The sequence below is a fragment of the Staurois parvus genome, unplaced genomic scaffold (genome assembly GCF_062004578.1).
Source record: "Staurois parvus isolate SC_StPar_1 unplaced genomic scaffold, SC_StPar_1.0 ptg000303l, whole genome shotgun sequence".
Classification (NCBI taxonomy): domain Eukaryota; kingdom Metazoa; phylum Chordata; class Amphibia; order Anura; family Ranidae; genus Staurois; species Staurois parvus.
Genome location: NW_028318099.1, coordinates 15608082 through 15729977, shown reverse-complemented (window position 1 = coordinate 15729977; position 121896 = coordinate 15608082). Strand labels below are relative to the sequence as shown.

The 121896-nt window shown below is 42.9% G+C and overlaps 1 protein-coding gene across 1 annotated transcript; it reads right to left on the bottom strand.

Moving 5' to 3' along the window:
• Nucleotides 1-3065: 3065 nt before the first annotated feature.
• PDZD7 (PDZ domain containing 7) lies at nucleotides 3066-80878 on the bottom strand. The gene is made up of 16 exons (XM_089683110.1): nucleotides 80518-80878; nucleotides 75450-75590; nucleotides 70764-70938; nucleotides 65440-65616; nucleotides 55509-55656; nucleotides 53230-53290; nucleotides 48997-49497; nucleotides 45442-45633; nucleotides 39236-39277; nucleotides 37039-37202; nucleotides 32119-32210; nucleotides 31660-31751; nucleotides 23367-23438; nucleotides 21403-22026; nucleotides 19333-19433; nucleotides 3066-3477 (listed from the first exon to the last, which is right to left on the bottom strand). The coding sequence occupies exons 1-16, from the start codon at nucleotides 80708-80710 to the stop codon at nucleotides 3325-3327; spliced, it is 2928 nt and encodes a 975-aa protein (XP_089539236.1). The 5' UTR covers nucleotides 80711-80878; the 3' UTR covers nucleotides 3066-3324.
• Nucleotides 80879-121896: the final 41018 nt, after the last annotated feature.

The following is a 121896-nucleotide window of genomic DNA, read 5'->3' as shown; positions in this document are numbered from 1 at the left end:
TTAATAATTTACCACTTTTCAGTGCATTCTGGGCATTTAAGAGGTTCTCCTGTGCTTATTTTCAAAAACGCTTCTAAATGCAAACGCGCATAAACGCATTATGCAAACGCGGCTGAACAGATGTTTTTAAACTACGTTTTCCAGCAGTCGGTTTCCAACGTTCAGAAATGTCCCGTGTACATGGGGCCTAAATGTGCAGCAGAGTCAGTACATTGTAAAGCAACAACCTTATCAGTGCATATTTGCAGCATATACAGAATATATCAGGCTTTTTCAGAAAGTTTTCAGAAAAAAACAAGTCTTTCTTTTTTTCTGTGTAGCATCGGACAATGAACATTGGTTTCTATGGGCAACATTAATTTTTTTTTCATATATAAAGGACCAATCATTCTAAAAGTCATATATTAGTTACATTTTGAGTGTAATGAGCGAGCTGTTAATCCTAAAGCCTTTGGGGACTCCAGCAACAAGATCATGCTGCAGTATTTCCAGACTTTCTTTCCACCCTCTTTGGTGTTTTGGGTGTTGCCACCTACCTGTGGGTGTTCCCATTCTTTCAGTTATATTTGCTATAATGTAAAAATGAATTAAACATCAAAGAGGGGTATGTGCCCCCCCCCCCCTTCCACAAATGTCCATAGCTGGGAACTCAAGACCTAGCCATCAGACTAGTCAAGCTATATAAGAATCTGCTTTAATTCATCAACATCCACCACCAAAGGAAATATTAGTTTTGGGTGTAATGATGTGTTAAGTATGAGGCACTGTCAGAATCTAGACATGCAATCTAACACAACTGTCCGCCACTGCCAAAATGGCAGTGATCATTGATCTGTACAATGTTCAGTGGTGTCAGTATTTATTAATACCATTCTAAAGGCTGAATTCACCTGGGACACTACCCTGATGTGATCGCACAGATCAGAGATGTCTAAATTTGTCCGTGTTTCTCTGTGCTGTATTTGTGCTTTGATAGAATGTGGGGATTTGCTATTCTAGAAGGAAAAAATGCAAAAGTTCGCAGTGCCAAATAGCAAGTTCTATTTATACAAGTTTTTCCTGACATGGTCATTTATTTGTGGGAAGAAAGAAGCCTAAAATCTAATGAAGCAGTGCAGTCAGACAGGCTGCCCTCCAACTGCCAAGGTGCTACGTATGTGTGAGAATGTAGAGGCGTTTAAAATATTCTTTATTATTGTCATGACTAAAAATATTATATTTTCATATGAAACCAGTGGCTGGCACTATATTGTCCTTTTTCTATGTCATTTCTCTGCTTTCTTGAAAGAAGCTAATGTTTTTGCTAAAATTTACAGACGTAAATGAAAGAGTCAGAGTGACTCCCCTTACTACTGCTATTTCCAGTCAGGAGTTTCAATTGGAGACAGAAAGGCAAACATCATCTGTCCTCTTTCTTTTGAATACAAATAGTGTTCTGTTATGCTTGTATTCCCTATATTAAAACAGTAGTAAACTCAAAAGCAAACATTTATTATATTGCAGCTTACCAATTCTTAGATGTGGTGGGTGCATTATTTTTTTTTCTTTTGACATTCTTTCTTTTATTTTCATCTGGAGATCTGGCCAGTAAGTAGGTTTGGTTTTTTTTTCTCAAAAGATCAAGTGTATCAGTTAGGTGTGCTGAGACAAAACATTTACCACTGACAAGGATGCTTACAATTATATATTCATGTAAAACCTTTATCCTAAAAGAAAAAAAAATGTAAAATTGCTGTGTGAGCTGGAGTTTGGTTTCAGTTGGTTGGTGTATTTAAAGTGTTAATAAACCCACAACAGTAAAATCAGTCTGTATATGCAGAAAAGCATGCTTGTTATACTCACTGTGGTACCTAAGGGGTTAATCCTCCACATTGTGTGAAAAGGATGTGGGATACTGTCTTCTCTGATCCTCTTCTCCTTCTACTGTCCCCAATCCATCTGCTGATAGAACAGAGCTTGGGGGGCAAGTGGCACTGGCACATGCTCAGTTTGGTATGTATTGTTAAAAAAAAAAATTTCTTGGGAGGGTGCATGTGATCAGCACAGGGCCAATCAGCTCTGTCCAGACAGAGGGTCAGGGGTTATGCAGCCTCATAGGGCAATCAGGGGAGAATGAAAACTTCTCCTACAAGATTTACCCAGTGCTCTGCTGGATACTGATAAAAGTCACAAGACTGCTCTAACTGCTGATGAGAAAAAAATAGCAGTTTATATTTACTAAAAGAATTGCATTTCATGTTCAGTGTACTGGGAGACCAGATATAGTGAATGCACGGTTCTGGGTTTAGGAACACTTTAAATCTGCGAGTCCATCTAACACTGCCCTCCCCCCAGATCGACAATGCTGCTGTCCAAAGGTGCTCCCTGTGCTCCTTCATCCAGAGTTTTGTTTCTCTAATACAGTAGGTGTGTTACTGGCCATATCACCATTTATATACTTATACTACTTTACCAGCACTCCTCCACAGTTCCTGTGTCCATCACAGCTGGTGGCAACACCCAATGCTTTTGAGTATAGGGGAGCATGTGACTTCCTCCCCAGTTACAGTGCTTGGGTTTAGCAGCCAATCACTAGGCCTGAGAACTGTCACATGACGTTATCGCTCCCCTTATCTTCTAGTTGTAGCCATCACTGTACCAGTCATTATAGTGCCAGCGGTGATGGAGGCAGGAGCAGCAAGAGAGCACTGGCAAGGTTAGTATTAGGGGTCCAGGGCGGGGTCTATATAAAGAGATTGTAACTTTGTCCTTAATGGAAAAGGTGATGAAATCTTTATAAGTTTGCAGCAATAGCTCAAAATAGGTACTCAGAAAATGCATCATTATTTAAGATCAACTACTTTCTTAAATTTGAGTTGTTATGAATTCTATTTTACATACATGATTTTCTTTAAGAATTAAAATCATATTTCCTTTTAAAGACTGCTTCTTATCTTTGCCTATATTAGACAGTGCAGTTAGCATCCTCGTTGAATGATTGCTTTAATTCAGCAAATTTACTCAAAGTCTGGTTGAGAGGAAGTCACATGACTGTGTTTTAGTGCAATAAAAACTTTATTGTTAGTCTAAAAAAGATCATTATATTATATACATAGGTAACAAAAATAAAAGCATGGTCTTTCTTCTGGTGTGTTTTATATACATGTAATCATGTGTAGTACAGATTGCTAGGAAGCATAAGGAAGACCGAGAGAATTTCATTAGGCACTTGCAGTGATACCATACAGCACTGATCTCAGGAGTGGACCAAATAATCGGTATGATGCCAGTTACATTCATGGAAGGTTTGAGTGCAAGTGACAGAGCGGTATGAAAAGTACAAAGTTATTGTTTCTCGCTTTTCTTTGGAATTTTAACAACCAGCTCCATTGGCTCCTTCTGTTTGTTGCTGTAGGACTGACGAATGACGTCCACTGCCCGCTGGTGTGTTACGCTCTGCAGGGTTTCCCCATCCACAGAGACAAGCTCATAGCCTGCCTATATAAAAAAACTGGTGTTAGTACTTTTTTTTTTAAGGTAAAGGTTATCGAAATTTTAAATACAAAAAGTAGGTTTTGCACTTACACTATACAGGTTAAATGCACACTATTTCCATGTTTGCAGTGCATATACAAATCCAGGAAAAAAGAAGAGCGGAGTGACAATGAATCTATTTATATAACTACATATATAGTATAAGAGCACACAGTTCAGCTATAGATACCATTTCACTATATACAGTATATAGACATTGGCAGGCATACTTTATGTCTACAGTTTGTATAATCTATTCTAGAAAAATGATAAGGAAGAGCGGAGAAGGATTAGAGGTAAAGGAAGGGGGACATGGAGGAAGGAAGGGGGTGACAATATAGAGACTAGGACCATAGCCTTAAAGGTTGGATGTAACATCACTGGCTTTAGCACTTTAACTTCTGAACTGATTGCTAGACAAGTCAGTATACAAGAATGCATCAGCAGAATCATAGTATTGTTTTAAAGTGACCCCTTAAATTGGTGGTAAGTGGTAAAATGCCCTGGCATATTTAATATCACTTTTCTGCTACCTATTATAGTGTCAGTTGTTACTTACCCAACTATTGGTCCTGTCCTGCTCATTTTGCCAGTAACATCTATGCCGTACCTATGTAGTCACTGTTGGTTAGCACTAGAGATGAGCGAATCGAAGTATCCGAAGTGGAATTCGAGTCGAATATCGGAAAAATTTCGATTCGTGCCGAATCCGAAAAACAGCCTAATTCGGACGCGCGAATCGAAATTTTTCCGAAAATGGCGGCTGACATGTGCGGCGACGGAGCGGGGATGTCGGGGAAGGCGCGCAGACAAGGCGCGCTGCCCCATAATGCATTCCTCAACGACATGTGATCGCATCAGCCAATCAGCAGCCAGCCAGCCAGCACTGTGTAATGGTCGAGGTATATATAGCGGCCATTTTGGAAATCTTCATTTGCCTGCAGTCATTGAACAGAGGCAGACCGCTCTGTACTAGGGACAGGGACAGAGTTAGGGCCACAGAAACGAGAATTGGGGACAGAGAGAAGTTACTTAGGGACAGAGAACCATTACTCAGGGACACAGACTTGTTAATGAGGGCCACAGAATCGTTATTTAGGGACAAAGAAACGCTAGTTAGGGCCACAGAATTCATACTCAGGGACAGACAGAATTGTTACTCAGTGCCAGAGAATTGTTACTTAGGGCCACAGAAACGTTATTAGGGCCACAGAATTTTTACTCAGGGACAGACAGAATTGTTACTGAGTGCCAGAGAATTGTTACTCAGGGACAGACAGAATTGTTACTGAGTGCCAGAGAATTCTTACTCAGGGCCACAGAATTCATTCTCAGGGACAGACAGAATTGTTACTCAGGGACAGACAGAATTGTTACTGAGTGCCAGAGAATTGTTACTCAGGGACAGACAGAATTGTTACTGAGTGCCAGAGAATTGTTACTCAGGGACAGACAGAATTGTTACTGAGTGCCAGAGAATTGTTACTCAGGGACAGACAGAATTGTTACTGAGTGCCAGAGAATTGTTACTCAGGGACAGACAGAATTGTTACTGAGTGCCAGAGAATTGTTACTCGCACAGACACAAAATTGTTACTTGCACAGACACAGAATTGTTACTCGCACAGACACAGAATTGTTACTCAGGGCCACAGAATTCATACTCAGGGACAGACAGAATTGTTACTGAGTGCCAGAGAATTGTTACTCAGGGACAGACAGAATTGTTACTGAGTGCCAGAGAATTGTTACTCAGGGACAGACAGAATTGTTACTGAGTGCCAGAGAATTGTTACTCGCACAGACACAAAATTGTTACTTGCACAGACACAGAATTGTTACTCGCACAGACACAGAATTGTTACTCAGGGCCACAGAATTCATACTCAGGGACAGACAGAAGTGTTACTGAGTGCCAGAGAATTGTTACTCAGGGACAGACAGAATTGTTACTGAGTGCCAGAGAATTGTTACTCAGGGACAGACAGAATTGTTACTGAGTGCCAGAGAATTGTTACTCAGGGACAGACAGAATTGTTACTGAGTGCCAGAGAATTGTTACTCAGGGACAGACAGAATTGTTACTGAGTGCCAGAGAATTGTTACTCGCACAGACACAAAATTGTTACTTGCACAGACACAGAATTGTTACTCGCACAGACACAGAATTGTTACTCAGGGCCACAGAATTCATACTCAGGGATAGACAGAATTGTTACTGAGTGCCAGAGAATTGTTACTCAGGGACAGACAGAATTGTTACTGAGTGCCAGAGAATTGTTACTCAGGGACAGACAGAATTGTTACTGAGTGCCAGAGAATTGTTACTCGCACAGACACAAAATTGTTACTTGCACAGACACAGAATTGTTACTCGCACAGACACAGAATTGTTACTCAGGGCCACAGAATTCATACTCAGGGACAGACAGAATTGTTACTGAGTGCCAGAGAATTGTTACTTAGGGACAGACAGAATTGTTACTGAGTGCCAGAGAATTGTTACTCAGGGACAGACAGAATTGTTACTGAGTGCCAGAGAATTGTTACTCGCACAGACACAAAATTGTTACTTGCACAGACACAGAATTGTTACTCGCACAGACACAGAATTGTTACTCAGGGCCACAGAATTCATACTCAGGGACAGACAGAATTGTTACTGAGTGCCAGAGAATTGTTACTCAGGGACAGACAGAATTGTTACTGAGTGCCAGAGAATTGTTACTCAGGGACAGACAGAATTGTTACTGAGTGCCAGAGAATTGTTACTCAGGGACAGACAGAATTGTTACTGAGTGCCAGAGAATTGTTACTCGCACAGACACAAAATTGTTACTTGCACAGACACAGAATTGTTACTCGCACAGACACAGAATTGTTACTGAGTGCCAGAGAATTGTTACTCAGGGACAGACAGAATTGTTACTGAGTGCCAGAGAATTGTTACTCAGGGACAGACAGAATTGTTACTGAGTGCCAGAGAATTGTTACTCAGGGACAGACAGAATTGTTACTGAGTGCCAGAGAATTGTTACTCAGGGACAGACAGAATTGTTACTGAGTGCCAGAGAATTGTTACTCAGGGACAGACAGAATTGTTACTGAGTGCCAGAGAATTGTTACTCGCACAGACACAAAATTGTTACTTGCACAGACACAGAATTGTTACTCGCACAGACACAGAATTGTTACTCAGGGCCACAGAATTCATACTCAGGGACAGACAGAATTGTTACTGAGTGCCAGAGAATTGTTACTCAGGGACAGACAGAATTGTTACTGAGTGCCAGAGAATTGTTACTCGCACAGACACAAAATTGTTACTTGCACAGACACAGAATTGTTACTCGCACAGACACAGAATTGTTACTCAGGGCCACAGAATTCATACTCAGGGACAGACAGAATTGTTACTGAGTGCCAGAGAATTGTTACTCAGGGACAGACAGAATTGTTACTGAGTGCCAGAGAATTGTTACTCAGGGACAGACAGAATTGTTACTGAGTGCCAGAGAATTGTTACTCGCACAGACACAAAATTGTTACTTGCACAGACACAGAATTGTTACTCGCACAGACACAGAATTGTTACTCGCACAGACACAGAATTGTTACTCAGGGCCACAGAATTCATACTCAGGGACAGACAGAATTGTTACTGAGTGCCAGAGAATTGTTACTCAGGGACACCTAATCGTTGAATTAAATAGTATGTCAGACAACATGCAGAGGAGTGGCAGAGGAGGCAATGTTTTAGGAGCGAGCAGACGTGGCAGCAGAGGAAGGGGTCGAGGCAGCAGTATTCGCAGCCAGAGGCCAGTGCTCCCGGTGTCATCCAGCGGTCGTGTCTCCACCGACAACCCTGCCGTCATTGATTGGTTGGCTCGGTCGTCTTCCTCTTCCCAGGTCACCTCTGACACCTACAGCCAACGGTCGGTGGGTACGTCAGACACAACCGTTAGTTGGCATGGCCCGGGACCAAGCCCACTGAAATCACGTGTCCTCTACCTGCCCCTGTCCTTTGCTGTTCCCTCACCAAGCGAAGTATCGCATGCTGTGGGCTCAGCCCCACTGTACAGTGAGGAAGAGCTAACAGAGGGCGGTCAGGAACGGGGGGAGACATCGGCCTTTTCAGCAGCCAAGCGAACAAGTACTGGCGAGGAGAGTGGCTCGGTAGCCGGTCTAGAGACAGGTCTGTCTCCTGACCCAGACGCAGCCGAGGGGGCTAGTAGTGAGGCGGAGACCCTACTTGATGATGAGGAGGTTGATCGCACTTGGCAGCCTCGTCGTCATCAGGCAATTTCTTCCGCATCATCAGGAGAAGAGGGTGGCAGCTTGGCAGCGAGCAAAACAGTCGGTGGGTTGCCCAGGAGACAGCAGCAGGGTCGCATCAGTGTCAGTGGAGCCAAACGTCCACGGAGTAGAGCACCAGCTCCACTGCAGCCTACCACCACGGCCAGTAGTGGTGCCGGTGCGCACGGAGGAAGTAGCAGTCAGCCAGTGAAGAGTAGCGGGGGCAAAGTTTCCTACTCGGTGGTGTGGCAATTTTTCCTCAAGCCGCCCGAGGAAGTAAACGTAGCCGTATGTCGACTATGTGGCCAGAAATGCAAGCGTGGCCAGGGGGCCCATGTTGGGACTACAGCGTTGCGTCAGCATATGCAGCGTCACCATTCGGTGGCCTGGGAAAACCGTGATAAACATACGGCGGTTCTGCCTGCCCCAGCCCCCGCTCCATCACCCGCTCCGTTACTTGCTCCGTCACCCGACGTCGTCAATCGCCCTCTATCAGCCAGTCAAGGCTCCAACACCTCTGCTGAGGGGAGTTGTCGCTCATTGGCATCTTCCGCTCGTTCAGATGCTCCTTCTCCTGCTACTCCTCTTCTCGGATTCCGTCAACAGTCTTTCTTGGAATCCGTATCCAAGAGACAACAGTTTGCGAGCACGCACCCGACGGTGCAAAAGCTGAACGTCCTCCTGTCCAAGTTGCTGGTGCTGCAGTCCCTCCCTTTCCAACTGGTGGACTCAGCACCTTTCCGAGAAATGATGGCTTGTGCCGCGCCGCGGTGGAGAGTGCCAAGCCGTCATTTCTTTGCCCAAAAGGCAGTGCCAGCCCTGCATTCACATGTAGAAGAGATGGTGGGCCAGTCTTTGAGCATGTCGGTCTCTGCCAAAGTGCACGGCAGCGCCGACGTGTGGAGCTGTAACTACGGTCAGGGACAGTACATGTCATTTACGGCCCACTGGGTGAACGTGGTGCCGGCACAGCCGCACCAGCAACTTGGACAGGTCACGACGCTTTTGCCTCCACGTTTGCACGTCCTTGGTCCAGCAAGCATGTCCGCCTCTACCACCTCTTTTTCCGCCGTGTCCTCAGCCGCCACCCCCCTGCCAAGTCCCATTACCCGACCGGCATATCACATGTGCAGGGCGCAACGGTGTCACGCTGTGCTGCACCTGGTATGCCTTGGCGAACGTAGTCACACAGGGGAGGAACTGCTGAGTGTAATGAACAGAGAAATCGACAGATGGCTGTCTCCGCGCAAACTAAAAATCGGAACCATGTTGACTGACAACGGAAAGAACATGGTGTCTGCTCTGCGTCAAGGAAGGTTGTGCCATGCGCCATGCATGGCTCACGTGTTCAATCTGGTTGTCAAGCGGTTCCTAAAATCCACCATCCCACTGCAAGACATCCTTAAAATGTCACGTAAACTGTGCATGCATTTCAGCCATTCCTACACCGCAAAGAACACCCTCATTGAGCTGCAGCGGCAGAACGGAATTCCACAGCATCGCCTGATCTGCGACGTTGCAACAAGGTGGAATTCAACCCTACACATGTTAGACCGCCTTTACGAGCAGCGAAAGGCCATCACCGATTTCCTGATGTTACAAGCGGATAAAGGTACTCCCCTGTGTAACTTAGATGTCAGCCATTGGCAGCTCATGCGTGACACCTGCCGCTTGCTCAGGCCCTTTGAGGAGGCCACGCTATTCGTGAGTCGGCAGGACTATGGGATGAACGACGTCATTCCTCTGTTGCACGTCCTGGAACAAATGCTGTTAACAATGGCTGGTCAGGGTGCGGTAGACGTGGCGCACAGATGTCAACGCCACATGACCCCTGTGGGGGCAGGACAGGAAGAAGAGGAGGAGGTAGAGGAGGACATTTGTGCTCAGGAATTATTGAGTGAAATGGGTGGTTTTTCCACTCAGCGGACAGGAGTGGAGGAGCAGGAGCATCTGGTAGAGGAGGAGGAGGAGGAGACAGAGGACCCAGACGCACCGTGGCAGTATGCTGTGGAGATGGAGGCAGGGAGTCCCTCGCATTCCTTGGCACAAATGGCCCATAGCATGCTCGGTTGCTTGCGTAGCGACAGCCGAATAATAACCATCAGACAGAGGGATGACTTTTGGCTGTCCACCTTGTTGGACCCTCGCTACCGGTCCAAAATGGTGGCCTTTTTCACACCTGCTGAGAGGGAGGCCAAAATTACGTACTATAAAAACCACCTATGTAGTCAGTTGGTCTCTGCCTTTGTGCGCCAACGTCCATCCTCAGACACTGTGGGCCCTGTGCGCTCGCGTTCCGCTGGCATGGCAGCAGGGGAGGGGTGGGGTGGTAGGAGCAGTGGCAGCTCCACCAGCAGTGGCTGCCTCAGTCTGCAGTCGATGATGAGTAGCTTTCTTCACCAGCGCAGTGAGGAAACTACTAACCAGCCGCAGCAGCAGCAGCAGCATCAGGTGGACCTGGAGCAGGAGCTCAAACAACAGGCTTGGGCCTACTTGGACAGCACCCTGCCAACCGAGGTAGACAATCCCCTTGACTACTGGGCAACGAAACTTGACCTTTGGCCCCAACTAGCTGAATTTGCCCTTGAAAGGCTGTCATGCCCGGCCAGTAGCGTGGCATCGGAGCGCGTGTTTAGTGCGGCAGGAGGTATTGTAACTCCGCGGAGGACACGACTGTCCACCCAAAGTGTGGAGAGACTCACGTTTGTGAAAATGAATCAGGCGTGGATTAGTCTGGATTTCAAACCACCAGTTCCTGACACAACTGACTAAATCCGCCATGAATCATGCCTCAAACATGTGCCACTTTGAGGTCTCCTCACACACTGCTGGTGTGTTGAATTTTTTGACATAGGGTGCTGGCAGATTATGGGCCTCCTATAGCTGCTGCCAGGCCCCTAATCTGCCATAGGCCCCTATATACCGCTTCCTCATGCTGCTGCCAGGTCCAGAGTCTCTCATGGGTCCCTGTACGGCCTCCCATTGCTGCTGTCTCCATCGCCACACTCTGCTGCCATGTGCCACTTTCAGGTCTCTTCACACTGCTGGTGTGTTAAATTTTTTGACATAGGGTGCAGGCAGATTACGGGCCTCACATAGCTGCTGCCAGGCCCCTAATCTGCCATGGGCCCCTATATACCGCCTCCTCATGCTGCTGCCAAGTCCAGAGTCTCTCATGGGTCCCTGTACGGCCTCCCATTGCTGCTGTCTCCATCGCCACACTCTGCTGCCATGTGCCACTTTCAGGTCTCTTCACACTGCTGGTGTGTTTAATTTTTTGACATAGGGTGCAGGCAGATTACGGGCCTCACATAGCTGCTGCCAGGCCCCTAATCTGCCATGGGCCCCTATATACCGCCTCCTCATGCTGCTGCCAAGTCCAGAGTCTCTCATGGGTCCCTGTACGGCCTCCCATTGCTGCTGTCTCCATCGCCACACTCTGCTGCCATGTGCCACTTTCAGGTCTCTTCACACTGCTGGTGTGTTAAATTTTTTGACATAGGGTGCAGGCAGATTACGGGCCTCACATAGCTGCTGCCAGGCCCCTAATCTGCCATGGGCCCCTATATACCGCCTCCTCATGCTGCTGCCAAGTCTAGAGTCTCTCATGGGTCCCTGTACGGCCTCCCATTGCTGCTGTCTCCATCGCCACACTCTGCTGCCATGTGCCACTTTCAGGTCTCTTCACACTGCTGGTGTGTTTAATTTTTTGACATAGGGTGCAGGCAGATTACGGGCCTCACATAGCTGCTGCCAGGCCCCTAATCTGCCATGGGCCCCTATATACCGCCTCCTCATGCTGCTGCCAAGTCCAGAGTCTCTCATGGGTCCCTGTACGGCCTCCCATTGCTGCTGTCTCCATCGCCACACTCTGCTGCCATGTGCCACTTTCAGGTCTCTTCACACTGCTGGTGTGTTTAATTTTTTGACATAGGGTGCAGGCAGATTACGGGCCTCACATAGCTGCTGCCAGGCCCCTAATCTGCCATGGGCCCCTATATACCGCCTCCTCATGCTGCTGCCAAGTCCAGAGTCTCTCATGGGTCCCTGTACGGCCTCCCATTGCTGCTGTCTCCATCGCCACACTCTGCTGCCATGTGCCACTTTCAGGTCTCTTCACACTGCTGGTGTGTTAAATTTTTTGACATAGGGTGCAGGCAGATTACGGGCCTCACATAGCTGCTGCCAGGCCCCTAATCTGCCATGGGCCCCTATATACCGCCTCCTCATGCTGCTGCCAAGTCCAGAGTCTCTCATGGGTCCCTGTACGGCCTCCCATTGCTGCTGTCTCCATCGCCACACTCTGCTGCCATGTGCCACTTTCAGGTCTCTTCACACTGCTGGTGTGTTAAATTTTTTGACATAGGGTGCAGGCAGATTACGGGCCTCACATAGCTGCTGCCAGACCCTAATCTGCCATGGGCCCCTATATACCGCCTCCTCATGCTGCTGCCAAGTCTAGAGTCTCTCATGGGTCCCTGTACGGCCTCCCATTGCTGCTGTCTCCATTGCCACACTCTGCTGCCATGTGCCACTTTCAGGTCTCTTCACACTGCTGGTGTGTTTAATTTTTTGACATAGGGTGCAGGCAGATTACGGGCCTCACATAGCTGCTGCCAGGCCCCTAATCTGCCATGGGCCCCTATATACCGCCTCCTCATGCTGCTGCCAAGTCTAGAGTCTCTCATGGGTCCCTGTACGGCCTCCCATTGCTGCTGTCTCCATCGCCACACTCTGCCATGTGCCACTTTCAGGTCTCTTCACACTGCTGGTGTGTTTAATTTTTTGACATAGGGTGCAGGCAGATTACGGGCCTCACATAGCTGCTGCCAGGCCCCTAATCTGCCATGGGCCCCTATATACCGCCTCCTCATGCTGCTGCCAAGTCTAGAGTCTGTCATGGGTCCCTGTACGGCCTCCCATTGCTGCTGTCTCCATCGCCACACTCTGCTGCCATGTGCCACTTTCAGGTCTCTTCACACTGCTGGTGTGTTAAATTTTTTGACATAGGGTGCAGGCAGATTACGGGCCTCACATAGCTGCTGCCAGGCCCCTAATCTGCCATGGGCCCCTATATACCGCCTCCTCATGCTGCTGCCAAGTCTAGAGTCTCTCATGGGTCCCTGTACGGCCTCCCATTGCTGCTGTCTCCATCGCCACACTCTGCTGCCATGTGCCACTTTCAGGTCTCTTCACACTGCTGGTGTGTTTAATTTTTTGACATAGGGTGCAGGCAGATTACGGGCCTCACATAGCTGCTGCCAGGCCCCTAATCTGCCATGGGCCCCTATATACCGCCTCCATATGCTGCTGCCAAGTCTAGAGTCTGTCATGGGTCCCTGTACGGCCTCCCATTGCTGCTGTCTCCATCGCCACACTCTGCCATGTGCCACTTTCAGGTCTCTTCACACTGCTGGTGTGTTTAATTTTTTGACATAGGGTGCAGGCAGATTACGGGCCTCACATAGCTGCTGCCAGGCCCCTAATCTGCCATGGGCCCCTATATACCGCCTCCTCATGCTGCTGCCAAGTCTAGAGTCTGTCATGGGTCCCTGTACGGCCTCCCATTGCTGCTGTCTCCATCGCCACACTCTGCTGCCATGTGCCACTTTCAGGTCTCTTCACACTGCTGGTGTGTTTAATTTTTTGACATAGGGTGCAGGCAGATTACGGGCCTCACATAGCTGCTGCCAGGCCCCTAATCTGCCATGGGCCCCTATATACCGCCTCCTCATGCTGCTGCCAAGTCCAGAGTCTCTCATGGGTCCCTGTACGGCCTCCCATTGCTGCTGTCTCCATCGCCACACTCTGCTGCCATGTGCCACTTTCAGGTCTCTTCACACTGCTGGTGTGTTTAATTTTTTGACATAGGGTGCAGGCAGATTACGGGCCTCACATAGCTGCTGCCAGGCCCCTAATCTGCCATGGGCCCCTATATACCGCCTCCTCATGCTGCTGCCAAGTCTAGAGTCTCTCATGGGTCCCTGTACGGCCTCCCATTGCTGCTGTCTCCATCGCCACACTCTGCTGCCATGTGCCACTTTCAGGTCTCTTCACACTGCTGGTGTGTTAAATTTTTTGACATAGGGTGCAGGCAGATTACGGGCCTCACATAGCTGCTGCCAGGCCCCTAATCTGCCATGGGCCCCTATATACCGCCTCCTCATGCTGCTGCCAAGTCCAGAGTCTCTCATGGGTCCCTGTACGGCCTCCCATTGCTGCTGTCTCCATCGCCACACTCTGCTGCCATGTGCCACTTTCAGGTCTCTTCACACTGCTGGTGTGTTAAATTTTTTGACATAGGGTGCAGGCAGATTACGGGCCTCACATAGCTGCTGCCAGGCCCCTAATCTGCCATGGGCCCCTATATACCGCCTCCTCATGCTGCTGCCAAGTCCAGAGTCTCTCATGGGTCCCTGTACGGCCTCCCATTGCTGCTGTCTCCATCGCCACACTCTGCTGCCATGTGCCACTTTCAGGTCTCTTCACACTGCTGGTGTGTTAAATTTTTTGACATAGGGTGCAGGCAGATTACGGGCCTCACATAGCTGCTGCCAGGCCCCTAATCTGCCATGGGCCCCTATATACCGCCTCCTCATGCTGCTGCCAAGTCCAGAGTCTGTCATGGGTCCCTGTACGGCCTCCCATTGCTGCTGTCTCCATCGCCACACTCTGCTGCCATGTGCCACTTTCAGGTCTCTTCACACTGCTGGTGTGTTAAATTTGTTGACATAGGGTGCAGGCAGATTACGGGCCTCACATAGCTGCTGCCAGGCCCCTAATCTGCCATGGGCCCCTATATACCGCCTCCTCATGCTGCTGCCAAGTCCAGAGTCTGTCATGGGTCCCTGTACGGCCTCCCATTGCTGCTGTCTCCATCGCCACACTCTGCTGCCATGTGCCACTTTCAGGTCTCTTCACACTGCTGGTGTGTTAAATTTTTTGACATAGGGTGCAGGCAGATTACGGGCCTCACATAGCTGCTGCCAGGCCCCTAATCTGCCATGGGCCCCTATATACCGCCTCCTCATGCTGCTGCCAAGTCTAGAGTCTCTCATGGGTCCCTGTACGGCCTCCCATTGCTGCTGTCTCCATCGCCACACTCTGCCATGTGCCACTTTCAGGTCTCTTCACACTGCTGGTGTGTTTAATTTTTTGACATAGGGTGCAGGCAGATTACGGGCCTCACATACAGTTGTGTCCAAAATTATTCAACCCCCACTGAAATTGAGTGTTTTGGCCAGTTTGACATTGCTTTTGATCATTCAGTCATCTTGCTTACATTTACATTAAAGAGGCACTTGTAGGTCAGACAAATATAACATAACAGTTATAATGAAATAACCACAAATGTCTTTTCTGTGCTCACAGCATTATCAGTTTTATTCAACCCCCAAGTGACATTCAATCTTAGTACTTAGTACAGCATCCTTTTACAGTTATAACAGCTTTTAAACGTGAAGCATAGCTTGACACAAGTGTCTTGCAGCGATCTACGGGTATCTTCGCCCATTCTTCATGGGCAAAGGCCTCCAGTTCAGTCACATTCTTAGGCTTGCGCACTGCAACTGCTTTCTTTAAGTCCCACCAGAGGTTCTCAATCGGATTTAAGTCTGGTGACTGCGATGGCCACTCCAAAATGTTCCAGCCTTTCCTCTGCAACCATGCTCTAGTGGACTTGGAGGTATGCTTGGGATCATTGTCCTGTTGAAAGGTCCAACGTCTCCCAAGCCTCAGGTGTGTGACGGACTGCATCACGTTTCCATCCAATATCTCCTGGTACTGAAGAGAATTCATGGTACCTTGCACACGCTGAAGCTTCCCTGTACCTGCAGAAGCAAAACAGCCCCAAAGCATGATTGACCCTCCACCATGCTTCACAGTAGGCAAGGTGTTCTTTTCATCATAGGCCTTGTTCTTCCTCCTCCAAACATAGCGTTGATCCATGGGCCCAAACAGTTCTAATTTTGTTTCATCAGTCCACAGAACACTATCCCACAACTTTTGTGGTTTGTCCACATGGCTTTTGGCATACTGCAGTCGACTCTTCTTATTCTTTGGAGACAGCAAGGGGGTACGCCTGGGAGTTCTGGCACGGAGGCCTTCATTACGCAGTGTGCGTCTTATTGTCTGGGCTGAAACTTCTGTACCCACATCTGACAAATCTTTTCTCAGTTCCTCAGCAGTCACACGGGGACTTCTCTCCACTCTACGCTTCAGGTAGCGCACAGCAGTCGAAGTCAGCATCTTCTTTCTGCCACGACCAGGTAGCGTTTCAACAGTGCCCTTTGCCTTGAATTTGCGAATGATGCTTCCTAAGGTGTCTCTTGGTATATTTAACATCTTTGCAATCTTCTTATAGCCATTGCCCTTCCTGTGAAGAGAAATCACCTCTTCTCTTGTCTTCCTGGACCATTCTCTTGCCTTCACCATGTTTGTAACCACACCAGTAAATGTCTAGAAGGAGCTGAGTATCACAGTCATTTTAAAGCTGCCTAATTGGTGCTTATTATGCTTGATTGCTGCTCGGTGACATCCACAGGTGTTTTCAATACCTGATGGAAAGCACCTGTATGAACCTCTGTTCTTCAGAGTGGTAGTCTTTAAGGGGTTGAATAATTGTGGCAATGAAGAAACCACATAAGAACCATTTACTACTGTATTACATAAACAATTGATGTCATTTTAGTTGCATTTGGGTAGTTACAACGTCCTTGTAGGATTTGATTCTGAATACAATTCCAAATGTACACTATAGTCCCTAAACCCCTTTACAGCATTGGGGGTTGAATAATTTTGGACACAACTGTAGCTGCTGCCAGGCCCCTAATCTGCCATGGGCCCCTATATACCGCCTCCTCATGCTGCTGCCAAGTCTAGAGTCTGTCATGGGTCCCTGTACGGCCTCCCATTGCTGCTGTCTCCATCGCCACACTCTGCCATGTGCCACTTTCAGGTCTCTTCACACTGCTGGTGTGTTTAATTTTTTGACATAGGGTGCAGGCAGATTACGGGCCTCACATAGCTGCTGCCAGGCCCCTAATCTGCCATGGGCCCCTATATACCGCCTCCTCATGCTGCTGCCAAGTCCAGAGTCTCTCATGGGTCCCTGTACGGCCTCCCATTGCTGCTGTCTCCATCGCCACACTCTGCTGCCATGTGCCACTTTCAGGTCTCTTCACACTGCTGGTGTGTTAAATTTTTTGACATAGGGTGCAGGCAGATTACGGGCCTCACATAGCTGCTGCCAGGCCCCTAATCTGCCATGGGCCCCTATATACCGCCTCCTCATGCTGCTGCCAAGTCCAGAGTCTCTCATGGGTCCCTGTACGGCCTCCCATTGCTGCTGTCTCCATCGCCACACTCTGCTGCCATGTGCCACTTTCAGGTCTCTTCACACTGCTGGTGTGTTAAATTTTTTGACATAGGGTGCTGGCAGATTACGGGCCTCCCATTGCTGCTGCCAGACATGTAATCTGCCATGGGCCCCCGTACCGACTCCTCATGCTGTGACGTTGCAACAAGGTGTAATTCAACCCTACATATGTTAGACCGCCTTTACGAACAGCTAAAGGCCATCACAGATTTCCTGATGTTAAAAGCGGATAAAGGTACTCCCTGTGTAACTTAGATGTCAGCCATTGTCAGCTCATGTGTGACACCTGCGCTTGCTCAGGCCCTTTGAGGAGGCCACGCTATTCGTGAGTCGTGAGTCGGCAGGACTATGGGATGAATGAGGTCAAATCGGCCATGGGCCCCCGTACCGCCTGTTCACGCTGATGCTGGTCCCACAGTGTGACCTGGGTCCCTGTACGGCCTCCCATTGCTTCCACTCTGCCATGTGCCACTTTGAAATCTCCTCACACTCCTGCGGTTGTCCATTTTGTCATAGGTTGCTGGCAGATTACAGGCCTTCCATAGGTGCCACCAAGCCCCATATCGGCCATGGGCCCCCGTACCGCCTGGTCACGCTGCTGCTGGGCCCACAGTGTGACCTGGGTCCCTGTACCGCCTCCCATTGCTCCCACTCTGCCATGTGCCACTTTCAGGTCTCCTCACGCTCCTGCTGGTTTCCATTTTGTCATAGGTTGCTGTATGGCCTCCCATTGCTGCTGCCTCCACCGCCACACTGTGGCTCCAAACACTGGTTTTGGCCCCGTGACTGGCCAAAGGAGTGAAGTGTGCAGTGATTCTAAGATCGACGGCACTCATCTGCATGTCATACTGACAGACAGTATTATTTCTCTTCCCCAGCAGACTCCAAGGGCATTTAAATTAAAGGTACAGTGTTCTGCACTAATATAAAGGCTCTCTGAAGCCTAGAAACACCCTTTTTTAAGTTAAATTCACAGCGAATTTATTCGACTCGAATCGAATATTGTCCACGAATTCGCCGAATCAGTCGAATCGAATTTTTCATTTCTTCGCTCATCTCTAGTTAGCACGTTCAACTGCAGCTGACAATTGCTGTATAATTTCAAGGCAGACGCGCCCACTTAAAAGCACTTTCCACCACCATGTTAAAAAGACAACATAATACAGTATACTGTATATGGTGTCCTCAGCATCATGGCAACAAATCATGGCTCAATAATTACATTTTTTTTTTACATGCATTCAATGCAAAAGAATTCTTGTGAACACTGTAGGCTCTTACAAACAGGGCCTGCCTAACCCTCTTGCATTGAACTCTATTGTAACTGTATTGTCTCGTTTTATTGTGTAATGAGCTGTGCAAACTGTTGGCCCTATATAAATCCTAAAAATAATGAACAGAGATAGTACGTTATTTTTTTATTTTATGTGTATGTATGAGTGTGAATTAGACACCTTAGATTAAGCATTCACATCAGTCCCTAACTCCATATACAGTGCACTATGTGTATATGTAAAGCACTGTGTAAGCACTTGACGACACAACGTACGTACCTAAAATAAATAAATAATACATTCATTTCACATTACCATCAGATCAGCATTGTATAAATCAGGCCTTGTAACTTGGAAGACCAAACAGCCTCTATGGTAGGCATCTAGAAAGCAAGGACAAATGCAACACAGGAAAAAGAGAACATTTTTTGACAGAAGACTGTCACCTGTGCTGGCACCATACAGTCACCGTTGCCCTGTGAATTGATGTGCAGACTGGTGGTGACTGCATAATGTCTTACTACCAACCACTGATATAAGGGGACACTTTAAAACTGTCTGATATCAATAGTAACTTACATGGCCACTGGACCCATGCCACTGGGTCTGGCACTGATATCCATGCTTGAACTAGGCATATACTGCCAAGCAACTGCAGAACTATATATTTACCACTGGATAATGGTGACTGCTTAGTTCTGGTGTAAAGATCACTGCCAGAGCCTCGGGTGTGGGACAAGCTCTACTTAGTCAAGGAAAAATCAAGGCTGGTAGCATCATATAGGTTGCTCTGCTATGCAATAAATGTTGGTATCTGTTTACTATGTTGGGTGGAAAGGCATTCATTTCTTCCCAACAAGACAGAAATAATACCTGGAGTTCACCACTGAGAAAGGCTGCTCCTCCGGGAAAAATCTTTTCAATTTTCACCATGGGTTGTATTTTGGATTCAATTCCTCCAGATATGCTGATTCCTGAAATAAATTGGAGCATGTGGAAAATAACTTCATAGGTGGATGAATGCTTTATTGCTGACTTTCTGGATGAGTAAATAGTTGCTGCATTTGTGTTAAATGATGGCGTGCACTAACCCACTATTCCTGACCAGTTGCTAAGAGTTTCTTTGCACCACTGATTTTTGTGCTGTTGCTTAATGACAGTGTTTAACGTAACCGAAATGCTGACGGTTACAGTTTGTTTCCATTTCTGTTACTTCTGATGAATAGCTTAGATTGCATGTACAGTATATGTAGAAAAAAACTTTAAAAAGGGCATAAAAAATAAAAAAAATTTAGACAGCACTCAACTCCAAATCTCTTTATTTTAGTTTTGGATAGCATGGAAAAAAGTTAGAACTCCTTCCGGTGATCTCTGTATACTCAAAAGCAGATTTTCTCTTTCTCTCAATCACCTAGTGTCAGGAATGGACTCAGCGCTGGTGGTGGGACTCCCCTGCCGTGTGGGCTGCAGTACCAGAGCTGACCAGCGGGTTCTCTCAGCACTGGTGGTGGAACTCACCTGCCGTGTGGGCTGCAGTACCAGAGCTGACCAGCGGGTGCTCTTAGCAGCCAGAAGCTCACAATCAGCCAAACCTGGGGCTGATTACAGAAAGGTGTATATAAGGCATGACCAGGTCTGTGCTCTGGGCCTTGGTGTGATGTCAGGAATCAAGGAATGACCAGAAAGGTGTGGACTGGCACAGGGAAACGCAGGTCTCAGGTACAATATAATACAGGTTATTATTAGCCACCCAGATATATATCTATATAAACGCACAGTGAGCAAACCAACCTTCCACTAATCTTTAGGAGGTGCAGGAACACAGGCGTAGTCAGGGCTGGAGAGGTGGAACGGTCAGGCCGGCCGTAGGGTCCTGTAATGACCGTTTGGTGGTACCTCTAGCGGTCCTCAGGGCAGGATTCCCCAGGGTGCGGAGTCTAAGCCCCAGTCTGCCTTTTCACCAGAGCCCCTGATGGTGGGGATGGACTTGGCGCAGGACTGAGACCAGGTCGCGGCCCCTGAGTACCCCTGCTAGTGGTAGAGGGATCCGCCAGAGGTATGTGCAGGTACGGCTGGATCCGTGCAGGATGGATGGATGGCAGAGTAGTTAGCGTGGTCAGACAAGCCGGGTCGGTAACGGTGGAGGCAGATCAGTACAGAGCAGCAGGCAAAGAGTAAAAGGGTCACAAGCCAAGGTACAGCAACAGGAGGTCAAACAGCATAGGAGTAGGCAGAAGAATAGTCAGGGATGATCCAGTAGTCAGAACAGGAGACGGTCAACAGAGATCAGGATCAAGCCGGGTCAGCAACGAAGCAGGAATACAGGTACAGAGGCTCATGGGAAACCATACACCAAGGCCCAGAGCACAGACCTGGTCATGCCTTATATACACCTTTCTGTAATCAGCCCCAGGTTTGGCTGATTGTGAGCTTCTGGCTGCTAAGAGCACCCGCTGGTCAGCTCTGGTACTGCAGCCCACACGGCAGGTGAGTTCCACCACCAGTGCTGAGAGCACCCGCTGGTCAGCTCTGGTACTGCAGCCCACACGGCAGGGGAGTCCCACCACCAGTGCTGAGTCCATTCCTGACACCTAGACATCTCCCTCATAGAGTTACAGATAACAATATGAGGATCTACACCTTCCTCACTCTACTAGTAAATGTGTTTTATTGTTGCCCATGTCTTCTCTCATGTCCTACTTTGCATGGAATCCATTAAAATTGGAAGTAGGGAGACTTTAGCTCTCTTCCTGCTATGTTTAACACCCATTAAATAGGAAGTGAGGAAGAATTGTATAACAGGGACAAAAAAAACAGCTGAAAGCTGGCAGAGGTTCTAACTAGATCATTCTGTTTAAACTAAAAAAAAGTACATACTTTAACCACATATAGCAATCAGTACACAATATTGTTTGCAAAAGTTGTAATTTAGCTTCAGCTCACCTAAAGACTGTTTCGTTTTGGAGATTGTCACAGTGACCAGCTCATATTCCTCCTCTTTGTCCTCACTAAAGCCATTCTGTGAAACCTGCTCCGGTTCTAGGTGATTGCTGTCTGACCGTATAGGCCTTAGCTTGATGTCAAAGTTGGATGGATTCAGAGAGACCCCTCCAAATATCTGAGACAAGATTGGCCTGGATTTCTTAGCCTTGCTGATGACTGAATACACCTCATCCTTTTTTTCTTTAGATTTACTGCGAATAGTTCTAGGCACTCGAGAATCCTCACTCGTTTCTTTTTGGTCCTTTCTACTTCTTGTAGGCAAAGACTTATTGTCACTGGTTCCCAATGTGGAGCCATTAATGAGCATGGAGGACAAATCAGACGACCTCTTGATGGGTTCAGTAAGGAGCCAGTTTGGCCGTTCTGGCCTAGAGGAAGACTTCTTCACAGTAGTATTTTGGGCATCAAAGGAATCGACTGGCACATCTTCAAGTGGGGTAAAGTTTTTAGGATATGTTCGCTTGACATTTGGATCTGAGACCTGTAGTCTCTCCATTTCCCCAGGAAGCGACTTGCTGCCATTCACATCATCTACTGGTTTCAGTTGGAAAGTCCCTCTATGATCTGCAAAAAAGAAAAAAAAAACTATAAACAGACACTGTGAAAACTCACTTTAATCCTTCTTGCCCAGTCCCAAAGTCCCTTTAATGGGGAAGAGATTGGACAATCACGTGACCACTGTCATTGGCTGTCACAGTGGTCACATGATCAGGATCTGGTCCTATATATTATATGAGATTTTAGGGATTGGATTTGGATCCATTTTAAAACATATATATGTATATTGTGTGACCTGTAAGTATATACAGTATTTGCCATACCTGTGTGATCCCCTTGGAAGCTGGAAATCACTGTTGTAGGCATGGCTACTACATTGATCGCCACTAGCTTTCAGGTCATGTGCCAAGTGGCTGCCCTGCTGCATAGTGAACACAGGGGTGAACACTCAGTAAAGGCACCATTTAGGAAATACTTTGCATTTTCTCAGTTAATGCAAAGTGTCATCTGACTGGACAAGGTGGAAAGGTGGGAGAGTGATGTCATGCTCTTGAAAATACAGCCTTTTCTGAATGGCTCCTGTGCCGAGTTAGCAACCGAGTTGGGCAGCCACTCGGCATGGAACCCGAAGGCTAGTGGAGATCGCTGTAGTAGCAATGCCTACAACTGTGATTTTCAGCTTCTTTGGGGGCACATATATACTTACAAGCTGGAACAGTGTAACTATGTACAGTTTCTATTTACCAGCAAGTGTCTTTAAGGTGTATGTCCAGCCAGAACATATTTTTGGTTAGAGTGTGGAAGTGTGGAAGGATTCGAACACCAAAAGAAATAGACAAGATTAAAAAAAATAAAATAAATAAATAAATATATATATATATATATATATATATATATATATATATATATATGAGTCTCTTTTACAGATTTATCCCTCACTTCCTGTCCAGTAACATTGTACTTACCAAGACAATAAGTGAAGGGAAATTTCTTGCAAAGAGCAGTAGAAACAGGACAGGGTTCTGGTCTGTTCTCACTCAATCCAATGCACACAAGAAATGTTTTGGCTAGACATAAACTTTAAGAACTCAAACAGAAACAAAACATAAAAACTCCAAAGGCCCCAACAATGTTAAACACTGACTCAGTGGCAACATGAATGCATCCAAGAGTGTTTTTTTGCTAATCTCTGTTATGTTAGGTAAATTCTTCACATATTCCACCACTAATGTGTCACCAACACTCTGCTATATACAATCAATTGTGACCTCTGCTGGCCATTCTTGGTACAGCTGTATACTAGGACTACAGAGACCATAACTGAATATAGCCTTGCAGCTAAAATAGCTTTTTCTGGTGGCTTAGGTAAAAAGAAAAAGGAATATATTGGTTAAACTATTACTGACCTGGAATTGGGGTAACAAGATGCTTTCTTGGAAGTGTGTCATATCTGGCAGGTCTAAGTGCAGGAGATGCCACTGTAATGCAAATACACAATACTGGCATTAGTACATTATATGGAATGACTTGGGATTAAAGTTGAAGTTTAGGTACACTTACCTATATTGAAGAATGTTCCCCATCCTGCAGGTGGTTCCTGTAAAAATCTCTCCAGTGATGCCTGGTCTTCTTCACAGCGCTAAACTTTCAGTGCTACGGGGATTATTAGCTTCAAGTCTACATTGCAGTACATTGAAGAAGGTTTCAACAGCCCCCACACTTTCCTCCCTCTCCTACAATAACAAAAGTCCTTCAAGGTTTTTAGAGAATGTAACACGTTCTGTAAATGGTGGTGGTGGGGGGGCTGATGAATGACAGGATCTTCTCCCCATTCAGAGAACGTGTTGCATTCTGTGAAAGTATTAAAAGGACTTTTGAAAGAAATGATGTCCTGATGAGCACCAGCCCCTTTCTCCTCTCTTCCATTGACAAACTTCAGCAAGGCTAGCCTTGAGGCTATTAACCCCTGCAGTGCTGGAAGTTCAGCACTGTGAAGAGGACCAGGCATCATTGGAGAGAAGATTTCTACAGGAACCATTAGCCTTCATTACAGGGAAAATATGTGACTATATATTTAATAACAAAAGCAAATCAGGGTGTAATCTCTTTACTTTGGCCTCTGCTGTTAGCTTCCCTCACCATCTCTCATTGCTAGAATTGGCATAAAAAACATTTGTAGACACAGACAGACACACTGATGACAGCTGTGAACTTTTTTCAGAGTAGCTACTATTTCTGTCATGGCAAAGGTCTGCTTTAAAAGTAAACGCACTGACCGTGGGATACATTGTGGGTGTTGTGTGTTCCTCTTTATTCATGCTCTGGCCATGTCCAACTAGTTATAGATTGTAAAGAATGCATTAAGAGCTTTTTACAGCACTCAGTGCATGGTTGACCTAATTAAATTAGATAAAAGCTGAAAAAGATTCTGGAATGAAATCTCTCATGGGAGCCTATGGATGGAATGTTACATTCTTAGAATATAGAACTTAAAGGAGAGCACCAGGAGGAAAGACAACACTTATACTGTATATACGGTTGCATACAAACATTCAAACCTGCAGCTGCACATTTTACTGATTTTCTAAGACAGAATTTAGCACAGGCTTCCCAGGGAAATGACACATCTATTTCTGGTAATTTTATTGTACATTTAATTCTGATGGCCTTTACTCTTACTTGCATAAGTAAGCAAACACTGAGGATACATTGTAAGGTATGATTTGGTAGCTGAATGTGTTTCTGGTATCCACTTCCCTGTGTCCATTTGGTTTTCTTTTATCTGCACTAATGTGTCTACTCTTGGTGGGCTTCAACACTGCACAATGTATATACTGTTCATCTTTAACTTTTTCAATTTTCGGGATGGCCTCATAGGCTATGCCTCTTAAAGTGGGGATCCTCAACAGCTTCATTTGTTTTTGGCATCCTTGTTTGGCCCAAAGATGTGTTTGTGATATCACCATGCCTCTGCCTTTACGCCAGCTTTACTTTTCTGCTGTCAGCCTGACTGCCTTTATCTTCTGCCTATATTCTTCTTGCAATTCAATATGCCTCTCTTCTAAATCCTTGCCTATGTTTGACTTTTTTTTCTAATACCGTGTTTCCCCGAAAATAAAACATCCTCCGAAAATAAGACCTACTTACAGGTTTCCTTCTGGGTGAAATATAAGGCATCCCCCCGAAAATAAGGCCTCCCTAGGCTCTGTCTCGGAATGAAAATTAATTTACCGTAAACTGGTTGCTAGGGCCACCCCGACTGGCGTCCAGCAACCAGTGACGTTAAGCGGAGTCCTGATGTCACTGCTGTGTGGAGGCGGAGCAGAGGTCGGAGTGAGCGGTGAGTGCGGGGCGGGAGAGAGGAGGAGACTTTCGCAGATGCGTGTAGAAGAACAGGAGGATCAGAGCAGACGGGACGTGGCGAAGGTGGTGAGTGCTGGTCTGTCTCTGGTGACACTGCCTGATGCTCGCGGCCGCCCTCATGATGACTGAAGGTTCTCAGTCAGTGGCAGACCGTGCTCCAGCCCAGGTCCAGGCCCCAGCCAGCCCAGTGACAGTCCCCAGGCAGGCCCCAGGGGGGAAATGTCTGATAAAGGGGTCGGGGGGATGTCAGTGAAGGTGTTCAGTGGCACAGGGGTGAGGGGAGGGGGATCACTTAAAATGACACAGGAGGATCAGAGGGGGCAATCAAAATGACACAGGGGTTACTAAAATGGTAATCCCCCCTCTGATTCTCCTGTGCCATTTTGATTCCCCCCTCTGATCCCCCCTGTGTCATTTTAAGTGACCCCCCACCGTACCGTATACAGGTAATAAATTTCCTTTATTTTCATTTAACAATAAATGTGTACCGTATTCTTCTTCATGGAAAAATAAGACATTCCCTGAAAATAAGACCTAGCGCATCTTTGGGGGCAAAAATTAATATAAGACACTGTCTTATTTTCAGGGAAACACGGTAATTCTACCTTGCCATAATATGTTCTGTTTCTGCTGCCACAGACTATCATATGACCACTTTTGTCTGGCCCTAAAAAGTTCACTGATAATTCTTTCTTGTATCCTACAAAGTCTTCTTCTCATGCTGCTGTTGCAATGACTCCAGGGCTGACCCTATAGGGCACAGGTGATGCTGGTGTTGCTTTCTTTCATATACAGCCATTGCCAACAAAGATATTCCAGGTCCAACCACAGCTGTAGCTGACTTTACAGTGCCATAGTTTCTCTGTCAAAGTGCTGCAAATGTGTGCAAAAGCTATTCAGCATGCCATGTAAAGGCCTCATGCACATAGGGCATTTTGCCATCTCTCCTAGATCCCTTTATTCCTGGCGGTGGCATTTTGACAGAAAAAAAATGCTTGGCGCATATAAAACACATGTAATGCATTTAGGTGCATCAAGCGCATAGGTGTTAATTCATTTAATTGACTAGAGTAATAAGTTGTTCTGGTCACTGAAATGAATTCACGCTCAAGCGCTAACCTGGCATAGCATTAAGGCCGTTTAGATGCGCCAAGCGTTTTTGTTTATCCAAAACACCACTGCTTCTAGATGGCAGCTGGATTTTACTTTTCCTTTAAACACCTAGGTGTGCATGGACACATAGGCACATATGGCATTCTTTTTTCTGCCTAACAGCCATGGTAAGGTCATCCAGTGTGCATGAGGCTGAATTTTTTTCTCTGCTGAAAAAAACCCATAAATTATTTATACTATCTATTTTACCTAATCTGGGAGAGGCAGAGTCTATATCTCTAATCTGTATTAGGCAGTTGTTACAGCAGCTGTTCATTAGGAAGAACAACCAGAGCACTTTAAAAAGTCCTAAAATATTACTTTATTTCAAGGAGCAAACAATGCTTACCTTAACATTTGAAGTTACAATAAACAAATCAAATAATAAAAAAAAATCCATCTTTGTAGAATCCTTTGTATATACCTTAGCCACTTTATGAAGATGAAGCTTGCACTATAGTTGCCCTGCGCTAGCTGATGTCTGAGTCATATATTAGCCAAGCGATTGTCTCCTCCAAAGTTTTAGTAAGAAGATCTGACACCAGCCTGAGGAATGTATAGCTGAAGATGTCTGCTAAACTGCTACATATTCACTCTAATGGCCCTTGACCTTGATTAAAGTTTAGCCCGACAATAGAGACATGACTGTTTTAATGTACAAAATATTGCTTTATTTCTGCCTTTGACAAATGAACACTTAATATGTAATTAGAAATGTGGTGCTATATTTAGAAAGAGCAATGGTTTTCATGTGGCTTCTAAAAAGCGCTAGCTCTATAAAGTGCTTCATTAGATGCTACTAGAGTATTGCACTCACTTGGGCATTGAGATTGAAAAAGTAAGTTTATAACTCAAACCCAGATTTGGTGTTCTTGAAATCCACAAGCTCAATGGGTTTTTAATAATACCTTTCTTTGATGTGTGAACATTCATTAACCAAAAAAAAATAACCTGTGCTGAGTTAGCTTAGGGGGTTAAATAACTTCTCACAAAACAAGGATTGCTGTACTTCCAGAGGTTCAAATCCCAGTCTTATTTCATTGATGTGCAGAACAGTTTTGCAAGGTGTGAATACTGAGTTTGTCATAACACAAACTCAAACTTCTACATTAGTGTCTCAAAAGATAATGGCTTCATGGAGATTTGAACTTGCAAACAAAGACTCATTGGAAGGTTAGACACATAACCCCTAAGCCATCAGCTCAGGTCTAGTGTAGGCTGCTACATAAACTCTATTGTTTATTGACTGGCTATGATTTATCATGAAATCCAACCTTTCATAAGCCAAACAAAATTCAGGTAGCGTTAGTGGAGCAGCCACAGCTCACAGGTTAAGTACTCTGACGGCCAGTGCAGCCATGGGAGACTTCCTGAAAGGCATGGGTTTGAATCCACAAGTCGGCCTTCACTGGTGAAGGAGCCACCACTTGCAGGTTAAGTACTCTGATGGTTGACATAGCCATGGGAGACTTCCTGAAACATAGGATCTTATCCTCATGTTGGCTCCTTGTAACCTTGGATAAGTCACTTTATCACACTGTGTCCCAGCTTTCTATCCTTAGATTCTAGGGCTCCAAAACTTGTGTGTCATATGCTGAACCTCATCAGCAAAGATTTATATAATATAAAGCTGCTCTGAGTAAGAGCAGCTGTTATAAAATACCACACACAATATATTCATCCTTGTATTTTGCATTTCTAGCAGCAGGTCAATCTCACAATGGAGCAATTGCCCAGATTCGAACCAGGATCAGCAACCAAGCCTTCATAGAGGTGTTGGTCCATAATCTGAGCACTTAACCTCTATGCCAGTCCTTTGGACAAGTGTTTCACCTCCATGTTGACTTATATGGTTTAAGATGGAGCAGCTCTACATTTAACACTCCAAGAGACTTACATTGCCATAGAATACAACAGCTAAAGAGCCAGCTTACAGGTTAGGTAACTTGTCCTCCCAGCAAGCATCTCTGTACTGTCAGAAGTTCAAATCCTAGCCTTGGCTTACCATTTTAAATGAGTCAGTGGGTGCAGTGCAATTTTTCACTGTGTGATTGTTGAGTGTAGAACTGAATCAAATCCACTAAGTTTACATATAAGTGTAAGTTATTTGTATTGATCACAGACATTTGTTTTAGTTCTTTAGCATAGTTTAGGCCGGTGATAAGATCTGGTTCTGTAGGTCTCATCCATCTGTCAGTTTGCCTCATATTGACACTATAGGTTTTATTTACTAAAGCTGGTTCACTCAGAATCTCATGCACTTCTGCAAAGAAACCAATCAGCTTACAGGTTTTTTTGCTAAAGCTTAACTGAACAAGCTGAGGTTAGAAGCCGATTGGCTACCATGCACAGGTGCATGAGATTCTGAGTGAGCCAGGTTTAATAAATAAACCCCTATATGTAATTTAGCATCCTATTTGCACCAACCAGGGACTGATCACCTTAAAAATGCAATGAAAAATTGCTAATAGTATGTAAGGGAGGATAAAAGTGTGTAGATCATGGGTGTCCAACCTTTTGACTTTCCTGAGCCACATTGGAAGAGGAGAAGAGAAATTGTTTTAGGCCACACAATATACACTAACAATAATGACAGCGGATGAGCAGAATTAGTTGGGCAGATCACAAGTTATCGATCACTGATATAGATAATGTACCTATCTATGTAATAAAACTTTATTTTTTTGTAATAGAGTAAAGAGTGCAACATAAAATTAGCGTGATATTGTGCACGGTTTTTGATGAACTAACACATTAATATCTGTTTCGATGGATGTAGTGGCAATTCTCAATGAATTCTCAAGGTGCTCATCAAATATTTTGGTTCTAATTTAGCCCTTCGTGTCTTCTATCCTTGAAAATAGCTGATCACATATATAGGTGCTGCCGAAAACGGAATACATGAATAAGGTGTGATTCTGAAGAGTAGGATATTTTTCTTTGGGAAGATAAAACTCATAAAAGTCCCTTAAAGAGACACTGTCAAATTTTTCTTCTGCGGCATGTGTTCCCTAAGTGTAAATACACTTTTACAAACAATTCCCAAAAAAAGCAACATTTTTAGGTAAGTTTTCAAGTTTGTGTTGGACCATGAGTTGGACAAGCCTGGTAAATGAGAAACGTTAGCAGTATTGTTGATTAGGCCACAAAGGAAAACTTCAACATAAGCTTCTTACTTTAGAGAAGAATTATATAAAAGAGTTTAAAATATAAAGTAAAATGGAAAAAACATGCATGCAGCACATCAAACACTGGCAGTTAAGGCCAGCTTAATGTAATGTAATCAAACTGATGATTGATGTTAAAATTAGGCATATAGCAATGATTTAGGGGAAAAAAATCTATTGAATAGTGCATAAAGCCAATCTATGGCCACCCTTTACCACAGTGAAAATATCATGGCCAGCATGTGTGTACCAAACTTCGCTTGTATGAACATGATCTAGCTTATTATCAGGAGGTTGAGGACGGAGTCCTTTACATGAACATCTAACACTTGGTACTGTGGTGATGTCAGTGTAGTAACAGCATTATACAATCACTGTTTTGCATAAACCCTGGATGAGGTTCTTTGACATGCAAGGATAGGACTGCTGATATCTGGCATTTTCTGTTTATGCTGTGATCAGCTGTGATCGGACACAGCTGGTCACATGGTAAAGGGTTGTTCTGATTGGCCCTTTACTGTGATCAGCTGTGTCCAAAGGACACAGCAATCACAGATAGCGGCTCATGCAAGCCCCAGGGGGTGTGCACGGGGCGTGGCTCTGGGAGGACATCCTTGGACGCCCTCCTAGAACTAGTCAACTGCGCTGCAGCCGTCAGAGCTTTTATCGCAAGCTAAAGGGTTGTTAGGGCAAGCCTGCAATGGTGTGCTGTGCTGCCATTGATTTTTGAATGGTACCCCAAAGCACCTCCAGAAGTTGCAGCATAACACATAATTCCTGAAATTCATATAGACTTGTGCAGACAGATTTTGCAAACGTGTCTCTCACGTCTTCTAAAAGTGGTGCAGAATATACCAAATTCATATACCTGTCTAGAACTTTTATTGAATTTGGCGCATGCTGCATCACTTCTTTCACAGATTTTGTGAAAGTGTCTCAAATGCATTCTGAGCCAGTTTCTCTCTATATGCCAAAAAAGAGCTGGTCTTTATTAGCTCCACTTTTGTAAGATACAAACTGTTGGTATTTTATTTGAATTTGCCAGATTCGGTGCACCTCAATGTAGAAGTGGCACATTATAGAGCTACCTGAATGTGGTGCACGAGTCGCTGTCAGAACCAAAAGCGTTGCATATGTTTCATGAATTTGGTGAAATACATTAACAAGCAGGATTAACGGTAGAGAAACTTGAAGAGCAACTTTATTGAATTCCCCCCAATGTGTGTTGCGATGCATTACTGGCCATTCATTTTAAATGGGCTGCCTAATGCATTGTGCTGCAATGCATACTACAGCATACTATTGCTGATGAGGTCATGTGGCTGCTTCTCAGAATCTTGTGTGTGCTGTGTACTCTCCATACCCCAGCGGAGTACAAACTCTCAATGGGATTAAATGCAGAGTGCACAGCGTACGTGTGGACTGGCACAGCCTTGTTGGTGATATCTCACAGGACTGGGGAAAGGTAAGTATGAGACTGGAGAAGCTTCAATAGAAGTGTAACTGCACAGTAAGGTTAAGAGTAACACTTGCTCAGAATGGTTTCAACAAATAGATAGGAATTCTGTGCGTAGTACTCTCCACCAGATTGCTTGAGGGATGTGCAGCACAGTGGCTAAATGGTTAGCACTTCCGCCTGGCAGTACTAGGGTTGTTGGTTCAAATCCCAACCACAGCACCACCTGCCTGGAGTTTGCATGTTCTCCATGTGCCTGTGTGGGTTTCCTCTGGGTACTCTGGTTTCCTCCCACACTCCAAAGACATGCTGGTAGGTGAATTGGATCCTGTCTAAATTGGTCCTAGTATGTATATGTATGAATGTGAGTTAGGGACCTTAGATTGTACGCCCCTTGAGAGTTAGGGACTGATGTGAATGTACAATATATATGTAAAGAGCTGTGTAAAATTGACAGCGCTATATAAGTACCTAAAATAAATAAAAATATGAGAAGCAATCCAAAATCCAGCAAAAAATAATGAATCAACTTTGGGTCCACTGATACTTTTAGTGTCCCACCTGATCTGTTCTTGAGGGCATCGTATGCTTCCATCTCCAGGGAAATAACCATACTATCAAACCTCCCGAGATCTGTGAGTGCAATCAACCCTCTGCAAAATAAATACAATAAAGATACTATAGGTAACACATAGATATGGGGTACAGTTCATCAATATACAGTAGGAGCACAAAATATATAAATATTTCATCTCTGCTGGGACACTGTATGGTTTTACATACCCAATCATTTAAAGAGCAACTCCAGTTTTAAAACATATCTTAAAAAAGCCTGGCTACTAGTTTGGTTCCTTTCTTAATTCTTTGTTCTGTAAGGACTTGCTGAAAAGTGTGAGCAATTTGCTTTGTAGCATATGAGCACATTTTCTTCAGCACTAGAAATGACTGCATAGTAATATTATCTCCCAATATTTACCGGAGTGCCTTTATTAAAAGGATAACTGCAAATAATAGTCTTACCTAATATCTCGTAAAAGCAGAAGCTTCTCAGGACGGTCCAGAATGGCGAGCAATGGTCTTACCAGATCTTCAATTCCTCCTTCCTGGATATACTGTACAAGAAAAAAAGGTAGTAAGTGAGGTCTACGAAGAATGACCAAATGTCAAAATACAGTCCATGTTCCATACAATATCTTTATTGTCTGTGATTTTATGTGACTTGTTTTACAGTTGAAGTATCGGAGAGTAAAATGACTCTGTACAAATAGAAATAATTTTTGGCACAAGGCTACAAACATCACTTTGCTTTGTCAGACAAACCATTTAAAGCTATTTCAATGGTCACATGATTTTGGTATGCATGCAAGGGAGCACCTTCTGTTAGATATTTGATATCTATGTATCTTAAATACTTGGCACCAAAAAATGTCACTTATGTGCCATAAGAAAAGTCTTTAAGATGAAATTATATGCTGCTGTCCAAATGACCATGATAAGTTATTACTGGGTGTACACAAGCATTTTTCACATTTGTGAAGCCCATTCAGTAACAAAGCACACAGCATAATTATATCGCTGGAGTTGCCATTCGGGGGGAGGTTTACTAAAACTGGTTCACTCAGAATCTGGTGTAGCTGTGCACGGTAGCCAATCAACTTTTAACTTCAGCTTGTTGATTTAAGCTTTAGCAATAAAACCTGGAAGCTGATTGGTTTCTATGCAGAAGTGCACCTGATTTTGTACTCTCCAGCTTTAATAAATAAACCCTATAGTGTTATACTGGCACTTCTTGTGTTTCTGAAGCCTGCTAATTGTTTACATCTAATTATTAAAAATAGTTAGCTATGCCACATAATCAATAATGATTTAAACTTAAAAAAAACCACACCATTCCAAATGACCTATTCAAGGAAGAGGCTTGCTTTGAAAGTCCATTTAAAAAAAGAACAGTTGCTTATATTTAAACTGCTTCGGTGGTAATTTGGCACCACCTACTGGCAAAAATGAAATAGGCAATTAGAAAGAGGAAATTACAAAATGTCATGCAGATCTACATATAATATAGTAAACCATGGATGTCCAACCTTTAGACTTTCTTGGGCAACACTGGAAGAAGAGGAATTGTTTTGGGCCACACAATATACATTAACAAGAAGAATAGCTGATGAGCAGAAAAAGTTGAGCAGATCACAAGTTGACAATCACCAATACAGATAGTGTACCTGAGTAAAAAAAATCTTCACTTTTTTTGTAACATCTTTTATTTTAAAAGTTAAAGAGGGCAACATAAAACTAGTGCGATATGTGACACTGTTTTTGATAAATTAACACACCAATATCTGGTTCGATGGATGTAGTAGCAATTTTCAATGAATTCGCAAGGTGCTCATCAGATATTTTGGTTCTAATTTTGCCCTTTGTGTGAAAATAGTTGCTCGCAGGTATCGGTGCTGCTGAAAAGTGATGACATGAATAAGGTGTGATTGTGAAAAGTGGGATATTTTTCTTTGGGAAGACAAAACTTATAAAAGTCCAGTAAAGAGGCGATGCCAAATTTTTCCTTGGCCACATGTATTTGTTAAGTGTAAACACATTTTTAAAAGTAATAATAAAAATACAATAGAGAAGTGAGCGCTCTCTAATCAGCAGCTGATCTCCGGGTTGTTCGATTGTTGGAAGGGAAGGCGTGAGTGAGGAGCTATTTATTTACAGAGCCCGCCTCATCCAGCCATATACTGAATCCAGAGAAGGGAGTTCCTGTAAGCAGGCACCTGCACCCATCCATCCTTAAAGGGACCTCTGGCCATCTGGATCCTTTTACTTTTCTGTGTGCCCCTGACAACACCACCTTGAGGGAGGATTATCCTTGTCCCAGACCAGATCCATATCCATAAAGGAGACCTCTACTGATTCATATAATGCGTATTTATATTACGCATCTGGTGAGTGTGTAATTTTACCACACTATTTGGAGCACCGCCACTGGATTTTTATTCCGCACCATTTATCTGCACAGACTGTCACCTTTATTTTTATTGAATATTTAATGTGGGACAGACTATCTTAATACTACTTTTAGCGCTGCACTTATTTGTATATGTTAAACACATTTTTACACACAAAAAAAAATTCTACATTTTTAAGTAAGTTTATGATTTTGCGTTGGGCCACATTCATAGCCGTTTTGGGCCACATGCAGCTCATGGGCTGGGGGTTGGACAAGCCTTTAGTAAATTAACTAAAGTTTGCCTTTTTCTTATATCATAGCAAACAGAATCTTATTAACTGTGTTTGTAAAGCAGTACACACAGACAATGACAGATTCCAGTTAAGTAAAGCTAAAGCTACAGATTTACTCATTTCACATTAACAGTCCACATTTCACATTAACAAGTCCTGAAACAGCATACATTTCTGTTATTCTAATTTGCATAATACACTTACCCCTACTCTATAGAACAGCAAAGGCCACATTCATATTTTTTCAATTTATTCCGAACAAGTGACCTAACCAAAATCCTCTGCTAAGAAGTCATCAGTGTGTCACCCTTACCAAATGACATTATGTCCTCAATAAAGCTGAACTCCAAGCAAATTGAAACAGACACATTATTGCAGTTTATTAATACATTTTTTAAAAATGTATATTGTGTGGTCCAAAACAATTCCTCTTTTTTTATGTATAAATTCAACTAGTGTAAGTACCTGAATTTAACTTGATGTCAGTGCGTGTATTTAGATGTTTGTCTGGAGTTTATCTTTAAAAGCAGTTTTGCTTTCAATAAAAATTTAAACCATGGAAAAAAATACATTTTATTTGTCTTGGTTGGCTAAAGGAAGCACATTTCCTTTCATTGTCAAACCTCTCCTGGAAGTATGGAGGATGGCTTGGTTGGTTATTACAGCAAAACATTTTTTCTGCTATAAGGCCATACACATCTATAAAGCACTTATGGGGAACCAGTCCACTTAAAAGTGATATCTTAATCAAGGATGAATGTTGGTGGGCTGAATTCTCCAATGATGTACATTATTTCTTAGAGACTTCAGACTTCTCTGACTCTGAAGGTCCCCACCCCCCATGAATTCCCATTCCTTAGCAATCTTTCAATTACATTTCCCATCCTGTAAAATACAGTGAGACACTTTTGTGATGGCAACAGAACATGGATGGATCTGGAATCTGAAGTTCAGAGATATGTTACTCTGAAGTATTTGGAAAATACAGGTGAAACTCGAAAAATTAGAATATCGTGCAAAAGTTCATTTATTTCAGTAATGCAACTTAAAAGGTGAAACTAATATATGAGATAGACTCATTACACACAAAGCAAGATAGTTCAAGCCGTGATTTGTCATAATTGTGATGATTACGGCTTACAGCTCATGAAAATCCCAAATCCACAATCTCAGAAAATTAGAATATTGTGAAAAGGTGCAATATTCTCGGCTCAAAGTGTCCCACTCTAATCAGCTAATTAAGCCATAACACCTGAAAAGGGTTCCTGAGCCTTTAAATGGTCTCTCAGTCTGGTTCAGTAGGAATCACAATCATGGGAATGACTGCTGACCTGACAGTTGTGTAGTAAACCATCATTGACACCCTCCATAAGGAGGGAAAGCCTCAAAATGTAATTGCAAAAGAAGTTGGATCTTCACAAAGTGCTGTATCAAAGCCCATTTATAGAAAGATATGTGGAAGGGAAAAGTGTGGAAGAAAAAGGTGCACAAGCAGCAGGGATGACCGCAGCCTGGAGAGGATTGTCAGGCAAAGGCCATTCAAAAGTGTTGGGGACTTTCACAAGGAGTGGACTGAGGCTGGAGTCAGTGCATCAAGAGCCACCACACACAGACGGATCCTGGTCATGAGTTTCAAATGTCGTATTCCTCTTGTCAAGCCGCTCCTGAACAACAAACGTCAGAAGCGTCTTACCTGGGCTAAAGAAAAACAGACCTGGTCTGTTGCTCAGTGGTCCAAAGTCCTCTTTTCTGATGAAGCAACGTTTACATCTCATTTGGAAACCAAGGACCCAGAGTATGGAGGAAGAATGGAGAGGCACACACTGCAAGATGCTTGAAGTCCAGTGTGAAGTTTCCAGCTTCTGTGTTGATTTGGGGAGCCATGTCATCTGCTGGTGTTGGTTCACTGTGCTTCATTAAGTCCAGGGTCAATGCAGCCGTCTACCAGGAGATTTTGGAGCACTTCATGCTTCCTTCTGCAGATGAGCTTTATGGGGATGCTGACTTCATTTTCCAGCAGGACTTGGAGGGACACTGCCAAAAGTACAAAAACCTGGTTCAATGACCGTGGGATTACTGTGCTTGATTGGCCAGCAAACTCGCCTGACCTGAACCCCATAGAGAATCTATGGGGCATTGCCAAGAGAAAGATGAGAGACATGAGACCGAACAATGCAGAAGAGCTGAAGGCCGCTATTGAAGCATCCTTTTCTTCCATAACACCTCAGCAGTGCCACAGGCTGATAGCTTCCATGCCACACCGCATTGAGACAGTAATTGCTGCAAAAGGGGCCCAAACCAAGTACTGAGTACATATGCATGCTTATACTTTTCAGAGGTCCGATACTGTTCTATGCACAATCCTTGTTTTATTGATTGCATGTAATATTCTAATTTTCTGAGATTGTGGATTTGGGGTTTTCATGAGCTGTAAGCCATAATCATCACAATTATGACAAATCACGGCTTGAACTATCTTGCTTTGCATGTAATGAGTCTATCTCATATATTAGTTTCACCTTTTAAGTTGCATTACTGAAATAAATGAACTTTTGCACGATATTCTAATTTTTTGAGTTTCACCTGTATGTAAAGCTTACTCAGTTCACCAGCATTTATGTACAACTAATATTGTTAGGTAGACTGACCCTTGAAGGATATCTCTTGTCCCATGGGGAAAGTAGCATATTGCATACATACCCTTCTACAGTGACGCAAGATAGCTACTACTTCATCCTCATTGAGCAGTTTTCTGGCCATGTCCTCAGTCACTGCCAGCTTGTCCTCTATAGACAGGTCTCCATTATAGATTGCATTCAGCTCCCTTTGAGCCCCAAAGAAGAATGGCCGATTACGTTCTTTGCCTACAAAATGTCAGATCATTAGTCATGGGCATATACAAATACTGTGCAAACGTTCACAATGTTAATTCACTGCAAACATAATCACTAGAAGTCGCCTGACCACCATGACCACAATGGGCACAGATGCCCTCATATCCCAGGAGTTGGATGAGGTCTGCGTACACTAATCAAGAGGCCTCCAAACACTATATGCGGTAGAGTTACTAAAACTGGTGCACTCAGAATTTGCTGAAGTTGTGCATGGTAGCCAGTCAGCTTCTAACCTCAAGTTGTTCAATTAAGCTTTGGCAATAAAACCTGGAAGCTGATTGGTTCTTATGCAGAGCTGCATCAGATTTTGCACTCTCCAGTTTTAGTAAATAACCCCGTGTGTCTTGGTTGATGTTTTTAATCTTTCTAACAGCAGAATTCACCCGTACCCTTACAGGTACAGTAGTGATGGATGGACATGTTCTGGAGTTTACTTAGGTCAAGAGTGATTAGGGCTTTTGAATACTGCTTTCAAAGTGAGCATGATGGAATTCTTGGTCATTCAGGAGCTACATTGGAACCTTTAAATGCAACTCTAAAATATCAAGACATGCAAAAAAACTCCCAAAAAGGAGTTTAGTTTAGTTTAGCATACAATGAACTAAAACAATAACAGTAAGGCTATGCTGCACAAGCACATATAAAGATGCATCAGTAGCAGAAATCAAATCAAATTCTGAAACAACTGCAGTATTTATACATTATTAGCAAGCAGGAAATTAAACAAAAAAGTATCTAAAAGAACAATAATAACCTACACTATTCCTGCTACAAAACCCAATATTCATTCTCTTGCAGAGCTACATTGACGACTGAAATTTTCAGCTTCTGACACTTTTGTGTATATCAGGTACCTGTGTTCTGGACTGCATGCTGATTATATTTCTGTTATTTTACAGACCTAAAACAAGCCTTAAATAACCTCTGTAGCTGAAAGTGCAGTGGAGAAATTCATCCTTATAATAGTTGTAAAGGCTGAAGGTTTTTTTTCTTCAGTGTGCAGGTCCTCCTTCAGCCCCCCAATAGTTACCTGATCCCGATCCGATGTGCATAAGAGCATCAGCTCTCTTAAGTCTCTCCCTCCTCATTGGCTGAGACACAGAGTGCCTCCAGAGCCCCTAGACAAAAAGAGATGGCTTGGGTTGAGCTTGCACAAGTGCCCCCAGAGTAAGTGACTTGCTCTGGGAGTACTCAGCAGGGGGGGGCCTGGAGCACCAGCGGGGGACCCGAGAAGAGGAAGATCGGGGCTGTTCTGTGCAAAACCTTGCACAGAGCAGGTAAGTATGACATGTTTGTTATTAAAAAAGCCAAATCTTTAGTATCACTTTAAAGTTCACAAGCAGAAGCACAGAAGTTAAAGTTCAAATCATTTGTCAGTAGCTCAGCTCACCCTGTTCCCCCTTCCAGCAGTGACATAACAGCCTTCTCATCTCACATGTACACAAAGAGCAGGAGCTCTGGGAAGGGAATCAGGGTGAACTGATCTGCTGAGAGAAGAACACAAATTACTTCAGTATCTCTCATGTGAACTTTGCAGATGAACTATGCTATAGTACCTGCAGCTATAGGGCATGTTGTAAAGTTCACTTTCGGCATGTTAAGAATATGTAAATACTTAAATATTCATAGCCTTGCCTAAGATTTACTTATAAAAACATAAAAGTATTTTTACATAAATAATTCATTTCAAGACATTCTTATATAATTGGTTGTTTTGAATCTTAGAATTTTTTGAATGAAAGCGCCAGACACACTCAGTAAAATTAGAGCTCTTAATCATTGTTGGCCTGGGCGATGACCTTCCCAAAGGACTGTCTGATGTACCTTATTTTGGTAGCCCTTGTATACTGATTTATTAGAGAGTCCACCAAACTCCAGTCTGAAGCTGCACCTAGTTATGAACATCCTATTCAGCCAATTCATCTTAGCAGTGCTATACATCTTTATATGTATTCTGTCTGAAACAAAGACATCACTCTTCACACACATTGTTAGCAAATTACCCTTTTTCAGGCTTCTGATCATAAATTTCTGAACAATGTTAACTAGAAAAAAACAGAAACAACATTACATGGATTAAAACAATCATTGAGAGTACCATCTGCAAAAAAAACAAAAAAAAAAGAGTAAAAAACACTCTTAAAGGGAAGCCCAATAGAGACCCAGCAACTGTCACTGCTGACCTCCTACTGAAAATTCTAGTCTGGCAATAATGCTGAATTTCTAATTTCAAAACATTCTGAGCCACTGACCTAGGACAATCATACAGCAAATACAGTCAGGTCTGCATGCATGTTCAAAGTCAGTTACTGAAAAAGAAATTAAGCCCTTACGCTAGGTTCTCACCTAAGTGTTTTCCGCAGCGTTTGGCAGAAACGCACTACAGTCCATTTAACATGATTTCCTATGGGACAGGTTCACATCTCCGCGTTTTCACCCGGTGTGTTTTTTGGAATGGGACAGGGACTTTTTTAAATGCAAAAAGTTGCATTTAGACTTCAAATGGAAAAGCTGCAGAAAAGCATGTAAAGCGTTTTTGCCACGTTTTTGATGCATTTTGTGTTTTAAATGTGCAAAAACTTAAAACGCACTACATAGGTGTGAACCTAGCCTTATATCAGTATGACAGCCAGTCAACTAGCCTTTTCAGATGGTGAGTCTCGGCAAAGCTTTCCTTTATTTTTATTTTTTTTATTTCTATTTAATACAGTACATACATATTATTCATATTATATAAAAAGTTTTTTATAATTAGAATTGCAATAGTAAGCTTCTGCAGACATGTCCTAAATGATATAAAACCGTGTAGAACATCTACTATGTGAGATGTAGTTAAATCAATAGAATGAGGTAATGGAGTGCTAGTAATAGATCTTGTACTGACGCTCCATGACCTCCTTCTATTGATCCATGATGTAAATCCCCATTTAGCTCTCCTTTATTATGTGAGCAGCCTACTGACTGTCTCTTATTTCATTATCAACAAAACATGATCTAGCCCCACCATACTCACCCATCCACTACCCAGCATGTAGTTATGTAGACAAAAGAATAAGCAACCGGGCGCTGCTGAAAAGACTGAGCAGGAATTCCCTTTATATATTATGCATAAATTATTGTCTCATCGATTTAATTCTTTGGTTGCTAATTAAAAAAAAAAAAAAAGAAGTGTACAGTAATATGCCTAGCTGATAAAGGCCCTGACAAATGGATGGCAGGAAAGTTAAACACAGTTCTATCCTGTAAAAAAATGTCATGGGAACTTCAATGGGAAACAAAGAACAGGTATTCAGTTGTACTGTTTGCTATCTCTTTAAATATTCCTATAGCATCAGAGTGCATTAGCTCCCATGTGATGTGGACTGGAAAGTCTTCTTATTGCAATCCAGGAGGAGCAGCAGTTGGGTTCTCTTCCCACCAACACTGGTCTAATGGAAAGAGCATAAAGGTCAATGTTCCATCAGTCTTACTATAGCTATTTATATCTTTACTTTTAGTTGATGTTGGCCAAGCTCTATAATCTACTGTCCTCATAGTGGATTTATCCTGCAATGGTTTTTACAACTCTTTAGAGCAGAACATTAGCTCGCTAAAAGTACACCTAAAGGGATTTGGAGGCAAATTAAATACAGGATCAGCATGGGAGAGCAGGTAAATTGGATTGTGCTCTAAATCCTCCTTACTAGTGACAGACTTAGCACAGCGCAAAGTGTCACTGTCCAGTTATGTGGGCCAATTCAAAATTTTGAAATGCAGCTGAAAAAAAAAGAAATTTAGAAGGGCATACACATTTCTTTTTTTTCCTTTGGTTTTCTCTAGTTATCTATAAGAATTCTGCATAACAAAATACTATATAAAGTACATATGATATTTTTACAAATGCATAGTGCACAAAATCTTCCTTCATGACCTCTTTATGTTGTGTATGGCATATGTGCCTCTGGCTGTATTCCTCTTCAGGGCCTGTTTATTATTTATTTCAGGTACTTATATAGTGCCATCAATTTATGCAGTGCTTTACATACAGTTGTGTTCAAAATAATAGCAGTGTGTTGAAAAAAGTGACTAAAGCTAAAAATCCTTCTAACAGCTTTTCTTTCCACACAAATGCATTGGGAACACTACACATTCTATTCCAAATCAAAACGAAGAAAAATATATCAAATTTGTCTTGTTCCTCTAAAGAAATTGAAGAAAAGTGAATATTAGACTGTTCAAAAAAATAGCAGTGTTTGTATTCTTCTTTACAAAGTCAAACATTCACTATATAAACTGAAAAATGTTTGAAGATTTTGCTTTCCTTTGAATCACTTCATTAATATTTAGTTGTATAAGCACTGTTTCTGAGAACTGCTGTACATCTGTGTTGCATGGAGTCAACCAACTTCTGGCACCTGTGAACAGGTATTCCAGCCCAGGATGATTGGACTACATTCCACAGTTCTCTATTTCTTGGTTTTGCCTCAGTCCCACTGCGCTACTCTTGTCCCGCTGCCCCCCACCTGTCCCTCTACGCTTCTCCTGTCCCACTGCCCCTCACCTGTCCCTCTGCGCTCCTCCTGTCCCACTGCCCCTCACTTGTCCCTTTGCACTCCTCCTGTCCCACTGCCCTGATCCTGTCCCATGCCCCCTGTCACACTGTCCCACCTGTCCCTCTGCGCTCCTCCTGTCCCACTGCCCCTCACCTATCCTTCTAAGCTTCTCCTGTCCCACTGCGCTTCTCCTGTCCTGCTGCCCCGATCCTGTCCCATGCCCCCCCGTCATGCTGCCCCCTACTGTCCCTTTGCGCTCCTCCTGTCCCACTGCCCCTCACTTGTCCCACTGCACTCCTCTTGTCCCACTGCCCCTCACTTGTCCCAGGGGCGTATTTGACGCGAGGCAAACAAGGCATTTGCCTAGGGCTGCACTTTTCAGGGGGGCGGCACGGCGGCAGCGCTGCCCCCCCCTTTCCCGTGGAAGGGACACTTCCATGGGAAAGGGACAGGGGCTGCTGTGTCTTACCTGACTTCGTGTCCCACGTCGATCCGGTCCACAAGGCGCTGCAGGAGGAGGGGTGCAGAGGGTGTCCATCCAGTGTCTTCATCTTCCTGGATCTTGATCGCGATGTGGGCGGGATGACAAGCCGCCCCTCGAATCTGGCCACACCCCTGGGATCACTGGGCAGCCTATGGCAGCCTGTCCCTTTCTCTGCAAACTCTGCCTCCTCGCCAGTGATTGGACGCCAGATCTGTAGCTTAGAAATGGCACACAGGCGGCCAATCACAGGCGAGGAGGCAGAGCTTGGAGAGGAGGAGCCGAGCGGCAGCGCCAAGATTGAAGATCGAGTGAGGGAGCAGCTGGAGCCGGTGAAGAGGAGAGTGGCTGGAGAAGGAAGACAGCTGATGGGTAAGTGTCTGTGCCTGAAGGAGGGAGCCCGGCCTGGAGCAGGGGTCAGCACAGCAATGTAAGTATAATTGATGTCAGTGGGAGCAATAGTTCCCCATCATTAGTGTCAGTGTGGGAGGAATAGTGCCCCCTCATTGGTGTCACTGACTCCGGGCCTGCCACTGACACCAATGATGGGGCACTATTCCTCCCACTGACACCAATGATGGGACACTATTCCTCCCACTGATACCCATGATGGGGAACTTCCTCCCACTGACACCAAAGATGGGGCACTATTCCTCCCACTGACACCAAAGATGGGGCACTATTCCTCCCACTGACACCAATGATAGGGCACTATTCCTCCCCCTGACACCAATGATAGGGCACGATTCCTCCCACTGACAACAATGATGGGGCACGATTCCTCCCACTGACACTAATGATTGGGTACTTCCTCCCACTGATACCAATCATGGGGCACTATTCCTCCCCGACACCAATGATGGGGCACGATTCCTCCCACTGACACCAATGATGGGGCACGATTCCTCCCACTGACACCAATGATGGGGCACGATTCTTCCCACGGACACTAATGATGGAGTACTATTCCTCCCACTGATACCGATGATGGGGCACTATTCCTCACACACTGACACTAATGATAGTGCCCCATCATTGGTGTCAGTGTGAGGAATAGTGCCCCAACATTAGTGTCAGTGGGAGGAATCGTGCCCCATCGTTGGTGTCAGTGGGAGGAATAGCACCCCATCGTTGTCAGTGGGTGGAGCCCTATTTTAGTCTTGCCTAGGGCAGCACAAAACCAAAAAAATACACCACTGCAGGCAAGGCGGTGCCATGGTTGGGATTTGAACCAACAAACCTAGTGCTGCCAGGCAGAAGTGTTAACCATTTAGCCACTGTGCTGCCGCACACCATGTCTGTTGAATTGCATTTTTGTGCTCATCACCGCACAATTGTTTTTTCTGTGCCCTGTTCACAACATAGATGAGTGGTGGTTTGCAGACAAACACAGCTTGTCCACCTTATAGAGTGCTTTAGAGAAGACAGTAGGCCTCCTCTGGAATAAACAGGCAGATTATGACATCAAGTCTAGACTAGGAGCAGATCTTCCTGCTGGCAAGTTGGAGGCAACTTCTCTTCTAAGATGTTAACTCAAGGACATTAGATAGTGTCCTTTAAGATAGCAGAATGTATTTTAAATACTTTTGAGGCCATTTCTTGCTGTGCATTAAACCAGCCAAGTGTTTGTTTGATCTGGTTCAATGTGTGATTTATATGAATTCCAATACACTCTGAATTTTAAGTAAGCTGCTCGATTTCTGGGAAGTAATATCTCAATATAGAACAAGGGTTGCTTTTGAACAGTGTGGTTTGACAAGTGGTGGTTAAGTTATAGACTTCAAATATTATACAGTATTGAACGTTGCTTCTCTGCCACATAGCACTGACAGAAGCTTCAGGATGAAGGACTTTGGCCCACACCTTTTATAGGTGATAGGTGCCTTTGTTTAATCAATGGCTTGTAGAACCCATAAACTGATTCCTTAGCATGGTGCCCTCCATATGGCCAAGGTGGAGTCCTGAGAGTGGACAAATAGGATACACTATAGTGGCGAATAATATGGTGCTGGAGAAGGCTATTAAAGGTACCCTGGACAGCAAAGATTACCAACAGAGATGTTTTAGAGCGAGTTAAACCAGTAATAACTTTAGAAGGAAAGATAGTCAAATTACAGCTGACTTATTTTGGGCATGTGATGCGATCTGATTCCTTAGAGAAGGCAACATTACTTGGTATGGTCAGTGGGGGGAGAAAAAGAGGAAGGCCGAAAACATGCTGGTTGGATGCTGTAAAATTGAACACTGGCCTAAGCATGTATCAGCTAATAAGAAAGGTGCAAGACCGGAAAGAGTGGAGAGTGACGGCCCATGCAATCGCCAAGAGTCGGACACGACTGAATGAGAGAGAGAGAGATAGTGGTGAAAATAGCTCAGGCAGGGCAAACAAGTTTATCATGCAGCTCTGTTTTCTCCATGATATGTACAGTAGGTCAATGGGCACTATAAATAAAACTTTAAAGTATCAGTCCACCAAAAAGTGATCTTTTAGTTAGAGGTGCAAAATGTAGGACTGAGTGGGCCTCAGCCTTCTAATACTGTACTCCAACAGCGAGTTGTTCCTGCCATAAATTCTGACTCCGTTTGTGTCTATCATGTGTATTTTGGGATTTCACGCCCAACATTTTGTGTTCCAGAACCTCTTGTTACATGTTACATACAAGAAACTGCTATGATAGATGCTGGAAAATTACATGACTTAACTAAAATATCAGTTTTGGCTAGAATGACTGTTTAAAAGGAACAGCAAACAATTATTTCCAAAGTTTCATGTCAACTCTGGAATAACTACCAGGAGTATAGAGGGTGTAACAAGGCCCAGGATGTCAATGGGCTCTTGCATGATTATTATACCCTTCTAGCTGTGTGCTTACATTACATTCTTTACAGAATAAGTCTTTTTTAATCATCCCTGTTTTTTGGCTTGAGCCTTGAATTGGGTTATAATGCAAATTCAGATATATAAAGGAATAGTGTGTGTGATGAATCAGATTTAGTTTTCAGTTTTGTAGTAATGAGTGTCATATTTCCATATTAGCACATGGATATGAATCACAATTGTGCTTACAACAAGGCATATAAACAAGAACTGAAAATGAAAGAAAACTTGTTGATTGGAATATAGTACAATACTAATGTGGAATGACCATTCTGCAAGCTGACACAGTAGAAACAGCTCATGGCAAAGTCTATTTACCTTTTTCTGATTCACCTTGTGATGGCAACCTTGCTTTCCTTTTTGAATCAGGTGTGGAGGATTCTTTGCTGCCCCCTCCATCTTCTTTCCAGCGCCCGCCTTTAAAAAACAGGTTTAGGAAGGTTTTTGAACGTTGTAGGCCAGTATTTTCAGGGGAACTCTTCTTCTCTTTTTTCTTCTTCTTTCGGGCTTCTGTATAAAAGAACATTTAAACTAAAATAAAACCTTTATCTTTATTTAGGGGGAGGTTGTGGCTGCCATTTTATATGGCTGCTTTATTGTCATTGTTATTTTCTGATAACTAAGCATTGGTCTCTGAGGACATTGGTCATAGCGGAACTATGACCTCTTATTCAACAAAATATGTGCTGCAGTCATTAACTATAAGTGCATCCAAACCTACCACTGCAAAGACCCATAAATACCTGAAGATTCTGCCAGTGAAGTCCACACAATGCAGCTCACTGTGATAATCTGGGAATGATGTTGCACTGCCCCTTAATTCAGAGCAGAGTTGCCACATTGCTGTGCCTGCTTGCATGAAAATGGGCTGAAAAAATGTTGCAAGGGACTAGGCTATTGAAATTGTCACTGCTGACTCCAGGGGCGGACTGACAACTCATGGGGCCTCCCAGGTAATAGGGGATCATGGGGCCCCTGTGTCCTTGCCCAAACACAAAAAAGCCTATGAAAAAGGTACCAGAGGCATCTCATGGGGCCCCCTACTGACCCCGGGCCCTCGGGCAGTGCTCGAGTTTCCAAATGGTCAGTCCGCCCCTGGCTGACTCCCAAGCCTGCAGCTGCTGAGTCAGCATCAAGACACATCTAGTCCTACCAACTGCTTTCTGGATTGACAGTACTGTCTGTGTTGCTGAAGCCCTCCCGCTGTGAGCTGCAGTGCTTGGGAGGGAGAGTGCATATGACACAAATGAGGATTTGTCATGAAAGGTAAAGAAGGCATTTTGTCTATTTTTAACTGGATTTGGTACTCTCTTAGACTGTCACACAAGAATAGTTGGATGTACTTTAAAAAAAAAACTCACTAAGCATTATGAGCACGGGCCACTTTATTAGGTACACCTCGCTAGTACCAGGTTGGGCACCCTTTTGACTTCAGAACTGCCTTCTTTGTGGCATAGATTCAACAAAGTGTTGGAAACTTTCCTCAGAGATTTTAGTCCATATTGGGCACAATTCACTAAAGCTTATCGCATCAGTGAAGTCAGTCACATGACCACATATCGCATGCAATACTGAATATGTCAATTCACTATGGCTAGCAGGTGGTATTTACCGAAAATAGCAAAAACACTCGGTAAATACCGCATAAAAAGACCTTAAAGTCAATTCACAAAGGAAATAAATAATTTAATGCATGTGGTAATTAAGTAGTGGTCCAGGCATGCGGTATGTACTGGTATCTGTCAGTATTGTCATGGGTTGACAAGGAATGGGTGGCTGCTGAGTCCTTAAAAAACCTATGAGTCATCAGCTGTCAGCGGGGTTCCTTTGTGTCTGGTATGGATTTTGAGGGGAATCCCCATGCCAAAATAAAAAAAAAAATGACGTGGGGTCCCCCCCAAAATCCATACCAGACCCTTTATCCAAGTATGCAGCCCGGCATGTCAGGAAAGTGGGGACGCTTGCTCATCCCCCCCTCATCCCCCCCTCCCTTTCCTGACCTGCCGGGCTGTATGCCCTCAACATAGTGGTGTTGGCAGCAAGCATCGTGATTACTGGATTATTGGATCTACTTTGGGGGACATTCTTTTATTTTTCTTCTTTTAATAAAGGACTTATCAAGGACTGTCTCCTGTCTGCTTTCACTGTTTCTTTTTTGTGAATGGGTGGTGGTACCATGCACCACATACTCATTCACATGGGGGGGCAGATCTGGGGGCCCCTTTGCTAAAGGAGGCTTCTGATAAGGCCCCCACCCGCAGATCCCCAAAACCACCGGCCAGGGCTGTGGGGAAGAGGTCATTGTCCCCATCAACATGGGGACAAGGTGCTTTGGGGAAGGGGGGCAACCCTGCCATGTTGAGAGCATGTGGCCTGGTATGGTTCAGGAGTGGTGCGCTTGCTCGTCCCCCCCCCCCCCCCTTTCCTGACCTGCCAGGCTGCATGCTTGGATAAGGGTCTGGTATGGATTTTGGCTGGACCCCACGCCATTTTTTTAAAAACATTTGGCGTGGGGTTTCCCCCCAAAATCCATACCAGACCCCATACCGGTTTTTTAATTATTTTTTAATTGCCGACAATTCTTTATTTTATATTCAGCTGTCAGTGGGGAACCCAGCTGACAGCTGAAACATTAACGCATGGTTTTCACTACTAAAATACCGCATGACTTGATAAACTAACTCATGCAGTATTTTAGTAGCGTTTTTTCGTGAATTCAAACTTTTAAAAAATAAAATGCTATGCAGTATCCTACCGCATTCTTGGATGTGGTAAGATACCGCTTAGTGAATTGTGCTCATTCACATGATAGCATAACGCAGTTGTTGCAGATTTGTCGGCTGCACGTCTATGAACTGTTGATACAAGGCAGGATGGATCCATGCTTTTATGTTGTTTATGACAATTTCTGACCCTACCATCTGAATGTCGCAGCCAAAATCAAGACTAATCAGACCAGGCAACATTTTTACAATCTTCTATTGTCCAATTTTAGTGAGTCTGTGCGAATTGTAGCTTCTGTTTCCTGTTCTTAGCTGACCAGAGTGGCAACTGGTGTGGTCTTCTGCTGCTGTAGCCCATCTGCTTCAAGGTTCAACGTATTGTGCATTCAGAGATGGTATTCTGCATACCTTGGCAGTCCGCCCATTCTCCTCTGACCTCTGACATTAACAAGGCATTTTTGTCCACACAACTGCTGCTCGCTGGATATTTTTTATTTTTTGCACCATTCTCTGTAAACCCTGGAGATGGTTGTGAGTGAAAATCCCAGTAGATCAGCAGTTTTTGAAATACTCAGACCAGCCCGTCTGGCACCAACAACCATGCCATGTTTAAAATCACTTAAGTCTCCTTTCTTCCCTATTCTGATGCTCGGTTTGAACTTCAGCAAGTTGTTTTCATCATGCCAAGATGCCATCATTTCATAGATGCCTAAATGCACGGAGCTGCTGTCATGTGATTGGCCAATTAGCAATTTGTGTTAACAAGCCATTGAACAGCTGTACCTAATAAAGTGGCCGGTGAGTGTATATAAACAGTCACTGGAATTTCAAAGACAACCTTTCCTTGAAGCAAAGTATTGTTTGGATACCATCACACGTATAACAACCAGAAACTGTACAAAGCCAAATATTAAAATTTATTAGGGAAAACTTGTCTGACTGCTAACAAGTATAGATGGTGCGCAAGTGCATTAGATACTAAATCTCTATATTTACTGTTCTCCTATGATATGAAGAGTAGACATGTAAATGTATTATTTTTTAAATCTATATTCATTAAAAAATGTATCAGTTTTATTGGACCAAAGATCATCCATGCTCCTCTGGGCATGCTACGCAGTAAATCACAAAAAAAGAAAAAAAAACTCACCCCAAAGAGAAATGTAGCTCTGAGATCTTTTGATGGGTTTCCGAGGTTTGCTAAGGGCCAACAACAATGCCGTTTTTGGAGATTCAGAATTAGGAAAATCCTCTCCAGCTTGTTTCCTTTGTTTCCTCTTCAGTGGGGACCCTAGCATGCTGTCAGAGCGTATGGCAGTATCTTTAAGAAGGACAGGGGGGTGGACAGTTCTTTGCATTTCACTTTTCACCTTCGCCAGTTTCTGAGCTTCATCAGGATCAGAGAATACAGATGAAGACGAATGTAAATCTGTCTGGATGGCAGTCTCTGACCTACCCAACAGGTGTGGGTCAAGTGATATTTCTGTTGCAATGCCAACATCCACCATTCCTGGCTCAAACATGGCAGCGCTAGATATAAGTGCTTGGTGATAACCATTAACAATTCCTTGAGGAACACCAGAAGAATAAGAAGAAATAGAAGAGCTGGTTTCAGAAGCTTGAGAGAGCTGCTGCAATTGGCCATTGCTTACTGGCAAAGGATGAAAGGGAAACCAAAAAGTCAGTTTATTGAAACATCCATTAAATCTGAGATTTAACAACAAATTTCAACATCCCTCTATAACCTTTCTAAAGTAACACAGAAGAAAATGAATGCTCTTTAAAATCTTTAAAATATAGCTGAACTTTTCAAAATAGTGTAAGTAGCTTTGCAAACATAATCTTTGACTTTTCATTTCCCTTTATTGCAGTCAGGTCCATAAATATTGGGACATCGACACAATTCTAACATTTTTGGCTCTATATACCACCACAATGGATTTGAAATGAAACGAACAAGATGTGCTTTAACTACAGACTGTCAGCTTTAATTTGAGGGTATTTACATCCAAATCAGGTGAACGGTGTAGGAATTACAACAGTTTGCATATGTGCCTCCCACTTGTTAAGGGACCAAACGTAATGGGACAATTGGCTTCTCAGCTGTTCCATGGCCAGGTGTGTGTTATTCCATCATTATCCCAATTACAATGAGCAGATAAAAGGTCCAGAGTTCATTTCAAGTGTGCTATTTGCATTTGGAATCTGTTGCTGTCAACTCTCAAGATGAGATCCAAAGAGCTGTCACTATCAGTAAAGCAAGCCATCATTAGGCTGAAAAAACAAAACAAACCCATCAGAGAGATAGCAAAAACATTAGGCGTGGCCAAAACAACTGTTTGGAACATTCTTAAAAAGAAGGAACGCACCGGTGAGCTCAGCAACACCAAAAGACCCGGAAGACCACGGAAAACAACTGTGGTGGATGACAAAAGAATTCTTTCCCTGGTGAAGAAAACCCCCTTCACAACAGTTGGCCAGATCAAGAACACTCTCCAGGAGGTAGGTGTATGTGTGTCAAAGTCAAAAATCAAGAGAAGACTTCACCAGAGTGAATACAGAGGGTTCACCACAAGATGTAAACCATTGGTGAGCCTCAAAAACAGGAAGGCCAGATTAGAGTTTGCCAAATGACATCTAAAAAAGCCTTCGCAGTTCTGGAACAACATCCTATGGACAGATGAGACCAAGATCAACCTGTACCAGAGTGATGAGAAGAGAAGAGTATGGAGAAGGAAAGGAACTGCTCATGATCCTAAGCATACCACCTCATCAGTGAAGCATGGTGGTGGTAGTGTCATGGCGTGGGCATGTATGGCTGCCAACGGAACTGGTTCTCTTGTATTTATTGATGATGTGACTGCTGACAAAAGCAGCAGGATGAATTCTGAAGTGTTTCGGGCAATATTATCTGCTCATATTCAGCCAAATGCTTCACAACTCATTAGACGCCGCTTCACAGTGCAGATGGACAATGACCCAAAGCATACTGCAAAAGCAACCAAAGGGTTTTTTAAGGGAAAGAAGTGGAATGTTATGCAATGGCCAAGTTAATCACCTGACCTGAGCATGCATTTCACTTGCTGAAGACAAAACTGAAGGGAAAATGCCCCAAGAACAAGCAGGAACTGAAGACAGTTGCAGTAGAGGCCTGGCAGAGCATCACCAGGGATGAAACCCAGCATCTGGTGATGTCTATGCATTCCAGACTTCAGGCTGTAATTGACTACAAAGGATTTGCAACCAAGTATTAAAAAGTGAAAGTTTGATTTATGATTATTATTCTGTCCCATTACTTTTGGTCCCTTAACAAGTTTGAGGCACATATGCAAACTGTTGTAACTCCTACACCGTTCACCTGATTTGGATGTAAATACCCTCAAATTAAAGCTGACAGTCTGCAGTTAAAGCACATCTTGTTCATTTCATTTCAAATCCATTGTGGTGGTGTATAGAGCCAAAAATGTTAGAATTGTGTCGATGTCCCAATATTTATGGACCTGACTGTATATCCCCATATGATGGTGATATAATAATGTATATTATCCTCACAAACAGCTGCTTCTACACATTTTTTAAGTTTGTAATTTTATATTTTTTATACAAAATAAAGATCAATGTAAATCTTTTAACTTATGGATTGATGCCATTAAAGTCCCACAAAAATTGGGGGTTTTCTCTAGCAAACTATATGACTACGCAGGATTTCTTGGGCATAAAATCCTTCCCCTTTTGCAAAGCTAACCGACCTACACTGTACCATTGCTTGTGATTATGTCCCGCCACCTTCATCTTTTGGGACCAGATCTTGTCATACGTTCAGGGAGTGACTCAACATAAGATACCTAAAGATCCTCTTCTCCTGTTTGGATATGCTAGCTGCCCCTCTGGCTTGGAGGGCCATACCTCGAGTCGACCACAGGAAATGCCACAATGGATTCACTTCTGCTTGTTGGTGGCCTGGAGAATCATTCCCCAATGCTGGTCCTTCCTACAGGCCCCAACTATAACAGAGGTCAAGAGGGACCTCAGGCTCCTACTTTACAGAGAACAACTTGATTTGCCGACCCATACTCCTGTTTCAGCTAAACAATTTGAAAACCAGAGGGCATTCATAGATGCTACTCTTTTGGTTTACAAAATATCCTCCATTCAAACTCCCTATGCTTATGAGGATTGATATGCCATCTCCCATAAACTGGATAGCAGCAAAATACCATTGTCTAATGAGTCAGATCTCATTTTCTATTTACCGAATAGGAAGACAGCCTCTACATTTTTTTCTTCTAACTTCATACTTTAACATTCTAAAAGGCAATCCCCTGCATTGACAGACAATACTAGTTTATCTAGCTCTGTCCTTGCCCAAGTCCATAGGCTAGACTGGCTTGGTTATTTTATTTGTGTCCCCCGTCTACAAATTATGTATGTACCTCAGCTCTATCAAGATAGCTCTGAGGTTATCAGTACAAGTTTAGCCATACCTGTGTTCTGTGCATTAGTGGATGATGTTCTTTGTTCTCCATGCCCTCTGGTTGCAGGACCAGGACTGACAACATCAAGGAAGGCACATGGATGGATTATGAACTTAGTTAAAGCCGGCTATACATGGTAAGATTTTTTTAACTGTTTGTAGAGAAATTCTGAAAATGGTTTGCCAGAACATTCTTTCTTTCCATGGTTGAGTCAACTAATTTTGTAGAAAGACCTTAAAGGATAGGTTCACCTTTTGAAAAAAAAATAATAAATGCACATTTTTTGCAGGCAAAAAAATGTGCATTTATTCATTTTTTTTCTAAGGAGCCTGCAGAGCATTGCACCTGGGATCAGCAGATCGTGGGTGCAATGTCAGGCTGCTGCAGACTCTCAGCATAGCTGTCTGCCTGCACCTCCGATACGGGCAGGCAGTTACATGAGAGCAAGAAGATCAATTAACTACAAGAGTGCTCAAAGATAATTATTATTAACCAGGGATAATTGGGTATTTTGTCATGTGTACCGTATTGCATTGGATGTGTGTACAAAAAACCTGTGTCACAGATTTCAAGATGTTTTGTTTTTACCATGATGATGCATTTTTTGCCATTTATTGAAAATAATATTTTTCTTATATTACCTAAAAAGTCCCAATGGGGAAAACAACTGTTTAGATAAAGCAAAAGTGTGTGACCACTGTTTGTACAAGTCCTCACTGGGATACTGCCCACATACAAAAATAATGAATTTTTTCAATGCCTCCTGTAAAAATACATTGGGAAAGCCAAGCAAGTGTTGCCAATTGCCAGGAGTCCATATATCCCAGTCTATTCTATTTTCTTAGAGAAATGATTATCTTAGGAACCCCTTACAACGTCACTCGCTAGCTCTACCATGTGGTACTTACATCGATTAAACCAACAATACTCTGCAATCATCTCTTTGTACGCAGGGTACATTCCCATCTCCTGAAAAAATACAGCCATGAATTAGAAATAAACACACACATAGCTGCAAACACAAGATGGACTGCAGAAAGTAAAACGTGATAGGTCTGTGTGATGAATAATACATTCCTCTTCACAGATGAAACTGAATACACAGAGCCTTAAGTAAATGACCCAGCAATGCCTTGAGACGCAGCCTGGGTGATGTTCAATTATTCCCTTTCCTTCAGTGTGGAGGTAATTAGTGGTAAGTCATTTACCTGGAAACATACTCTGCGTTTCACTAGTAACACAGTTTAATCCTCTTTTCTGCTTAATCTACAGATTTAACAAACCCTTTTTAAACATATAGTATTAAGTACCAGTCCCGCAGAATGTGGGGTTTTATACTGTGATTCACCCTACACGTGTCCTCTTTTTGTGGCTGTATGCTGGTGTGTGGGCATCTTGACCCTGACCCATTGTAAATGATGGTCTTTCAGACAGCTGCCCATCTCACCTTCCCGAGAAGTTAAACAGCTACTTGTAGACCAGAACATTGACATGCAAAGTGCTTTAAGGTCATGCAAGCAAAAAGAACATCTCAAGCTACAACAAATTAATCTAGATGCTAAGTGTTACTAAACATTTCATATATTCACAGCTTTGACAGTGTTACTGAACAAAGCCAATCAAGCTTCCTTTCGCTCTGATGTTATCATCAAACAGCAGTCCTTCAATATCTTGAATCTGACTGATTTTTATATCATCAAAATATCTAATGTTGTCTGTTTGAAGATATTTTGTATCTAAGACTGTGAAAAACAGCTCCCCACCTCCAGTTTCTCTTTTGACACTTCCTTGATGGTCTATTTGGCAAGTAATTTATTTCCTTGGTATATGGTTTGGTCTCATTCTATGCTGTAACTGTAGGGTTACACTTATTGTCTCCTTGTTGTGCCTAGCCGAGCTCTAACACATCTTTTGTTGCATAAAAAAACAAACTGCCCAAAAGGTGGGCAACAAGTAGTTACTATGGTGACAGATATCATATGAATTGTAAAATTCTGAAAAATCAGTCTTTAGTACCAGGTATCTTAAAACATCAATTTTTATTACTTTGTTTAGAAGTGATACTTCATGGGGATTTGGACATCTTACACCACAAATTAAATTCGTAAAGACAACATGAGTATACAAAATAAACATTACATTCATTAGTGAATTAAAATATCCACATCCGGACGTCAGTTTAGGCTCACATACAAGTGGCATAACACAGCAATATGCTGCCTAGCAGTGTATCAAGCACAAATTAAGGTAGCCCTCCTGTATGAGTCTGGGATCCCATGAGGCCCTGAAACATCAATACATATTGTAATGCATCATGAGCTCATAAATAAGCATAGAATTGCAAGTGTCAATTTCCAATATGGGCCAGGCCCTATGCTAAACAGTGAGGCAGGTCTATAATCAAATGATGGATGAAGGATTGAATCCCATTCAATAAGTTAATAAGCCTCAAGGAAAGGGGCAAATGTCCTCCGTTTTCTTGTTGCAGGTGATAGTGACCGGTATTGGCATAAAGTTCAAGCAGGACAAATTAAAAGGCTTGGAGTCAAAAGAATGAGCAGGGGCGGACTGACCATTTGGGAACTCGGGCAGTGCCCGAGGGCTCAGGGTCAGTAGGGGGCCCCATGAGATGCCCCTGGTACCTTTCATAGGCTTTTTTGGGTGTGATTTGAGTGTGGGCAAGGAAACAGGGGCCCCATGATCGCCTTTTGCCCGGGGGCCCCATGAGTTGTCAATCCGCCCCTGGTCATGAGTGCAGCAATAAAGTTATTAGAAAGTAATAATGTTGATAGTATTGTTCCAAAGGTATCAAGAACACTATTGGTACTGGGACTTTTTAACTCCAAATCTCTTCTGGGCCTCTGGACCTATGTTATAATGGAGTATGAAGGGTCCCAGTATACCTCTAGCAAAAAAAAAGTTATAGAGTGGGAATTTATGTTCCATTGGAAAAATCTGCCTTTACTTCCTGCTCCAAAGACCCAACAGGAAGAAGTTGTCACCCAAATTTATGTCACCACTGAAAGATTTGTCCTCACTACCCATTTTGTTGACATCTGTAAAATTTGGGATTTCTCCACACTGTTTTGGTGAAAATGTTCACCAAAGCAAAATTAAGAGAGAATCTCACCAGAGGGGACAAAGAGACATATTAAGATAACAAATTAATGTTGATGATTGTAGGTACCTTGATTGTGAGCATGATGTGAGTTAACCCCTTTAGCACTTCGACTGCCTTGCTATGGCTTATATCTTCAAAGTTGATTCCATTGGCTGCAAGAACTTGATCACCAACTTTAATGCCCCTTTCGTCTGCTATTCCACCTGGATCAACCCTGCAAAAAAGCCAGAGTCCTACGTAACTGTACTTGCTGTAATTGCTATGGACTGGGGAGCCTAAAGTAATACTTTAACAAAAGTAGTAAAGAGAGAGTGAACTTTATTAGCAGTCATATTGAAAAACTTTACATGAAGTCAGAGACATCAACACTGTTTGAATTAGAATAAAAAGCAGATCTGGCAAATAAAGTACACCAGTGGAAAGTGAAATTAACGTATAAATTATAACATAATTAAATAATAAATATTAAAAACTGTTTTACAGCTCTCTATAAATTTTTATTGAACATCAAATGTGTATTTTTGTCCATTAATATGGTGTAGGCATAGTAAAAAAAATTACTGACACTAGCCTTCATTTTGCTCAGACTGCATCTGCTCTTTACAGGTATTAGAAATTACATTTGATATTTTTATTACTGACTTATACTGACATTATTACTGATATCATAGGGTGCTGGGCCCTATGATGATGTGCATAGCATGAAACGCGTCAGTGGGGCTACAGTTGCTGGACGTTTAACCACCGCTGGTGGCCATCCTGAATCTTATATGGTCAGTGATATATATTTTTAATGCTTGTACCTGATACACCTGTGTTGACAATAAATTAGCCTATGGTATCACACTATGTGGTGTCCCTTATTGGGCTCTCTTGATTGAGAGCCTTCATCCGCAGAGCCTGCACTATAAGGAACCCCTGAAGGTGATACGTATCTGAGGACCCTATCCTAGACGTAACCAGAAGGTGTACAGGATCCTGACCATTACGAGGATGCAGATGACCTGATTTATACCTGGTGAGACAGGCATATCTCAAAGGCGTATTATTTACGCACTTCTGGTGAGTGCGCGATCTATTCATTTCACCTCTTACCATCTGCCACCTTGGATCAAGTCCTCCACGCACCTATTCAAGGATCATATCAGATCCTCACGTGGGTTTATACATCTTGGGACATTTTATCCATTACCAGTCACCATTGATAACATGTGACATTGCACTTTATACGGATTTATCTACCACTAATTATGGTTTCTATTGTATAATTTATGGTTTTTACTTATATTATTTATATGCCTTTCACTTAGCGCTGCATCTTTTATTTGTATGTTATTTGGAAGGTTTGATTTGGTTGCCTTTTTGGTGTCCTAGCAGTTATCCCTTATTTCTCAGATAGCGCTCGTATTAACTTTTTTATCTCAGATATATCTTATAGTCATCACAATCTGCATAATAACACACACCAATAATAATGTGAGCATTACAGCATGAGATAGACACATCTTTTGACAGCGTCACAGCATAGAATTAATACATTGCCAAAGCTATGGGAAGACGGGAAGGAACAGACCCCATTGGAACCATAATGCACAGGGGGTCACAGAGAAGCCTTAATGCGACCAAATGATGAGCCCATATAGCCTTGGCAAGAGTCCCAGCATCAGAGTGTCCTCTTTTCACACAGGAAGGCTGCTCACTTTGACCAACGCTCAAGCTTCCTGTTTTAAGCCCTTTTTCTGGCAGCTTTCCCAAAGTGGGCGGGCGCCACACTCACTCTAGGAGGAGCTAGCAGAAAGGTTCCCTGAGGATAACAGAGTCACGCCCAGCCACTACACTGAACAAACAACATATCTAATATTATCTAAGAATATCACACTTTTGCTTCAGATCATCTTCTTATTTACCCAAAACTTAAAGATTTCTAACTTCTCAAACAAGTAGACATCTTTAATTGCACAAACAAGTTCTTATCTGCTTTAAGCACTCTAATATCTTGTGACTCTGTTCCTTGGGACTAGAGAAATTACATATATATCTCATGCTCCTGGCATCTGGGCAATGATGCTTTATTGTAAAAATTACCCAAGAAGCAAAGCGTCCAAGGCCAACACATTTCATAGGCATTACACTTGCTATCCCCCACACCATTACACCACCACCAACAACCTGAACCGTTGATATAAGACAGGATGGATCCATGCTTTCATGTTGTTTACGCCAAATTCTTAACCTACCATCTGAATGTCGCAGCGACCAGTCTGAAAATTCTCCTCTGACCTCTGACATCAACAAGACATTTTCGTTCACACAACTGCCACTCACTGGATATTTTCTCTTTTTCAGACCATTCTCTGTAAGAACCCTAGAGATGGCTGTGCGTGAAAATTCCAGTAGATCAGCAGTTTTTGAAATACTCAGACCGGCCACATTCAAAGTCACTTAAATCCCCTTTCTTCCCCATTGTGATGCTTGGTATAAACTTCAGCAAGTCATCTTCAACTCATCTACATGCCTAAATGCATTGAGTTGCTGCCATGTGATTGGCTGATTAGCAAGTTGTGTTACCTAATAAAGTGGCCGTAGAGTGTATATCCCCCATAGTGTTTAGCAATAGGAGGACATGGAGGAGGAGGGAGGGCAGGAGTGTCATTTACCACTGTAAATGAATCTATAGTCACATGGGTTGCACAGATAAGAAAGGGAGGAGGAAATGAAGAGCTTAGAAGGTTAATGAAACCGGAGCATGCTCAGTAGATGACAACAACTGGTCTACACAATCTCAGCCTGCAATGCGAACACAGAGAAGATGGGGAGGGACAGTTGAAGAAAGGATCAACTTGTGTATTTAACTCTACACAATACAAATGCTTTAGTGGCTTTGTGAGTTTGCACATTCTGTTATATAGCACTTATTGAAAGTTTTTCATACAGTTGCAAGAAAAAGTATGTGAACCCCTTGGGATTACGTGGAGTTTTGCATGAATTGGGCATAAAATGTGCTCTGAACGTCATCTAAGTCACAACAATGGAAGAACACAGTCTGCTGAACATAATACTACACAAACTTTAGATGTTGCCATGGTTTAATTGCACATAACATGTAAACATTCACAGTACAGGGAGGAAAAAGTATGTGAGGCCCTAGCCTAATGACTTCTCCCAGAGCTAATTGGAGCCAGGAGTGAGCCAACCTTGACTCCAATCAGTGTGATGATATTGGATGTGTTGCTGACAGCTGTCCTGCCCTTAAAAAACACACCCCTGTTTTGGGTTTACTGGTTTCAAGAAGCACTGTCGGATGTGAACCATGCCTCGCAGAAAAGAGCTCTCAGAAGACCTACGATCAAGAATTGTTGACTTGCATGAAGCTGGAAAGGGTTACAAAAGTATCTCCAAAAGCCTTGATGTTCATGTGTCCACGGTAAGACAGACTGTCTACAATGGAGAAAGTTTAGCACTGTTGCTACTCTCCCTAGGCGTGGTCGTTCTGTAAAAATGACTGCAAGAGCACAGCGCAGAATGCTGCATGAGGTAAAGAAGAATCCCAGAGTGTCAGCTAAAGACCTACAGAAATCTCTGGCACATGCTAACATTTTTGTTGACACATCTACAATAAGGAAAACATTAAACAAGAATGGAGTACATGGGAGGACACCACAGAGGAAGCCATTGCTGTCCAAAAAGAATATTGCAGCACGTTTGAAGTTTGGAAAAGAGCACCTGGATGTACCACAGCACTACTGGCAAAATATACTGTGGACAGATGAAACCAAGATTGAGTTGTTTGGGAAGAACACACAACACTATGTGTGGAGAAAAAAAGGCACAGCACACCAACATCAAAACCTCATCCCCACTGTAAAACATGGCGGAGGGAGCATCATGGTTTGGGGCTGCTTTGCTGCCTCAGGGCCTGGACGGATTGTTGTCATTGATGGGAAAATGAATTCCAGAGTTTATCAAGACATTTTGCAGGAATACGTACGACCATCTGTCCGCCAACTGAAGCTCCGCAGAGGATGGGTGATGCAACAGGACAATGACCCAAAGCATACAAGTAATTCAACAAAACAATGGCTGCAACAGCACAGAATACGCCTTCTGGAGTGGCCCAGTCAGAGTCCTGACCTCAACCCGATTGAAATGCTGTGGCATGACCTTAGGAGAGTGATTCACACCAGACATCCCAAGAATATTGCTACACTGAAACAGTTTTGTGAAGAGGAGTGGTCCAAAATTACTCCAGATCGTTGTGCAGGTTTGATCTGCAACTACAGGAAACGTTTGGTTGAGGTTATTGCTGCCAAAGGAGGGTCAACCAGTTATTAAGTCCAAAGGTTCACATACTTTTTCCTCCCTGCACTGTGAATGTTTACATGTTATGTGCAATTAAACCATAGCAACATCTAATGTTTGTGTAGTATTATGTTCAGCAGACTGTCTTCTTCTATTGTTGTGACATAGATGACGTTCAGAGCACATTTTATGCCCAATTCATGCAAAACTCCACGTAATCCCAAGGGGTTCACATACTTTTTCTTGCAACTGTAGTCTGGGTTTAATTACACTTTAAATAAGGGCTTTTTCTTCTCTTGATGTGCATTTTGTAATGTGACACTAAAGAAATGAACCAACAAAATAATTTTAAATACTAAAGTATATGTCAAGCAAGAAATTTTTTCTTCCACTTTTGGATAGAGTGGGGAAGGATTAGAACTCTTATTGGGGGTTTTATAGCTATATGTGTCTCCATTAAGAGAGACTTACCCCTACTTCCTGTCCCGCTGGCTACAGTTTCACCAGACAGGAAATGATAAAAAATCTGAAACAGGAACACAGCCAGAAATGTAAAGCTAACAACAGGGGTTCTAGTATTCCCCTACTCTAATAAAGAGTATTTTTCATTCTGTCTGTGTGGCAATACCCCTCACTTTCTGTCTGGTAAAATGCTGACTGAGAGACAACAGAAAAACAGCAGAGAAAAAGCTAAGGGTAGATGGGGGTGTAATGGTTGTGTGTACTGTGCACACAAATAGCTACGTGTGTAACAGCCATTTTGTCCACAATACCAGTCTCCTATGACATTTCTTCATAAGAAAGTATTGCACTGTGACCTTTTCCTCTCTCCCCCTCCCACTTCCTTTCAGCTCATACAATCCACAAAATCGTAGTTGCTGGCAGACACCCTTTATCAGCCTGGTAATAGGACTAGCAGAATCTAACCCCCAATATACATCGTAGGGCCCTTAAAAGTGTCTGACGTAGCCACTTCAATGACCAGAAAGTTACCAAACATTGGGTCATAAATACCTTAGTTGGAAGTCGGGAGAATACGCATCCCTGGCTCCATGGACTGGTTCGCAGCTGAAATTCTAAAACTTCAGCTTGTGTCATAACTCATAAATAATAATAGCATAGCCAGAATATAGACATATTTACCTCCCTCAGTTATTACATAGCCTTTTGAACTCAAACATCCCTATCTTAGGAGGTACCAAAGTGGATTAGGCTTCCACACTTCCTATGAGAAATGGATATCCGAGACCTGCCATATTTTTATCCATTTTGAAAACATGGCGACCTCCAAGCACCCACCCCTTATACCAGATGATTGGTCAGATGGTCTTGGTCAACACCCTCCTTGATGTCAGATAAAAAAAGAGATTGCAAGCAGATTTGACAGCTCTCATTTAACATCAACCAAGGAACACCTAACCAGACTTGAGAGCCACTGCAACCTTTTTGCTTGGACAACTGAACTCTGCTAAAACAAAGGACTTTACGAATATTCTTCCTTTTCAACTCTTTTTTAACTCTCTGTTGCTGTATGGTTTCTTTATTTTTTTGTAACACCTTTTTTCTGTAAATATTTTATTTGCAGCATTTTGACCTTTTCATTACTAAGCTATTTCGAAAAGTGTTAAAACTGTCCCTAAGGCTTTTAATGCAAACTAAAAGAATCCCCGTCTCTTGAAGAGTACTACTGTATTACAAATATCTGAATATACCTGTCTGTTGTGACAGTGTGTGTACAGACATTTATTTTTCAGATTTGTTTTTGCTAAGATTATGAGTTTCCACCTTCTCAGTCAAAAGGTGGTGGTGGTAGTTTAAAGAGTTAATTACTTAATTAACTTAACCCAGTGACAATTGCTCTCAGACTGCTGGCACCTAGATTGTGGTCCCATGAGCTGGAAAACCTTTGTGCAGGGTGTAGCTGAGAGTTGCATTGTTACGTATGACAGCGCGGTGTGAGATTGGCAAGTCCTTTGTCGTGAGTTGTTGAGAAGGGCGGGAATCGGGCACCGTGTTCGTCACAGGGGGTTATTAGGCTCTATTTACAACTTTGCGTGCCCATTTGCTTGCATGCCGCAGGAAACATTGGGAAAGAAGTCCCTGACCTTTTTTTTTAATTGTGCCAGCTTTTCTAGAAATATTTTTTGATAGCACTATATTTTTTCTTTCAAAGAAGCAAGAGGAAATGGACATCAAACCATGCATACATGTTGATCAAAGTATATTACTGGCCATCATTACAGGTTTATTTGGCTCCACTGGTACATCTGGTGGTTCCCTGGCACCTAGTGCTGGTGGTTAAGGGCTAATTCACACAGGCATACGCACATTTTCTGCATGGCATGCAGGTTCTTGCTGGCAGAGCCATCCGAAGATCCTGTGTAAAATATGTGCCAACAGTACTCACATTTAGGCACGTTTAGATGAATACAGCGATTAGCTGCATACAATTCTTCTTTCATTCAAATGAATGACTAAGCGATTATGTGAATTTATAAGTGTACATGCATGAAATCTGTTGATCTGTGCATCCCTGGATGCAGCCGTATCCTACTTTTTTTTTACCCTGATCAAAAGTTTACATACCCTGGAATGTTTGGCCTTCGTACAGACATACAAGGTGACTCAAACAGGTTGAAATGGGATTTAAAGGTTGATTTCCCACATCTCTGGCTTTTTAAATTGCAATCAGTGTCTGTGTATGGCGGCAAAACTACCAGGGTCGCACTTGCGAGCTGCACCACTGTGGGGGGGGGGTGGGAGGGGGGCGGCGCAGTGCTGTCTCCAAGGCAGTGACAGCAGCACTTTAGGACCCAGTGCTGGTTACTTTATGGGGCTGATGGGTGCATGTGCGGGAGGACCAGCACAGGAGGGACTGCAGGTTGTCTAGCAGTAATGATTCAGTAAAGCCTTCTCTGTTGACATGCTGTTCAGGATGCAATCCAGATGATGCTCCCATTCAGATCTAATATTAAATAAGATAGTGGTTTTATTGATCCGAGCCCCTACCTTACTGACAAGGAGCCCACATGGTTGCTGAACATATGGTTTAAATATTTGTGATTGTACTCTTGATTCTAATAAATACTTTGTTTATTAGATCCATTTGGGAGAATCACTCGGATCACATCCCGATCGACTGTGCAGCGTGACTAGGTGACCAGTATGGGACTCCGCTGTCCACAACGAATAGTGCCGGCCCTCCCCTGCATGAACCCATCAACCCCATAATGTAACCCATACTGAGTCCTAATAGACTGCAGCTGCTGGCATGGAGACAGAGACGCCGGACCAGCACTGTCAATAACAGGGGGAGGACAGCAAGAGGAGACCCCCAAGGTGACGGAATGCCAGGGCCCAGTAGCAAGTATGACCTTTGCAACCCTGATAGTTCTGCTACTGCGTTAGGCCCTTTTATAGAGTCCCCTAGTGTTCTGGTGACATATCTCTTACTTTCTGCCATGGTGGGGGGGCTCCAAGATGGTAAGAAGGGGACCCACTGCAGAACATGTGAAAGGGTCCCACTGCGGTACAGTAATAAAAGCCCAGGAACAGGAGTAAAGGGCCCTGGGATCAGTGGGGAGGGTCATAGGACCGATAGGGGGGAAGGGTCAGGGGGCCATGGTTTCTTGCACTGGGGCCCTGAAGGTTCTAGTTATGCCTCTGTCTGTGTGTAAGTCAATGAGTTTGTTAACTCCCAAATGCATCTCAGTGGATGCACTGAGCAGGCTAGATACTGAGACATGGGAAGCAGAAAAGAACTGTCAAAAGACCTGTGTAATAAGGTACTGGAACTTTAGAAAAATGGAAAAGGATATAAAAAGATATCCAAAGCCTTGAATATGACAGTCCGTGCTGGTTAATCAGTTAAGAAGTGGAAAATTTGGGGATGTCTTGATACCAGACCAAGTTCAGGTAAACCAAGAAAGATTTCAGCCACAGCTGTAGGAAGAATTTTTCAGGATACAAAGAAAAACCCACAGGTTACCTCAGGAGAAATACAGTCTGCTCTGGAAAAAGATGATGTGGTTGTTTCAAGGAGCGCAACACAATAATACTTGAACAAAAATGAGCTGCATGGTGGAGTTGCCAGAAAGAAACCTTTACTGTGCCAATGCCACAAAAAAGCCCAGTTACAATATGCCTGAAAACACCTTGACACACTCACTGCTTCTGGCACACTATAATATGGAGTGACGAAAAAAAACAGGGCTTTATGGTCACAATCATAAGTAAATGTTTGGAGAGGGGTCAACAAGGCCTATGATGACAAGAATATCACCCCTACTGTGAAGCATGGTGGTGATTCACTGATGTTTTGCGGGGGTGTGAGTCCTAAAAGCACAGGGAATCTTATGAAAATTGATGACAACATGAATGCAGCATGTATCAGAAAATACTTGCAGACAATTTGCATTCTTCTGCACCAAAGCAGCGCATGGGAGGCTTTTGGACTTTCCGGCAAGACAATAACCCAATGCACAAAGCCAAATTGACCCTCCAGTGGTTACAACAAGAATCGGTGAAGGTTCTGAAGTGGCCATCACAGTCTCCTGAATATCATCGCGCCACTCTCAACATGCGGTTCATGCAAGACGACCAAAGACTTTGCATGACCTGGAGGAATTTGTCAAGATGAATGGGCAGCTATGCCACCTGCAAGAATTTGGGGCCTCATAGAAAACTATTACAAAACACTGCTAGCTGTCATTGATGCTAAAGGGGGCAATATACAGTATTAAGAAGTAATGGTATGCAGACATTTGCAGAACAGGGGTAATTTATGAATGCTGCTGCTAGACTCATACACCTTACCAACCGATCGGTGGCTGCTGCCCCTCTCTGCCAATCCCTTCACTGGCTTCCACTAACCCAATGTATAAAATTCAAAATACAAACCACAGCTTACAAAGCCATCCACAACACTGCCCCTAGCTACATCGCCAACCTCATCCGCAGATATCGCCAAAATCGCCCACTCCGCTCCTCCCAATATATCTTCCTCTCTAGCTCCCTCATCACCTCCTCCCACACTCACTGACTTCTCCAGAGCCTCTCCTATCCTCCATACTCCATACCACAGTATGACTGGTCAGCCCCCACCCTGTCTATCTTTAGGCGATCTTTGAAAACTCACTAATTCAGGGAAGCCTACCCCACCTCCACCTCAGAACTGTACTTGAATCACCTCCACCAGATTATCCCCGGCAGCTATCACCTTTTGTATCACCTCCTCCTTCCTTTAGATTGTAAGCTCCACGAGCAGGGCTCTCCTATTCCTTCTGTACTGAAATGTATTGTAATTGTACTGCTCCCCTTATATTGTAAAGCGCTGCGCAAACTGTTGGCACTATATAAATCCTGTATAATAATAATTTCATTTGTTTATTTGTTGCCATGTTTTGTTTTATGATCATGCCATTCTGTTATCACCTACAGATGAATACAAATCCCAAAAGAAATAAAAGAAATGTGTTTTGCCGGATCACTTATATTTTATTTAAAAATGATAAATACAATATACAAGTCTTCAACTGTATGCAAACTTTTGAGCACAACTGCATGGGCTCATTAATAACTAATGTAGTGCGTTTAAATGCTCACAAAACTATACGCTCTGTGCATCTAAACACAGCATTTTTTTCTGCCCGTGTGAATGAGCCCTAATAGCAAAACATAACTATTACAGTACACCTACTTGGAAACAAAGATCCCCAGTCCATATTCCTTCCCTCCTCGGATGTTAAATCCCCAACAAGTGTCATCAGATGATGTATAGAGGTGAACGATCCTTCTCATTCCATCTTCAGAGCTGCTATCTGATGGTGTCGAGCTGCCTTTCTCTACTATTAGCCTTTTATGCAACACATCAACCCTGAAGTAAAGTAGGAGAAGAATTTTATGAGAAAGATTGCCATCTAACAGACTGCATTGGAGATTTCCAAACAGTAACTCAGAAGCTGCGTATGGCTTTCAGCATTATAATGTTGCTCATGACAGCCTTACATTGTATAAAGCCTATTTATAATTTGACTGATCTAAATACAATTATTATTTTAATTCGAGATTATAAAAATCAATCTGCAATATAATTAGTATAGTTACAGGCAAACTTATTTTTTTCAATGTAGAGGGGGATTAGAACCCCGGTCAGGTTTTTATTGTTGTGTCTGCCTCCATTGGGGAGATTCACCCTCTCTATTTGTAATGTTAATGCTGTTATCACCAAAAGTGAAAGTGAAAGAAAATCCACAAATTTGGTTTGATGCTCAAACAGAACTAGAGGGGAAAAATTCCCAAAGGGGACATTCGTTCTGGTGATCCTGGTGACAACCAGGGATTTCTTCACTTTGGAACGATTTCCTCTCACTTCCTGTTTTGGCTATGGGACAGGAAGTGAAGAAAAATCTCCCCAATGGGGCACAGGAGGCAAAAAAATGACAGGGGCTATAATTCTCAGTTATTCTACCCTAAATGAAAAAAAAAGTTTTGCCTTTCATTCCACCTCTGGATTGGGGCAATGGGGGGGAGGGGGGGATTTATACACGTTTCTTATCTGCCACTGATTTACCAAGATTTAAAGTGTTTATACAGACTAAAAAATGAAAGGGACAGTCACATTAATATGTTCCCGCAAATACAGTTGCCTTATCTCATCCTAATTATTTAGACATTGTTTGCGTTACTGCCTGTGTCCCCATTGGGGAGATTCTCAGTCACTTCTTGCTCTGTCTTACACCCATTAAAAATAAAGAAAGAAACTGAACTGTGGCATATGGGGTCTCCCAGAATGAAACCAGCCTTACTCATTAGTTATAGAGAACACTATCTGAATGACTGAATCACAAACAGAGCTTCTTGTACTTTTCTATATTTGTATTATATGCATTTTGCTTTGTTATTTCTGAAGGAAATACAGTTAGGTCCATATATATTTGGACACAGGCACAATTTTAGTTTTTAGCAGGTATTGACCAAAACATTTTCAAGCTATAATGGATATGGGCTGAAAGGGCACATTCTCAGGTTTAATTTGAGGGTATGTACTTCCAAATTGGATGAAGAGTTTAGGAATTACAGCTCTTAAGAGTAGCCACCCCCCTGTTTCAAGGGACCAAACGTAACTGGACAATTTAATCAAAAGCTGTTTCATGGCCAGGTGTGGGCTACCCCTTCGTTATTTCTTCATCAAGTAAGCAGGATAAAGGTCTGGAGTTTATTCTAAATGTGGTATTTGCATTTGGAATCTATTGCTGTGAACGTACATCATGCGTTCAAAGGAGCTGTCCATGCAAGTGAAGCAGGCTTCAAAAATGAAACAAATCCATCAGAGAGATAGCAGCAACATTAGGAGTGGCCGAATCAACAGTTTGGTACATTCTGAGGAAAGAAAAACACACTGGTGAGCTCAGCAACATAAAAAGGCATTGACGTCCACAGAAGACAACAGTGGTGGATGACGTCCACAGAAGACAACAGTGGTGGGCGTATCTTTGTCAAAGTCTACAATCAAGAGAAGACTTCACAAGAGCAAATACAGAGGATTAACCACAACAACCACATTCATAAGCCTGAAGAATAGAAAAGCCAGATTAGGCTTTGACAAAAAACATCTAAAAAATCCAGACCAGTTCTGGAAAAGCATTCTTTGGAACTAAGATTAATCTGTACCAGAATGACGGGAAGAAAAAAGTTTGGAAAAGGCTTGGAACAGTTCATGATCCAAAGCATACAACATCATCTGTAAAACATGGTGGAGGCAGTGTGATGGCATGGGCATGCATGGCTTCCAGTGGCACTGGGTCTTTTGGTCTTATGTGACATAAGACAGAAGCAGCCGGATGAATTCTGCAGTGTTTAGAGATATACTGTCAGCCAAGATTCAGCCAAATGGAGCAAAGTTGATTGGATGGCGCTTCACAGTACAGATGGCCAATGATCCAAAACACACTGCAAAAGCAACCCAGGAGCTTTTGAAGGCAAAGAAGCGGAATATTCTGCAATGGCCAAGTCAATTACCTGATCTCAACCCAATTGAGCATGCATTTCACTTGAAGGCAAAACTAAAGGCAGAAAGACCCACAAAGAACAACTGAAGACAGCTGCAGTTAGAGCCTGGCAAAGCATCAGAAAGGAGGAAACAGTCTTTGGTAATGTCCATGGGTTCAAGACTTCAGGCAGTCATTGCCAGTAAAGGATTCTTAATATTAAAAATGAACATTTTATTTATGATTATATTCATTTGTCCAATTACATTTGAACCCCTGAAAATTGAGGAACTGTGTATAACAATGGTTACAACCAGTACAACCAGCCTACCTATACATGGATTGAAATTTGGCTGGTCCCTGCTGAACTGCCTGAATTTCAATCCACGTATGGCTGGCTTAACTCTACTTATTTACTTTTTTTCTTTGAACTGTTCTTTACTTTCGACTCAACGATCACTGAGATATTAAAATTCTAACATTTTTGGCTCTATACACCACCACAATGGATTTGAAATGAAACAAACAAGATGTGCTTTAACTGCAGACTGTCAGCTTTAATTTGAGGGTATTTACATCCAAATCAGGTGAACGGTGTAGGAATTACAACAGTTTGCATATGTACCTCTAACTTGTTAAGGGACCAAAAGTAATGGGACAATTGGCTTCTCAGCTGTTCCATGGCCAGGTGTGTGTTATTCCCTCATTATCCCAATTACAAAGAGCAGATAAAAGGTCCAGAGTTCATTTCAAGTGTGCTATTTGCATTTGGAATCTGTTGCTGTCAACTCTCAAGATGAGATCCAAAGAGCTGTCACTATCAGTGAAGCAAGCCATCATTAGGTTGAAAAAACAAAACAAACCCATCAGAGAGATAGCAAAAACATTAGGCGTGGCCAAAACAACTGTTTGGAACATTCTTAAAAAGAAGGAACGCACCGGTGAGCTCAGCAACACCAAAAGACCCGGAAGACCACGGAAAACAACTGTGGTGGATGATCGAAGAATTCTTTCCCTGGTGAAGAAAACACCCTTCACAACAGTTGGCCAGATCAAGAACACTCTCCAGGAGGTAGGTGTATGTGTGTCAAAGTCAACAATCAAGAGAAGACTTCACCAGAGTGAATACAAAGGGTTCACCACAAGATGTAAACCATTGGTGAGCCTCAAAAACTGGAAGGCCAGATTAGAGTTTGCCAAACGACATCTAAAAAAGCCTTCACAGTTCTGGAACAACATCCTATGACAGATGAGACCAAGATCAACTTGTACCAGAGTGATGGGAAGAGAAGAGTATGGAGAAGGAAAGGAACTGCTCATGATCCTAAGCATACCACCTCATCAGTGAAGCATGGTGGTGGTAGTGTCATGGCGTGGGCATGTACGGCTGCCAATGGAACTGGTTCTCTTGTATTTATTGATGATTTGACTGCTGACAAAAGCAGCAGGATGAATTCTGAAGTGTTTCGGGCAATATTATCTGCTCATATTCAGCCAAATGCTTCAGAACTCATTGGACGCCGCTTCACAGTGCAGATGGACAATGACCCAAAGTATACTGCAAAAGCAACCAAAGAGTTTTTTAAGGGAAAGAAGTGGAATGTTATGCAATGGCCACGTCAATCACCTGACCTGAATCCGATTGAGCATGCATTTCACTTGCTGAAGACAAAACTGAAGGGAAAATGCCCCAAGAACAAGCAGGAACTGAAGACAGTTGCAGTAGAGGCCTGGCAGAGCATCACCAGGGATGAAACCCAGCATCTGGTGATGTCTATGCGTTCTAGACTTCAGGCTGTAATTGACTGCAAAGGATTTGCAACCAAGTATTAAAAAGTGAAAGTTTGATTTATGATTATTATTCTGTCCCATTACTTTTGGTCCCTTAACAAGTGGGAGGCACATATGCAAACTGTTGTAATTCCTACACCGTTCACCTGATTTGGATGTAATAATCCTCAAATTAAAGCTGACAGTCTGCAGTTAAAGCCCATCTTGTTCGTTTCATTTCAAATCCATTGTGGTGGTGTATAGAGCCAAAAATGTTAGAATTGTGTCGATGTCTCAATATTTATGAACCTGTCTGTACATAGGCTAGTTTTATGAACCTTCCCGGTTCAACAAGCTGTTTATCTGGATTACATTCTTCCTTTATTTTGAGATTTATTGGCCTTGATCTTTACCACTATTACTACTGATGTTTGTACAATTTGCTTAACCCAATTTGCTGACTAAAGCCGGCCATAGATGATTTTGAACCATGTATGAGTAGGATGAATGTACCCAAGTTGATTGATCGATCAACTTGAGTACAACCAGCCTATCGGATTTTACATGCAATTACTGCTAGCGGTTAATAAAGCTGCTAGCAGTAATCACTGTGCTGTCTCAGGGGGGACTGCTTCCCTCACCTTCCGCTGAGAGAATACAATGGCTGACTGTGTTGATGGGGAAATCGAGCGATTTTCTTTCCTGCAACCCGTGGTCGCAGGGAAGAAAAACGCTCCATCTATGGCCAGGTTAAGTGTTTTGTTGTATGTTGGTTTTAAAAAGTTTTTGTTTGAACCCCAAAAAAATAATAGCTAAGATCTGAAGTTTTCATGGTTTATGAAGACGCACCAAAGTGTTAGTTAATTGTGTGTTTCAGTATTTTATTTTTCACATTCTATAATCACAGTCAAACACAAGCTTAGATAAAATTGTCTCCCTTTAATTTTTTTTGTCAATTTATGGTGTTGGTGCAATCAGTGTTAACCTGCGATTTGTTGCCATGGGTAACCTAATTCCATTTTGTTAAATAATAACTGTGTATAGGGGAAGGTCCAGGTGACGCAGCAAAGTGTACATCAGCTGCATGCCATCCGGTCAGAGTTCACACAGACAGGAGCCTTGTGGTGAAACCCAATCTTGTGATCCTCTAATGAACCTGACACGCTCTCTTTGGTCCATAGAGGTGATACATTGTGATTTTTGGTTACCTAGAAGAGCTGACAATAGCAGAGAGAATGTGAATGAAGAGGGCAGCTCTGCTTACCATGTGGTCTTTTCTCTGGAGAACTTAATCCCTGGCACTTTTCCCATCCGTCTCACCATCATACGTAGACGGTTGTTCCCAGTGAGTACTTTGACTGCACTTCCCATAGTTATGCTCTCTAAACTGACACCATTCACCTCGGCGATCTTATCTCCGACACACAGACCTGCTAGATCTGCAAAGAGATCACATGGATGTTACAGCCTAGAGGCAGCAGGATATACCATAGCATTATTTCGAAGTAAATATACATTATTCTGGAAATAAATAAATGTACTATATGGTTTAATGATTTCAGTACTGTACATTATGAGGATAGAAGGATTCACTGAGGCTTTCAGGAACCATATCTATACAATGTGTCACAGGCTAAGTATATATCAAAATTTTAGGAAACTCCAAGGTAGATCTCCTCTCATTCTTAAAGTGGTTGTAAACCTCAGACATGAAAAATTAACAAAGAACTTACGTCTATACCTTGTACTTGTCTATCCAAAGCACTGAGAGTGATTTATCTCTGCTACCTGGTTCCTCTGTTATCTTCATAAGTCAGTTTCAATAGCTTTTCCCGAGGCCAAGAGCTAATTGGTGATGAGGGAGGACAGCTCCAGCACACAGCCTCTGATTAACAGCCATGTTTACATGTACTGTGAGGAGGGGGTTTGTCCCTTCTCTCCAATCAGCTCTCAGAGCTCTCCTTACCTAGCTCTGCAGTGTTCAGATCCCCACCCTCTGCTTTCCAGAGCTGAGAGATGCTATGTACATTTTGTGTTTGGGAAGGCTGTAGAGAAGAGAGAGCTTCAGATAAACAGGATATGTATAGGGCGCATCAATGCAACAGGACGAAGGGTCAGTTGCACACAGGAGGATAGATGAATATAGTGTATATTTATTGATCCATAGGACACACAAAACACCAGGATATGAATACAGGACATGTTAACGCGTTTCACACGATCTCGTGCTTAATCATAAGGTTCGTGTGAAACGCATTAAGAGGTCCTGTTTTCATGTCCTGGTGTTTTGTGTGTCCTATGGATCAATAAATATACACTATATTCATCAGTTCTCCGATGTGTGGCTGACCCTTCTTCCTGTTGCATCATCTGTGGTGGCAAGCCAGAACCTGCACCTCTTGTGGATTGATCTGGATTGTTTGCCTGAGCGGTATACCTCTGTTCTTTGGATAGGGCGCATCAATGGAGGAGGCTGTGGACCGAGAGATGTCAGCCGGGGATGGAGGAGACACTGGACAACAGGCACCGGGCAGCACTTCTAGGAGTTGAAGCAAACTCTGTATATGGAAGAGGATACAACAGGAAGGCACTTCTAAGTGCAATATATCCAGAAGAATCCTTAATAATGACGGTTAGAAACACTTACAAACTTGTAGTTAAAACAGGCTCAATAAAATCGTCAGAGTGCAGAGGCTCAATCCACCATGCAAGAACCCACTGTGCCGCCAGCAGCTGCAGGGGGAGCTGAGGATCAGATGTCCAAGATGGCTGCCGCATGTTCCGGGATCGCTGGAATGCATGCTGGAGCGCACGCTGTCCAGAAGGTCGCAACCTCAGCTCCAGGCCGGAACAGCGGGTTCTTGCATGGTGGATTAAGCCTCTGCACTCTGACAATTTTATTGAGCCTGTTTTAACTACAAGTTTGTAAGTGTTTCTAACCATCATCATTAAATATTCTTCTGGATATACTGCAGCTAGAAGCGCCTTCCTGTTCTATCCTCTTGCAGATAAGAAGGTACAACTTGTATGTAAGAAGATTTGTTTCATCTCTTTGTACAACCTGAGGCTGGTCGCTTTATCGCTATGATTAAGCCCCAATGGGTGGGGTGAAATGCATCAGAGGCGGGTGTAGCACTACCCCCGTAGGAGCTGCAGGAACATTGTCCAGGTCTTCCCCAAAAGCTTTGCCCCACAGCCAGGCGCATAGGCTCATTCACATGTTTCCTCACTGACCAGTCTAAGGGTGTTTTTATTTTTGGATAACTTGGGTATGGTTGTGGGAATTAGATGGGATACTCCAAAAACAGAAACTATGTAGAGTTGAGAACTTTAGGTATTCTTTCAGATAAGCTATGATGAAGTCCAAGCTTGAAACAAACAGTAGACTCCAACTTTAAGGCGGCAGCAGTAGTAGTAGTAATTAGAGTCCTTTTAGATAGGAGATTAAGGCTGCTTTCACACTGATCTATTTCTCTGTCGCTTTTGCAGAAGAAAAACGTGTTACCATGTATTTCTTTGAAACTGTTCACATTGATCTGTTGCAGGTCCAGTGAGCTTTTGTAAATTCTGCTTGCTGCATTTTTGGTGCTGTAAAAAAAACGCACCAAAAACGCACCTCCCCATTGAAATCGATAGGAAACGCGGCAAAAAAGTATCAAAAATACACAGCTCTCACGCACAGCATTAGATCAAGATCGAGGGGAGGGTGAGGGGAAGATGTTCTGCAACAGAAGGTTTTTTTTTTTACCTTAATGCATAGAATATAAGTAATACCTGTTTATCTGCAGTATTCTCTTCTCTGCATTTGTTCAAAGTCCAGAATTTATAAAGCTTGTCTGACTGTCAGAAAACGGGGATGAAGAGCTGAAATTACTACAGAGCTCAGTGAGGAGAGCTCTGACAGCTGATTGGAGGGAAGGCACACTCCCCTTTGCAAAACACACAGGAACAGAGCTGAGGCTGTCAATCAGCTGGAGCTCCCTCCCCTGCCACCTTTTTTCTCTTGGTATCAGAAAAACTTGTCAGAAGTGACTCATGCTGATAGCAGAGGAATGAGGCAGCAGACAGAAATTACACTTAGGGCTCGTTCACACTTGGCTAATCTCTAACTCTTGCCAAACTCCCCTATAGCTTTTGACAGGCATTAAACAGGTGTTTGTGAAGCATTTTTAACGCTCCTCAAACGCTCCCCAAATGCCCTATGCACATTTTTAGGCGTTTGACAGGTGTTTGCCAAGCGTTAAAACTCCACCACAAACGCCTAGAATGAAGTTTAACGCTCTGCAAATGACTCAAAACTGCCTCACAAACGCCTGCCAGGCATTTGAGGAGCATCCCTATAGACTTGAATGGGAGGCTTCAACTCCTCTTGACTCGACATGAGGCATCAATTTTGCAGTGACACTAACGCTTCAGTGTGAACAGCACTGTGTGCTGCCATGTATAGAATGTTAAAAATGCTTCCCAAATGCCTGTCTAACGCCTGCTAACAAAGCTAGTGTGAACTTAGCCTTAGTGCTCTGGATTGAGACAAGCACACACTATAGAGGGATATGCTTTGTTCATATTTCATGTCTGAGATTTACAACCACTTTAAGCGATGTTTAATCTGCTTTTATTTTGGCTGTCTAAGGGTTAAGGTAAAGAATCAGGGGGGTATCTAGAAGAACATATCCTCCAGGCTCACCCATTAAACTTACTTCCCCCAAAGCACTTTCCAGAGTTTTTATTCGTAATTATTAATAATAATTTTGATATCTAGGAACATTATTTATATCATTTAAATTATTTTTTTTATAATATTTAATGTTCAACACTGCAATGATGTGAGTAATTTAAGATTACTTTGTCAAGTGTCAAAAAAGTTCCTAAATTCAAGTCCCTGCAATTGAAATATTATCCTCACTTCTTTGCTGGACAGTGTATCTTATACAACCTCTGTTTCAGCTCTGCAGCCACTGCCACATGTAGTGGTTTCTTCTTCTGGCCCCTACATAACTACAGAACTCAGCAATGATGTAAGGGTTAGGGGACAGAGTCTTTGAACTGAACCAATGAGCCATGGGAGCCACAGAGTCTTTTGGAGGCTGGAGCACTGGAATAGAAGGAAAGAGACACCAACCACCGAAGAGGTGAGCATAATACTTCTCTTGCAAGACCGGATTTAGGAATTTTTTAAACACTTGACAACACTTTTAAAATAAAAATAATTATAACCACATACTCTACACAATCAGTAACATTTGTTTCTTTGGTCATATAAAAAACACCTGTAGCATGAGTTCAAACGTATCAGTCAACATGAAGACTATAATTTATGGCTGGATGCTGGTGGTCAACATTTTTATACATATGGATGTTTATACAGTATCTGCTGGGGACTCATCACTCTTTTAGGTGTTCTGACTGTGCTCTTCATTGCTATAGACTCTTGCACTTGCTGCTGACCTCCCAATAACATAAAAGGTAAAGTGAAATGTATCTGTTGGTATAGCAGGTGGACGGTCTTGGGAACACAAGTGCAAAACTCTTGTCACTCCAAACTAACAAACCACAACAAGCTAAAAGACTGTAGGTGAGGTATACATAAATATAATAGATATAATATCATATTATACAATATAATTTTAGGTTTTATTATATGCCAGATAAGCACATTATTGCAGACCATTATAAACACATAAGGGTCAATTTACTAATGGCAAATAGGTTGTTCGTTTAGCACAGTGAATTTTCACTGTGCAAGGAAATTTTCGCTTAGCTTAGTGAATGATGTGGAAGACTGGTTATTACCTTCTCTTCATACCCTGCAAGCACAACTTAACATGAAACTCATTTTTACAAAACCAAAATCAAACAAAAGCAAACAGAATAGGCAATAGCCACATCAAAGAAATCTGTAGACTGATGGACACATCACTCATTAACGTATCCTAATGGTTTGTCTTACCTGCACTGCTTCCTTCTTCCACTTTACTGACAAAGATCCCAAGGCCATGCTCTGAACCCCCTCGGACACTGAACCCCAATTTTCCATCTGGAGTTTTGTCAACCGTGATGGCAAGGATTGAATCACTCTCATCACTGTTGGCTAAAAAGCAATTCAAAGATATTATTCTGTGTAATAATAAAGCTACCAATTATCATGCATTACACAAACAGAAATGTAACAATACATCTAACCAAAGGTGGGCAGATAAGCATCAGGATAAGTACATCACTGGACTACCATGACTTTTGTTGATTCTGTTTCTGATTGTTTCATCTGATTCTGTTGATGTTTGATCTCACATTGAACAGAGTACTTTATGTGCAGAAAAGGGCTTAAATGTCCATTGGTCTCAGAGATTTTCCACCAAATTTAAGTGGACTGATTATGAAGAACCCTCCTGTCCAGGGGCGGACTGACCATTTGGAAACTCGGGCACTGCCCGAGGGCCCGGGGTCAGTAGGGGGCCCCATGAGATGCCCCTGGTACCTTTTTCATAGGCTTTTTTGAGTTTGGGCAAGGAAACAGTGGCCCCATGACCCCTATTGCCCAGGGGCCCCATGAGTTGTCAGTCCGCCCCTGCTCCTGCCAAATAACCAATGAGACAGCTTCTTCCTTGACTATACAGCAGAGTTGATTCTACTGTGCTTCAAAGTATAGCAAGCCATAGATGATGTGATTTTCTTTCCTGCAACCACAGTTTGCAGGAAAAAAAATTGTTCATTTCCCCCCATCAACACAGTCAGTATTGAATGGGGGGGATTCCCTCCCATAACACTATTGTGTTCTGCCACTATTGTCAGCACCAGTTAATTGATACAGGTGAGTTTGATTACAAATTACAGGAGCATCACAATGCTTGGAATGCAATTATTTCTTACAATTTTGAGATGGTGCCAATAATTTTGTCCAGTCCATTTTTGGGGTTTTGCATGGAATGTGTCAGATTTGGTGCATTATCTGACAGAAATGCAGGGGTGCCAATATTTTTTGGCCATGACTGTATAAAAAAAAATAAGTTTGGTTGTACATCCACAGCAAGGCTTTTGGAACAATGTTCACTTACTGAATATCTGATCTCCAATACATACTATGGTGAATTATGCACGGTATGAATCCCTATTCTGTGAGCCCTTTAAATAAAACATTTGGTAATAAAGTCAACACTATTTTTACTGTAATATTTGATGTTTTTATATTTTACACCAAAATATTTCCCTGGCTTTGTAATTATCTTTTGTTTAGGGGATATTGGGTGAGAGATGTGATACTATTCTCACCACCTTTTTCTTCTCTTTGCATTGTTATGTACACGTTATCTCAAAATTCGAAAAAGTGATCTAACACAGGGGTGTTACAAAGGGTGCTAAAAAGTGTATGCCTACAGTTGACAGGCTTTCTTCTTTTGTATTTAAAGCCCATCTCTGGGCAACAAAAAAGTTTTCCCATGCAGTGGGTCTGCACAGGTTAACTGCTCATTTTTGTTTAGGGGGAGAGGAGAAAGAAGATGTACAGTGGTTATAAAAAGTCTACACACCCCTGTTAAAATGTCAGGATTCTGTGATGTAAAAAAACGAGACAAAGATAAATAATTTCAGAACTTTTTTCACCTTTAACTTGACCTACAAACTGTACAACTCAATTGAAAAACAAACAAATTTTTTTTGTTGGGGGGGCATAAAAAAACTAAAATAATGTGGTTGCATAAGTGTGCAACACCCTCTTATAACTGATCCCCAGTTATAAGAGGGTGTTGCACACTACATACTGTAGCTGTGTTCAGAATTAAGCAATCACAATCAGAATCATGTTAAATAGGAGTCAGTACACACCTGCCATCATTTAAAGTGCCTCTGATTAACCCAAAATAAAGTTCAGCTGTTCTAGTAGGTCTTTCCTGACATTTTCTTAGTCGCATCCTACAGCAAGAGCCATGGTTCACAGAGAGCTTCCAAAGCAACAGAGGGATCTCATTGTTAAAAGGTATCAGGAGAAGGGTGCAAAATAATTTCCAAGACATTAGATGGAACACAGTGAAGATAGTTCTCATCAAGTGGAGAAAATATGGCACAATAGTGACATTACCAAGAACTGGACGTTCCTCCAAAATTTATGAAAAGACGAGAAGAAAACTGGTCTGCGAGGCTGCGAAGAGGCCTACAGCAACATTAAAGGAGCTGAAGGAATATCTGGCAAATACTGGCAGTGTGGTACATGTGACAACAATCTCCCGTATTCTTCATATGTCTGGGCTATGGGGTAGAGTGGCAAGATGGAAGTCTTTTCTTACGAAGAAAAACATCCAAGCCCAGCTAAATTTTGCAAAAACACATCTGAAGTCTCCCAAAAGCATGTGGGAAAATGTGTTACGGTCTGAGTTGGCGCAAAGTTAGATGTCCATAATCAAGTCCATAGTCCCACAAGGGGGTGGGGGGTGGAAAAGCAAACAGTGGGGGGAGGGGATGGGGGAAAAAGGGGAAACAGGGATCAGTTGCTGGATCCAGTAGGAAGTCCACAGGGGGACCAAAGAACGGTAAGTACCTCAAGGCAGCTTCCAAAAGAGAATAGAAGCAGATCTCCAATGTCACATGTAAAAAAGGAAGAAACCAAGGCACCACTGAGTGTAGACCGTTAAATACCGGTACATTCATTGTAAACAATAGTGTGAATGAACACTCACATTGTGAAGGATAAAATAAGGCACATCTGAAGTCCAATACAATTACGTCCGGGAGCGGTTAGCATCTGCTGTGGGTTTGGGTGTCCAATTCCTAGGTCCAGAAGCCGGCTAACAGATGATGTGGGACCTTCGGAAGGCTGCTCAGTTTATAGGTCACATTAAAGGTGGAAAAAGTTCTGAAATGATTTATCTTTGTCTCATTTTTTTACATCACAGAAACTGGACATTTTAACGGGTGTGTAGACTTTTTATATCCACTGTATCTACCTAATCCTCTGATTCCCCCAGCACAATATTGGTCTGGTACCCCCACACTCCAGATTGAGTTGTTGATTGTACTTTATGTCATTAAGTCCACAGCAGGCTACATAGACAAGGAACAGTCAGCCGATAGACCGCAGGGGAGTGCTGTATTCCCATGGAACAAAGGATTGGGTGAGTATAAGCTTTATCCTTACCCCTAGACAAAACAAGCAATTGACCTGTGCAGTGCAGGTACAGCCCACCTGCATGAGAAACCTTTTTTTTTTTTTTGCTCATAGTTGGGCTTTAAACAACTTAATTGTTTTGTTCATCTTATATTAAAACAAAGTGGTAGTTGTTCCCGAAGAATCCACCAATATAAGTACAAGGGGGCAGACCTACAGGGACTATAAAGATGACTTACAGTGTTTAAGAAACCATATTTTCTCTGGTCTCCCAGGAGATCTTTTTGTACTTCAAACATCTGATAAATTTGTATTGTATTACCCCTGGTACCTTTTTCATAGGCTTTTTTGAGTTTGGGCAAGGACACAGGGGCCCCATGATCCCCTATTGCCCGGGGGCCCCATGAGTTGTCAGTCCGCCCCTGGATCGGATCTGAGGATTGAGCATAATGGATCGGAGTCTGATCCATTATTATCCCCAATAGTTAACCCCGTATAGGTTGCAAGCCGACGATCCCCGCAGGAGGGATCGGATCAGCGGAATGGGGAGCATAATGGATCGGACTCCGCAGATCCGTTCCATCCTGCGGGGATCATTGGAGGGGTGACAGCAAGTGTTACCGCACCGGGTTACACCAACCCTAGGGACACCCCTGACTAAGACCAACATTATGATGCCAAGTGCAGCTGTGAAAATGGGTTCACATGTTGTATTCATCACTGCGAGTTTTTGATGCCTTTGTGAATGAGCCACAAATTAGCTATATTTAAGCACTATCCAACAGTCTATGGAGCTGCTGTAAATAGTAAGTTGTTGTGGCTGAGAAATGTGCTCTTAAAAGAACATTAGTAATAATTTAAATCTCCTCTCTTGAATGGTTTCAATAGCATAGTAATATCTCTCAAGAACTGCCAGAATGACAGGCTGTTATCAGTACTAAAGCCCAAATGAACTTTCAGTTTAAATGAGCTTAGTGCATTAAAGTCCATCAAAACAAATAGAGTATTATTGCGGTTGGTTGCAGTAGCAGGAATCACAGCTGTTCCTGCACCCAAAACCACCTATAGGCAAAATGCATGGGGCTGCCCTTCATTCTTAAAATGTAGCGTGTTTGGCAGGGAAAATGCATGGTGAAAAAGCACCATGCAATTTCCTGGCTGCTGCATTTTTACAATGCTACAGGAACCTTTTCCCTGCGTAAAACACAGGCACAGCAGCCCATTTAAATGAATAGGCTGGCGTGCGAGCACAAATGTGGCCCACAAAAGTGTGCACCTAGCTTTGCAATTGGGTTTCTTTAACAAACAGCCACAGACTTAGTAGAAAGGCCTGTCCCCCACCAGCATGCTGCATAGTGGCACCCTTTGTTTTTGTGTAGAAGCAGCAGACTCTACAGAGGTTCAACACACCCCCATGCTAAGTCAGTTCTATAGTTCTACAATCAGGGAAGTTAACATTCCCTACTGAATGGAGAGCTTTTATGTTACACCTTTAACAAAGCTCAGTTTTGAATGAAAAAAAAAGAAAATTCAATTGGGCTTTAGCAAAGGTGACATCAAGAGTCCATGAAAGAAACATTTATTAACTGACTGATTTACCTATTTTAGTAGCCTAAAGAGAAAGTTTACCTTGACATACAGCTCAGGAAGGAGAAAGGACAGCCTCTGTTGGGCCACACTGAGAATACTCTACACTGAGAAGGAAAGAATGCATCTTACAAGGCATAAAGGTATCCTTGGGAGGTTAATGTAAAAATTTAAAAGCACTACAAATGTTCATTGTTTTCCAAAGTGTTTCTCTTTTTGGGATTTAAATATGTCTTGGGATTTGATGCAGTAGTGTTGGCAAGTATGCAGAGGTTATTCTACAATTATGACAAATGATCCAACAATAGCTCAGTACAAATAAAGATGAGCTTACCTTCTAATGGTGAGTTTATGAGGATGACCCTTCCCATTGGAGAAGTAGCACGCAACCCTTTGGGGTGTCCATTTCCCGGTCTGTTCAGCTTACGGAAGAGATGTCTGGCCCTAAGTGAAGAGTCTCTCCTGGAGGTCCCAGGGTAATCATCTTGGGTCATCTCATTGTCATCCACTTCAATAGCATGAGCCATGACGGCGGTACGTGGCAGCAAGTCATAGGGATCCTAGAGCTCGATAAGTGATTTTAATGGAGAAATGAACGTCAATGCTGGTAAATGTGAAACCTCTTCATGTCGTCTCCCACCAAAAGAGGTATATAAGGAGCATACTGAAGAAAAACATGTCTTCAGAACATTAACAATAATTCAGGGGACTCCATTTTTCTTGATGGAACTCAAAAGCCAACACTTCTTAAACTACAAAAAAGGCAGTATATAGTTAGAATTTTAGGATTTCAACAGCCATGTATTTTACAGTTATTTTGCTTTAAATAACAATTCAGCTCTAGGTATCAAATCAGTACAGCAAAACATACCTGAGCTCATGTAATTAACTATTTAAGGGTTATTACACAACACTGAAGTGGACTTTTCACACACACAGTTTACAAGCCATAAATAATAATTAAGTACAGATACCAAAAGGAGTCTCCCTCCAGCCACCACCCAACATTCAACAAACTAGTGGTTCCAGCACTGGATTCTTGATTGTCATTTTATTGACCATACTGAATATTTCCTAGTATATGAACATAGTCAATTTATTAATGTCTTTGTCCCCACTGTGACAATTCCCATCACATCCTGACCCAATGACCAACTTGTTAAAATTTCCCTCACAGTATTAAAAAAAAACAAAAACTAGCCCAAACATGTTTTAGAAGTTTAATGTGAAATTAAAATATTAAAACTGTAGGCACCCTGTAAGATAAAGAGGCTTCATATTTACCTTTCCGGAGGGTTGAACGCAGAAGTGGCATTGCCATGGCAAGGGAACCATGGGCATCTACAGTATTTGATGGTCAATGTATATTGTAAATAATTACTTTTTAACAATGACAATGAAAGCTTTAGCCTTCTATTTGTGATTGCGAATTATAACAGGAAGAAGAGTCAGCAGCACATTGATTAAGCAAGAGATTGTGTGAAACGCGTTAACAGGTCCTGTATTCATGTCCTGGTGTTTTGTATGCCCTATGGATCAATAAATATACACTATAATCATCAATCCTCTGGTGTGCGGCTGACCCTTCTTCCTGTTGCATTGTGTGTGGTGGCCAGCCAGAGCCTGCACCTATCGTGGATTGATCTGGATTGTTTTCCTGAGCGGTATACCTCTGTTCTTTGTGACTGTGAATTGGCAGGATGTGCTCTAGATCATTAGACCACTGTGAGAGCCAATCACAGCTATCAGATGATCAGGACAACGCATCCTGGGCATTAAGACCTAGTTAAAGGGTTGTCAGAAGGTGGTAGGAAAGGGTTAAATAAAATATTGTTTTCTTCTTTTATTTTCCTTTGTTTTATCTCACTTCCCTATACACATGCATGTACTCCAACAATAGCCGCATGGCATTGTTTAGGTCAGGAATCTGCCAACAGTGCACCATGCATAGGTAATACTTGTTGAAATGACCACTTGTAATCTCCAATAGATGTTCATGTGATAGGGTGGCAATGCAGGTACACAACTGGGAGATAGGTACAGATAGCTGTCACCCTATACGGGAATTACCTTAGTACAGACATTCATGGAAGGAGCACCAAGTAATTATTTATTTAAAATTGCACATTTAAAAATATTGAAACTGACTTTTGAAGTGATGTTAAAGCTTATATGAGATTTTAACGATTGGGTTACCTTACAGACAGTATGACGATTTTGTTTTATATGTATCCATTCAATCTTTGACTTTAACATATGCACTGCAAACTATCTTAGTGTGACACTCTGAAAGGATAGCCTGGTCACATGTAGGAGAAGTGCTTCTGGAAGATATACCTGACTGCATGGATTATTAATGAGACATTGTGCCTTGCAGTACCTGGGCTGTAAGCAGAGCTGATCAACAGCTGTGGTTTTGGTTCTAAAATGTGCATTACAACCCACACTCCTACATATCAGCTTGACCCGGACTCCTACCCTGACCATGTACATGCATCACACATAAAATCATTCAAACTAAATTTAAACAACTTGTAAATGACAATTATTAACAATCTGGCTGTCTGGTGGAGTATAGAGGCCCCAAAAACATTTAAAGGGTAAGTTCACCTTTAAAAAAAAAATGAAAAACACAAACTAACTACAAATATTCTGGCTATCCCTCCAGACTCTGCTGCACATAGCAGCTGTGCTGCCCTGTGCTGCTGGTATAGCGGTCGGTACATCGTACACCACAATACACAGCTCTGGGGTGAGTATACATTATAATGTTTGCAATGTCAAGCACTCATTGGTCAGTGCAACCATGTCAACATGCTGACTAAATGATAAGCGCTTACCAGAAGAATCCTCAAATGCGCTTCTCATTGGTTAGCGTAGTTACGTGGTTGCTCAGACCAATGTGCACTTGCCATTGTAAGCATTATGACGGAACTCACTCCAGGGCTGTGTATTGCAAAGTACAGTTTATGGACTGCTAAACCAGCAGCACAGAGCAACATGGCCACTGTGTGCAGCAGGGTGCAACGTGGACATGACCTGATGAAGGCCCCCCCCCCCGAAACATGTAGTTATCTGACTCCACAGGCTCGTGTTCTACTTTGTTTCATTGCTGCACATCCCTACTATCTACCATTGATAATCGATTCCAAGATTAGCCTCAGCTCCAGGTGATTCCAGCCCTACTCACAGCGGTAATACACCTACTACTGGTGCCCTTACTACGGTATCCTCCTAGATCTACTTCCGCCCTCAACCAGCAACACTTCTTGTCCTCTGCTGACATCACTTCCGGCTGAAGTGGGCTGAGGTTTGGTGTCCCCGGTGGATGGTGTCACCGCAGTTCATCTTCTTGGTCAATTCTTCCACCCTGTCACACAGGGCTTTGGCATCTTCCACCCAGAGGGCTTGTGAGTCCTATGAATGGATCTTGTGAATTGGTTTTTATGGTATGTGGTTGCTTATGAGACTTTTTTTTCATAGTAAAGTTGTGGCATTTTATGCATATTGCCTGTTGTTCCTTGGACTTTCAGAGTGGAGTATTCGCCCCCAATTTGTTGCAGGACTAGGCGCTCCTTGCTTTGGAAACTGCAGCTTAGAATTGCATGCTATTATTTAGTCTATGATCTACCAGAACACCCAGATCCTTCTCCACCATTGGCTCCCCCAGCTGTTCTCCTTCTGGTATGTATGTTGCATGTGTGTTTTCAGTCCCCAAGTGCATAAATTTCCATTTATCAACATTAAACCTCATTTGCCACTTAGTTGCGGTTGGAATGCAATGTATTGTATGTATTCTTTGTGCAACAACTACTGTACATCAGTATTCAGTAGAGATATATTATTTAACCAGTAGATGACAGTGTTTATGTTTGTAGCTGATCTCTGTGGTTAACTATGTCTTTTCTCTATAATAAAAGTTCCTGTTTTGTAGTGAAGCAGTAATTAAACACATGTGAACTGCGCACTGCCTGTTCTGTAGAGCTATATACAGATTTTCTAACAGTTGCCCAATTAAACAGTGCATTGAGATTAACTTCTAAACTGGAGACATCCTGTAATGATGTTATTCCACTGTATAGATTGGTGTCTGCAACAACTGAAATGGTACTTTTAATCCCAGACTCTATACCATTTATAAATATGTTAAAAAGTAAGGGTCCCAACAATGAACCTTTGGGTACGCCACTAATAATTTTGGACCATTCAGAGTATGAAACAGTTACCTTCAACTACTTTAGTATAGACTTTGTTGCCTGGTCTGAAGTTCTTAAAGGGGTGCGTGATATATTACAGAGTCTAACTTGCAGAATGCGCTATATTGCCGTTGCTAAGGACTACCATATTTGTGTTATTTGCTAAAGCAACCAACCAGCCAGGAAGCGGGTGACATAGCAAGGTTGACAGATACTATGGTAGTGAAGGGCGGTTATGCTTGGCTCTTTCACCAGTTGCTGGTTCCCCACATACTGGGACTAACCCCTCAGCACAAAGTACCCAGGAACCTGGCCTGGAGTCATGGGAGAGAGAAAGAGATGTAGAGGAGCCCTGGAAAGGAGAACAAGCATGGAGTTCTGGAGAAGAGCATTTCCTGTATCCAGTAACAACATTCAAAACAGTCACTGGGAGTAGGGTGACAGCACTGGTGAGTTGGTGGAGACCGGTACATACTCTGCAGTACCGCCTCAGAAATGATATACACCTGACAAGTGGTGTTCTCTAACAGTTTAGTGTCTGGAGTGCTTAGTGTCAACAGTGTAGGAAGTCTGGCCACGGATTACAATATGATAACTGTGCAGGTTGCTTGCTTCTAAATCAGAGTATCATCTTAAAGTGGTAGTAAACTGTGCTTCTAAAAGAAAAAAATAAACTGGTTCCCCTGCCGGCAAGGTCATAATGTGCTAGTATGAACTGCATACTAGCACATTATGACAGGTTTACCAAAAAAAATAGATCCCTCCAGTGGCACACTGTCACCACTGACAGGGATTCCATCTTCGCACAGTCTTCCTTCCCAGTTTTGTGGGTGCCAGCCATTTGAATGGCCAAGCCGTGATGACATCACTCTTGCACGCACGGTCGTGGTGCGTCTTTCTCAACGGATGGCATACTCAAGTGTGTTGTCCATGGAGAATGCAGAGCACGTGCCAGTGACGTCACCAACTGCTACTAAAGTAAATATCTCCTAAATGGTGCATGTTTAGGAGATATTTACTGTACCTACAGGAAAGCCTAATTCTAGGCGTCCCTGTAGGTACAAGATAACAAAATGAGTTTATCACCACTTTATGTTGACTTTCCCAGGTTTGCAGCTCCTGCCTATGGTTTAGACTAGAGATGAGCGAATTTCTCAAAAATTCGATTCGGCTGATTCGGCGAATTCCAGTGTGAAATTCGATTCGATGCGAATTTCTTCGCTACGAAGATGACTTATAAAAAGGGTTTCTAGGCTTCAGAGAGCCTTTAAATTAGTGCAGAACACTGTACCTTTAATTTAAATGCCCTTGGAGATGAGGAAAGAGAAGGAGAAGGAGAAGGATGAGAAGAAGGAGAAGGATGAGAAGAAGGAGAAGGAGAAGGATGAGAAGAAGGAGAAGGAGAAGGATGAGAAGAAGGAGAAGGAGAAGGATGAGAAGAAGGAGAAGGATGAGGAGAAGAAGGATGAGACGAAGGAGAAGGAGAAGGATGAGAAGAAGGAGAAGGATGAGAAGAAAGAGAAGGATGAGAAGGAGAAGGAGAAGGATGAGAAGAAGGAGAAGGATGAGAAGAAGGAGAAGGATGAGAAGAAGGATGAGAAGAAGGAGAAGGATGAGAAGAAGGAGAAGGATGAGAAGAAGGAGAAGGATGAGAAGAAGGATGAGAAGAAGGAGAAGGATGAGAAGAAGGAGAAGGAGAAGGATGAGAAGAAGGAGAAGGATGAGAAGAAGGAGAAGGATGAGAAGAAGGAGAAGGAGAAGGATGAGAAGAAGGAGAAGGAGAAGGATGAGAAGAAGGAGAAGGATGAGAAGAAGGAGAAGGAGAAGGATGAGAAGAAGGAGAAGGATGAGAAGAAGGAGAAGGATGAGAAGAAGGATGAGAAGAAGGAGAAGGATGAGAAGAAGGAGAAGGATGAGAAGGAGAAGGATGAGAAGACGGAGAAGGAGAAGGAGAAGCAGAAGGAGAAGGATGAGAAGAAGTAAAAGGAGAAGGATGAGAAGATGGAGAAGGAGAAGGATGAGAAGGAGAAGGAGAAGGATGAGAAGAAGGAGAAGGAGAAGGATGAGAAGAAGGAGAAGGAGAAGGATGAGAAGAAGGAGAAGGATGAGAAGAAGGATGAGAAGAAGGAGAAGGATGAGAAGAAGGAGAAGGATGAGAAGAAGGAGAAGGATGAGAAGAAGGATGAGAAGAAGGAGAAGGATGAGAAGAAGGAGAAGGATGAGAAGGAGAAGGATGAGAAGACGGAGAAGGAGAAGGAGAAGCAGAAGCAGAAGGAGAAGGATGAGAAGAAGTAAAAGGAGAAGGATGAGAAGATGGAGAAGGAGAAGGATGAGAAGGAGAAGGAGAAGGATGAGAAGAAGGAGAAGGAGAAGGATGAGAAGAAGGAGAAGGAGAAGGATGAGAAGAAGGAGAAGGATGAGAAGAAGGATGAGAAGAAGGAGAAGGATGAGAAGAAGGAGAAGGATGAGAAGAAGAAGGAGAAGGATGAGAAGATGGAGAAGGATGAGAAGAAGGAGAAGGATGAGAAGAAGGAGAAGGATGAGAAGAAGGAGAAGGATGAGAAGAAGGAGAAGGATGAGAAGAAGGAGAAGGATGAGAAGAAGGAGAAGGAGAAGGATGAGAAGAAGGAGAAGGATGAGAAGAAGGAGAAGGAGAAGGATGAGGAGAAGGAGAAGGATGAGAAGAAGGAGAAGGATGAGAAGAAGGAGAAGGAGAAGGATGAGAAGAAGGAGAAGGAGAAGGATGAGGAGAAGGAGAAGGATGAGAAGAAGGAGAAGGATGAGAAGAAGGAGAAGGAGAAGGATGAGAAGAAGGAGAAGGATGAGAAGAAGGAGAAGGAGAAGGATGAGAAGATGGAGAAGGAGAAGGATGAGAAGAAGGAGAAGGAGAAGGATGAGAAGAAGGAGAAGGATGAGAAGAAGGAGTAGGATGAGGAGAAGGAGAAGGATGAGAAGAAGGAGAAGGATGAGAAGAAGGAGAAGGATGAGAAGAAGGAGAAGGATGAGAAGAAGGAGAAGGAGAAGGATGAGAAGAAGGAGAAGGATGAGAAGAAGGAGAAGGATGAGAAGAAGGAGAAGGAGAAGCAGAAGGAGAAGGATGAGAAGAAGGAAAAGGATAAGGATGAGAAGAAGGAGAAGGAGAAGGATGAGAAGATGGAGAAGGAGAAGGATGAGAAGAAGGAGAAGGAGAAGGATGAGAAGAAGGAGAAGGAGAAGGATGAGAAGAAGGAGAAGGAGAAGGATGAGAAGAAGGAGAAGGATGAGAAGAAGGAGAAGGAGAAGGATGAGAAGAAGGAGAAGGATGAGAAGAAGGAGAAGGATGAGAAGAAGGATGAGAAGAAGGAGAAGGATGAGAAGAAGGAGAAGGAGAAGGATGAGAAGAAGGAGAAGGATGAGAAGAAGGAGAAGGATGAGAAGAAGGATGAGAAGAAGGATGAGAAGAAGGATGAGAAGAAGGAGAAGGATGAGAAGAAGGACAGTTCTGTGACAGTTTCTGTCTATTTCTGACAGTTCTGGGACATTCACTCCATACAGCTGTTTCAACCGCTGTATGGAGGGAATGTCATGGAACTGTCAGAAATAGACTATTAATGACAGTTCTGGGACTGTTCTTCCATGCAGCGGTTGAAACATTGTATGTATTTGTTTCCATAAATGGATCCATTTATGGAAACAAATACATACAATGTTTCAACCGCTGTATGGAAGGACAGTCCCAGAACTGTCATTAATAGTCTATTTCTGACAGTTCTATGACATTCCCTCCATACAGCGGTTGAAACAGCTGTATGGAGTGAATGTCCCAGAACTGTCAGAAATAGACTATTTATGACAGTTCTGGGACTGTCCTTCCATACAGCGGTTGAAACATTGTATCTATTTTTTTCCATAAATGACATTCTGCAAATACACTTAGAGGAGCGCTGCAGATACACTTTTTGCCGGCTTGGAATTAATCTTATTTTCATCCTACTTCTTCTTCTTCATCCTCATCCTCATAAGAAGAAAAAGAAGAAGTAGGATGAAAATAAGAATAATTCCAAGCCGGCAAAAAGTGTATCTGCAGCGCTCCTCTAAGTGTATCTGCAGAATGTCATTTATGGAAAAAAATAGATACAATGTTTCAACCGCTGTATGGAGTGAATGTCCCAGAACTGTCATAAATAGTCTATTTCTGACAGTTCTGGGACATTCACTCCATACAGCTGTTTCAACCGCTGTATGGAGGGAATGTCATAGAACTGTCAGAAATAGACTATTAATGACAGTTCTGGGACTGTCCTTCCATACAGCGGTTGAAACATTGTATCTATTTGTTTCCATAAATGGATCCATTTATGGAAACAAATACATACAATGTTTCAACCGCTGTATGGAAGGACAGTCCCAGAACTGTCATTAATAGTCTATTTCTGACAGTTCTATGACATTCCCTCCATACAGCGGTTGAAACAGCTGTATGGAGTGAATGTCCCAGAACTGTCAGAAATAGACTATTTATGACAGTTCTGGGACTGTCCTTCCATACAGCGGTTGAAACATTGTATCTATTTTTTTCCATAAATGACATTCTGCAAATACACTTAGAGGAGCGCTGCAGATACACTTTTTGCCGGCTTGGAATTAATCTTATTTTCATCCTACTTCTTCTTCTTCATCCTCATCCTCATAAGAAGAAAAAGAAGAAGTAGGATGAAAATAAGAATAATTCCAAGCCGGCAAAAAGTGTATCTGCAGCGCTCCTCTAAGTGTATCTGCAGAATGTCATTTATGGAAAAAAATAGATACAATGTTTCAACCGCTGTATGGAGTGAATGTCCCAGAACTGTCATAAATATTCTATTTCTGACAGTTCTGGGACATTCACTCCATACAGCTGTTTCAACCGCTGTATGGAGGGAATGTCATAGAACTGTCAGAAATAGACTATTAATGACAGTTCTGGGACTGTCCTTCCATACAGCGGTTGAAACATTGTATCTATTTTTTTCCATAAATGACATTCTGCAAATACACTTAGAGGAGCGCTGCAGATACACTTTTTGCCGGCTTGTAATTAATCTTATTTTCATCCTACTTCTTCTTCTTCATCCTCATCCTCATAAGAAGAAAAAGAAGAAGTAGGATGAAAATAAGAATAATTCCAAGCCGGCAAAAAGTGTATCTGCAGCGCTCCTCTAAGTGTATCTGCAGAATGTCATTTATGGAAAAAAATAGATACAATGTTTCAACCGCTGTATGGAGTGAATGTCCCAGAACTGTCATAAATAGTCTATTTCTGACAGTTCTGGGACATTCACTCCATACAGCTGTTTCAACCGCTGTATGGAGGGAATGTCATAGAACTGTCAGAAATAGACTATTAATGACAGTTCTGGGGCTGTCCTTCCATACAGCGGTTGAAACATTGTATCTATTTGTTTCCATAAATGGATCCATTTATGGAAACAAATAGATACAATGTTTCAACCGCTGTATGGAAGGACAGTCCCAGAACTGTCATTAATAGTCTATTTCTGACAGTTCTATGACATTCCCTCCATACAGCGGTTGAAACAGCTGTATGGAGTGAATGTCCCAGAACTGTCAGAAATAGACTATTTATGACAGTTCTGGGACATTCCCTCCATACAGCGGTTTCCGGCAAAAAGTGTATGTGCAGAGTTCCTCTATTCTGCAGATACACTTAGAGGAGCTCTGCACATACACTTTTTGCCGGCTTGGAATTATTCTTATTTTCATCCTACTTCTTCTTCTTCTTCATCCTCATCCTCTTCTTCTTCTTCTGAGGATGAGGATGAGGATGAAGAAGAAGAAGAAGAAGAAGTAGGATGAAAATAAGATTAATTCCAAGCCGGCAAAAAGTGTATGTGCAGAGCTCCTCTAAGTGTATCTGCAGAGCTCCTCTAAGTGTATCTGCAGAATAGAGGAACTCTGCACATACACTTTTTGCCGGCTTGCAATTATTCTTATTTTCATCCTACTTCTTCTTCTTCTTCTTATGAGGATGAGGATGAAGAAGAAGAAGAAGAAGAAGAAGTAGGATGAAAATAAGATTAATTCCAAACAGGCAAAAAGTGTATGTGCAGAGCTCCTCTAAGTGTATGTGCAGAATAGAGGAACTCTGCACATACACTTTTTGCCGGCTTGGAATTATTCTTATTTTCATCCTACTGCTTCTTTTTCTTCTTCATCCTCATCCTCATCCTCAGAAGAAGAGGATGAGGATGAGGATGAAGAAGAAGAAGAAGTAGGATGAAAAGAAGAATAATTCCAAGCCGGCAAAAAGTGTATGTGCAGAGTTCCTCTATTTCTGACAGTTCTCTCACAGCTTCTTCACATGTACAGCGGTTGAAACATCTGTATCCTAAATGGAAACTAATAGATACAAATTGTATCTATTAGTTTCCATTTAGGATACAGATGTTTCAACCGCTGTACATGTGAAGAAGCTGTGAGAGAACTGTCAGAAATAGAGGAACTCTGCACATACACTTTTTGCCGGCTTGGAATTATTCTTCTTTTCATCCTACTTCTTCTTCTTCTTCTTCTTCTTCATCCTCATCCTCATCCTCTTCTTCTGAGGATGAAGATGAAGAAGAAGAAGAAGTAGGATGAAAAGAAGAATAATTCCAAGCCGGCAAAAAGTGTATGTGCAGAGTTCCTCTATTTCTGACAGTTCTCTCACAGCTTCTTCACATGAACAGTGGTTGAAACATCTGTATCCTAAATGTAAACTAATAGATACAATGTTTCAACCGCTAAACATGTGTTCCTTCTGTCAGAGAACTGTCAGAAATAGCGGAGCTCACTGCAGGGACACTTTTGCCGGCTGATCGGGAAATGTTCGATTCGCGCACCCGAAGTAGGCAAAATTTCGGTTTCGCCGCGAATCGAATATTTCCTGAAATTCGACTCGAATTCCGGTTCGCCTGGTTCGATTCGCTCATCTCTAGTTTAGACATTAGAGAGTGCTAATCAGTGTCCACGCTAGGATGCCTTAAGTCCGGCCCACACATAGACCATAAAGAATTAATATGTCCTGGTTCAACCCCAGGCAGGACACAACCTGCATAGAGTTTGTATGTTCTGCCTGTGCTTGTGTGGGTTTCTTCCGGGTACTCTGGTTTTCTCCCATGTTCTGAAGACATGTTGGCAAGTCAACTGGTTCATACTGAAATTGACCCTAGTGTGTATGTGTGTGTGTGTGTGTGTGTGTGTATGCGTGTGAGGTAGAGACCTTAGACTGTAAGGGCAAGGATCACTCCTTAAGGGCAGGGATTGATGTGAATGTACAATATGTAAAGGGCTTCATAAATTGTCTGTGCTATATAAATACCTATAAAAAATTATTGGTTAGACGGAAAATAACTTTTTTGATCACTACTTTTCCTTTATATTGGCCTTTCAAACTAACAAATCCAATAATTTTGAGGCTGTTTTTGTTTTTTAAGTGATACTAAAGGAATTTTTTTAAAATAACAAACATGTCACACTTACTTGTTCTGTGCAGTGGTTTTGCACAGAACAGCCCCGATCCTTCTCTTCTTGGGTCCCCTGCCTGCACTCCTGGCACCTCCCTTCTGTGAAGTGCATCAGAGCAAGCAGCATTCTATGGAGGCACCCAAACAGGTTCGCTCCCAAGCAGCTGCTCTGTGGGTCCATTCACATACAGAGCCGCTGATTGGCCACACTACTTCTCTCTCTTTATTGGCTTACTGGCTGTAATTGACAGCAGCTGGAGCCAATTTGAAAATTACTGACCCAATGTCTAACTTAAAGATCTTTATTCTTTTGTAAAGTTTTCTGGACTCTAAATGTAACTGTCCCATTTATAAATAAGGAAAATGATTTTGAAGTTTTAGCTGTGAATTAAACCTATGGAATGTTGAATTTGTGTGCACAATGCATGGACAACTAACAGATTCATACGCTAGGTAAATACAAGCATTTAGCATTCAGATTGACTCCAGATACACGGCCAAAGTGCTGTCAGTTTAATCTCTCAGCTGTGCCCCTATGTTGTGACCCTGTCGTTAAGGGTTCCAATGGAAACTTCAAATTGTAGTTTCAACACACATTATGCAGGCATAGTGCACTGTTGCCACCACTTGGAAAGCCAATGCTGAGAAATGCCATACAACCATCACTGAAGCACATGTACATATGAAGTTGCCACAAAAGGGGCTGCAGGAGATCAGCAACACCGACACACAAAAAAAGGATAAAAAAATGGCAAATGTTTATGATCTACAGAGCTTGAGCAAATCAAATGTCCTTCAGTTAAACTTTACATCTACAACATTTTGGTTTGTGGACATTCCTCCAAATGGGAAAGGGGAGAGAGGCACCCAAGGACCCAATATAGTGTAGTATGTCAATTTAGTAACAAAAAAAGTGTTAAAATCATATAATATTGCACTTACAAGGGGGAAGAGTTTGGAGGTATGTCATTATGGCAAAAGCCCATAACCACAGGCAGATGGATGGCTTGAAGCACTGGGAACTGGATAGAAAGGCAGCCACTGGAGGTGCAGAGAGGATGGGTGCCTTAGAGAGGGGGATGCAAAGCCAGGAACGTAGCAAAAAGTTCAGGACTTCAGACGCTGTGTGCACTAGCAAATCAGTGGATCGGGGGGGAGCCTGGCCTGGCACATGGAGGAATAGGATGCTAAGACCCATGGCTTCCACTATGACCGGCACTATCACAGTGCACACCGCAACTCCCCAGCATTGTCCTGCTCACACATGGGAAAACACAGCTGTAGTGAGGGTCAACAACCTAGCGGGCCCCTTCAAGGAAGTGAAATCGGCCACTTTTTTTACTAGATTTGGCTCGCATAGCCAGGGATCTCCGGCCTCCAAGATGGTGCTGACACGTTCCTCTGGACACCATGCGGCCTCAAAGGTGAATACCAGACACCGTACACACTCACCTCAGGACTCTGAACATGGCCCGGACCAGTCCAGAAGCCCCTCTCCAACATCAGGGCGCTACCCACCCGCCAGGAGATTGAGGCCTATGTGACTATGCTGGAATCCTCCTATAAACAGGAGATCATGAATCTCCATAAAGATCTGGGTAACAGATTGGAGGATGTGGAACACACGGTGGAGGAGTCATTGACTAAGCTGAATACAGATGATGCAATACTTCATGAACACACCACTCAGATCCAACAACTTTTCTATAGCCTTGATGACCAAGAAAACAGAAACTGCCGTAATAATATATGTATACGTGGTCTTCCTGAAAAAGTGGAAACCAAAGAACTTGCTCCTGTGATTACTGCCATTTTTAACCAGCTTCTACAACAACCAAAAGATGCCCCTATGGAACTCAAAGAGTGCACAGGGCCCTTGGCCCTTGTAATCCTAATCCAGCATTCCCAAGGGATGTTATTTGCAGGATTCATTTCTACAAAGTTAAATCAGATATAATGCAAGCTGTCCGCTTTCAGGATTTCATTTATTTTAATGAAACACCGATAATGCTTTTGTTGGACCTTTTTCAAACAAACATTGGAGATGCTCAGAGCCCTGAAGCTACTCACTGAAGATCTGCAAGCTAAGCGATACAAATACCGTTGGGGCTTTCTGTTTCAATTATCTGCTTCATCTGATGGTAAATCTGCGGTCTTTTGCACTCTGGGAGATCCTGCTAACTTTCTTGGGACTTTTGAATTGTCTCAAATAGCCATTCCTGATTGGCCTCTTAAGTCTGCAACTCCTGGGCTCCTGTTAAAGACTGGCTGGCAACCCCACCCCAAGAAGAAGTCTGCAACCTCTAAATCTCCAGCGGGTCGATGCCTGTCTCTGACATCTTCACTTTACAATGTTTGCTGTTCTCAGCCCAATGGTTACTATGTCTGCACCTAGTTCTTTATTTTGGTACTAATGGTTTTGCACCTATCATATTTTTCGGTGGGGGTGCCGCTCCGGAGGGGAGCAGATCTGTTTTCCCTGCCTACTTATGCAGATGCCCTACTCTTGGAGTGGCCTTGGGAGGGAATGGGGTTGGTTGCCGCCTCCACTCCCTTTATTTCCTCATTCTTTTTTTTATATGCCGGTTTGGTTGGGATGCTCTGTGTGTAACCCATGTTCCCCACTTTAGGATTTTCAATGCCTTTTCTGGTATTGATTTTGATGCTTGGCATAGTATTGTACTATGGGACCTTGATCTTTTCCCCTCATTAGATGTGAGTTATGTTGCATGCACTACTCAGGAGTTAGTTGGAACTCAACATGCTATTAAAAGGTCTTATGGTTGTTTTCCATATTGATTTTTTTCTCTTTTATTCCCTACTGCTGTTTCTGTTATTGTTTTTCCCCCTTGTTTTGACTCGGCACGGGGACTCTTTACATACAGTATAGCTGTTCTTTTACCTGCTGTATACTTAATATGGTGTCCTCCTTAATGTTAAAAGTCTTCTCCCTTAATTTTAGAGGGTTCAACACCCCTGAGAAATGTAGACAGATTCTCTCACTTCCACAAGGCTAAAACCCAAATTCTATTACTACAGGAGACGGCTTTCCGTTCAGGCTCCATTCCACCTTCAGTTATCAAGTATTTTCCTGTCTGGTACCATAGTACCAACCCCTCGTCTATATCCAAAGGCATCTCTATCGCATTTCATCACTCATTTAACCCCGAGATATTAGACTCATCCATAGACCCCAATGTGCTAATCCGACACCAGATAAAATGAATACACTCACCAGAGCTATATGCTGATTATATTATAAACCAGCATGATAGCATTTTGCTCTGGGAGCGATGATCTGCAGGATATCCCAGTAGAGGAACAGCAACCAATAGTGATCCAATCAGCACATATGGAACAGCTAGGCAGCACATATGGAACAGCTAAGCAGCAAATGATCTTCCAATACCATGGGCAAAGCTCGAGGAATAAGAAGAGATATGATGGTGCAGTACGTTTAAAACCAGTACATTTTATTAGTAAAGTATTGCACTCACAAAGAAGGTGTCTAGCCGACACCAGCAATGACAGCCTCTAAAATGCCACATCCACAAGGGAAAAACCAAGGGATGAACCTCCTGCACTGCGATCAACACAGCCGACAGCTGGGAGGAATGTTCCAACGTCACGTCCACTAGACCAGGCCCAACGCGTTTCGTCACTTGATGGCTTCAAGGGGTGGAGTGCAATACTTTATTATAAAATTTTACTGGTTTTAAACGTACTGCACCATCATATCTCTTCTTATTCCTCGAGCTTTGCCCATGTTATTGGAAGATCATTTGCTGCTTAGCTGTTCCATATGTGCTGCCTAGCTGTTCCATATGTGCTGATTGGATCACTATTGGTTGCTGTTCCTCTACTGGGATATCCTGCAGATCATCGCTCCCAGAGCAAAATGCTATCATGCTGGTTTATAATATAATCAGCATATAGCTCTGGTGAGTGTATTCATTTCATCTGGAGTCGGATTTGCACATGGGTGTTTGTTTTCAAGATTGACATTAAGTTGATATTGCACTATCACTGTTATGGTGGCTGGACTTATGTTTATATTTATGAATTCATTTATTTTTATTATTTATCCTTGCATGTTTTGTGAATAATTAGCGCACTTTTTATTTGTACACCATTTTACCTTTTTTCGGTTAGAGGTGCTGCTTATTATTTGATTTATTTTGCATTTTTTGTGGCACTTCTTATATCTGCTACATTCATCCATAGACCCGTCAGATCGATACATCTTTTTGAAACTGAAATATATGCAATCGATATTTACTGTCGCTAATGTTTACTCTCCTAACCCGGAACAACTGCGCTTCCTCACAGAGGTGACTGACTGCCTGGAATCCTTCGCAACTGCTAATTTGATCCTGAGGGGAGATCTTAATATGCCACTGATCCTGAGACTAGATTCCTCTACAGGTAAGTCCTCCATTTCTCCAATAAACTTGACTAATATCCGCTCTTTTATTCCTAGACTAGCACTGACTGACGTTTGGTGGATATTGAACCGACCGCAAGGGACTACACTTATTTTTCAGCTCGACATACCTCCTATAGCAGGATTCACTACATTTTCGTATCCCAATCTCTTTTGGATTTTGACTCATCCTCCTCCATTGGCCTTAAAATGTGGTCTGATCATGCTCCAATACATCTCTCGTTAGGCCTCCTCCCTGCTTTGATCAGAGGCTATTCTTGGAGACTGAACGATAATCTGTTGACTGACTCTGTCTGTACACAAGCGATATCCCAAGCTATAAGGGACTTTTACCCATGACCATGTTAATGACCAAACTCTCCCAACTATACAATGGGAAGCGCTGAAATGTGCCTTACGTGGCACCTTCATACAGCATGGCTCTAGACTAAAACGTGAACACACATCAGACGTTCGGCGTTTACTCCATCTGATCTCCACCCTTGAATCCACCCACAAATGCACTTTACAGCCTGACACATTACTGAAACTCTCCAGTGACCGACGGGATCTCCTTAGCTTATTTACGGAACACTCTCTGATAGCCCAGGATAAAATGCGGCATATACATTACACCCAAGCTAATAAATGTGGTAAATATTTATCACGGGTTCTTCATCCTAGACTTAATAGGCAAACTATTCCTTATCTCTTCCCCGCAACGAACATTAAATTACACAAAAATTCTGAAATACTTTTTGAATGTTCCCAATATTACTTCACCTTTTATAATTTACACTCCCCACACGGCCTTGACTCACCCTCTGGAAAGCTGGATATGCAGGCCTACATATGGGAGACAGCTTTACCTGTTATCCCTGCTATCGAGTCAGAGGACGTTCCGCTACAACCTCTCAACTTCTTACAGATCAGTAAAGGTCTTAAAAATGGGAAGAGCCAGGGACCTGATGGATTCTCTCCCAGATTTTATAAGGTATTTGCTCCTCTTTTAGCGCCCATATTGACAAAAGCTTTTGAAGCTATCGATGAATCGCATCCTGCTTCCTCACAACTTCTCCAAGCCCAAATAACGATTATACCCAAACCCAGGAAGGACCCCTCTATTTGTAGCAGTTATAGACCTATCTCTCAACTTAACGTAGATCTAAAACTCTTTGCTAAAATCATTGCTAACCGTTTAACCTCTCTCTTTCCTGATTTAATTCATAAAGATCAAGTCGGTTTCGTTCCTGGCAGAGAAGCGAAGGACAACACCACTAAGACCCTGAACCTTATTTCTTATGTTCAACGCCACAATATTCCAGCATGTTTACTCGCATGTGATGCCGAAAAGGCATAGGATATCCAAAAGCTTATATTGGTATGATGCTAAAGAGCCCATAGTCTTCTGGCTATACAGTTCCTTGAAAAAGTATTCATACCCCTTGAAATCTTCCACATTTTGTCATGTTACAACCGAAAACGTAAATGTATTCTAAGATTGCCCTGTATTTGGCTCCATCCATCTTCCCATCAAGTTTGACCAGCTTCCCTGTCCCTGCTGAAGAAAAGCATCCCCACAACATGATGCTGCCACCAGCATGTTTCACGGTGGGGATGGTGTGTTCAGGGTGATGTGCAGTGTTAGTTTTCCACCACACAGCGTTTTGCATTTAGGCCAAAAAGTTCAATTTTGGTCTCATCTGACCAGAGCAACATCTTCCACATGTTTGCTGTATCCCCCACATGGTGTCTCACAAACTGGACTTTATATGGCTTTCTTCTTGTCACTCTTCCATAAAGGCCAGATTTGTCGAGTGCACGACTAGTAGCTGTCCTGTGGACAGATTCTCCCACCTGAGCTGTGGATCTCTGCAGCACCTCCAAAGTTACCATGGCCCTCTTGGCTGCTTTTCTGATTAATGTTCTCCTTGACAGGCCTGTAAGTTTAGGTGGACGACCATGTCTTGGTAGGTCTGCAGTTGTGTCATACTCCTTTCCATTTTCGGTTGATGGATTGAACAGTGCTCTGTGAGATGTTCAAAGCTTGGGATATTTTTTTATAACCTAAACCCTGCTTTAAACTTCTTCACAATTTTATCCCTGACCTGTCTGATGTGTTCCTTGGCTTTCAGCATGATCTTTGTTCACTTATGTTCTCTAACAAACCTCTTAGGGCTTCACAGAACAGCTGAAATTATATTGAGATTAAATTACACACAGGTGGACTCTATTTACTAATTAGGTGAATTCTGAAGGCAATTGATTCCACTAGATTTTAGTTAGGGGTATCAGAGTAAGGGTGCTGAATACAAATTCACGCCACACTTTTCAGATATTTATTTCTAAAAAATTTTGAAAACCATTTATCATTTTCCTTCCACTAGACAATTATGTGCCACTTTGTGTTGGTTTATCACATAACCCCCCCACCCCATAAAAAAAATTATTGACAAAATGTGGAAATTTTCAAGGGGTATGAATATTATTTCAAGGCACTGTACAGTATACTTTAGAGGTATCCTAGGTTTTGCCTGTGCAGAGCTAGAAAGTGGAAGTAAAGGCCAAACCTAACTAACTCTAAACCCACTTTCAGCCACATTCTAAGTCTAATCTATCTAGCCCTGTAAAGAAAAAAAATCACTATACTTACCTGTGCTACAGCTGCTCCGATCTGGGCCCATGCTGAGCTGTCAGTGGCGGCTTCAGCAGATAGGTGTGTGCAGGGGCGTATTTACCACAAGACAGTTGCCTAGGGAGGCATTTTTCAGGGGAGAAGCACCCCCCCTCCCCCAGAAGAAGGGACACATGCGGCACGGGGACCAGGTGGGATCTGACAGAGGCTGCAGACTGCTGGTGTATGCAGAGCCTGACTCTTGTTCCCAGGGATGTCCGGAGCTGTGAAGGTGAGTGCAAAGGTGAGGGGGTTGTATGTTTGTGGAAGTCTCTCTCGAGTGGGGGGGCAGGGGTGTTGTTGGCCAATGTCAGGCTTTCTCCATGGGGGGGAAGGGTGGTGTTGGTCGGTGTCGGGGGGTGCTCCGATTTTTTTTGCTGCACAAAACTAAAATACACACCACTGGGTGTGTGCAGGAGAGTCAGCGGACAATGGAAGCCACATAGTAAATCTATGGTTGACATCACTTCCCAGGCATTTCCCAGGAAAGCAGCTGATCAGATCGATCTGTGTTTGACCGGCTGCACTGGAGCCCAGAGGAGAGATCTGAGATCTAATAGATACCAAATATCTCTATAAAGAGGACCTGTCATGGTCCATGCTTTCACAAGGAATGTTGTTCATGGTAGTCAGGCCGGGGGACCAAGCCTAAAGCTGAGTAAAGGGCCCAAACGTTACTGATGGCGCTGTCCTAATTGGAACATTTTCAATACGAGTATATTCTCTGCACAACCACCCCATGCTGCACATTGCTCACATGCAAAGTTCTAGCCCTTCTCTGAGACCAGCTCCATTCTTCTCCCCCCCCCCCTCCCCCATCTTTGGATCTCCAACCATTTTCTTATTACAAGGTTCCTGGGTACAACACACTTCCTCTGGTTCTATCCTTGCAAACAAAACAGCTCTGCCCCTAACTGTGCTGATCCTTAGCTCCACAGTAACGAAGAGCGGATGTAGGCACCAGTATAAGGCAATGCAAAAGTTGCATTATCACAGTATAATCGGTCTTTTGGCTTGTATTACCAAAAGACAGTGGTGTACCAAGGCATCGCAGTAACTTACAAAGCAGACTACACACTCCTATTCCAGAAACCTGGAAGTACCCCACACTACTCTCATCCTTCTCGTCACAATCCTTTCCCTGTGCTATTCTGTTCCCTAATCAGCAGGTACCTGTCCCTGGTCTACCACTTTTTCCAGGCATGCTTGAATGACACGGGTGACCCTATTTAAAGGGTCTCTCCTCAAAATGGAAACCTCAAATCTCAAGGGATTTCAGCGTCCAGTCAGATAACTGCTTTCCCTGAGAAGACCAATGGAGTCCATAAGGGGACAGTTCATGCTACAAACTCCTCCTGCCTGCACCTGTCTACATAGAAGTATATCAGGCAGAGGAGAGGAACACTGTGCTAGAAGAGGAAGCCTGCACAATGATAGACCTACCAGAGGAAGCTAGCATATTCCACAATATTGGAGGATACATTGCTCTACTACAATGTTCATTTGCACAATGCTGCCCTATTGATGGCTTGACCTTGATAAACGCAGCATTTCCCCTCGATGTCCTCAGCTTTGCCCAGCATACCTGAGCTCTTACTTCCAGAAGGCTACTGCAATCACAGGACCATTGCCAACATCACCACACACTACAGTAAATGTACAGGATGTGAAAAAGAATGTACTGAAGATCCTTCCTTCTAGTACCCCAAACAGCAGTAATTTTATAGAACAAAAGCATAAAGGACACACAATTACATTTTCTCAGCCCAGGAGCAAGATACAGTGAACATTCCTAGAAATGTCTGGTGTAGAGGGGGAGGTAGAAACCTGGAGAACAGATTTAAAGGCCAACTCCACCTTTTGGACCATGTTACATCTGTACTTCGGGTGTACCATACAGCATAACATGGTGAAAATCAGACTCTCCTACCCCTAAACCACCTTCCCTTTGACAACATGCAAGAGTCTATCTCCCCCACAGCTGGTGTCACTTTTGAAATGTATGTGCCTTCGTAGAGCTGAGTCTGCACAATCATGTTGCTCATTCACAAATATTTGAATGCATAAACAACAGGTCTCTATCATGGTGGCAGATGGACTTTTAGTTCTATCCCCACACTTGTAGTCCATTGACACTTCCTCAAACTCTCTAACTGAAAGTGGGTACCATGGTACAAACAAAGAAGAGTCTACAGGAGCTTGGCATTGCACCCATGATCCACTGATTGCAATGATCTGCAGGCTCCTTTGCAAAAAAAATAATTAATGTACATTTTTTTTTTGCTAATAAATATGCATTTATTATTTTTTGCAAAATACACATTTGCAATGTTTCCTGGACAGTGTTTTAAGTTGATTGATTTCATTGGTCATCTTAAGTCCTTACAAATAGAGTGGGGCTTGATGTCCAAGTCGAACGTAAGATCGACTCGAACATCAGCCGTTTGTGTGTTTGGCGAACACACGAAGGGCACTCGGCAGGCTGTTCGCCCACCGCGCCTCACAATGCACTGCATCCTGACAGTGCATTGTGATTGGCCAAAGCAATGCTTTGGCCAATCACAGAGCATGATGATATCACAAGGGGGTGGGGTCACAGTTGCAGCTCTCAGAGTGCAGCAGTTTTCTTTTTTCAAGTTGGCAGCGGCGGTGGGCATCATGATTGACGTTGGATCTATTTAGTTGGACTTCTTTAAAATGTTTATTTTTAATAAAGAACATGTCAAAGACTGTCTTCTGTCATTATTTACACTACACTTTTTTTTTGTGAATGAGTAGTGGTAGCATGTATCCCATTACTCATTCACTTGGGGGGGATCTGGGGGCCCCCTTATTAAAGGGGGCTTCCAAATTCTGATAAACCCCCCCATTTGCAGACCCCCACAACCTCCATCTTACCACAGACTCAGATGCTACTTCACCATCACTACTTACCAAATCATATACAAACATACTATAACTAATGCTATTAAAGTGTAATGTAATGTACTGCAGCTTTCTTTCCCTTCATGTCTACACTTTGTTCTCCAATGTATCTTTGGAGTGACGCTAACATTTATTTTATTATTATTTCAGGTACTTATATAGCGCTGTCAATTTACGCAGTGCTTTACACATGTATATTGTACATTCATATCAGTTACTAACCCTCAAGGGGTGTACAATCTAAGGTCCCTAACTCACATTCATACATACACATACTAGGGACAATTTAGACAGGATCCAATTAACCTTCCAGCATGTCTTTGGAGTGTGGGCGGAAACCGGAGTACCCGGAGGAAACCCATGCAGGCACAAGGAGAACACGCAAACTCCAGGCAGGTGGTGCTGTGGCTGGGATTCGAACCAATGACCCTAGTGCTGCCAGGCGGAAGTGCTAACCATTTAGCCACTGTGCTGCTCCATGACTGCCATTGTTCTTCTTCACTACTTGGTGGACTGATCAGATTGGTAGACTACAAAAAAAAGAGATGCAGTGATACCTTGGTTCACAAACGCTTCTGTTCACGAACAACTCGGTTCGCGAGAAGAATTCACAAAAATGTGCTTTCGGTTTGCGAACTCCGCTTTGGTTAACGAAGGTGCCAAGAATGTGCAGAGCAGTAATGAAGGTTACAAGAACGTGCAGAGGGGTAATGAAGGTGACAAGAACATGCAGAGCGGTAATGAAGGTGACAAGAATGTGCAGAGCAGTAATGAAGGTGACAAGAATCTACAGAGCGGTAATGAAGGTGACAAGAATCTACACAGCAGTAATGAAGGTGACAAGAACGCGCAGAGCGGTAATGAAGGTAACAAGAATCTACAGAGCGGTAATGAAGGTGACAAGAACGCGCAGAGCGGTAATGAAGGTGACAAGAATCTACAGAGCGGTAATGAAGGTGACAAGAACGTGCAGAGCGGTAATGAAGGTGAGAAGAACGCGCAGAGCGGTAATGAAGGTGAGAAGAATGTGCAGAGCGGTAATGAAGGTGACAAGAACGCGCAGAGCGGTAATGAAGGTGAGAAGAACGTGCAGAGCGGTAATGAAGGTGAGAAGAATGTGCAGAGCGGTAATGAAGGTGACAAGAACGCGCAGAGCGGTAATGAAGGTGACAAGAACGTGCAGAGTGGTAATGAAGGTGACAAGAACGTGCAGAGCGGTAATGAAGGTGACAAGAACGTGCAGAGCGGTAATTATTATTATTATTATTACATCGAGTTTATATAGCGCCAAAGGGTTTGCTCAGCGCTGTACAATAGAGGGGGGGACAATACATGAAACAGTACAGCAACTACAAACAGCACACGAGGGGTTATAGGGCCCTACTCTTTCGAGCTTACAATCTAGGAGGGAGGGGGTAGTGGTACAGGAGGAAGTGGCTGAGGGGGATGGAGTGGTAGGAGGAATGAACGAGAACGGCTGTTAGGTGAGGGTGGGGTAGGCTTCCCTGAAGAGGTGGGTTTTCAGGGAGCGCCTGAAGGTGAGGAGGGAAGGCGACAGTCTGATGGATTGGGGTAGTGAGTTCCAGAAGATGGGGGAAGACCTGGAGAAGTCTTGTGTGGGAGGAGGAGACCAGGGAGCAAGATAGAAGGAGGTCCTGTGAAGAGCGAAGGGTACGGGTAGGGTGGTACCTGGGAATCAGGTTGGTGAGGTAGTCAGGGGCAGTGTTGTGAACGACTTTGTAGGTCAGAGTGAGTAGTTTGAATTTGATGCGTTGGGCAATAGGGAGCCAGTGGAGGGATAGGCAGAGGGGGGTGGCAGAGGTGGAGCGGGTGGTGAGGTGGATGAGTCTAGCCGCTGAGTTCAGGATGGTCTGAAGCGGGGAGAGCCTGCACTGGGGTAGGCCGGTGAGGAGGGAGTTGCAGTAGTCGCGTGAGATAATCAGGGAGTGTACGAGTAGTTTAGTGGTGTCAGGGGTGAGGAAGGTACGTATCTTGGCGGTAATGAAGGTGAGAAGAATGTGCAGAGCGGTAATGAAGGTGAGAAGAATGTGCAGAGCGGTAATGAAGGTGACAAGAACGCGCAGAGCGGTAATGAAGGTGACCAGAACGTGCAGAGTGGTAATGAAGGTGACAAGAACGTGCGGAGCAAGAATGGTAAGAATACGGTTGTGAAGAAAATGACCATTGAGTTGAAGAAGGAATTGTAGAAAAGCATGACCGTGGTATTCGTGTGACTGATCTGGCCTCGGAGTACAAGATGGCGAAGTCGACAATCTCGACTATTTTGAAGAAGAAAGTTGCCAACAAAGGAGCTGATGTGGCAAAAAGAGTGACAATGTTAACCAAGCAGAAGACGCAAGTGCGGGAAGAGGTGGAAAAACTTTTGTTAGTGTGGTTGAATGAGAAACAGCTGACAGGTGATAGCGGTAGTGAAGCTATGATCTGTGAAAAAGCCAGGAAATTGCACAGTGATTTACTGCAAAAAAACCCTCAACAAGTGAAGAATTTAAAGCCAGTAGAGGGTGGTCCCAGCTGCCTTCCTGTCCTACACACCAGAAGTCATCTCAAGCAATACTAGTGTTCTCTTTCTTCATACTGTACTGTACTTTGTTTCATATTTTTGTGGTTCAAAAACAAACAAAAATAAAAGTTCAGTATGGATTAAACTGATTTACATCGAACCCTATGGGAAATTTGCCTCGGTTCACGACCGATTCGGTTCGTGACCAGAGTCGTGGAACAAATTAAGTTTGTGAACCGAGGTATCACTGCATCATTGTTTATGATCTCTTTGCAGCACACAGTAAGAAACAAGGACACTTGCTAAAATGTTTGTAGCCTGAAAAAAGTAAACGGTTGCAGACACTTTTAAAGAGTCCACAAGTGCACAACTGCCTCCCAGAGTCTCTCAAGCAGCTGAACAAACCATCAACGCCCCCGGCATACTCAGTTCAAAAATTCAAGAGAATATTCAGTGCTTCAGGAACAAATATAACAGGTGTTATCCCGCAGATGACTTCCCAAGCCTCTTACCAGATATCCAAATGGGTCCAATAAACTGTTAAATCATCAACTGTGTGTCTTCTCCTTTATTTACCTTTGCTTCCCAAATATCTTCAATTCATTACATGTGAAAACAAACGAAACTCATATAGTGTAGTATTTTATAAATAAATGTAAACAAACATATCTATATTGTGCTCACATGTGAATATACCACCATCAGTGCACCACCAGTGATAAAGTGCTCCACTTGACACTTGTGTAGCCTCTTACCAAAAAACAAATTAAAACCGCATATCATTCCATTCCCGGTAGGTCAGCGAATCAACATCCCTTGGTGTTCCTGCTCTTGGTATAACAAAATGGATCCTTTAAAGTGTTACTAAACCCACAACAGTAAAATCAGTCTGTATATGCAGTAAAGCATGCTTGTTATACTCACTGCGGAACCTAAGGGGTTAATTCATTGTGTAGAAAAGATGTTTGATCCTGTCTTCTCTGATCCTCCCCTTCTTCAACTATCCTCAATCCATCTGATGATAGTACAGAGCCTTGGGGACAATCTGCACATGCTCAGTTTGGTGTGTATTGCTAGACTTTTTTTTTTCTTGGGAGAGTGCAGGTGATCAGCACAGCGCCAATCAGACAGGGTCAAGGGTTATGCAGCTTCATAGTACAACCAGGGAAGAATGAAAAGTCCTCCTTCAAGCTTTAATCATGCTCTGCTGGACACTGATAGAAGTCACAAGACTGCTCTAACTGCTGATCAGAAAAGGTATTTAGCAGTTTATATTTACTAAAATAATTGCACTTCCATGTTGTGTGTACTGTGGGAGACCAGATATAGTGAATGCAGGGTCCTGGATTTAGTAACACTTTAGGGCACAGGGTATGGTAATCTAAGAGGTACTGAGAATACTGAGAAGCAGGGGCGGACTGACAACTCATGGGGCCCCCGGGCAATAGGGGATCATGGGGCCCCTGTGTCCTTGCCCAAACTCAAAAAAGCCTATGAAAAAGGTACCAGTGGCATCTCATGGGGCCCCCTACTGATACCAGGCCCTCGGGCAGTGCCCGAGTTTCCAAATGGTCAGTCCGCCCCTGCTGAGAAGACTCTGAGAAAGGCTTAGATTACCATACCCTGTGCCTTAAAGGATCCATTTTGTTACATTGAAAAACCTGTCAGTACATCCCAGCACTTTGGGATTATATTTATTTTCTCATCATGGATCCAAATTGTACAACATTTTGGGGAAAGTTATTCCTATATGTGGTGCCTATAACTGCGTCACTTTTAGGAGTCAGGCTCGGCCAGACCAGTAGCTATTAGCAGCAGAGAGGCTCCCATCAACCAGCAGGATACTTTAGGTATACAAGCAGGTCACTTTGGCAGATGACACAGGCTCACCCGAGGTGCAGAGTCTAATCACTAACCAGTATTCATCACAGGTCCTGATGGTGGAGATGGGTTTTGCTGCGTGTTAGTACCAGGTCGCAGTCCTCAGGATCGCACCACCAGGAGGTGAGCAAGCTGGGGTCCAGTGACAGATATAGAAGGTAAGGATCAAGCAGAAGTGTAGTCAGTAAACAAGCCAAAGGTTGGCAACAAACGGTAGCAGAGATACAGACGGTAGTAGGAGTGACATGAACAAGATATTGGCTGGAGAGAGCATGATAATCTGGCAAACTGGAAGAGCAAAAGCATGGCTAAAATAGGAAGTTCATGGGAGGAGCAAAAGATTCAAAGTTCAAGGGAAACAAGGTTTTAGGCTGGATCATTCAAGCAATTGTCCAGGGAGCTGTCCAGCATTCTAGGTGGCTCAGCAAGAAGAGGCATTGCCACACACAGCAGAGGTTGCAGGTTCAGACCAGGGTCCTGACAACATGAGGTATACAAAGTGAAAAAGGAAGGAGAATTGGAGGAGTTCCCCCTATTGCTCAAATACAGATAAAAAAAAGGTAAAGAGGCCTCTGCTTAAGAAAGGGTCTTGTACCCCAAAACATCCACATTTTTGAGTCCTCGCCTTCTTCCTCCCTTTGCTGTTATCTGGGGTAGTACTGCTTTTTCTGTGACACTTTCCTTTATGTTCCTTTGCAAAAACGCCTCCCATAGACTTCAATGCAAAAACCCCTCCCATAGATTTCAATGCAAAAATGCCATCCATTCGCTTCAAGTGAAAACTATTGTCAATAGCAATCCTATGTGAACACTTATTTCCACACGCCACTCTATCACTTGCGAGTCTAGAACACACTGCTACAAACTGGCACTCAAAATGCAAGGCATGTGGATGGCATCTGTGTGAACCACCTCAATAGCAACACATAATATCTAGCCTGTCATGAGAATCTGTGCATTTGAAAATGCATCCAGAATCGCATATGTGTAAACCAGGGTGGCTCCATTCACACCTGGGTATCTTGGGATCACAGCAGAAAAGGCAGGTTCAGGTGCCGTTATTGTCAATGGCACTTAAAACATGGTGCGGTTTTGCTGTGATTGTCACCTAGCAAATCGCATCGTGGGAAGCTTGTCAACCAAAAGTTGTCTTGCCCTGGGTGCTGACAACCAACGCTATGCTAAAAGAAAGAAAAATAATCAGCTCCTAACTGTTTTAGCTGGCTCCTAGATTCAAAGTAAATTTGTCAAGTCCTGTATTAGGGGTATATTGTGGTAATGGGTTGTATAATGTATTAAGTACCTGTTGAAGGGCTATCTTTGCTTGAAACGTTATGCAATTTGAATTCTGTGCAGTTATGGTATATAACCAGAAGGCCATGATGTACTCCTGTTCAGGGGCAGACTGACCATTTGGAAACTTGGGCACTGCCCGAGGGCCCAGGGTCAGTAGGGGGCCCCATGAGATGCCCCTGGTACCTTTTTCATAGGCTTTTTTGAGTTTGGGCAAGGACACAGGGGCCCCATGATCCCCTATTGCCCGAGGGCCCCATGAGTTGTCAGTCCACCCCTACTTCTGTTTTTTTTTGGACCGGCTTTAAGGTGGCCATGCATAAACAGATCAGTCATGGGACCAACTCTGACTTAAGGTGTCCAATTTACAGCAGATGTAGCCATCCTCGATTGTTCAGTACAGATTCTGGTACCCACATGCAACTCCTTAAAAAGGTTACAATAGCAATGATCGTACAAGGAACAAGTTTGCGTGTCCACATGCCTCTCCTAACAGCAAACTGACCCTTCCAGCTATTTTATATCCACGAGGATACCTGTCAAGTTCAAAATTGAGGATGGCCCACACACAGCCTGATGGCTGGCAAGTGGAGTATAAAATAAACAAACCTGTTTGATATTTCCTATAAGTCTGAGCACCTTAATACCAAAAGGTACTACATCTAGAGAGCAGGATACCTTCAGACAGAGAAGCTTCCGGCACTGCAGACTGACATCTCATGGGGATGACAATTCAGGATCATATGACAGGTTGCTGTTACACTTCATAGCACTGTATAACAAACATCAAACATGGTGGCAATCTAACTATGACCTGGCAAACATGAAAACAAACTATCCTGCTGTCTAGTCGTTATGCACATTGTGCAGACACAAGGGTAGCAAAGGGTTAACAACAGGGTGCAGGAAAGCAGACATTTATTTTTCCATCTTTAGGTAGCACCAAAATATTGGGCAGACCTTTCCACTGAACCATTAACACCTGTTCCAAGAAGCTTGCACTCTGATATTTCTACCACACTTATACAAACCCACCGATTGCCAATTAATGAACTACTGTGTCTTTGGCTTGTGTCAGTGAATCAGACCATCTAGAAAAAACATGCAAACTTCATGCAGATATTGTCCCTGGTGGGCAATGTATTCAACATCACAAAGCTTAAGTGCGACAATGCTAACCATTTAGCCACACTCAGATACTAATAAAATACATTGGGCCTACTGTACCCAAGACAGGTCTGTGATGCTCTAAAGAGCAAAGTCAGGTTCAATTTGCATTCTTGCTGTCCACTTCATTTCTGAATATAGTCGGTTGCTCCAGACTTGGGGCCGACAGCCTTAGCATGCGTGACAGGGGTGGCACTTGCCACCTTTTCTGCTTGCATGCAAAGCTCCTAGGCTACCCTCCTCCATGACCAGAGGGCACTCCAGGCTGTCACTGAGGAAACCCCCAGCCGGTGTTGTGTCATGAGCCAGGACCCCTTCCATAGCTGCTAGATCTAGAGGTATGGCCGCAGATAGGGGTGTATAGCTAGTACAGCAGTGGGGCCCGATCAGCACACATGTAGCAGATGCAAAGCACTCTGACTCCTAGAGGAGAGGAGCAGGTTGAAGAGAAAGCTAGAAAAGAGGGGGAATAGGTCAACGGCCTACTTTTATTATCATACCATTATAAGGAGAGGTCTGCCTGCAATCTGGCACACTGTGGTAGAGGTATACCGCTCAGGAAACAATCCAGATCAATCCACGATAGGTGCAGGCTCCGGCTCATCACCACACACGATGCAACAGGAAGAAGAGTTAGCCGCACACCGGAGGATTGATGAATATAGTGTATATTTATTGATCCATAGGACACACAAAACACCAGGACATGAATACAGGACCTGTTAACGCGTTTCACACGATCTCGTGCTTAATCATAACCATCCTGCTTCTACCTAGTAAACCTCCATTTATTTCTTCCATCAGCTCATCCCCCACAGCTATCACCTTTTGTATCACGCAACCCTTCCTCCTAGATTGTAAGCTCTAATGAGCAGGGCCCTCTGTTTCCTCTTGTACCAAATTGTATTGTAACTGTAATGTCTACCTTCATGTTGTAAAGCGCTGCGCAAACTGTTGGCACGCATCCTGTATAATAATAATAATAATGAACGAGATCATGTGAAACGCGTTAACAGGCCCTGTATTCATGTCCTGGTGTTTTGTGTGTCCTATGGATCAATAAATATACACTATATTCATTAATCCACCTGTGTGCGGCTGACCCTTCTTCCTGTTACTTTGAATAACAAAGAGCACTGGTGGGGTGACACAGGAGAACCCCCACATTGGTGTTGCTCTGGAATGTTACCTCTCAGTTGAGTTCTGAGAATAGGGGGGTTAGAGTTTGCATTTAAACAAATATCCTTTGTGCTGATGTTTATGCAGTGCAGGACCTAATCTCACTTCTCCCATTTTTTGAAGTTGTGAGGTATGGTGGCTGTCTGGGAGGTTGTAGAGAGACACCTGGGGGCACACGGGCCATGATTTATAATGCATGGACCTGTCTGTCACTCTAAATTTCTTACATACACTTTGCGGCATGCTAGGTTTAAAAGGTTGCCTACCCCTGCACCAGACAGTTCTTATTAAATAAAGCAAGTGTCATCAGGGCCTTACAAATCACTAAAATCCCAATCTCAAGTCTATAGGCCTCATTAAGAGATACTTGCCTCCTTCCACCCACCAGTGTAGTGAGCAGATTGACTCATATTGTAGATACAAGTAGCTAAGTGATCTTTGTTTGAAGTATACCAAAATGAATGTGGAATGCAACCCTGTATCAGACAGTGAATTCCCATTATCTTCATCCTTTGGCAGAATGATTAGCCAGAAAAGTACTTGGGAAGTGAAATAGGATGAGGCCCGAGAGCCACACCCAACATTGGCTGCTCTTCTAAATCCAAACAACTGTCTTCTACATCTACTGGTAGTCAAACACCAGACCTTGTGGCAATAATTTCAACTTTCATTTGTTGAATGATGACCAAAGAAATCAAGGTAATGTGCCACCAGCCAAAACCCTTGACTGCCACAAAACTGCCTAGTGTATGGCCAGCCTATGAGTGTATGTTTTCTTGCCTCATTCACATAATCAAAGGTGAACCATTCGAGTGGATCTTCTAGAAGGCTACTGTTACTAATGAACAGACCTGTACTCATAACCTGATCTGTGAGTGATCCCTGAGGACTCAGCTGCAGAAGGACTGAGATAATAGAAGGGGATGGATATCCTTTTCTAAAAATACATATAAAACAGTCAATATAACATGAAAAGACACCTAAATGTTTTAGGACTTCTATAGTTTTAAAGTTATCCCTCAATTAATTTTTTTTTCAACAAAAAATAAATCTTGCTAACAAGTAACTAACATAACATTTCACATCACAAAAGACAAAAATTTAAATACACAATTCCTTTTTTAGAGCTATTATTAGAAATATGAAATAGTTCCATACAATAACAAAAAACACAGTGAAGTATACATATATATCTATATTGCTGCCCTAGTAAACTAAATCATTTGGCACTTAAATTAGAAAACAAAATCTTTTGACACTTAGTTACCCATATATAGATTTTACATAAAAATAATGGCAACGCAGAGACATGAAGCTGACACGTCCCCCCTTCCTCCGCATTCATTATGTCTCAGGAAAGTGCTCATAGCCAAGACTAGGTGCCACTATGATGAGTCTATCTCCTTTCTAGCTGTTGTTCAATTTGACATGAGGAAAGGGGAGGGGGCAGGTCGGACCTCATAACTATACTTAGGTAGATCCTAGAAACATGGGACAAAGTACTACATAGACTTCATACCATGGGGGCAGAATAGTGTAAAACCATTGCGATGATAGTTCTTCTTTATCATCAATGGCTGTGAGTGAGAAAGAGTTGTGCCGCTCACCCACCCCTTCTGCCCACCTCCTCCATGCATGGAACTCGTAGTATACTTTTCCAATATGCAAAGTGGTCTGTGATTGGAGAAGGTGTATCCTGTCATTCATCTGCCTGTCCTCCAATCACAGAACGCTTTGCAGTCTGGGAAGGAATGGTATGAGTTCCATGAATGATGCTGCAGAGAGATCCATACAGGGGACTGGTTCTAGTAATTTCCCCCTCTCCACCGCACCCATCACCCTCCCTGTGCACCATACATTTTACCCTGCTGCCCAGGCCCCCCTGTGTGCTCCAATCCTCACAGTGCTGCCAGTTTCCCTCATCCGTGTAAATAAAAATATAATATTGCGCTCACAACCTTCCAATCTATATATAATAAACCTATAAGAATGTATATAATATATTTGAATATCTGAATAAGTGAATATATAGCCAATCAACTCACATAAATGAATATATAGCCAATCAACTCACATGAATGAAATAGTAAAAAATACTAAAAATATAACGAAATCATATAATATATTGATAAAATAATAATGTCCCACAGAGAAATATATAGGTGACTTTGTGCTGAAAAAAATCTTCTATAACTTTAAATAGGTGACTGCTTGTGCCTCCTCCCTCAAGTGAAGATGTGCGCTCACCTCATGAATAGCCTGCAATTAGGCTATTAAAGCTTGCGGTTCACCTCCTTGGAACCTACTTGTTTAGGAACTGTTGTAGATGAGATAACAATTATAATGCGACCTGTGTTGTAGACCAGTATCCTCTCACTGGATGCCCCTCTGCTGTCTTCTTATTTCCATGTAACTCTCCATAAATAAGAAAATTCTGACATGGTGCTTTATCGTTTTCAAAGCTTTTAATGTACAGCTGACAGGTGGCTCTCACATAAATCGTATAGTGATAGTACAGCTGATTCAGACCTCCGCTGGCTGTTGGAGATGTGCGTGCGTGATCCGATATCCGGACTAACTCCCTCCGAGTGACATGAACAGTCCCACCCCTACGCGTTACGCCACTAGTCACGTGGCTTCATCAGGGGGATTTGATTGGTCAATCACTCGTGAGCTGTCGGCTTATAAAGCTCGGCTCCGCCATTTTGTTGGCTATCTAATGGGGGCAGCCATTTTCTTATAGATATATGGTGAATTGTAAATAACACTGTGAACACTATGCCTATCCCGGAGGGGTACTAGACGCCATTACTCTGCAGCCAGCTCAAGGACTAAGAATCAATTACTTTATAAAATAACTCATATGACAGATAGATATAAAAATACCAATAATACCAAATTTAAAACAAATTATGTTTAAAAATCATTAGTTTAGATTGATCCAACCAATGAATATGCAGTATCCCATACCATATATTTAATACAGATAAACAAAATAATTACCTAATATGAAACACTAATTAAATCAATGTTCCAAAAAACATTGGTAATCAATATAAAAATAATTAAAAATTTTTTGGAAGAATAATAATATATTATTATTCTTCCAAAAATTTTTTAATTATTTTTATATTGATTACCAATGTTTTTTGGAACATTGATTTAATTAGTGTTTCATATTAGGTAATTATTTTGTTTATCTGTATTAAATATATGGTATGGGATACTGCATATTCATTGGTTGGATCAATCTAAACTAATGATTTTTAAACATAATTTGTTTTAAATTTGGTATTATTGGTATTTTTATATCTATCTGTCATATGAGTTATTTTATAAAGTAATTGATTCTTAGTCCTTGAGCTGGCTGCAGAGTAATGGCGTCTAGTACCCCTCCGGGATAGGCATAGTGTTCACAGTGTTATTTACAATTCACCATATATCTATAAGAAAATGGCTGCCCCCATTAGATAGCCAACAAAATGGCGGAGCCGAGCTTTATAAGCCGACAGCTCACGAGTGATTGACCAATCAAATCCCCCTGATGAAGCCACGTGACTAGTGGCGTAACGCGTAGGGGTGGGACTGTTCATGTCACTCGGAGGGAGTTAGTCCGGATATCGGATCACGCACGCACATCTCCAACAGCCAGCGGAGGTCTGAATCAGCTGTACTATCACTATACGATTTATGTGAGAGCCACCTGTCAGCTGTACATTAAAAGCTTTGAAAACGATAAAGCACCATGTCAGAATTTTCTTATTTATGGAGAGTTACATGGAAATAAGAAGACAGCAGAGGGGCATCCAGTGAGAGGATACTGGTCTACAACACAGGTCGCATTATAATTGTTATCTCATCTACAACAGTTCCTAAACAAGTAGGTTCCAAGGAGGTGAACCGCAAGCTTTAATAGCCTAATTGCAGGCTATTCATGAGGTGAGCGCACATCTTCACTTGAGGGAGGAGGCACAAGCAGTCACCTATTTAAAGTTATAGAAGATTTTTTTCAGCACAAAGTCACCTATATATTTCTCTGTGGGACATTATTATTTTATCAATATATTATATGATTTCGTTATATTTTTAGTATTTTTTACTATTTCATTCATGTGAGTTGATTGGCTATATATTCATTTATGTGAGTTGATTGGCTATATATTCACTTATTCAGATATTCAAATATATTATATACATTCTTATAGGTTTATTATATATAGATTGGAAGGTTGTGAGCGCAATATTATATTTTTATTTACACGTTTTTTCACATTGGTTGTTATGTGCTAATAAGTTTGCGATCCAACAAAAGGAATTCATTACTTGGCTCGCAAGGTTTTTTCCATATAATTGAGTTTCCCTCATCCCACCGGCAGCTGCAACACACAACAGGTTCCTTCAGGATGGAGAGTGGAGGAAGGGTCCGGTAAATATGTCACATTTACCAGCCCCTTCCTGTCCTAAATGAACACAATGAGTGATTGGTACCAATAACTCACTGTGTTCATTCATACCTGAAAAATTGTGTTTTTTTTTCAGGTGGGGTGGAGCTGTCAGGTTGGCTGTATGGGGCCTCATGGTTTCTAACAGCAGCCCTGGACCTGGCGACAGTGGGGGGAAGCTTTCTACGCTAAAGCCGGACATGAGCTTGTAGAATCTAATGCAACATTTTTTGTTTTAAAAACATTCTTTTGATTTTCTAATTGTTCATGTTTGACCGCAGAGAAAATTCTAAATGAACAAACTTCTAAAGTCCATTCGTTTTAAAACTGAATGTAAAAAGAAAATTAAATTACGAAGTTCTTTGAAATGACATGTCAAGTTATTGAATGAATTTTCGTAAGAATTTTCCTACGAATGTTCAGGAACCTTTGTTCGAAAATCAGCTAGTGTATGGCCAGCTTAAGCAGCAGCCAGTTGGACATGGGGCATCCAGGTAAGTTATGTCCCTGGTGCTGCAAAGAAACAAAAATGTACCTAAAGATCAACTTTAAACTGCAATAAAAACAGTCAAACACAACATTTGCATCATTTTGCATTCAAAAACCATGCATATGAGCATCACTGCATTCAAACCCAAAATGTAGCAATGACAGCCATCTACACAAACCCTTATTTTTCTACTTTTGCAACAGTTCAAAAGTCACCCAGATCAGAAGTCTGGACCCAAAACTTTCTACTCTTCTATGGAACGGTCAACATATGTGCTTTGTATCCACGCTGTCCCTTTGTACAATAGAAATAGCAGAGCAGGGAAAACGTTTTCTTCCCATCTCTAAGCATTGTTCAGTTCCAGAGTATCAATTGTCATAAACGGCTCCGGCTGGATCAGGTGCTACAAGAATTTAACGACCGTTCCAGCAATCCCTTTATAATAAAGTATTAACAACAGATAACAAATAACAAACAATCTCCATAAAATAAAACATTTTATCACTACATTCTTATTTTACATAAAAAATATATGCTGTATGCCTCTAAATGTGATATTTTAGCTGTGCATGAGCCCTTTTACAGACCTTTCAATCACACTTTTCTAATATGCACACAATTGCATGTGAAATAAAAAATCATCTGACTTTTATGATGATCTAAGCAGGAAGGATTACATTAAAGTTGTTAAATAATAATTTACTATGTACATGGTGTCATACACAGGTGTCATAGGGAGAAAACAAGCAGCACAGCCTATGTATGCACTAATAAAAGTCTATTGCTACAAGATCATACATCTAGAAATAAAACAAAGCTGAAGGAATGACATGCAAGTGGAAGGCACACTTACAGTACGTGGATGTTCGTCCTTGCAGGAGGATAATCTATTGATCCTTGTTTCCACTGAATGCTATTACATCACTAACTAGAGATGCCAGCTCACAGTCAGCGCCCTCTAGTGGCCATTTTTAGTCAAGACATCATGTACTCTAAGCTCAACTAAAGAGAAAACGTTTGGATTCATTTTGTATAGGGTAAGGGAGGGTTAAAACCCCATTCAGGTTTTTTTTTTGCCAACTGTGTCCATTTTGGGGAGATTTCCCTTCACTTCTTGGCCTATAACCAAAACTGGAAGTAAGAGGAAATTTCTACAAAGTGAGGAAATCCCAGTGTCCCCATTGGAAGATTTCCCCTCTATTCCTGTTCCGGTGACAACCCAAAATGCAGGATTTACTTTCACTATCACTTGGCGATAACAGTAAACAAGATAAATAGAGAAGGTGAATCTCCGGGGGCACAGCCAGTAATAAAAACCTGACAGGGGTTCTAATCCCCTCTCCATTCTAACCAAAACTAAATAAAAAAGTTTTGCCTTTTTTTATACTGGGGGTCTGCAACCAGTAGATCGTGATCTACCAGTAGATCTTGGCCAGGAAGATTACGGTCTGGGATTGCTGACCCGCCATCCCAAAGAATCAAAGTGCAATGCAGAGGGACTACTTGTAAAGTTGGAGCTGTAATAGGGAGCAAGAGCCACATAAGCTGATGTCTCCTCTGTAGTGCTGGCTCTTATGCCCTGTCATAGATGGTGAGTGTAGCACCAGCCAAGTATGACCCATTCAAGTGAATGAGGCCACTCTGCAAGTGCCCTGCAACCAGGGGCGGACTGACAACTCATGGGGCCCCCGGGCAATAGGGGATCAAGGGGCCCGTGTCCTTGCCCAAACTCAAAAAAGCCTATGAAAAATGTACCAGGGGCATCTCATGGGGCCCCCTACTGACCCCGGGCCCTCGGGCAGTGCCTGAGTTTCCAAATGGTCAGTTTGCCTCTGCCTGCAACTTTGTGCAGTCCAACTAACAAGGGGTTAAACAGGCAGTGATGTGTTGCTTATTCACTACCTGCTTTAACCACTTCGACCCACAGAAGCATGCAGTTGTGGAGCACTTGCAGAATGGCCCAATTTACTTGAAATTTTAATTGAAAGGTGGTAGCACCCACCAAAAGCAACAGGGGGTGTAATTCCTGCTGCAGCATGTGTACATCCTGCTGTCTCCGCAGCTAAAGGGGGTAGGGATTGGAAGCGGTAAAACCATAACTGCAGGATTTTACCGCACCCCAACTTTACATGTGAACAAGCCCTAAGGGTGCTGCTGCTGGATGCAACTAGGGTCTCATTCACAAGTACAGTAGGCACTGCTGCTCCTCTGTAAAGCGATCTGAGAGTGTTTGACAAGTGGTGAGATGGTGATATGTTGCCTCCTCACCACCTGATTTAAACCTGTGATTGCCATGCAATGTATGTAATTGTGACATGATAGTAAGGCAATTAGAATTTTAAATAAGGTGTGAGGGGGTGGCACTGACTGACACTGTGCCCGGTGATCTTTGGCTTCTCCCATGTTGTTCAGGTAGATCTCCACCTCTTTATGGTTGCCTACCCCTGGTTATACCTTTAACCTCTTCAATACCGGGCACTTTTACCCCCTTCCTGCCCAGGCCATTTTTCAGGTTTCAGCGCTCTCACATTTTGAATGACAATTGCGCGGTCATACAACATTTTACCCAAACTAAAATTTAATCATTTTCTTCACACAACTAGAGCTTTCTTTTGGTGGTATTTAATCACCACTGGGGTTTTTATTTTTTGCTAAATTAACAAAAAAAGACCGAAAATTTTCAAACAAAATAAAAAACACATTTTTCTTTGTTTCTGTTAAAAAGGTTTGCAAATAAATAATTGTTCTTCATAAATTTAGGCCAAGATGTATTCTGCTACATGTCTTTGGTGAAAATAACCCAAATTAGGATGTATTATTTAGTTCGTAGGAAAGTTATAGAGTTCACAAACTATGGGATATATCTGAATATTCTGAATATTGATCAATGCTGAAGTACTGACAGCCAATCTAATTTCTTGAGGTCCAAGAAAGTCAGAATAGTACAGATATCCCCCAAATGACCCCTTTTTGCAAAGTAGACAGTCCGACGTACTTCATAAGAGGCATGGCGAGTTTTTTGAAGTTGTATTTTTTTTGTCATAATTTTTCGGAAAATGAAAAAATGAAAAAAATTATTTTCACTATTTTTTTTTTACATACTGTCACCAGTGCAGTACAGCGTCATCATATAACTGGCATGGCGGTGATCAGGGACACTGACTGGTGACAGTATGAAAAAAAAAAATTATAATTTTTTACATTTTTTTATTATTTTTAATTTTTTATTACTTTTTTTCTTTTTTTTAAGATTTCTCTTTCATATTTCACAATACACAATTTGCTTATAGGAAAGAATTACTTTGCTATAAGCAAGAATTTACCTGAATGACATCGATTCATTCAGGATTTTTTTTTTTTTGTGCTGAGCTGTGATTTGGCCATGGCTAATCACATGACACAGCTGGGCTGTGATTGGCCCAGCTTGTGCATGTGATCGCTGTGGCCATTCACAGCTAGACACACTAGTATACAATGGATGGCATGAATGAAGCCATCCATTGTATACAACTGTCATGTGATCTGCTGTGATTGGTGACAGCAGGTCACATGGTACTGGCAACGGGGCCGGTACTCAGATCTGTCATTGGCCGTGTCCGAGGTACACGACCGGTGACAGATCGCGCCGCTGCGTGGCTCTGCAGGCATGCAAACTGCGTATGCCCGAAAGGACATCATATGGCGTCCACCCGGAGGGACGAGGGGTTTTGCAGGCCGCCATCTGGCTATAGGCCAGGCGGGAACCTGTTAAATATAGAAGAGAATTTCAAGCAAAACATACACCTTGAGAGTCATAAAGAGTGTTGTAGACATTCATTAAAATTTGTCAGACTGTGCAATAAATGTCACAGCTAGTGACAGATTTATATACCTGTTGGAAACATGTCCGTGAATTTGTTGTGGGGGGCAGCCTCAATCAGAAGGGAAATTCATATAGAGGGCCCTGCACTTGGAATTCCCTCAATCATCTGAATGCTAAATGTAACAGATTTACATACCTGCTGGGAACAGGCACTTAAATCTGTTGCAAGGGTGGTGTCAGGAAAGGCAAAATGTGTCCAGTAGCATAATCATAAGCCAAGTGCCTGCTGCCTGTGACCAGCCAGCCTGCCAAGTGCCTGCTGCCTGTGACCCGCCAGCCTGCCAAGACCCACAAGTTTCTGCTACCTGTGATCCACCAGCCTGAAAAGTGACTGCTGCCTGTGATCTGCCAGCCTGCCAAGTGCTTGCTACCTGTGACCCACCAGCCTGCCAAGTGCCTGCTGCCTGTGACCCGTCAGCCTGCCAAGGGCCTGCTGCTTGTGACCCATCAGCCGGCCAAGGGCCTGCTGCCTGTGACCCACCAGCCTGCCAAGGGCCTGCTGCCTGTGACCCGCCAGCCTACCAAGGACCTGTTGCCTGTGACCCATCAGCCTGCCAAGGGCCTGCTGCCTGTGACCCGCCAGCCTGCCAAGGGCCTGCTGCCTGTGACCCGCCAAGTGCCTGCTGCCTGTGACACTACAGCCTGCCAAGTGCCTGCTGCCTGTGACCCGCCAGCCTGTGAAGTGCCTGCGACTTGCAATCCTGTCAAGTGCCTGCTGCCTGTGACCCTCCAGCCTGCCAAGATTATGTTACCTGTGACCCACCAGCCTGCAAAGTGACTGCTGCCTGTGATCTGCCAGCCTGCCAAGTGCCTGCTGCCTGTGACCCACCAGGCTGCCAAGGGCCTGCTGCCTATGACCCGTAAGTCTGCCAAGGGCCTGCTGCCTGTGACCTGCCAAGTGCCTGCTGCCTGTGACACTACAGCCTGCCAAGTTCCTGCTGCCTGTGACTTGCCAGCCTGCCAAGTGCCTGCGATCCACAAGCCTGTCAAGTGCCTGCTGCCTGTGACCAGCCAGCCTGCCAAGTGCCTGTTACCTGTCACCCACCAGCCTGCCATGTGCCTTCTGCCTGTGACCTGCCAGTCTATCAAGTGCCTGCTGACTGTCTACCAGCCTGCTGTCCTGCATCACGATTCAGGCTTCATCCGAGTACACACAGACTTCTCATCCACAGCCATCTTCACCAGAACTGCCAGGCACTCATGCCACTCGTGACTCTCGTGCCTCCTGTCACTTTACCAGGGGTAATGAGCCAGAAGTGTAAGAGATCGCCGTCCTCTCCACATCAGGTTCCATCCCTAGGTACATTACAGGTGGGTGAGGCACTGGGGTTGAAGTGTCCATACTGTGAACACTCCATCCTCTGTGTGTGTTTAGCTCCTTACTAGTTTTGACATTGGGTGTCCAATTCCAGCAACCAATGACACATTCCTGACAACCCCATCCTGCCACAATTGCAGCCTATAGTTGGGAAGATACTGGAGAGTTTAATAAATGACCACATAGATGAGTTCTTGCTGGAAAAAAATATTTTATGCAACAGACAGCATGGATTCATGAAAGACAGAAGTTGTCAAACAAATCTGATTTCTTTTTATGAGGAGGTGAGCAAAACCTTGGACAGAGGGGTGGCAGTGGACGTGGTATACTTGGATTTTGCAAAATCATTTGACACCACAGTTCCACACACACGGCTAATGTGTAAGATAAAGTCTACGGGCTTGGAAAAATCTGTATGTAAATGGATAGAAAACTGGCTAAAAGATCGTATTCAGAGAGTAGTGGTTAATGATTCATACTCTGAATGGTCTAGGGTTGTCAGTGGTGTACCCCAAGGTTCAGTGTTGGGACCCTTACTTTTTAATATATTTATAAACAATATAGGGTCTGGGATTATAAATCCCATTTCAGTCTTTGCAGATGACACCAAGCTGTGCAGTGGAATAATCTCCTTACAGGATGTCTCCAATCTACAAGCTGACCTCAATGCACTGTTTAATTGGGCAACTATGTGGCAAATGAGGTTTAATGTTGATAAATGTAAGGTTATGCACTTGGGGGCTAAGAATCGCCATGTATTGTCCCCCCCTATGTGCCATGTATTGTCCCCCCCTATTGTACAGCGCTGAGCAAACCCTTTGGCGCTATATAAACTCGTAGTAATAATAATAATAATAATACATACTGGGGGGGGGGGGTACAACTGGGGGAATCAATGGTGGAGAAGGATCTGGGAGTTCTGGTAGATCACAAACTTAATAATGGCATGAAATGCCAAGCTGCGGTTTCTAAAGCGAACAAAATCCTCTCTTGTATTAAAAGAGGTATAGACTCCAGGGAGAGAGAGATATCATATTACCCCTGTACAAATCATTAGTAACACCTCATCTGGAACTTCTGGTCGCAAATTTTTGTGTCCATAGTATTACACCTGTATGCATACGTGCATTTACAAAGGTACTTGCGTATATACCAATATAGCCAGGATGCCTCCAACTTACAAGCCGACCTCAATGCACTGTTTGATTGGGCAACTATGTGGCAAATGAGGTTTAATGTTGATAAATGTAATTTGGGGGCTAAGAATATGCATGCATCATACATACTAGGGGGGGTACAACTTCAGAGGATTGCTTAAAAAAAGGCCTGGATTGTTTCTTAGATACACAGAATATAACTGGATACTAACATTTATAGGTAAAGTTGATCCAGGAAATATCCATTTGCCTCTCAGGGGATCAGGAAGGAATTTGTTTTACCTGCAGGAGCAATTTGGATCATGGTTTGCTGGGTTTTTTTTGCCTTCCTCTGGATGAACTGTGAGTATAGGATCATAACTTTTTTTTTAATGGTTGAACTTAGTTACATAGTTAGTCTGGCTAAAAAAAAACAAAAGTCTATCCAGTTCAACAATAAAAAAAATAAAGTTATAATCCTATACCCACAGTTGATCCAGATGAAGGCAAAAAAACCCCAGCAAAGCATGATCCAATTTGCTCCTGCTGGGAAAAAAATTCCTTCCTGATCCCCCTAGAGGCAATCGGATATTCCCTGGATCAACTTTACCTATAAATGTTAGTATCCAGTTATATTCTGTGTATCTAAGAAACAATCCAGGCATTTTTTTAAGCAATCCACTGAGCTGGCCAGAACCAACTGTTGAGGGAATCTATTCCAC

What these genes read in the sequence shown, in the direction of transcription:
- PDZD7 (XM_089683110.1), bottom strand. Translation starts at nt 80,710, where the DNA reads ATGGCTCATGCTATTGAAGTGGATGACAATGAGATGACCCAAGATGAT. An exon ending in GGAAGAAGGAAGCAGTGCAG is followed by an intron (nt 70,939 to 75,449) that starts GTAAGACAAACC and finishes ATCTCTTTGCAG; the next exon opens with ATCTAGCAGGTCTGTGTGTC. An exon ending in TGCCCTCAAGAACAGATCAG is followed by an intron (nt 23,439 to 31,659) that starts GTGGGACACTAA and finishes TTTGCATTACAG; the next exon opens with TGGCATCTCCTGCACTTAGA.